The 144,179-nt window shown below is 40.1% G+C and overlaps 2 long non-coding RNA genes across 2 annotated transcripts; one reads left to right on the top strand and one right to left on the bottom strand.

The window, feature by feature from the left end:
- Positions 1-32,548: 32,548 nt before the first annotated feature.
- LOC145277060 (uncharacterized) lies at positions 32,549-105,446 on the bottom strand. The gene is made up of 3 exons (XR_013868101.1): positions 105,390-105,446; positions 66,735-66,825; positions 32,549-41,722 (listed from the first exon to the last, which is right to left on the bottom strand). It is a non-coding gene; the product is annotated as an uncharacterized LOC145277060 (long non-coding RNA).
- A 202-nt stretch (positions 105,447-105,648) lies between these two features.
- Positions 105,649-139,538, top strand: LOC145277059 (uncharacterized). Its single transcript, XR_013868100.1, has 2 exons — positions 105,649-105,778; positions 135,221-139,538. It is a non-coding gene; the product is annotated as an uncharacterized LOC145277059 (long non-coding RNA).
- Positions 139,539-144,179: the final 4,641 nt, after the last annotated feature.

Raw genomic sequence — 144,179 nt, 5'->3', positions numbered from 1 at the left:
AGCTAACGGGAAATTATACCAATTTTGTAGAGTACAATTTGGAGTCACGAACGGAGTGGCCTGCTTCCAAAGAATCATAGATAATCTAGTAAAACAAAACGGCCTCCTTGGTACCTATGTGTACGTAGACAACATAGTAGTAGTAGGAATGACCCAGCAGGAACATGATAAGAACCTCACGAAATTCAGGGAGGTAGCTCGGCTACACAACCTGACCTTCAATGAAAATAAATCTGTTATATCAACATTATCTATTGATTTTTTGGGCTACACTATATCTCAGGGTAAAATAAAACCCGACGCAGAAAGACTACGGCCACTGAAAGAATTGCCAACACCAAGAGATAAAGCGGCACTACGGCGAGTTGTCGGGTTGTTTTCATACTACTCTCAGTGGATTCCCAAATTTTCAGACAAGATCAGACCCTTGATTATAACCGACTCCTTCTCCCTGAAGCAAAATGCCGTGAAGGCATTCAAGGACCTCAAAGAAGAGATCAAGGGTGCCTTACTATACTCCATCGATGAGAATATCCCACTGGTAGTGGAAACAGACGCCTCTGATACAGCTGTTGCGGCTACATTGAACCAAGCCGGTCGTCCTGTGGCTTTCTTCTCACATACACTAACATCCACTGAGCGTAAACACGCCTCAGTCGAGAAAGAGGCTTGCACCATAGTCGAAGCTGTCAAAAAATGGTCCCACTATTTATCTACTCGACATTTTACAATTGTCACCGACCAACAAGCAGTGCATTACATGTTCCACTCAGAGAGACTAGGTAAAATTAAAACCAATAAGATCCAAAGATGGAGGATGTAGCTGGGGTGTTATGACTACGACATAATGTACCGCCCAGGCAAGAATAACATCCCTGCTGACACACTATCAAGAGCACATTGTGGAGCTGTCGTTAGCAGAGAAAAACTATTCGACCTCCATACTCGACTCTGTCATCCAGGTATCACCAGACTAACTCACTTCATAAAAATTAGAAACCTGCCATACTCGATAGAAGAGGTTAAAAATGTATGTGCTGAGTGTCCTGTATGTGCCCGTTGGAAACCTCGTTTCCACACACCAGACGCAGCGAAACTAATTAAGGCCACACAACCAATGGAACGACTCAGCATGGACTTCAAAGGACCCTTACCTTCCAATTCCAAAAATCGATATATGTTGGTAGTGATCAACGAATATTCGCGCTTCCCATTCGCCTTCGCTTGTCCAAATATGACAACAGATGTGGTGATTAAGTGTATAAACCAGTTATTCGCCATTTTTGGAATGCCCTCATATATCCACACCGATCGCGGGTCTTTCCTTTTCGGACCAGCTGTCAAGCTGAGAGGTTCAACGAACCAGCTGCTTCCCTTTTGGGAAGTGCGCGCCCGTGCACATCACGTCCCCTACTACTGTATGTGTGGGGCAAGAGCTAACAGACTGTACGTACACCTTACACGTTTTCTATCTCTATGGCCTGGATTGACTTTTTCTCATTTTCTCTCTATATATATACTACAATAGACTTTCCTTCTCACCAGAAAACAGCGAGAGACGAACGCGGACATGAACACGTGTTGTACCCTTTTCTTTCATGTATTTCTTCACGAAATAAATCCTAGTTCGTTTAAATCAAGTAAACGCGTTGATCGTTCCTTCCTCAAAGCAATTCATTTTTCCTTTCTCAATTCCATTCATTTCTCCTATCTTGTACGGCTGGGGGATATGTATAATATATCCACCAGTCCACTACAAATTAGTGACACCCGAACGTGAGATGAACACGCATTTTCTTCTATACCCTACACCAGTCCACCACAAATTGGCGACACCCGAGCGTGAGATGAACACCCATTTCCTTCTATACCCTAGACCACTAATAACCGGTGACACCCGAACGTGAGACGAACACACATTTCATTCTAAACCACAAGTCCCGCAACAAACTGGCGCCCGATTGACATGAAACGAACATGCATGGTGACCCTACTTTTTTTAAAGGAATCGTTTTGAACAAGACGCGCGTTTTTATTGATAAAGACAAAAACGAACATTTCAATAAAGAAAAACAAGTGAACTACTATCGACAAGAACCTCAACAAACAATGACATACCCCTCGTCAGACTCGGCAGAAAAATAAACACGAAGCTGTCGACTTCATACCGAAAATAAAGAAATATTTGAGCTCGACAAACATTTTTCACGGTTTCCTGACATTACCCTGCAACAAACGCGAAGAGCAAAATCACATAGACCTATGAAATTATCTCCCGCACAGCAGACGCAACAACAAAGAAACAATTACAGGACATCCCTATCAACACATAGCAAGAAGCTGAATTAACAATGAGTTGAGATGAACCACACACACGGATAAACTCACAACTGGAAGTTTCATTGACACCGGCAACTGGAAACTCGTTCAACACAAACAAATGCACAACAAATGGCTGTACACACTCGTTGCACATGTAAGCACATAACAAACAAAACAAATGTCAGCCTAAAAAAAACAGAGTAAGTGCCTTTTCCATGCATAAGTAAATACTTTCTTTTACGAACACACTCCGTTTTTGACGTTTTTTTAAACAACCACACCAACAGCAAAAAAAAAAAAACAGGACGAAAAGTCAATAGTCGAAAACATTACTTAAAAAAATATATATATACACTGCATATTTTTTTCTCGCCTAGGAAGGGAGTATTGTGAGAACCTTTCCTAGTCTCACACAAAAACACGCATTCACATCTCAAGCCATATTTCTTGTCATATACATACGTGCACACAAACATACGCGCACATGTACACACAAGTAGATATATTAACGTTCGCGTACATACACTCACATTCATGTGTATACACACACACGCTAATGTACACACATGTACTCACATACGCGCACACGTACGCACACAAGGGCAACGTCACTTCCCCTTCCAAAGGAAATCCACACATGCGCAAATGACCACCAGAAACAATAATAAAAGCAAGAGAAATAAGCAGCACCTTTCCTTTTCAGACCAGCTCTCGAGCTGAGAGGTTCAACGAACAAGCTGCCTCCCTTTTGGGAGGCGCGCGCCCGTGCACGTCATGTCCCCTACTACTGTATGTGTGGGGGCAAGAGCTAACAGACTGTATGTACACTTTACACGTTTTCTATCTTCATGGCCTGGATTTTACTTTTTCTCATTTTCTCTCCCTCTCTCTCTCTCTCCCTCTCTCTCTCTCTCTCCCTCTCTCTATACTACAATAGACTTTCCTTCTCACCAGAAAACAGCAAGAGACGAACGCGGACAAGAACACGTGCTGTACCCTTTTCTTTCATGTGTTTCTTCACGAAATAAATCCTAGTTCGTTTAAATCAAGTAAATGCGTTGTTCGTTCCTTCCTCAAAGCAATTCATTTTTCCTTTCTCAATTCCATTCATTTCTCCTATTTTTCATATTTGGTACGACCGGTGGATATATAATATATCCACCAGTCCACTACACTAGTTTCTTCTACTGCTTTTTTTTTTTTTTTTTTTTTTTAGTATATAGTTCTTAGAACTCGTGGATATTGTACGACTTACAAGTTTTAATGTGAACGAAGTTATTTCAGTGTTAATTCTTTTGGCGCCAGCAACCTAACAAGGAGGAAATGTCTACTTATAGAAAGATTAAATTGTTTTTATTACTATTATGCCTGATACATAATTTCTGTGTTTAACATCTCAAATCTACGCATTAATATGGGAGGGGAGACTATTTTCAAATATCTTCCTAAATTTGAAATGGAGCAACGGACTTATATTAAGTAGATATTAATAAGGCCCCTGTACCTAATATTTTTTTCTAACCTCTTTATTTCTGACCTCTTTATCTCTAACCTATTTATTTTTAACATTTCCTTTTTTTAAATGGAGAGTAGATAATTCACTATGGATGTGTTATCGGCAGCTCCAGTAACTTTCGCTTCTCCTTATTTCCAATGGGTTATTTTTCTGATAAAGGGTGAAGAAAAGGCTGCTTTCTAGGTAGGCAGTACTTGCATGAACAGTAGCCTAAGAAATCGGAAATTTTCTGTTTTTATGTCTATCCTTGTGGCCATGTCACTAGTAAAGGTGCTGGAGGTTGTATTTATTTGCTTCTCCACTGAACAAATTAGGCACAAAGTCATTTTTTAATGTGGAGAGAGAGAGGGAGGGGGAAGGAAAAGGGGACCAGCTCCCGATGGGTGGGAAATGGGAGCTGGATAGTGACAATTGGTATGAAGGGTTGCCCCTACACTGACCAAGGTCTGATATGTGGGGTTACCCCTACATATGGTCTTTGCTTGTAGTATCTGTCGGAACAGATACTACACTTTGAGATATTAAATCTTTTATTCATGTTAAAAAATACAGTCAAAATTAACGAAGAACAAAAAACTTAGGCACATGGCCAACTCAAAAGGGGGGATTTTGGGGGTCGTTGGTCATCCTTGTCACTCCAGAACTAAACAAAGTCAAAAGTTTCTCCCAGCTAGTATCTTCTTTCACCATAATACCGCATTCACCCTTTCATATTAGGGGACGTCCTAGTAACTCCCAATTTTTAAAACATTTTTTATTGACGTGTAAAAACAAAAAAGATAACAATAAAATGGTAACAATAATTCATTTGTGTCGAGGGAGGGGGAAGAAAAAACAAAAGGTGATTAGTAGGACCCTCCCAACCCCGTCTAGTTGATAGACTGCCCGTTCCACTAGGTTTGTAAAAGGAACCTCGCTTCTGCGGGTCAGTCTCTAGGTGAGGATGCCCTCTAGATTGGGGTGAATGGAGAAAAGAAAATTTTGGGGGGGGGGTAAGGGATGGAGGTTAGTTTGTATTTCTTTTTCTCCAAGATGGGTAAAATTTAGAGGAAGGGGTGAAAACAAAAATTGCAGGTAAGAGGGGATGGGGATCTTGGAGGCTTCCTAATCGGGGAGGGATGGAACACACACTCAGCTAGCTGAGAGACTACTTGTTTAATTTAACTTTACAGAACTGCGCGTTCCACACCTAGGCGGGGAACACGTATTCAAATTTGGCTCCTCTTCGTACACACAGACTTGCCACATGTATCCATCTCCTGTCAAATGCCGCGCGATGCAGCCTTCTTCTATCACATCTGATCTTCACCCGTAGTTGGTGTTTAAAGAAAGCGATCAGATCTTGATCAGAAAAAGACAACACTCCCCGGCAACCTTGCAGACGCGACGTCCAAATCACCATTCTCGCCACGGCCAGGATCGTAACGTAGACCATTTGTCTTTCCCGGTCCCACGGCGGCCTCACGTTGTCCACAACATTGGATACAGTAATTGGGCGAGGATGCTCAGGATCGATGCGAGCCGTCACCCCACTGACATACGACCAGTACTGGCGGAGTTCGCGGCAATCGAAGAAAGCGTGATCCGTAGTTTCCACGGCCGTTGTCCTACAACGGGGACAATCAGGCGACTCCAAAAACCCAGAACTGCATTGTATGTTGTTGAGTGGAAGTGCATTTCGGGCCAATCGCCAGGTCAGAGAGAACTCCGAATTGTTCAGATGACTCGAACCTGGCGCCCAGCCCCACGCGGAGCGGATCTCACTCTGCTGCCACCCCAAACGCGCGCATAGCGGGTCGTCAGCGGCCCCCTTCACTAGATCCCTGTGGAGTTCCCTACGGGTAGCAGTCACAAGGTCACTGGACCTTGGTAGTCGTTTTAGCGCGGCTCGGCACTCTTTCATGTAGGCAGATTCTCCCCGCGGCCTGCGACGGCTCTCGATGGAAGGGTCGAGAACGAGGTCAGGGAAGGCGGCAGTAACCACGGGGTTCCACGGTTGGTCCTCCTGCATATAGTGGCTCAGGAAGGCCAGCCTCTCAGCATCTCGATGACACTTCAAGTCCGGCATTCCCAAGCCTCCCTCACACGGACGTTGAATACAAACCTGTCTGCTCACCCAGTGTCTTCCTCTTTCCCAAAGGAGCGAGGACAAGAGTTCGACAAGAGCTTTTAGGTGTTGTGCAGGCAGGGGAAGTACGGCCAGTCGGTAAAGGATGAGAGGAAAGACGTAAGTGGCGCACGCCTCAGCTCTACCCTTTAAGGAAAGTTTCCTAGGAAGCCACGAATTGACTGCAGCCTCCACCTTTGACCGTACCTCCAACCAATTCTTGTCAAGCTGGAGACCCGGTCCGAACCACACGCCGAGGATCCGGACCAGGGCATCTGTCCAGCTGAAGGGCGCAGGAAGGTTTGCGTTGCCACTCCATGCGCCCAACCGCAGTCCTACCGACTTGTTGCGGTTTATCTTGGCCCCTGTGATTCTTTCGTACTGTGTGAGTGCCTCCGACACGACCTCAATGTCTCTGAAGCCCCACACGAAGATCGTGACATCATCGGCGAACGCGGATACCTTGGCAGCTGAGCCGCCAGGCAGAGCCATTCCGCGCAGGGCCGAATTTGCCTCCCCATGTCTCAGCTTGCGGAGAAGAGGCTCCAAAGCCAGGACATAAAGCAGGGGCGACAGCGGACAACCCTGACGAACCGACCGAGAGATAACAAAGGGTTTCGAGCGCTTTCCGTTGACTTGCACGACAGCCATGGGCTGTCGATACATTATGGAGATCCACTTGCAAAAGTCCGGTTTAAAACCGGCGGCCTCTAAGACAGATGCCAGGAAACGATGGTCGACCCTATCGAAAGCTTTGGACTGATCTAAGTTTATCAGCGCGGCTTCCGTGTCGTCATCTATTCCCCCCTCTAGGATCATGCGGATCAGGTGCAAGTTGTTCTGAATCGATCTCCCCTTCACAGCGTAGTTCTGTTCCGGTTCAACCAACTCGTCGATAACAACCTGCAGCCGATTCGACAGGACCTTGGCCAAAATCTTCAACTCTGTGTTTAGCAGAGTTATGGGCCTGTAGTCGTCTAACTCTTCCCCTCCATGCCCGTCACCTTTCTTCAGCAATGTGATCACTCCCTTGGTCACCTGCCCTGGGATGGATCCCTGAGCAAACCAATGGTTGAACATATCCGTCAGAAGAGGCAGAAACATGGGCGACAGCCTCAAGTACAGTTCGTATAGCAGACCATCAAGTCCTGGCGATCTGTCACAGCTGACCTGCTTCAACGCAGTAAAGACCTCCCGCTCCGTCCCCCGGCCCTCGCAACTAGCCGCTCTAGCCGCCTCGAGGCGGGGAGAGTCGGCCAAATAGTTGCTAAACTCAAGGACCGGAAGATCGGGCTGCTGCGTAAAACGCTCCTCGAAATGTTCTCGAAACCCCTCGCAGATCTCCCGAGTCGATTCCAGGGTGTGTCCATTCGGATGTTTGATTTTTGCAATGTATTTGTCCGAGCCACGCCTAGAAACCTCACGGCGCACGTCTGCATCAGAATTGACTGCTTCGTTGCCTATCTTTCTAAGCCTAGCTCTAACTACTTGGCCTTCGTAACGCTCGCTAGTCTCGCGTAGAAGGTCCTGCTTAGCTAGTTCCTGACTAACCCTATCACCCTCCCCCGTAGCCTGGGCTAGTTTCTGCTCTAGCTTCTTCTTCGTCTTGGCCTTATCTAGTGCGAGGCGCTGGGCATACTTGACGGAGAAGCTTCTGATCTTGGCTTTGAGACCTAACCACCACTTACTCCCGGTAACCGCCCCCACTAGTGCCTTTTTAATCAATTCTCTTAACTGATCTTGGAAGTCTTGTATCTCCAGAAGGGAGGTGTTTAACTTCCAGTACCCCGCTAACTTAGGCCTATTTCCTAGCTTCAGCCGGGCCATAACTAATTTATGGTCCGTCTGGCCTAGCCAAGTGAAGGTGGGACAAGATAAGAAGTCTACTTTGCCTCTCCTAACTAACATCCTGTCAAAATAGGTATTTGGATAGGAGGAAACGCTATTGGTCCACGTCCACATCTCCCGCCCTGGATGCTCGAACCGAAACCTGTCGACCAGACCGCATCTAGCCATCAGATCAGCCAGGCTGGACTCGCACCTCTCTGATCCTCTAGGATCGCCTCCTACCATATCTATCTCGGGGTCTAAGATGGCGTTCCAATCTCCTATTAGCACTACCCGCTTCCGACAATCTACAAACGCGTCAAGCTGACTGAAGAATGAGACTCTCTCACGAGCGGTGCTGGGCGCATGAACCGCGATCACCCGAAACACAGAATCTTTTACGGCAACATCGGCCACAACCAGCCTGCCCACCGCATCTCTATGGACAACGTCGACCGTCGCCGACAGGGTACGTTTAACCAGCACGGAAACTCCCTTCCCCCACGGGCCGCCATATGCTGAGAAAACCTCAAAATCTCTGGCCAGCACCTGACAGTCCACAGAGGAAACGAAATGCGTCTCCTGAATCGCAGCCACATCCACTCCCAGGGACAAGAGGTCGTGCCGGAGGCGAGCCGCCCGGCCCGGTGATCTCAAGCCCCTCGCATTCAAACTAGCCAAATTCAAAGCCATGGTACCTACCTTAGGGTATGTCACACTCAGCTCCGAAGTCAGCTGGGGAGAGGACGCCGACGTTATGTGCCATGCTCAAGGTGGTCAGGTTTTTCATATCCTGACCTTCTCTCGCAATGCCGCCGACGTCCAAAGGATAAATTAATTTTATGGCCCTGTAGAGTGACGGATGGACCAACACGGGGACCCTTCCCTTGCATTGTTTTGACAGTTCATCAAGAGAAGGGTCATTTTTTTTCACCAGTTCAATTCCCGGAAACGCCCCTTCAGCGGCCTGCAGCCTTGTCCACAAGTTGGTCTTGCAGGCCTCTGGAGTTCTGACAAAAGTTATTAGGAGTGGGGCGTCCGGGAAATTTGAGGGGATATTTACATCTTTCCCCTCTATCTGTTTGTAATCGAGCAGAGGTTTTAAGTTTTTCCTCTGCCGATGGGAAATGTCTGTGGCCACAGATAGAGGGTCTACATTACATAGTTCCTCGGGGGCAAGGACCTTTGGTCTGCAAGAGGCAGAGGAGTCTCTCCTCTCCCTCGGTTCATTCTTTTCATTTTCTTTTTGGGGTAGTGGCTCAGTTTGCCTTGGTGTGGGGACGGGTGTTTGTGTGGTGCCTGGTGTTGTGTCTGGTGTTGGTGTGGTGTCTGGTGTTGGTGCGGTGTTTGGTGTTGGTGCGGTGTCTGGTGTTGGTGCGGTGTCTGGTGTTGGTGCGGTGTCTGGTGTTGGTGCAGTGTGTGGTTTGGGGGTTGAAGTGGATTTTGTTGTTAGGGGTGGTGTATGTTCACAGGGAGTGGGGGCCACCTTTTCTTCCTCTTTTCTTCTTTTGTTTTTCTTTTTCATTCTTTCGAATGAACCGGGGAGAGGTGAGGTTGAGTTCCTCTCCCTCTCACTTGCGGATTCATCCTCAGAGGAGCAGTCTTTTCTCCGCTTGATCCCCGTCTCGATTGGTGTGGGGACCGTTGGTTGTGTCTGCTCCTCTATTTGCTGCTGCAGCTGTTTTTGTTGTTGCTGGTCTCGCTCGTGTCGTTGCTGCTGCTGCTTCTGCTGCACTTGCTGATTTTGCTGCTGCAGTAGTTGTTGCTGCAGTTGTTTCCGCGGCATTGGCTGCGGTGGCTGTTGTTGTTGCTGCATTTGCAGAGGCTCCTGCCTCGATTTTTGGGCTGGTGGTGGGACGGTGGCAGAAGGGATTATGTGTTTCCGCTTTTGTCTCACTACCGTGCTCCATTCTTCCCCCTTGGCCTCCTGGGTGGTTTGGGTTTTCCTTGGAGCTGGGGTTGGTGCTGCAGTTGCAGGGGTTGTTGCCGCCTGTTTTGGTGCGGGCGTTGTCTCAAGGGTTGTGACCGCCTTTTGGGTTGTTGGATTAGGGGTTACCCTTTGGGGGCAACTCCTAGCCATGTGGCCCTGCTTTTGGCAGAACCAACAGTGTGGACGACGGCCCTCCACCACTACCGTTATGCTGGCGTCTTTGTATGTCAGCAGCGGTGGTATTGCCCGAAAACCTTCCCTCTTCAGCCTCATTGCTATTGTGTAGCAGCCCAGGTGAGTCCCAGTTTTTGACCGTACTGGGGTCACCTGTTCTACCTCACCATACTGGCTGAAGAGGCATCCTAATACTTCCGCAGGTATTTGGGTTGGCACATTAAATACCTGCACCCGAGTCCTTCTCTTGCCCTGGTATTCAGGTGTTAGTTTGACTCTCCCATGCTTTATTTCTTGGAGGGAGAGTCTCTCCACATCATCCTTGCTGGGTAGGAGGATGTCCCACACAGCGAAGCTCCTCTGGTACAGGTATAGTACTGGGATGTTAAGTTTGTGGAGAAGCCCCGCCATGTCTTCCTTCTTCATTCCTAGGAGCCGGTTTTCCGGTATATCGGAAATGGCAAAGGACAGGACTCTGCCCTCAATCGCCTCCCAGGCACCCGGTATGGGTTTTATATCTGCCCCCTCTATGTATTGTCTGTACTTTGTCAGGTACAGGTCTCTATACTCTTGAGGGGACAGTTGTTTTTCTACGGTCTTCCCCCACGCACACCCTCTTGTTGGTGTTGGTATGGGGTCTTTAGTGGGGTTAGACCGTTTTTGGTCTTTTATGGAGGTCGCCCCTGCCTGTTTCTTGGAGACGCTTCCTGCCTCCCCAGATGTCCTGGTCAGTCCTTTTGTGGGAGTGTCACATTTTTGAGCTGCGGCTCCCTTTTTAGTGTCTTTTTCGGGAGTAGCTTCCCGTTTTGAGGAGTCGGCCTCTTGGGGAGCATGATCGTTTTTGTTTACTTTGAGGCCATCTGCCCCTTCCTCGTTTGTGAGGTCCAGGCGGTATGCCCCCTCATTTTCTTGATCTGCTCCCCTTTTGGGAGAGCAGCCCTCCTGGGGAGCGCTGTCCCCTTTATTGTCCTTTTGGTCTGGCACCTCCTCCTTTTGGTTTTGCTCCCCTTTGGGGGGAGTCGCCCTCGGGGGGAGCTGTTGTTAAATTTTCCCCCTCCTTGGGAGCGTCCAATGGTGTCATACCCGGGCGGTACGCCCCATCAGCAGTTGTTTTTTCTCCTGTTGGGGATTCGTCCTCTTGGGGAGCAGTAGCCCCCTGGCTGGGGGTATCCATATTGGTGGGCCCCTGGCTGAGGGTATCCATATTGGTGGCCCCCGGGCTGGGGGTGTCTGTTTTGGGTCCCTCTTTTAAAAAATTCACTGAAAAAAGTGACGTGGAATCGGCGTCCAAAGTGGGGAGCCGACTTTGGCGCCAAAAAGAGGTGGCGCCAAAAGGCGGCAAGAGGGGAGATAGAACTGAGAGAGGGAGTGGGAAGTTAGTGGAGGGAAGAGAGAAGGTGTTTCCGACCCTCCCTCGCGGGAAGGTCGTAAATTATCAGCTCGGATCCCCCCCCGTGGGGGAGGGGGGAGAGCAGAGAAAGACAGACAAAGTGGGGGTGCGGACAGAAAGCAACCCAAAAAGCTTGTCAGGTGTTCCGGGCACGAGAATGTGTCGCCAGAACAGCACTGCCTCGCACGATGTAGATATCAGAACAGATACTACACTTTGAGATATTAAATCTTTTATTCATGTTAAAACATACAGTAAAATTAACGGTGAACAAAAAACTTAGGCACATGGCCAACTCAAAAGGGGGGATTTTGGGGGTCGTTGGTCATCCTTGTCACTCCAGAACTAAACAAAGTCAAAAGTTTCTCCCAGCTAGTATCTTCTTTCACCATAATACCGCATTCACCCTTTCGTATTGGGGGACGTCCTAGTAACTCCCAATTTTTAAAACATTTTTTATTGACGTGTAAAAACAAAAAAGATAACAATAAAATGGTAACAATAATTCATTTGTGTCGAGGGCGGGGGAAGAAAAAACAAAAGGTGATTAGTAGGACCCTCCCAACCCCGTCTAATTGATAGACTGCCCGTTCCACTAGGTTTGTAAAAGGAACCTCGCTTCTGCGGGTCAGTCTCTAGGTGGGGATGCCCTCTAGATGGGGGTGGATGGAGAAAAGAAAATTTTTGTGGGTAAGGGATGGAGGTTAGTTTGTATTTCTTTTTCTCCAAGATGGGTAAAATTTAGAGGAAGGGGTGAGAACAAAAATTGCAGGTAAGAGGGGATGGGGATCTTGGAGGCTTCCTAATCGGGGAGGGATGGAACACAAACTCAGCTAGCTGAGAGACTACTTGTTTAATTTTACTTTACAGAACTGCGCGTTCCACACCTAGGCGGGGAACACGTATTCAAATTTGGCTCCTCTTCGTACACACAGACTTGCCACATGTATCCATCTCCTGTCAAATGCCGCGCGATGCAGCCTTCTTCTATCACATCTGATCTTCACCCGTAGTTGGTGTTTAAAGAAAGCGATCAGATCTTGATCAGAAAAAGACAACACTCCCCGGCAACCTTGCAGACGCGACGTCCAAATCACCATTCTCGCCACGGCCAGGATCGTAACGTAGACCATTTGTCTTTCCCGGTCCCACGGCGGCCTCACGTTGTCCACAACATTGGATACAGTAATTGGGCGAGGATGCTCAGGATCGATGCGAGCCGTCACCCCACTGACATACGACCAGTACTGGCGGAGTTCGCGGCAATCGAAGAAAGCGTGATCCGTAGTTTCCACGGCCGTTGTCCCACAACGGGGACAATCAGGCGACTCCAAAAACCCAGAACTGCATTGTATGTTGTTGAGTGGAAGTGCATTTCGGGCCAATCGCCAGGTCAGAGAGAACTCCGAATTGTTCAGATGACTCGAACCTGGTGCCCAGCTCCACGCGGAGCGGATCTCACTCTGCTGCCACCCCAAACGCGTGCATAGCGGGTCGTCAGCGGCCCCCTTCACTAGATCCCTGTGGAGTTCCCTACGGGTAGCAGTCACAAGGTCACTGGACCTTGGTAGTCGTTTTAGCGCGGCTCGGCACTCTTTCATGTAGGCAGATTCTCCCCGCGGCCTGCGACGGCTCTCGATGGAAGGGTCGAGAACGAGGTCAGGGAAGGCGGCAGTAACCACGGGGTGCCACGGTTGGTCCTCCTGCATATAGTGGCTCAGGAAGGCCAGCCTCTCAGCATCTCGATGACACTTCAAGTCCGGCATTCCCAAGCCTCCCTCACACGGACGTTGAATACAAACCTGTCTGCTCACCCAGTGTCTTCCTCTGTCCCAAAGGAGCGAGGACAAGAGTTCGACAAGAGCTTTTAGGTGTTGTGCAGGCAGGGGAAGTACGGCCAGTCGGTAAAGGATGAGAGGAAAGACGTAAGTGGCGCACGCCTCAGCTCTACCCTTTAAGGAAAGTTTCCTAGGAAGCCACGAATTGACTGCAGCCTCCACCTTTGACCGTACCTCCAACCAATTCTTGTCAAGCTGGAGACCCGGTCCGAACCACACGCCGAGGATCCGGACCAGGGCATCTGTCCAGCTGAAGGGCGCAGGAAGGTTTGCGTTGCCACTCCATGCGCCCAACCGCAGTCCTACCGACTTGTTGCGGTTTATCTTGGCCCCTGTGATTCTTTCGTACTGTGTGAGTGCCTCCGACACGACCTCAATGTCTCTGAAGCCCCACACGAAGATCGTGACATCATCGGCGAACGCGGATACCTTGGCAGCTGAGCCGCCAGGCAGAGCCATTCCGCGCAGGGCCGAATTTGCCTCCCCATGTCTCAGCTTGCGGAGAAGAGGCTCCAAAGCCAGGACATAAAGCAGGGGCGACAGCGGACAACCCTGACGAACCGACCGAGAGATAACAAAGGGTTTCGAGCGCTTTCCGTTGACTTGCACGACAGCCATGGGCTGTCGATACATTATGGAGATCCACTTGCAAAAGTCCGGTTTAAAACCGGCGGCCTCTAAGACAGATGCCAGGAAACGATGGTCGACCCTATCGAAAGCTTTGGACTGATCTAAGTTTATCAGCGCGGCTTCCGTGTCGTCATCTATTCCCCCCTCTAGGATCATGCGGATCAGGTGCAAGTTGTTCTGAATCGATCTCGCCTTCACAGCGTAGTTCTGTTCCGGTTCAACCAACTCGTCGATAACAACCTGCAGCCGATTCGACAGGACCTTGGCCAAAATCTTCAACTCTGTGTTTAGCAGAGTTATGGGCCTGTAGTCGTCTAACTCTTCCCCTCCATGCCCGTCACCTTTCTTCAGCAATGTGATCACTCCCTTGGTCACCTGCCCTGGGATGGATCCCTGAGCAAACCAATGGTTGAACATATCCGTCAGAAGAGGCAGAAACATGGGCGACAGCCTCAAGTACAGTTCGTATGGCAGACCATCAAGTCCTGGCGATCTGTCACAGTTGACCTGCTTCAGCGCAGTAAAGACCTCCCGCTCCGTCACCCGGCCCTCGCAACTAGCCGCTCTAGCCGCCTCGAGGCGGGGAGAGTCGGCCAAATAGTCGCTAAACTCAAGGACCGGAAGATCGGGCTGCTGCGTAAAACGCTCCTCGAAATGTTCTCGAAACCCCTCGCAGATCTCCCGAGTCGATTCCAGGGTGCGTCCATTCGGATATTTGATTTTTGCAATGTATTTGTCCGAGCCACGCCTAGAAACCTCACGGCGCACGTCTGCATCAGAATTGACTGCTTCGTTGCCTATCTTTCTAAGCCTAGCTCTAACTACTTGGCCTTCGTAACGCTCGCTAGTCTCGCGTAGAAGGTCCTGCTTAGCTAGTTCCTGACTAACCCTATCACCCTCCCCCGTAGCCTGGGCTAGTTTCTGCTCTAGCTTCTTCTTCGTCTTGGCCTTATCTAGTGCGAGGCGCTGGGCATACTTGACGGAGAAGCTTCTGATCTTGGCTTTGAGACCTAACCACCACTTACTCCCGGTAACCGCCCCCACTAGTGCCTTTTTAATCAATTCTCTTAACTGATCTTGGAAGTCTTGTATCTCCAGAAGGGAGGTGTTTAACTTCCAGTACCCCGCTAACTTAGGCCTATTTCCTAGCTTCAGCCGAGCCATAACTAATTTATGGTCCGTCTGGCCTAGCCAAGTGAACGTGGGACAAGATAAGAAGTCTACTTTGCCTCTCCTAACTAACATCCTGTCCAAATAGGTATTTGGATAGGAGGAAACGCTATTGGTCCACGTCCACATCTCCCGCCCCGGATGCTCGAACCGAAACCTGTCGACCAGACCGCATCTAGCCATCAGATCAGCCAGGCTGGACTCGCACCTCTCTGATCATCTAGCTCCGCCTCCTACCTTATCTATGTCGGGGTCTAAGATGGAATTCCAATCCCCCATTAGCACTACCCGCTTCCGACAATCTACAAACGCGTCAAGCTGACTGAAGAATGAGACCCTCTCACGAGCGGTGCTGGGCGCATGAACCGCAATCACCCGAAACACAGAATCTTTTACGGCAACATCGGCCACAACCAGCCTGCCCACCGCATCTCTATGGACAACGTCGACCGTCGCCGACAGGGTACGTTTAACCAGCACGGAAACTCCCTTCCCCGCGGGCTGCCATATGCTGAGAAAACCTCAAAATCTCTGGCCAGCACCTGACAGTCCACAGAGGAAACGAAATGCGTCTCCTGAATCGCAGCCACATCCACTCCCAGGGACAAGAGGTCGTGCCGGAGGCGAGCCGCCCGGCCCGGTGATCTCAAGCCCCTCGCATTCAAACTAGCCAAATTCAAAGCCATGGTACCTACCTTAGGGTGTGTTACACTCAGCTCCGAAGTTAGCCGGGGAAAGGACACCGACGTTATGTGCCATGCTCAAGGTGGTCAGGTTTTTCATATCCTGACCTTCTCTCGCAATGCCGCCGACGTCCAAAGGATAAATTAATTTTATGGCCCTGTAGAGTGACGGATGGACCAACACGGGGACCCTTCCCTTGCATTGTTTTGACAGTTCATCAAGAGAAGGGTCATTTTTTTTCACCAGTTCAATTCCCGGAAACGCCCCTTCAGCGGCCTGCAGCCTTGTCCACAAGTTGGTCTTGCAGGCCTCTGGAGTTCTGACAAAAGTTATTAGGAGTGGGGCGTCCGGGAAATTTGAGGGGATATTTACATCTTTCCCCTCTATCTGTTTGTAATCGAGCAGAGGTTTTAAGTTTTTCCTCTGCCGATGGGAAATGTCTGTGGCCACAGATAGAGGGTCTACATTACATAGTTCCTCGGGGGCAAGGACCTTTGGTCTGCAAGAGGCAGAGGAGTCTCTCCTCTCCCTCGGTTCATTCTTTTCATTTTCTTTTTGGGGTAGTGGCTCAGTTTGCCTTGGTGTGGGGACGGGTGTTTGTGTGGTGCCTGGTGTTGGTGTTGGTGTTGTGTCTGGTGTTGGTGCGGTGTTTGGTGTTGGTGTGGTGTCTGGTGTTGGTGTGGTGTCTGGTGTTGGTGCGGTGTCTGGTGTTGGTGTTGGTGCGGTGTCTGGTGTTGGTGTGGTGTCTGGTGTTGGTGCGGTGTCTGGTGTTGGTGCGGTGTCTGGTGTTGGTGCAGTGTGTGGTTTGGGGGTGGAAGTGGATTTTGTTGTTAGGGGTGGTGTATGTTCACAGGGAGTGGGGGCCACCTTTTCTTCCTCTTTTCTTCTTTTGTTTTTCTTTTTCATTCTTTCGAATGAACCGGGGAGAGGTGAGGTTGAGTTCCTCTCCCTCTCACTTGCGGATTCATCCTCAGAGGAGCAGTCTTTTCTCCGCTTGATCCCCGTCTCAATTGGTGTGGGGACCGTTGGTTGTGTCTGCTCCTCTATTTGCTGCTGCAGCTGTTTTTGTTGTTGCTGGTCTTGCTCGTGTCGTTGCTGCTGCTGCTTCTGCTGCACTTGCTGATTTTGCTGCTGCAGTAGTTGTTGCTGCAGTTGTTTCCGCAGCATTGGCTGCGGTGGCTGTTGTTGTTGCTGCATTTGCAGAGGCTCCTGCCTCGATTTTTGGGCTGGTGGTGGGACGGTGGCAGAAGGGATTATGTGTTTCCGCTTTTGTCTCACCACCGTGCTCCATTCTTCCCCCTTGGCCTCCTGGGTGGTTTGGGTTTTCCTTGGAGCTGGGGTTGGTGCTGCAGTTGCAGAGGTTGTTGCCGCCTGTTTTGGTGCGGGCGTTGTCTCAAGGGTTGTGACCGCCTTTTGGGTTGTTGGATTAGGGGTTACCCTTTGGGGGCAACTCCTAGCCATGTGGCCCTGCTTTTGGCAGAACCAACAGTGTGGACGACGGCCCTCCACCACTACCGTTATGCTGGCGTCTTTGTATGTCAGCAGCGGTGGTATTGCCCGAAAACCTTCCCTCTTCAGCCTCATTGCTATTGTGTAGCAGCCCAGGTGAGTCCCAGTTTTTGACCGTACTGGGGTCACCTGTTCTACCTCACCGTACTGGCTGAAGAGGCATCCTAATACTTCCGCAGGTATTTGGGTTGGCACATTAAATACCTGCACCCGAGTCCTTCTCTTGCCCTGGTATTCAGGTGTTAGTTTGACTCTCCCATGCTTTATTTCTTGGAGGGAGAGTCTCTCCGCATCATCCTTGGTGGGTAGGAGGATGTCCCACACAGCGAAGCTCCTCTGGTACAGGTATAGTACTGGGATGTTCAGTTTGTGTAGAAGCCCCGCCATGTCTTCCTTCTTCATTCCTAGGAGCCGGTTTTCCGGTATATCGGAAATGGCAAAGGACAGGACTCTGCCCTCAATCGCCTCCCAGGCACCCGGTATGGGTTTTATATCTGCCCCCTCTATGTATTGTCTGTACTTTGTCAGGTACAGGTCTCTATACTCTTGAGGGGACAGTTGTTTTTCTACGGTCTTCCCCCACGCACACCCTCTTGTTGGTGTTGGTATGGGGTCTTTAGTGGGGTTAGACCGTTTTTGGTCTTTTATGGAGGTCGCCCCTGCCTGTTTCTTGGCGACGCTTCCTGCCTCCCCAGATGTCCTGGTCAGTCCTTTTGTGGGAGTGTCACATTTTTGAGCTGCGGCTCCCTTTTTAGTGTCTTTTTCGGGAGCAGCTTCCCGTTTTGGGGAGTCGGCCTCTTGGGGAGCATGATCGTTTTTGTTTACTTTGAGGCCATCTGCCCCTTCCTCGTTTGTGAGGTCCAGGCGGTATGCCCCCTCATTTTCTTGATCTGCTCCCCTTTTGGGAGAGCAGCCCTCCTGGGGAGCGCTGTCCCCTTTATTGTCCTTTTGGTCTGGCACCTCCTCCTTTTGGTTTTGCTCCCCTTTGGGGGGAGTCGCTCTCGGGGGGAGCTGTTGTTAAATTTTCCCCCTCCTTGGGAGCGTCCAATGGTGTCATACCCGGGCGGTACGCCCCATCAGCAGTTGTTTTTTCTCCTGTTGGGGATTCGTCCTCTTGGGGAGCAGTAGCCCCCTGGCTGGGGGTATCCATATTGGTGGGCCCCTGGCTGAGGGTATCCATATTGGTGGCCCCCGGGCTGGGGGTGTCTGTTTTGGGTCCCTCTTTTAAAAAATTCACTGAAAAAAGTGACGTGGAATCGGCGTCCAAAGTGGGGAGCCGACTTTGGCGCCAAAAAGAGGTGGCGCCAAAAGGCGGCAAGAGGGGAGATAGAACTGAGAGAGGGAGTGGGAAGTTAGTGGAGGGAAGAGAGAAGGTGTTTCCGACCCTCCCTCGCGGGAAGGTCGTAAATTATCAGCTCGGATCCCCCCCCCGTGGGGGAGGGGGGAGAGCAGAGAAAGACAGACAAAGTGGGGGTGCGGACAGAAAGCAACCCAAAAAGCTTGTCAGGTGTTCCGGGCACGAGAATGTGTCGCCAGAACAGCACTGCCTCGCACGATGTAGATATCAGACAGATACTACACTTTGATCTTGTCACCCCGGCCACAGAGGGCCGGGGCCAGGTCCTGGAGGTAAACCTTTCATCTGGGCTGACGTTATCCGCCTAATAGGCAGGGACCGGAACCTTGGATTAACAACTAAGGAGGCTGTCCTATCACCATGTGTAAAGTACTGGGGCTGCTGTATTGCCATTTGTTGAATAGGTTCTGGACCATGCAGTAGTCTCTGGTGGAGCCTCTCAATGCCATACTAGTGAGTAATTGTTATGGCTTTAGCTTATGTGCTACAAAAAAAAGTTTCTTGTATTTTTCTCTTACTTTCCCTCTCTAACCTGCTCTAACCAAGTCTGTCGACCTGTTCCATAAATACCAAAACCTCAACATGAATTATCTCCAGAAAAAAACACAAACAAACCTAGAATCCCATCCTTCAACGTAGACCCCTACTACTATGTATCCTTCTCTAACATAAGGGGTCTACGTTCCAACCTTCCAGAGGTTGAAACCTAATTGCAGGAGACGAAACTAGACATATTGTTCCTAAGTGAAACGGGCATAGGGCCGACCACTTCCCTAGATGAGTTCATAATCAATGAATATTCTAAGTAAACATCTAAATCTGACTCCCAAGATCGCCATGGGCATGGAATATGTGCGTATATTAAAGATGGCTTTCTGTGTGGTAGGGATATCTCCAGAGAAGATCCTAATTTACTTTATATGTGCTTCCGGATTGCACTTGCTTACACCACTGCATTTATATTTGCCCTCTATCGTCCCCACAACAGCGGAGTTACAATTTTTAAGAGTATATCTGGGAAAATTGACCACATCCTGTGTGCTCATTCTTAGGCTAACATTCACATCTGTGGTGACTTCAATGTCCACAATGTGGAATGGCTGACCTACTCAAACAAGACAGATCATGAGGGAAGGTTCTGTCATGACTTCTCCATCCCTATGACCTCACTCAAATTGTTTACGAACCCACCTGTGTGCCCAATACTACCGGTCAGTATGCAAGCCTTCTAGACCTTTTTCTCACAATTTTCCCTGAGCTATGTTCATGTTCCGTTCTAACTCATCTGGGATCTTCCAACGACTCAATTGTATCAATTAAGATAAAAATGAAATGCAACAAGTCTTCAGACGTACCTCTCCACCGTACAGTATATCGATACTGTATGGCTGACTGGGATAGCTTCGGTACATTTATATCAGATCTACTCCTGCATTCCATTTTTAAAAAGGATGTGTCCTCTATAGTATCAGACCTGACGGAATGGTTAAGTGTTGGTATAGACCGATTCATACCATCCAAAAAATTCCAACGAATATAACAGCCAGCCATGATTCTCCCCAGAATGTGCTGCTGCCATCGCACACAGAAATCACTTTTTTCATAGCTACCAACGTAATAAACACAATAGATGTACGGAGACGAAAGCTGCTTTAAAGACTGCTAGCAACCACTATAAAAGAGTAATAAAAAATGCAAGAGAGCTATATTCTTAGTCCATTAGAACCAAAGTAGCTGAGCAGCGGCTTGGATCCCACCAGTTTTTGCAAATAGCAAACAGGATCCTTAACAGAAGCATGTGTTCTATCCCAACCATCTCGTCAGCATCAGATAAAGCCAAACTATTTGCCAAGAACTTTGCAGCTAATTCTATCCTATGTGACGAAGGCCATCAACTCCCCATATTTCCTCCTATAACAGACAACACGCTATGCAACATACAAATATCTGTGTGTGAGGTCACCAAGCTAATCAAGAACCTTACTTCCAGTAAAGCAACTGGCCCAGACAGCATTCCAATTACAGCGCTGAAAAAGCTTAAGCCAGTACTTGCCCCCATACTTACAAAACTGTTTAAGCGTTACCTTAAGGAGAAGTGCTTCCCAACACCCTGGAAAACCTCATCAGTATGCCCTATATTTAAGAATTCATGTGATAAGTTATCTCCCTCTCAGTACAGACAAATAAGTGTGTGTCATGAGTAAGTTGTTGGAATCCATATTAAGTAGAGAAATAGTCAACCACTTCAGCAGGAATAATCTTCTTAGTGACATGCAATATGGTTTCCATTCTCCAAGATCTACAGCAGATGTGCTAAAGGTTACATCTCATAGGATTAGTGAACCTCCTGACAAAGGCTTCCTTTCTAGGGCAATTGCTCTTGATATATCAAAAGCCTTCAATAAGTTATGGCATAAAGGCCTACTTCACAAGATTTCCAGCTACAGTATAACTGGAAATGCTTTCTCAATTTCTCTCTAATAGGCTCATAAGAGTAGTGGTTGATGGGCAGAAATCAGAGGCCAACATTATTAATGCTGGAGTCCCTCAGGGTCCATCCTGGGCCCAACTCTCTTCCTGATCTACATCAATGATCTCCCAAAAAATATACTTAAATCATTCGTTGACATCTATGCTGATGACATGACCATCTATGGCAACACATCAAAGGCTGTAAATGACAAAGTTCTCTCTGATTCTCTCTTCTCTGATCTTGAGCGCATGGTACAATAGGGGAAGAGGTGGCTAGTTGCTTTTAATGCATCTGAAACCAAGCTTCTATCTTTACATCATCAACGCTCTGATCTCCATCTGACATCAATTGAAATGGATGGATATCGTCTTGAGGAGGCTCCATATTTAGACAAACTTCTGGGATTGACCTTTACTCCTGATCTGAAATGGAACACGTACATCAAATCTGTTGCCAAGGTCACTGGAAAAATGGTGGGATCCTTCTAATGCTCCAGTAGATATACAGAAGGGATTGCAAGCCTCTCTTTGTTTTATCATTATTTCTATGGAAAGTACTCGTCTGAGCTCCAATCTGACGTTAAATTTGAACTCAACTCCAACTCCAAAATCCAACTGTTCTCTTTTCACTGCACTTTCCACACTAACACCCAAAATAAAGACGGCTCTTTTATAGAGAGACCCAACCACATCTCATTTGCATACCCCTCCCCCCTCTCCTCACATCATGTGATCATCAGTCCATAAATACCAGGGGGCGGCCATTTTTATTTTCTCTTTTTTTTTCTTTCCTAACACTGGCCGCACGATGCATGAGGTAAGGTTCTTTACTTTTAACCACACGCCCCCTTGATCTCTAAGATCAATAATTAGTATTATAGTCCGCCATCCACGCTGGGCGTTTTTGTTCACGGTGCGATCGTTGAAGAGGCTCTTCTTCAGACACTTCAACATCAGCATCAACCTACTCTTCCTCTGATGGCAAGGAGACTCTCTGTATATCTAAAATGTGACGAGGCATTCCGTCAATCGCTACCTTGTTTTTGGAGAGTACTTCAGTCACTGTACCTTTTCCCCAGTGAGTCGTGCAACGAGAATTGGGTGGTTTCACCCACACCTCTTCACCAACTGCGATGTCCACGCAGGCCTGTTCTGCTCTCTGTGTTACAGCCAATGGATGTCGCCATTCATAAGAGAAAATAGACCGGTGCGGCAATGAATTTTCGTCTTGACAAACCTTCGGCGTCATATTGTACCAAAAAACTGCTTCTTGGGGCGAGATCTGGCTTCTTGATGCCACAGCTTTTATAGTGCGATGGTGCCTCACTATAATTCCATTTCCACTTGGATGGTATGCAGCTCTAAAATATAGCCCCACATTCCACTTCGCACATAAGTCTCTAAAAACTTCCTAGTGGAAAGGCGTACCATTATCCACCAACACCTCTTCTACTGGCCCCCTTTCCATAAAAACCTCCTCGACAACTCTCTTTACCTCTTCTGCTGTTTCATTCTTGATTTTCCGCCATATCGCTACTCTCTCAGGCCCACAATCAATCATAGTTACATGCGGTTCATGTTGATAATGTGTGATGTCAATGGCCAATCTCCGCCAATTCTCTTCAACATGCAGTTCCCCTTTTTCATGTCTAGCCGGTGCAGGGTCGATTGATTGGCATTCCCTACATTGTTCCACCACCTTTTGGACGTCTTGCATTGTGATGTGCGCGTTTACTTTTCTTGCCAGGTAAAGGGTCCGTTCCTTTCCAAAATGATGCAGGTTATGCAGGTCTTTTAAATTCTCTACTGCACAACATGCTGGAGCCCCATCTCTTTCCTTGTGTAGCCAGGCTTTCTTGACTCTTGTCATCCCATCTGCTTTATTTTTTGTGGCGGAACTAAGGTAATAGTTACCTTTAGTTCGAATTCTCGAACCAAGTCTCCCAGCACTCCAAGTTTATGCTTAATAAGCATCTCCACTGCGCCTTTTGTTTTGATCCGCTTATCACCAGACAGCTCTGATTTAATCCACGACACCACTGTTGCAGAGTCTGTTTTAACGTTCACTATCTGTAGCCCCCATTTCAGAGCCAGATTGATGCCTTTCATCACAGCATCGTGTTCCGCAACATTGATATAGGCGCTATCATCCTTTTTGCATAGCCAAGCAGCATCTTCAACAGCCACTTCTCCTATTTCCAATAATACCCCTAATGCTACACTGCTAGCATTAGTCCATATCACCCCTTCATGGCCCTCTATTACATGCCATTCTCCTCTTACAGGGTCCATTTTTTTCACTTCTGCAATGACTTCTTGTATCATGAGAAGCACTTTTTGATCAACTGCATCTTCCCAACTGTCTGTCCCAGTCTGCCTTTTAATAAAACTGCACGCAGTTCGCAGCCACCCAGCTATTGGGTAGTGGCCAACCAGCTTTCCACATATAGAGAAAAGCTCTCTCTTGGCTAGGTCAACCTTGGCTTCAGGGATCTCATTTCCTCGCCCAAACATCAATTTTCCTGCCTTATTTTTCTGTAGTCGAAATCCCAAAGCCATTCCGTTTTCCAGTGACTCAGGCGGTTTTGTCGTCAGTCCATATGCTTTGATATAGTCTGTCACCCTTTCCGCAGTCACCTCCATTTCGTCCACTAGTACATCGTCGATGTAAGAGCAGGTGCCTCTCTTCACTGCATCGTCTTTGGCCAACACTGTCTTAAGAACTGCCGTCATTATCTTTGTTGCAGAGTTCAGACCAAATCCTAATCTGGTCAGACAATAAACTTGACATTTGTACTCTACCAATTGATACTTCCACAATTTCTCATCCACATGAAGTTGGAGATAAGCTGACTTCAGATCCACAATTTTAGTTGCCTGCTTCATCCTCCTCCATTTCCTTACGACTTCTTCACACACGTCGATTCGTACTTTATGTGACAAGCGATAAACTTGTTCAGCTCACGGAAATCTAACACTGGCCTAACTTTCCTCTTAATAGGTTGGACCACAGCCATGAGTGGCAAAATTCCTTCAACTTTCCCTGACCACGGCATTAATATTCCTTCATCTATCCATCTTTCAACTTCTTTTTCAAACTGCGGCTCCGCAGCTCCTTTCAGTGTGCTTTTGTAGCAGCTGACCCGATTCGTCAATACAGGTGGCTCCGCGGTCCATCGCCATTCTACCATCCATTTTTCACCATCGAAGCAGGCTCGAAAGTCGTTATCCTCAATCAGACACGGTCGGGGTTTCGATGGTTGGTTGGTATCATCCCTGGTTACACTTCCTGTTATTCCCGGTGCACTCTGATTGCCAAACTTAACCTGGCCTTTAGCGATAGTAGCTTCTCCCAGTCGGTCTATCGCGTCCAGGCCCAACACCACATCAATTCCTGCAATCAGTCTATCCAGATCACTCTTAGCTGCAATGGCATATTCCTTACTACAATCTCCGCATTGGCCTCTCCACAGCATTCCACTTCTCTGCCATCCACCGCTCTAATGTTACTGGTTCCATTCCAAGAGTTGGTGACGCTCGTAGTAATGAGTGTTGTTGTACATCCAGTATCAACAAGAGCTATAGCCCTCTTTCCATTGATGGTGGTCACTAACTGTGGCAACAAACTCTCATACACCTGTTCAGTATAAAAGGGGTGACTACTGGCACAATAGCACCCCTTTACTCGTTTCCCGGAAGCGAAGGGCAATTCCTGCTAATGTGCCCTACTTGGCCACACCGAAAACAGATAATGTCTGGTTGTGGCTCTCTACAGTCTCTCATCAGGTGTGGTCCTTGACATCGAAAGCATTTACCGGTAAATCCACAGCCTTGCTTCATCACTGGTCGCTCCTTTCAGCTTGCCACAGCAGCCGCAACCACCCCTAGCTCACCGGACTGTTTCACCAAAACTCTAGCATGCCTTAGAATCTCCTCCACCTCCATGGTTTCAATATCAGTAAGTCATTGCAGTTCCATGGAGATGCGATCAGGGAAACCAGTTACAAGATCCAGCTTTACAGTGTTCTCAAGGCTGCGTCCCCCATATCCAGCCAATCCTGCTAGTCGCCTTATCTCTGCCACGTACACGTCCACAGACTCCCCAGTCCAGGTGACTCTTTTGAGCTTGTTGTAAGCCTCAAACGCGCTCTCGGAAAATGCGGTCTTTAACCAGTTCTCGATGCTCTCAGCAATGGCCTTATCCATCTCTGCCATTTCTAGATAGACTGCTAGAGCACTTCCTTCCAAATACATAGCTATTTATGTGGCTACATCCTCGATCTTCTGCAGCCTTGCCACCAACTTCAGCTTGTTAAGCCACACAACTACGTCACCTTCTCCAGTAAATGGCCTCAGGATATTGCTGCTCAATCTTACTCCGTCACCCATTTTTGTCACTGCGCCGAAATAGCTTGACGTTAAATTTGAACTCAACTCCAACTCCAAAATCCAACTCCAAAATTCAACTGTTCTCTTCTCACTGCACTTTCCACACTGACACCTAAAATAAAGACGGCTCTTTTATAGAGACCTAACCACATCTCATTTGCATACCCCTCCGCCCTCTCCTCACATCATGTGATCATCAGTCCATAAATACCAGGGGGCGGCCATTTTTATTTTCTCTTTTTTTTTTCTTTCCTAACACTGGCCGTACGATGCATGAGGTAAGGTTCTTTACTTTTAACCACACAATCTATGTTCACTTATCGCCAATCTTTCACGAAAAACACCCCTCTAGCTGAAACCACTCTAAGTAATTTTCCCAACTCTTTTATCTGTGCCTAAATCAAAACGTAGATTCCATGAACAAAGCTTCTTTCTTAGAAGTGCACGCCTGTGGAACTCTCTTCCGTTTGCTTGTTTCCCACCTGACTACAACTAGGATGTCTTCAAGTCAAACATAAACAAGTTCCTGATAAGCCACCCCCTTAAGTAAACACTTTATTAGATCTCCATTACTAATGATTACTACGATATTGTCCCATTGATTACTGTACACGCAATTACCCTTATCCTTGAGTGGTTTCCAGGCCTTGATAAGTGGTGACTTCCATTTAAAAAAAGAAAAAAAAACCCTAACAGCCAGTTATGGTTCTCCTCAGAATGTGTTGCTGTCTTTGCTTCCAACGTAATAAATGTAATGAGACTAAAGCCGCTTTCAGGACTACCAGCAACCACAATAAAAAAGTAATAAAGAATGCAAGAGAGTAGCTGATCAGCGGCTTGGATCCCACCAGTTTTGGCAAATAACAAATAGGATCCTGAACAGAAGTGTGCGTTCTATCCCAACCATTATCAATGGACCAGAGGTCATCTCGTCAGCGTCAGACAAGGCCAAACTATTTGCAAAGAACTTTGCAGCTAATTCTACCCTATGCAACGAAGGCCATCAACTCCCCATATTTCCTCCTATAACACAGAACAAGCTAGGTAACATACAAATATCCGTGCATGAGGTCGCCAAGCTAATCAAGAACCTAGATGTCACTGTGCCGAAATAGCTTGACGTTAAATTTGAACTCAACTCCAACTCCAAAATCCAACTCCAAAATCCAGTAAAGCAACTGGCCCTGATGGCATCCCAATTATAGTGTTAAAAAAGCTTAAACCAGAACTTGCTCCCATACTTACGAAACTATTTAAGCACTGCCTTAAGGAGAAGTGCTTTCCGACCCCCTGGAAGACCTCATCAGTTTGCCCTGTATTTAAGAATTCAGGTGATAAGTCCTCTCCCTCTCAGTACAGACCAATAAGTCTCCTGTGTGTTATGAGTAAGTTGCTGGAATCCATATTAAATAGAGAAATAGTCAACCACCTCAGCAGGAATAACCTTCTTAGTGACACACAATATAGTTTCCACTCTGCAAGATCTACCACAGATGTGCTGACGGTTATATCCCACAGGATTAGTGAATCTCTTGACAAAGCCTTCCTTTCTACGGCAATTGCTCTTGACATATCAAAGGCCTTCGACAAGGTATGGCATAAGGGTCTACTTCACAAGATTTCCAGCTGCAATATAACTGGAAATGTTTTCTCAATCATTAAATCATTTCTCTCCGATAGGTTCATAAGAGTAGTGGTAGATGGACAAAAATCGGAGGCCTGCAATATAAAAGCTGGAGTCCCTCAGGAGTCAATCCTGGGCCCAACTCTCTTCCTGATCTACATCAATGACCTCCCTAAACACATACTTAAATCATTCGTTGACATCTATGCTGATGACACGACCATCTACGGCAACACATCAAAGGCTGTAAATGACAAAGTTCTCTCAGATTCTCTCTCCTCTGATCTCGAGTGCGTGGTTCAGTGGGGAAAGATGTGGTGGTTACCTTTAATGCATCCAAAACCAAACTCCTATCCTTACATCATCAACGCTCTGATCCCCAGCTGGCATCAATTGTGATGGATGGCTCTCGTCTGGGTGAGGCCCCGTGTTTTGACAAGCTTCTGGGTTTGACCTTTACTCCTGATCTGAAATGGAACACGTACATCAAGTCTGTTGCCAAGGTCGCTGGAAAGATGGTGGGATCCTTCTACCACTCCAGAAGATATCTCACTACTGATGCAATTCTCTATCTATATAAAAGCCAAGTACGTCCAAGGATGGAATACTGTTGCCATATCTGGGCAGGAGCTGCCAAAAACAACCTATCATGCCTTGACAGAGTACAAAATAGACTTCGTGGTTTAGTGGGGGATGCCCTTTTCTCTACCCTGCAACCTCTCTCCCACAGAAAAGATGTTGCGAGCCTATCCTTGTTTTATCATTATTTTCATGGCAGGTGCTCGTCTGAATTCCAATCCCTGGTCCCCCCTCGCCAATCTTTCACGAAAAACACCCGTCTAGCTGAATCCAGTGAAAAATTTCCCCCACTCTAAATCAAAACGCAGATTCCATGATCAAAGCTTCTTTCTTAGAACTGCATGCCTGTGGAACTCTGTTCCGTCTGCCTGCTTCCCTCCGGACTACAACTTGGATGTCTTCAAGTCCAATGTTAACAAATTCCTAATGAACCACCCCCCTAATTAAACACTTCATCAAATCTCCACACTAACGTAATGTACTTGCAATAACCCTTATCCCTGAGTGGCTTCCGGGCCTTGATAAGTGGTGATCACTGTGTAAAAAAAAAAAAAAAAATGCTCAGTCTGTCAAGTCCAAAGTAGCTGAGCAACGGCTTGGTTCCCACCAGTTTTGGCAAATAGCAAACAGGATCCTGAACAGAAATGTGTGCTCTATCCCAACTATCATAAATGGACCTGAGGTAATGTCATCAGCATCAGACAAAACCAAACTCTTTGCCAAGAACTTTGCAGCTAATTCTACCCTTTGCAACCAAGGCCGCCAACCCCCAATATTTCCTCCTGTATCAGAAAACACAATATGTGATATACAAATGTCTGTGCGTGATGTTGCAAAGCTAATCAAAAACCTTGATTCCAGTAAAGCAACTGGCCCTGACGGTATTCCAATTATAGTACTCAAAAGACTTCAACCTGAACTATTACAAAACTATTTAAACATTGTCTTAAGGAGAATTGCTTCCCATCACCCTGGAAAATCTTATCAGTATGCCCCGTATTTAAGAATTCAGGTGATCACTCATCTCCCTCTCAGTACAGGCCAATAAGTCTCCTGTGCATCATGAGTAAGTTGCTAGAATCTGTGTTAAATAAAGAAGTAGTCAACCATCTCAGCAAAAATAACCTTCTTTCTGACACGCAATATGGTTTCCGTTCTGGTAGATCTACAGCAGATGTGCTTACAGTTATAGCTCATAGAATTAGCGAACCTCTTGGCAAAGGCTTCCTTTCTAGGGTAATTGCTCTTGACATATCAAAGTTCTTTGATAGAGTATGGCATAAAGGTTTACTTCACAAAATCTCCAGCTACGGTATAGCTGGAAATGTTTTCTCAATTATTAAATCATTTCTCTCTGATAGGCTCATAAGAATAGTGGTTGATGGACAGAAATCAAAAGCTCACAGTATTAATGCTGGAATCCCTCAGTGGTCCATCCTGGGCCCAACTATCTTCCTGATCTACATTAATGATCTTTCAAATCACATCCTTACATCATTCATAGACATTTATGCTCATGACACTACTATCTATGGTCGCACATTTAAAACCATAAACGATCAAGTACTTTCCGATTCTCTCTTCTCTGATCTTGAGCAAGTGCTACAATGGGGAAAGAGGTGGCCGGTTACTTTTAATGCATCTAAAACCATGCTTTTATCTTTACATCATCAACGCTCTGATCTCCATCTGGCATCAATTGAAATGAATGGCTCCTGTCTTGAGGAGGTCTCATGTTTTGACAAGCTTCTGGACTTGACCTTTACTCCGGATCTTAAATGGAACACATACATTAAATATGTTGCCAAGGCTGCTGGAAAAATAGTGGGATCCTCTATTAATCCAGTAGATATCTCATTGATGTAATTCTCTATCTATATAAGAGCCAGGTATGTCCAAGGATGGAGTACTGTTACAACATTTGGGCAGGAGCTGCTAGAAAGGACTTATCCTGCCTTGATAGAGTTCAAAATAGACTTCGTAAACCCGGAGGTGTCCTTTTCTCTTCCCTGCAACCTCTTTCTCACAGAAGAGATGTCGCGAGTTTGTCTCTGATTAATCATTATTTTCATGGCAGGTGCTTGACTGAGCTCCAATCTATGGTCCTTCCTCACCAAACTTTCACAAGTAACACCCGTCTAGCAGAAACCACTCTCAATAATTACCCCCACTTTTTATCTGTGCCTAAACCTAAATGAAGATTCCATGAACAAAGCTTCTTTCTTAGAACTGCATGCCTATGGAATTGTCTTCCGTTTTCCTGCTTTCCAGCTGACTACAATATTGTTGTCTTCAAGTCTAACATAAACAAGTTTTTGATGAGCCGTTCCATATAAGTTTACAAATTTACCGAATTTCCATTACTAACGATTACTATATTGTCCAATTTTTACTGTACACTCTTTAACCCGTGATCTCTTGGCCTTGATAAGTGGTGATGCCTATGTAAAAAATAAATAAATAAATAAATAAAGGGAAAAAAACATTTCGCTTCCATTAAAAATTTGCATGAAGTTAGCAGCAAAAAGCAAAGGCAAAAAAAACAAAAAACTTTTCTCTTCATTTGAAAAATGTCCAAATTTGCATAAGAATCAACAGTAGACAAATTACAATTAAAATTGTTTCGCAGTGAATTTGGGTCAACATTTTTCTCTTTTTTTTTCCTTCTTTCAATAAGCAACCAAATTAATTTTTACAGCACTAACAAAAATGCATTTGGTACAGTTCTTTTAAATTTATATAAAGAGATAAAAGATTACTTACAATTGAGTTGAGGGCTTTGCCTTGCGTTCATTTCTTTCTTTTTTTGTTTTTAGAATTTTGTTTTTAGAAAGTAATTGCCAGCTGAATTCTTAGCTTGTAAATTCGAAGTTCTTTTGAAGTCCAATTAGTTTCATTTTTTCCTTTTTTGTAGAGTTAACCCATGTGAAAGTCGAATCCGTATGTCGCCAGTTGTTATGGTGTTAAATGGTAATAAAACGAAAGGAACACAGGACTTTTAGAAACAAATATGTATTCACATATATTACAGACAATGCGGGTTGAGCAATACCATTCCTCAACTGTTGGATGTTTGCACACGACCTGCTTAGCTGCGTACCAATCTCTGACTGCCAGGCACCGGTACTCGTTCTCAGAAGTGACGTCAGCAGAGGAGGTGATGTCATGAGATAGTCCATTAATCCAATGGAGGGGAGTCTCCAACATCATGTAATGTTATTCTTTGTAGTTTCCTGATGAGAAGATCTGGACATGAAGTTAGATCTTGTGCAATTGTTAATGAGTTAATTTACAAATAATATACATATTAAGAGAGGCCAACAGTTTTAACAATGGCTGAAGCCTTAATTACTACACATTGATGAACTCTAAATTGGAAATGGAATTTTTATCAATAGTGATTTGAATAATAATTCCCAAAATTCTTTATGTTAGACACTTCATAATTTTTATATTAAGTTGACAAGAAAGTTCTTGTGGAATTTTTAATTTTAATTTCAAACAATGTATTTTCAAATAAGTTTTCATTATAAGATCTTTATTTTATATATCATTTAACAAGCCCTTTTTCACTCTATCTATTCGATTAAATTACAATCATTTTAAAACAATTATATCTTCTTTTCAGAACATTGAACACAAGATGGAAAAAAACATTTGCACACTTTTCTTATTTCAATTCAAGCAAGGCATAAAAGCTGCTGAAACAGCTCGCAATATCAACAAAGCATTTGGCCCAAGAATTACTACTGAACATGCAGCACAATGGTCATTCAAAAAATCTCGTGGCAGCAATGAGAGTCTTGAAGATGATGAGCATAGTGGTAGGCCATTGGATGTTGACAACGATCAATTAAGAGTCTTAGTCAAAGCCAATCAGCATACAACTGTTTGAGAATTTGCTTCTGAATTAGATGCTCTGTATACAATCATTTCCAACCACTTGAGAGAGATTGGAAAGACAAAAACTTCATAAATGGATGCTTCACAAATTAAATGACAATCAAAAGAAACACTGTTATGAAGTGCTATCTTTATGCAACAAGAATGACCCATTTCTTAACTGGATTATGTCTTGCCATGAAAAGTGAGTTCTTCACAACAACCAGCAAAGTTCAGCTCAGTGGTTAGATGCCAATGAAGCTTCATGACACTTCCCAAAGGCAGTTGCACCAGAAAGAAGTCATGCTGACTGTTTGGTGGTCTGCAACTGGTCTCATCTATTACAGTTTTTTAAATGCAGGTGAAACTATTATGCCAGAGAAGTACTGTCAACAAAAGGATGAAATGCATCAGAAACTTCAACAACACCCCATCAATGGAAAAGGTTCAATTCTCCTCCATGATAATGCCTGATCACATGCTGCTAAATCAACGCTGCAGAAGTTGAATGAATTGAGGTACGAAACTGCTTCATACACCATACTCTTCAGACCTCTCACCTACAGACTACCACTTTTTCAAGCATCTCAACAACTTTTTGCATGAGAAATGCTTCAAAAACTTAAGCAATATATAAAACACCTTCATTGCAAGATTTTTATATTACTGGCATAAATACACTTGTGTTGTGTTGACAAAAGTGTGTTGATTCTGATGGTGCTTATTTCGATCACTAAATGTTTTAACCAAGATATGTTCATCTGAATTTCAAAGTTAAAAATCGCAAGAACTTTCTTGTCAACCTGATAAAACATTTAATCTGAAATATTTGATGTTACGTTTTTTCAAGAACACTAATTAGAGAGAATGTTGAAAAATCCCCTCCACAATTTGATTTCAAATACTATAAATTATCTACCTAATTTTCAGATATTACATATGTTGGCTTTTCTCCATTTATCTAATGCATTTTACATAAAGTGAAGACGGTCAAGAGTAAACAATCGTTTGATATTTATGTTGTTAATAGACAAGGTGAGCAGAAGACGACTAAATCTGTTATAATCCTCTGGATTCAAATTGAAAAAAAAAAACGAGAACATAAAAATAACAAGTTTTCATATAAAACACATCCTTAAAAACCAACAAAAAAATTACAATGTATTTATTTTAAATAAATAGAAACAAAGAATTAAATTAGCAGCAGATACATATTTTAGGAGTTTCATTTTGATGAAATGAATATGTTTTTGTGAATAAAAAAGAAACAATGCATAGGTGAAATATATCTCCAGATGTGTAGGAACTCATTACAAACCATGCATCAGGTAGAAGGATATTTTTGAACTTTTAAATTCGAAAGTGTTATTGTTTTGCAAGTCAACAATATCAATTTGGTGAATCTATCAGCGAATTTATACGAGTTCAAAATGTTTGTGTTGTATAGTGAGAATACATTGAAAAATTGCTTTATGTAGTGAAGATTCAACGTTGAACTGAATGAAAATGTCTGAATCATTTCAGTTGGATAATGAAGATAATATTATGAATGCCAACAACTTTCACTTCTTTCATATGGATTTGTAGTGCAGACACATTCTTGTTTTCCTGGAATTTATAGGATCAAAAGAAAGAAAAACACTCACTGTATTTGTCAATTGCTATCAGTTACTTGAAATATGTTCGGGTGTCTTTTCAATCGCTTCCCAAAATATCTAATCTCCTTCAAGTAAAACATTATTTAAATTATTAAGGAGTTACTAACAGAGTGACCTATGATTGGGTGAAAAAGAACCAATCACAGCCTTCCTTTTAAGATCCTCACAGACACCTATAAAAGCGTTTTTTACAAATCCCTTTCTTCTTTTGTTTGTTGGGCCCTCAAAGACAATATGTTCCTGTTAGCTCTCTCTGTCATTTTAACACTAGACATATGTGAGGATTTCAACAACTCCAGCACAGAACTCGAGGCTTCCTTTTCTTCCTCAATCCAGCCAAAACAACACCAGAAACAGACACTGTTAAAAGGACAAATGTTACAGATAAGTTCCACAAAACACAACTGCTTTTGCAAGGAAACATTCTTCCTTCCCTGTCTTTCCTATAAATGCAAGTTTTTATAACATTTTTCATGTGTTTGTGTTCATTTCTTCTTGTTAACCTCATTATATTTTGTTACCATATATAGTTGGGAATTACAACAGCATTCCTATAATTATTTTAAAACAATCTTTGGAATCACTTTTCAAATTGTAACTTTAAGTTGCTTTTGTTTACCAAAATTGGAGTTTACCAACATTTTTATTTTTCCATGTAAAAAAGTTTAACATTCTAAAATATTTTAATTTCCTCTTATTTCCTATTTAAACCCATATCTTATTAGTTTTAGTTTTACATTGAAAACAATTGAAGTAATAGTTTCTGTATGCATTTACTGACATTCAGGAGTGTACCATGGCTGGCTGTTTAGTTTCTTTTGAAAGGTTTTGGAAGATATGTAGTTGTCTATATCGATGGTTAACCAATCTGTTAAGTCAGATGCTATAAAGGACACATTCTTTTTAAACATAGAGCATAAGGATATTTCTGATAAGGACATTGTGAAAGTGTTAGAATCGGATACCCTAGCGGCTTCATTGACTATATGTGTTAGATTATAAGCAGGGGAGAAATCATGAAGTAAATATAAATTCTGTGCTCTGAGTAAGTGCAACTTGGAACCATATGTAAGTGAATTTAGTCTTTTTGGAAATGTCCCTGACACAGGGAAAGCCATTTTTAAAGTAGGCACATACTCCATGTCCATAGCGATCTGGAGGATCGGGTTTGGAGGTCAAGTTTGAATAATCTTTGATGGATAAACCAGCTAAGGAAGCAGTTAAGCGAATGCCAGTTTTACACAAGAACAACAGATCAAGTTTGGTCTCTCATAATTGGATTTCAACTTCTGGAAGGTTGGAACATAGATTCTTAATGTTAGAGGAGACCATGTAGTGAGGGTCTATGTTAGAGATTGGTGTTCTGGGGGTTTTCTTGCTTTTTTTGTTGGGAGCTTTTCATAACGAAGTTGGAAAGTTTGTGGAGGGGAGCAGCAGAGTTGTTTTTAAAGCAGAGCAGAGGGGAGGAAAGAGAGTAAGAGAATAGGGAAGAGAGTAAGTAAAGAAAGACTCTTGAAGACAAATGAAAAGGAAAAGCTGTAACAATCCCCACTATTATCCACCAAGAGGCCCCAGCAAAACCTGCTGCATAGTCCAGACTCCATTCTCCAAATGGTTTTGCAGTAGCCCCAGTATGCTGAAAAGACAATTTCTTTCAGAGTTCATGCATGGTTTTGCTCCCTATAAGATGGACTGCATCAACCCAGGAAAACGTTTACCTCCAGCATTGCAACAAGAATAGAATAAAATGGAAAGATAATTAAGTTATCTTTAGCTCACATAAAGCTACCGACTGGGAAGACAGCATATTCTGCCTTTGTCAGAAACATCACTCAGGGTAGATGAGGACTGAGGGACAAAACAGTGGAAATGAGTTACTGAGCTGCTGAAAATGGATTTACAATGCCTTTTTACCTCTTCTAAAAATAAGTGGTGACTCATTTGTAAAAAAAAATGTATGTATGGATAATTGTCTCATAGTTACAATTGGCTTAAATTTCAGGGAATAAAAAATTTAAAAATTGGGGGCTAAACGAGAACTCACATTCCTAATGAGTTTACATTGCAATGCATTGTTTCTAAAAAATAATTTGAATTGCATCCTCAGGATACATAAATAATATTTCACTGTGCCTTTTTAGACTTGTATGTGACCTTGATGCATGACATAGCTTTTAGCATCTCTGATGCTGTCTTACAACTCATCTTTTAGTATTTGTTTTTGTGGAAATTTCTTGCAATTAAACTAAGTCTAGTGATGACATGCATGGTCATATTAATTGAAGTCATGAAAAAAATAGGATAGAAATGATAGCCAGTGCACAAAAAGATCATAAAAAGGTAATCTAACTGTAGGTGGGTTAAACTGACTTCCTCGAAAGAGGAAGTGTAATGTGAATATTAAATTCACAAGCGGTTTTCAGTCACATGTACATCCTAGTCAGAGAAAATGACCATGACAATGTCAGGTTTTTGTAGTTCTTACAGGGCTGTGTCAAGGTCCTCTGACATACAATGCCTATTATTTCCAAATGGTCACCCATTTAATATTGACCAGGCTCAACATTGATTAACTTTAGTGAGCTAACAAGAACTAGTGTGTCAACATGATTATGCCCTATGTATGTAAAAAAAGTAAACAATGTGTAGAGGTCATGAGGTGCCTCCAATATTTTTCGTAACTTTTTTTGTACAGGCATTTATAATTTTTGTAGACTTTGGAAAATTCAGTATGTTATTGTTATATATCTTATGAAATGACTAAGCAATTCTTATGATTCCAGGTTCAAATGAACAGTTACAGCAGGAATTGGAATACACCCTACTAAAGTCTAATTGTCACAGCTGGTGAATTTCAAAAATGCAATCTGGATGTGAGGACACATTTGAAGAATATGGAATAAAATTCTGTTTTAAACTTGGAAAATTGCCACAGAAATGTATGGAATGCTTTAGACTGCTTTTGGACCATCTTGCATGAATTGAGCATCAGTTTTTGAGTGGCATAAAATATTCAAGAATGGCATGGAATCTGTGAGGATGAAAAGAGGTATGAGAGAGGAGTAAGGATTCAGAACACCGGAATTGAATGGACAAATAAAGAATTTTATGGATAAAGACCGTTGTGTGTCTATAGAAATAATAAGTGTACAGTTTGATGTCAGTGTGGGAAATGTACACACAATTATTTGCAAGGAACTAAAGATGCGGAAGATTTGAGTTTGTCCCAAGAGTGCAGTCTACAATTCCATCCTTGTCACCAACTATTTAATCAAGATTGGCATCAAAACATTTCCTTACCCTCCCTATAGTCCAGACCTTGCTCCCTGTGATTTTTAGCTATTCCTTAAGCTCAAGGGAAACCTAAGAGGCTGTTGTTATAAGACAATTGACTTTCATGAAAAACACTAGTCTAGCTGAAATAATAATTTGGCCCACTCTTTACCTGTGCTTAAACCTAAACGTAGATTCCATGAATAAAGCTTCTTTCTTAGAACTGCACACATGTGGAACTCTCTTCTGTTTCCCTGCTTTCCAACTGACAACAATATAGTAGTCTTCAAGTCCAATGTGAACAAGTTCTTGATGAGCCGTCCCCTTAAGTAATCCAATTTACCAAATTTCCATTAGTAGTGATTATTATGATATTGTACTATATACTCATTAATCCTTATCCCCGAGTGGCCTCCTGGTCTTTATAAGTGGTGACTCCTTTGTAAAAAAAAAAAAGAAAAGAAACTGTGAATTGATACACTCACATAAGAGGACTTCTATTAGACCTTCCAAAAGTTAATTTATTGATTTATTTATTGCGAACTATTATCCTCATCTTTCTTAGTTGTTTCACAACATTTTGGCTAACTATTCCTCTGGCCTTCATCAGGCAGTAACTGCGACGGGATAGGAACTCCAAACCTCCTAACTGCATTTTCAGCAATCACTGCCAACCATAGTTGTTGTTGTCTCATCACTTTTTTAGCCAAGTAAGCCTTTGACCAGGTTTGGGTAGGATTGAAACCGCTATCTTCAGACAATTCTCACCTGGAACCATAGAGATTCAACATCTCTATCCACTACGCCACAGGCCCCAAAGGGCAATCAAGGTTGGATTTTTTGGTCCTTTAAATCCATGTTTATTTATTATCTGATATTATATAGTCAGGTCCATACAAAATGGTATATATATTATTTAATTGGGATTCATTATTGAGATGAGTATTATTTATTAATTTATTTATTGCGGAGTTCCTATCCCATTGCATTTACCACCTGACAAAGGCCAGAGGAATAGTTGGCCGAAACGTTGTGAAACAACAACTAAGAAAGATGAGGATAATAGCCTGCAATAAATTAGTAAATAATACTCATCTCAATAATGAATTTCAATAAAATAATATATATACCATTCGGTATGGACCAACCATGGAAGATCAGATAATAAACATGGATTTATAAGACCAAAAAATCCAAACTTGATTGCTCTTCGGGGCCTGTGGGACAGTGGATAGAGAATCTCTATGGTTTCAGGTGAGAATTGTCTGAAGATAGCAGTTTTAATCCTATCCAAAGCTGACCAAAGGCTTACTTGGCCAAAAACGTGATAAGACAACAACAACTATGAGTGGCAGTAATTACTGAGAATGCAGTTAGGAGGTTTGGAGTTCCTATCCCATCCTGGTTGCCACCTGACGATGGTCAGAGAAATAGTTGGCCAAAACGTCATGAAATAACAACTAAGAAAAATGAGGATAAGTGTGCAATAAATAAATAAATACCCATCCCAATAATGAATTCCAATCAAATAATATATATACTTCCAGAAGTTATTGGAACAGTACAACAAGTGCATTGCAGCTAGAGGAGATTATTTCGAAGAAGACTAGAGTTTCATGTGTGTACTATGAATAAAAGTGTCCATATGAAAAAACTATTTTCCAAACAAAATAATTGTGATGTTTCTTTAATCCTATGATGAGTAAAGATTGGGCACTACATAAGAATTCTCTTTTTTAGTGGCAATCGAAAACAGCATAAAATTCTCTCACACAATTCATGATTTCTTTTCAAATAAAAAAAATGATGAAAATGCAAAATATAACTTATCACAAGACTATGATTTTCTATTATTTCAATTTATATTAGTTAGTTCTCATAGACCAAGGCTAACATTTGTAATCAAATTTTCTTCCGCATATATTTTACAGAATTAAAAATACATTTTATCCATTCTGGGTTTATTTTCTAAATAAGATTTAGTGACCTTTTTCACTATTATGAGGGATATGCTTTGTCTATTAAATTACAATGTTTTTTGTTTTCTATTGAAAAACAATAAAATCCCCTGAAACAACTCACGATTCATCTTCAGATGAAATGCAAATTAATTCAGTTTTTTGTTTTTTCAGAGATCAAGGTATCATTTAAATACTTTATGCAATATATTAAGTCTGAATGCAAAAGACAAGAAATTCAATTTAAATTGTAAACTAAAAAATATAAAGATGAATATATAAAATTTATATTTTAACAAAAAGCGAATTTTAATTAAAAACAAACCAAAGCTTTGCCAATACCACATTATGAAAAACATGACTTTAGAGTGGAGTAGAGTTGAAATGTGAAACTTTCTTTAGTGAACATTTTACAATTTAGAAAATGGTGTTTATTGCATTTTGCATTCAAATCTTTCATAGTTCACATTTAAGTCTACCTTGCTTCATAAAGTTGAATAAGTAAAGCAGTGAAAAGGAATTTTCAGAAGAATAATCAATAATATGGTTTCCAAACAATTCTTCAATTTGACTTTATAGTTTAACATAAATGTGCAACAAAGGAATTCTCTGCACATAGGCATTTTCTGTTATTCTGCTTTTAATTTTCTTATAATTCTTACAAGATATTCACCTGCTCATACCTTCCAACCAACAGATATTTTTAAGATTTTAACCATCCTTTTAAGGGCAACTGTCTGTATCTCTCTTGTACTTAGATATAAGTATATTTGCCAAGTAGATTTTGAAATTCTTTTTTGGATGAGTCTAGTTACTCCTTTAATTACTAGAATGATTGAGATGTTCCTAAGATTTCAGTTTCTTTTCATGTCATACATAAGACCTGGTAATTTCATTATCTTCTGCCTCTCAGTTATATTTAAGCCAACATTATTAAGAATACTAACTTCAACTAGGGTTGCTATTTTCTCCTTCTGATATACAATTTCATGTGCATTTTCAGAAGAATAATGTATTATGGGCTTTCCAAATAAATCTTTAGTTTGGCTTTATACTTCAAACATAGATATACAGGAAATGAGTTCTTTTCACATATGCACTTTCTGTGTTATTCTCCGGTGTGTCTGTGCATGTTTTATTAAATTAGCTCGATTTGAAAATGTAGAGCCACACATTTAACAAAGATAATCAGGAAATAACTAAGGGGCTACGCAGACATTTTTTTGCAGTGTAAAGTGTTCTTTATCTACGATGTTAGCTTTTTAAATCCCATTTCCCAACCCTTGTGTCAAATGACCCTATTATGATGCTAAGATGAACATGCTGTAGTCAGCCGGGAAGTAGCCCCATGGTATTGTGTTCCACAAACACTATGAATTACATATCACACACCTTTCAGAAAGTATCTATGTTATGAAACACAAACTATTTTCCTCCCAACGAATGCAGAGTTAGAGAGAAGGTCAGTTTTTTAATGTGTTGAAAATTTAAAAAAGAGTATTGCATGTTTTTAAGTTTGCTTCACCCAGAGTTTTTTCTCTCAATATCAAAGTCAACAGAATTAGGTAATTTTTGAAATGGCTGAGGTAGGTTGATGGTTTGTGCAATTCTAGGAGGTCCACTCTTTCAGGCTTTACCTTTTTCCTTTAGGAAGAAGTTAGTTTATTGGATGTTTTGATGATGTTCTAGGAGTTCCACCTTCTCAGGCTTTGAGAAGGGGTTAGTTTATTGTTAATCACCTCAGGTGCCTGCATTGGATTTTTTATTGTATTTATTTGTTTCCCCACCAAAGCAAATTAGGCAAAAGGCCGTTTTTAATGTGGGGTAAAAACCAGCTCCCCTAAAAGTAGGCAAAACGGGGGCACTCTGGTTACCAAAAATAATAATTGTCCCCAATATAGAGGGGTTCCCTCCATCGACTAGTACAAATTACCTTAAGTGCAGCATCTGCAGAACAGATACTACACTTTGATCCCAGCCCTAAGGCCGAGTATGTCAGTTTATTGCCTTTTTCTTATTTTATTTCAGTTAGTTTTCAGAGATCAAGGTGCTCTCTCCTGGAGTTTAAAATTTATAATTGAGGGCTCTTTTAAGGATATATATTGTTATCTTTATAGCTGATATCTGTATTTCATTATAGCTTGGTCTCCCAGGGATTGCTTCTGTATTTCTGAAGATTCTTTTTTATTAGTCCAGTTGCTCCTTTCAGAACCAGTATAATGTTTATTTTTTTCAGAGACCACGTTGTTTGTAGATCATTCTTCAGGTCATGATATTTTGTTATCTTATCCCCATTCAGCTTTATAAAGGTCAGAGTCATTTGGAATAGTGACATTGATAACGAGCGCAGTTCTTTCGGGCTTGTTCCATATTATAATGTCTGGTTTAATGGCTCTGTCTTTTATGTACCTGCTTGCCTGTATATCTTTGTCTGGGGGTTTTCCCTCAGCATCAAAGTCAACAGAGTGTAGGTAATTTTTTAAATGGCTAAGGTATGTTGATGGTTCTGTGCAATTCAAGGAGGTCCACTCTTCCAAGCTTTACCTTTTCCCTTTGGGAAGAGGTTAGTTTATTGGATGTTTTGATTATGTTCTTAGAGGTTTTAGTTTACTGTTAATCGCCTGAAGTTCCTACATTAGATGTTTTGATTTCAGTTTATTCCCCAGTGTGCCTGCGCATGTGTTTTATCAAATTGGATCGATTTGAAAATGTAGATCCACACATTTCACATGGATATGGTTTCTCTCCTGTATGTATTCGCATATGCACCGTCAAATATGATTTATCTGCAAACTTTGCCTCGCACACTTGACACGTGTATGGTTTGATTCCAGTGTGTATTCTCATATGCCTATTCATACTAGATTTAAATGTAAATAGTGATCCACACACTTCACATGCATGCTGCCGTCCAGAGTGGATTTGTTTGTGAGTGTTCAACGTAGATTTCTGTGAAAAAGAAAAGCCGCACTCATCACACATATACGGTTTCTCACCAGTGTGAACACGGATGTGTTTTTTCAAATAACATTTACGTGAAAACGCATTTCCACAAACTTCGCAAGAGAACGGCTTTTCTCCAGTGTGTATTCGTAAATGACCTTTCAGCCGTGATCTTCGTGAGAATTCCGATTCACAAATGCCACACGAAAATGTGTTCTTTTCTACTGGTTTTGCCATGTCAAAATCTTTTGGAATTTATAAGAATATATTTTTTAATTTTTTTAACAATTTAAAATTGATATTCTTCCTAAGAAGAGTTATACTATTTTAGTGTATGTATTTATCATATTGTTGAATACTTAATGAACACATGTTGTTAGATGTTTCAGAAATTTACAATTCAAATATATTTCTTGTCATTTTATAGAAGTTGATTTGAATATTCTTAATTTTTTAGCTGTTGAATTTTCTTTCAGAATGGTTTGGTCATCTGTCAAAGAAAAAAAACATGAATTATACAAGTGAAATAACTTAATATTTATATAAGTATTTAGTTTACAAGAAAATTGTAGCAATATTAAGGTTAGCCCAAGCAATACTTAGCCTCTACTTTGATGGGTTGATGTTTGGTAATACAAAATGCCATAAGTTTATTGAAAATGTATCAGTTGTCAGATTTTTAGTATTTGAAGAGTTGTCTCTCTTTTACCTTTATTTTTCCATCATGTAAGTGTAAACTGTTTTTGACTCCTGGTGGGGGTATGAGACCAATGAATTCGCCAATCGTTTTTATAACCACCTGCTGTGCTAAACCAATCAATGAAATCTTCCAAAGTTACTATAATAATTGTCAAATATTGGATTCAATCAGTGCGTCATTAACTATGTCATGGACTGCATTTGATTCTTGGCCGCCATCTTGGTTACTGCCAATTACACTCAGGATCTGATCTGAACTACACCGCCATCTTTGTTCAACATAATGTCTCAACACTTAACAGGTTATATGCCCAGCCATCGTCTTTTCTTTGACGGATTGGAATCTAAATTCGAATTGTGGCAAGTAAAATTTCTGGGATATATAAGAATTTGAAAACTACACAAAGTGATACAATCTCCAACAGAGAATCCTAACAACCCCAAATTTCTCGAAAAGAACACAATTGTTTTTGCAGAACTGATTCAATGCTTAGACGATAGAAGTCAGTCTCTGATTATAAGAGACACCTTGGATGACGAACGGAAAGCATTGAACATATTAAGAGAACATTATTTATCAAAAGGGAAACCGAAAATTATATCACTATATACAGAACTAAGTCTCTGAAATATAACGAGGATGAAGCTATTACCAACGAAACAATTATAAGGGCAGATACAACCGCCAGTGCCTTAAAACTTTCAGGTGAAATAATAAGCGATAGCTTGTTGATATCAATGACCCTCAAGGGACTTCCAGCCGATTTTAAACCATTTACAACTATTATAATGCAAAAAGACAAACCCATAAATTTCAGTGAATTTAAAGTGGCATTGCGCAGTTACAAAGAGACAAATCAGATGCTCGTGGACAATAACTCCAGCAACATTATGAAGTTCAAAAATGCTTCTCGAAAACAGACACCACTAAATTACGCACCTCACCGCAATGTGTTCCGCAAAAGTAATTTTCCCAAGAAAAAGAATAAAATTATCTGCTATAATTGTGGACGACCCAACCACAAAAGTTTCCAATGTCGATATAAACGGTCTAAAATGGACTCTGTAAAAAACGTTGAGAACTTTGAGGAAGAACATACATTTCTATTCAGATGTAACTTTGACAATACCACAAACAGTAAAAATCTCCTTGTAGATTGTGGTGCTACAGCATACATTATCACTAAGGAATCTGATTTTATCAATTTTGATTCAAACTTTAATCTACAAAGTCATTTTGTTGAACTTGCTGACGGTAGTCAAATAATGATATAGTCTTGAAAAGAGGTGATGCTAAAATATCCCTAAAAAATAATAAAGGTGAAATCTGTAACTGTATTCTAAAAAATGCTCTGTTCATACCTACATTTAAGCAAGACATATTTTCCGTGCAGGCTGCAATTAAACATGGTGCGAATATAAAGTTTGGCCAAAACAAGTCAAAATTGATATACTCCAATGGAACTGTATTTGACATTAAAGAAAACAGCTGACTATATTATTTAAAAACTATGGTTCCCTCAAAAACTGCCTGTCACAACTTAGAAACCTGGCATTAAATTCTAGGACACCGCAATACAGCTGATATTAAAAAAGTACCAAATGTAGTCGAAAGCATGAAAATAATACCTTCAGACGATCTCCCAAATTGTGATGTGTGTGCACAGGGGAAAATGACAAAATATATAAGCACAATGCCAGACAAATAAACTACGAAAATTCTCTCACTTGTTCATTGTTACTTAGCAGGTCTGATTAGCCCAATCAGGAGAAATAATTTAAGGTACGTTTTGAACTTTATTGATGATTTTTCCGGTTTAATTACAGTTTATTTTCTAAAAAACAAATCCGACACTATCCTTGCCACTAAGAAATATTTAGCTTATATTGCTCCGTACGGCTCAGTAAAATGTATTCACTCAGACAATGGGACTGAATTTACTAGTAAAGACTTTGAACTCCTATTAATTAATCACCGTATTAAACACGAGAAATCTGCGTCGTACTCCCCCTTCCAAAATGGCACCGCTGAGAGGGCATGGTGAACCCTTTTTGAGATAATAAGATGCCTACTTATCAAATCGAAATTAGCGCATAGTTTATGAACTAACGCTTTAATGGCAGCAGTATATATCAGAAATAGATCGTTCAATACAAGATTAGGTAAAACACCATATGAAGCGTTTTGCGGTGTAAAACCTAAAATGAATAGAATGCATCTATTTGGTTCTGATTGTTTTGCATTTATAGAAAATACCAGTAAACTAAATACTAAAAGCGAAAAAGGTATTTTCATAGGTTACGATAAAAACAGTCCAGCATATTTAATCTACTTTCCAGCCCAAAATGCCATAAAAAGGGTTAGATGTGTAAAATTCAATGATACATTACATTTAAAAAATGGCGATCCAATGGATGAAAAACGTGAAATATTACCTAGCATCTTAATCGATCACAATGAAAATATTAATAACGATGACAATTACAGTGGAACTTCTGATGAAAATATTAACCAGATACGTTGATACACAACAAGGGAGTGAAAAAGGCCAGACTTATTACAAATTGAAAAGATACAAGATTACGCAGTGGATTACTGTTACTTGCTGAACAACGCACCGGAAAGTTATAATGAGGCAATTAATTCCAAAAATCACCAAGAATGGGAACAAATTATGATATCCGAATTGAAAGCTTTATCAGAAAATAACACATGAAATAGTTGCAAAACCAACAGATAAAAATATAATTTCTTCACGCTGGGGTTTTTTCCCAAAAGTCACAGCTTCTGGCAGTGAAACTTTTAAAGCAAGATTTGTTGCAAAAGATTCTACACAAATTTCTGAAGTGGTATATTTTCCAACATTTTCACCAACGATAAATTTAACGACAATTAGAATTTTATTACAACTTGCTGCTCAATACAATTTAAAAATACATCAAATGGATGTAAAAAACGCTTATTTAAATGCTCCGATTTACTGTGAAATGTATATTTACCCTCCAGAGCGATTTAAAATGAAAAATAAAAATTGCGTGTGGAAACTGAATAAATCGTTATATGGACTAAAACAAAGTGCACACAATTGAAATTTAACACTCCATAATTATTAAAAAAAAAAGAAGCCATTTTTTGTTTTTTTTATACATATAAAATAAACACTTAGAGTTGCCTCCTTTTGATTGTTAAACAATGGCATTTTTTAGAATTGGGCGACTCAGAGTTATCTGCTCCTTGACTGTTTTTTTACATAAAAGGCACATATGCAATGTATCATTCCCTCTTTCATGTAAACATGTAAAAATAAACAAACATGTCTTTCTGCATTTCTGTAAAATGGCTAAAAGATGTTATGTTATTAATTAATTTGTTTTTTTTTTTGGCATCGTCAATATAGTTTCCATTATGAAGTCATTTAAGGAAGAAAAGCTGTGTTTTTCTTTAATAACTTTGTAATTAATTTAACAAAGGTTATTAATTAACCCAATAAAGTTTTGAAGTAGGGCTGGCTCCTCAATAGTTAAATTCTCTAATGCTTTTAGGAAAGGTATAAATAACTCCATCTTGTGTAACTTTCATTTTACTAATGTATCATCATTTATCAAAACTAAAAAACTTGATAAGAATTAATAAAATGGATAGACTGACAGCTGAATAATGATGGACATTATGGGAAAATCTGTACATACTACCCCGTTAAACCAATAATTGACCTGGAAAAAAGTTCATTCTCCTTTTCCAGAACTAGTGAGAAATAAAGAACAAAGTAGGTAAGTATTGATAAACAAATTTGAAATAATTTTTAACTCTTAAACTGGTTTCTTGATGCTATCCATTTTTGTCCATTTGTAGCTGAGGTATAGAGTTTGAAACAGCAAAATGCTAGTGGCTGTACAAGTATAAGTGCACCATTTGGAAAAGTAGAACTTAGGTTTTTCATTTTTGTATTTGTCAAATGTGAAGGAACTCATAAATTCTTTGGAATTACATGCTCACTTTTAAAAAGACAACAATTTTCTTTGCCATTCCGTGGAGAGACTTAACATAGACTGACAAAGAAAGAAAACGTCCAGATTTTCATAATGGTTTAATATTTATTCATTTTTATTAAATAATACATTTTTTTGATAAAGAGTGCAGGACTGCTTAAAATTTTTAATGCCTATAATTTTACATGCTTTTGTTTTTCTTAAGACTTAATAACAAATAATAACAATTCATTCTTCCCATGCAGTTATCTTCTTTGCACACTATTCAGCAGAGAGAAAAATGTTTACCCCAAGATGCATCTCAGATGAGATCTGAGAAATTCCCAATCAGCAAGTTGGTAATATCTCATTTGGAGTAACAGGATAAGGGTTATTGAGTGTACAGTAGTTGATGGGATAATATCTTAGTAATTGTTAGTAGTGGAAATTTGGTAAATTGGATTACTTAAGGAAACGGTTCATCAAGAATTTGTTTACATTAGACTTGAAGACTATCATATTGTAGTCAGCTGGAAAACAGACAAATGGAAGCGAGTTCCACAGGTGTGCAGTTCTAAGAAAGAAGCTTTGTTCATTGACTCTATGTTTAGGTTTAGGCACAGATAAAGAGTGGGGGGAATTATTGATAGTGCTTTCAGCTAGATGAGTGTTTTTAATGAAAGTTTGGTGAGGAGAGACCATAAATTGAAGCTCAGATGAGCACTTCCCATAAAGCAGAGATGGGCTCATAATGTCTCTCCTGTGAAAGATAGGTTGCAGGAAAAAAAAAAGAAGGGCATCCCCCACTGGGCTACAAAGTCTATGTTGAACTCTGTCAAAGCAAGATAAGATCTTCCTAGCAGCTCCTCCCAGATGTGGCAACAGTACTCCATCCTTGGACATACCCGGCTTTTATATAGATAGAAAATTACATCAACAGTTAGATATCTATTGGTGCGGTAGAAGGATCCCAACATTTTTCCAGTAACCTTGGCAATAGATTTGATGTATGTGTTTCATTTCAGATTAGGAGTAAAGGTCAAGCCCAGAAGCTTGTTAAAACACGGAGCCTCCCCAAGATGAGAGCCATTCATTTCAATTGATGCCAGATGGGGATCAGAGCATTGATGATGTAAAGATAGAAGCTTGGTTTTGGATGCATTAAAAGTAACCAGCCACCTCTTTCCCAATTGTACCACATGCTCAAGATCAGAGGAGAGAGAATTAGATAGAACTTGGTCATTTACAGCCTTTACAGTGTTGTCATAGATGGTAGTGTCGTCAGCATAAATGTCTATGAATGATCTTAGAATGTGATTTGGGAGATCATTGATGTAGATCAGGAAGAGAGTTGGGCCCAGGATGGACCCTTGAGGAACTCCAGCATTAATACTGTGGGCTTCTGATTTCTACCCATCAACCACTACTCTTATGAACCTTTCTGAGAGAAATGATTTAATAATTGAGAAGACATTTCTAGCTATACCATAGCTGGAGATCTTATGAAGTAGACCTTTATGGCATACCCTATCAAAGACCTTGGATATGTCAAGAGCAATTGCCTTGGAAAGGAAGCCTCTTTTGAGAGATTTGCTAATCCTATGAGATATAACCATTAGCACATCTATAGATCTAGAATGGAAACCATATTGCATGTCACTAAGAAGGTTATTTTTGCTGAGGTGGTTGACTATTTCTTTATTTAACACAGATTCAAGTAACTTACTCATAAAGCATAAGAGACTTATTGGTCTGTACTGAAAAGAAAGTGACCAATCACCTGAATTCTTAAATACAGGGCATACTGATGAGGTTTTCCAGGATGTTGGGAAGCCATTCTCCTTAAGATAATGCTTAAACAGCTTTGTAAGTATGGGAGCTAGTTCTGGTTGAAGTTTTTCAACTCTATAATTGGAATGTCATCAGGGCCAGTTTCTTTACTGGAATCTGGCTTTTAATGTATATATATATGTAAAAGCACAAAAAAACCTCCTAGCAAGTGCATGAAGCTGAGTCCTGCCTATTGATATTTATAATAGATATATTATCCTCTTACAAATGTACATGGATTTTTTGTTTATATTTCCTAAACTACACACACACCGCATACATATATTTATTTATGGGCAAACATTGTTAAAAATAACAGGGAGCTTCTGTTTAATAATACCGTTTTAATTTTTTCACTTTTTCTTATGATTTTTTTTGTGTGTAAAAACCAAAAAAATTATGTTCCATAAGTGTTCCAAAAGTTTTTGATTCTATGTCGAAACATCATTGGGTGAAAAAAGCAAATGAATAAGATAACTAGGGTAAAAGAAGAATCTCAAATGCAGCTGCGGAGCTGTAGATAAATGTAGACATTTTAGGAGAAAATGCCAACAACGTAAAAATCTGTATGTCAAAATCAAAGTTGTACGATAAAGATATGTGTGTGCTTATGGTTTAGAAGAAACATAGTAAACTACTTTTTATCTACTCGAGTACAATCACTACCAGTATTTATTCAGCTTTGATTTCATTTAAAATTCATCTCCATTATTAAACTTTCATTCATTTAAGACAGCATTTAAAGCTTTCAAGGAATTTCTTCTTTTTCTTTTACTCACACTCACCCCTAATTAGGCATATCGCCACTTGGACATAAGAGGTTACTATTTGGGACCACGCCTAAGAAAGATTAAGATGTGTGTTTACATTTATACTTCTGTATATCAGTACAGTCAGAGAAGCAGATTGCAGAAAGGAAATTTAAAAGTCTAGCTGTTCGAAGGAAGAAATTATTAGCGTAGAAAACTTTCTGGCATTTAGGGACCTCAACAGTGAATGGGTGTGATTTTGTTGCTAAGCGGGTTTGTCGAGTATATGTACATCAAGGGGGCACATGCGCAACAAGATCATTAGAGCACATTTCATTAAAATACTTGTAAAACAGGCACAGAGATGCAACATTGTGATGATGGTACAGGGGTTAGAGCTAAGTCAACAAAGTGGGACCTATAAGATTGAAGATTCTTTTTGGGGCCCAATCCAAGATGAAGACTAGTAGTAGATGCACCATCCTAGATGTGGTAACAATACTCCATGCATGATCGAATGGTGGCCTTGTAGCGTGACATGACCATCCCAGGGGGTGGTTGAGCTCCCCAAAAGAGGGAGCAAAAACTTAAAATTCACTAGAGAAAATGGACAAACGTTACTCTTTATTAAATATTGGTATACCCAAGCGACAGCAAAAATCCCTGCTGAGAAAAAATAAAATAATATATGAATTGTTTTACCAATCAACAATGTCATTTTAAGAGTTGAACGAAAACATATTCTGTGAGCCAGTGCAAATAAGTGATGATTCAGGTTTTGGAGAATGGATGTTTACACCTCGAGGACAGCTCACCTCAACCTCAAATCACGGGCGTGACCCCAGGGACATAAGAAACCGCTCGCAAAACTTGCAGGGGTACTTGTGTAGGAACCTCCCCACTTTCCTGAGGAAATGAATCGGAATATGCTGGAAGTTGACACTGTTGTGGTTGATTGGTTGGGGGGACCACCCCAGTTCACCCCACCTCGGCATAGATAATTGAACGCATAACTGGAAAATGGGAGACAGAGAGAGTTTTCCTGAGACTCAAGATTGATCGAGCTTGAGAGCCGAATTATCACTCCCCCCCTCCACGACACCCCATTTCACTGACACCGCACTGCTACAAGAGAGGGAGAAAGCATAAGGATAAATTGTCTACTTAGAGAAGTTGTGATTTGTATGGACTCATTACTGTTGTACTGTAAAAAACAATTGTACATATATATACATATATATATATATATATCTTTTTGAAATTTAATCAGTAGACTAGACAGAAACCGAGTTTGTTCTTTTTTCCTTGTGCATTGAATTGTCTTCTTGCTGGAGAGTGAATTGTGAGTTATTATTTCTTTTCCTTAGCGTATGATCGACCAGTGAGGCAATGGCATATCAACCCTGACGTGAGAAGAACTGACAAGCACCCATCCGCGAATTGAAGACTGACCAGTATGACCAACGGGATTGTGCTGCATGAAAAGGTCACATCTGGTCATTGTTGATCAGGATACTGACTTGGACGAGATCAGAAGGTTACACTTTGGTTTCATGACTGAGGATTGACTCTTATGTGACAAAGGGTCCCTTGAGAAGGGATCCTTTCACAGAGGTACAAGTACTCTCAGCTATAAGTATTCTTCTAGCACAATAGAGGGAACCCACCTTCTTTGTAGCAGCCTTTGCAATGTCCTCAATGTATTTGTTCCAGTTCATATTGCTCGTGAATGTGAAGCTGAAGAGTTTGAAGGAAGAATTCTCAGGTAGGGTGTTTAACAGTGCTTGCTACATCAATCTGTATCCTTCATTTTTAGTTTAAAAATTTCTGATGTTTTAGCATAATTTTCTACTGAAAGATAACATATCTTTTTTTCATTTTGAATTAAGGGTATTCAGATAAAATCTAGTGGAACTTAGTGAAAATTTCACAGTGCTTGACATTTGTATAACTTACTGCTAAAAATAATATTACTTTTGAAATAATGCCTCTTTCTTTAGCTTTAAAAATAATTGTCATTGTTAGCCGAATTTTCTTTAAATAAATAAAATGAATATGCCTTTTTATCAACATAATCTAATTTTGGAACAATTCATTTTAAAATTAGTAAAGTCGGAATTTTTTTTGTTGGTGATATTAGATTAATCACAAATTACCATCTTTGTTGATTAAACAATGACATTATTTAAAAAAGGTGTTTTTTGTTTTTATTGCATTTTCACCCCAAACAAGACACAGTACTACTTTGGTGTAGGAGGCTACTATCTGGGACATAATTGCAAGGATACTATGTAGGGAGTTGAGCGGCAAGATTTCTGTTTACATTACACTTGAACTTCTGCATGTTAATACAGTCAGGGAAGCAGGAACCCAGAAGTGAATTACAAAGTCTAGCATTTCTGGGGGAAAAAACTATTAGAGTAGAAGACTATCTAGTATCTGAGGATCTCTACTGTGTAGGGTGGGATTTTGCAGCTTGTCAGGTTTGTTGAGGGTATTTACGTTGAGGGTACAAGGGCTTGTAGTTTGTTAGAGCATCTTACCATTAAAATACTTGTAAAACAGGCAGATGAATGCAATATTTCATCGTTAGGATAGAGGTTGAAGCTTAACTGACAGTTCAAGACCTATCAGGTTGGCGATTCTCTTTTGAACCTTGTCCAGGAGTGAGAGACGAATAGCAAATGCACCAGCCCAAATGTGACAACAAAGTTTCCATACATGGGCGAATGGGGATCTTGTAGAAGTACAAGATACTTTCAGGCATAACTTTCTAGCATGGTAGAGAGATCCCATTTTCCTTGTAGTAGCCTTGGCAATGCTCTTAATGTATCTGTTTCAACTCATGTTCCCTGTGAACATTAAGCCAAGGAGATTTTTAATGAATTACTTTCAGGTAGTGCATCATTAGCCATAGGACTCAAGCAGTGTCAATTCAGGAGAGGTGGGGTTGGAGATTGTGCGACGCTTGCCTCATGAATACACCTGCAACTACCCTTACAGGGGATATCTGTTGTCTTTTGAGACTGAACAGAGACTTCCATTCCATTATGTATAAGACGTCTGGTTCACTAAGCCTAAAATGAGATACAAAGATTGTTTGAGGTCCACCTTAAAAAAATGTGAGATAGATGAAAGAACCTGGGAGAGTCTTGCTTTGGATCGTGGAGAGTGGAGAAGGACCTTGCGAGGAGGTGTAGGCAAGTTTGAGGCAGATCGAAACCAGTATGAGCAGCTGAAACGTGATATCCGGAAAGGGAGAATGAAAGGAGCAGTGGATGGGCGGGGACGCCAAATTGGTCTGGTGTGTGGAAAATTATGTCTAAGCAGAGCGAAGCTGATAAGGAACCAGACTACTCACCAGCACAGTGGGCCACAAAGCAGCCTTGTGTTGTTAGACCTAACCTGTGTCAACTGTGAGCGGATATACAAAACAGCAGTTGGTTTGAAGCGGCATTTGATTATACATAGAATTGACCATCAAGAATGTGCTGCTAGTGGCGCACATGTCTGCACAATGTGTGCCAAAGAATGCCAGAGTTTGGCAGGGCTTAAAAGTCACCTTTGTGCGGCCCATCACTGATTTGTTTTCATGTTTCTGTATATCTTTTCTTTTTTTTTGTGCTATATCAAGTAATGGTAATGTTCGAAATCGAATTTGCTGCCATCATATATATATATGTATATAATTTATATAATCAGATAAACAACACCTTTTATTTATTAGTACACAATTTTTGTTTTTATTATTTTTTAAGACATGTTATTATATATTTTTTTTCCTCCTTAGTCTGACAGCTGTTTCGAAGGGTAAAAAGACAAACGGTTGTTTTAATTATAGCATACCGAATCTTCATTATTTACCGTTCTCTTCAGAGACAATTAAAATCAAATTAATTACAGTCACAATTTGTTTTTAAAAACTCACATGTGGATGGAATTTTTTTTTTTTTTTTTTTTTTTTTTTTTTTATCGAGGTTGCCATCTTTAAAAATTTTTCCATGGGATTTTTATATATCTATATTTTCTTTTTATTAGCCTTATTTTCGTATTTTTTTGGTTTTTTAATTTCTTTCCAATTTATGTATCTAATATCCATTATGTTAATTCTGCATTCTTATTTTGTTTCTTCTTTTATTACGTTTGATTTATTATTTACGAAATTATTTAATTAATTTTTTTTAACTTCTTCTTAAGCTAGTAATTTTTTCTTATTTTTAATTACGTTTGATTTATTATTTACGAAATTATTTAATTAATTTTTTAACTTCTTCTTAAGCTAGTAATTTTTCCTTTTTTTTTCGTATCTCTTGGGTGTTTACGTTTCATTTTATTTTTTTGGCCGTCTATACATATTTTTTCCTGTTATTGTTTTTTTCTCGTATTTGTTTTATTATTAGGCTAAAATGGTTATCATTATGTACATATTTATTATTTCTTATTCTTATATTATGTTTTTTGTTAATTATTTTCGTTGTTTCCCATTTATAATTTTTAGTGTCAAGTTTACGGTCTTTTCTGATTTTGCGATTAAAGGGAATTAACTCTATCAATTCTTTGTTTCTTATTTATTCAGTCATTAACTTACATCTTTTAGAATTTGTGCATTTACCTTATAATTTAGTAGTCAAAGGGAAATAACTTATTTATTTTTTGTTATTAATCTTTGTCATTTTTGCTAATTTTAATTTTTTTATTAATCATATTATTATTTATTGATCATGTGTATTTATGTTGTGTTCAGGTTTGTTATTTATAAGTTTATTTGCTATTCTAATATTTTTTATTCATTTATCTTAAAACTCGGTTTTTTTGGTGAAAAGAAAATATTTTTGTTCAGTTTTTTGTCTATCTATTTGTTTACTTATTATCTATATCTTGATATTAGGAACTTATTTTTATGCAGACATATTTGTATGTTGTCTGTACGGTGATTTAACAGTGAGCTTTTATCAGATGTTAGTATTTTGTAGGATTCTAGTAAACATAAGGAACATTTGCCTGATTTTGATGGATGATAACTTTTTGCCCTACCTATCACGGACCATTTCAAAGTGTACTCTATGTTTTTGCTTTTTAACTCACGTATCCATTCCCCAAGTGCAGTGTCATTATTATTTTTCTTTCTATTTGTTTCCCTCCCACTATGGTTGTTATTAGTATTATTAGTGTTTGCTGTGTTATTTATTATATTTTTGCTACTATTATTGTTTTTGTTAAATGATGAAATATGATTGTTTAGCCGGGTTTTAAACTGAGTGCTCGTACTACCAATGTATGCTTTTATACCTCTATTAGTTTTAACTTCACATTTATATACAACATCTGATACGAGGCAATTTCCTTCTAGCGGGCATTCTATAGCTACACGGCAGTTGCATCCACGGTTTTCATTCCTATTATTTTCTAAGTTATTATTATTTGCTTTTTCTATTTTGGCTCTGTTCGTTCCTATTATATTTCTAATTAAATTTGGTGAGGTTGAGTAAGAAATTTTTACAGTGTTTTTGTTTATGATTTTACTTAATTTATTGCTTGGTGGAAAGTTATTATCTATTATTTCATAGAATTCTTTTGGAATATTATTTTTAATATGTATAGAGTATGGGATGTTGAACCATGTTTGTTGCTTCCTCCTATTCTTTCTATTTGTGTTAGTGTTGTTCTCCATTCTTATTGTTTTTTCACGAGTGCTGGTACTTATGTTGTTATCAGTTCTGTTATTTGTTTCTATTTTATTTCTATTTCTATTCATTACTCTATTATATGATATTATATTTACATTTGTCCTAAAGTTAATGTGTTCAACATTATGGTTCTTTATGTACTGTATTTTTTTATTGTAACCTGATTTTTTTATTGCTTCGTTATAATACTCCCTATTTTTGTTAAATTTGTCTTCATTAATTGATATTTTAGATAGTCTTTTAGATATGTTTGGTATTATTGCAGCTTTCATGGATGGTGGGTGATTAGATCTATTATCAATGTAGTACAATGTCTGGTTAGGTTTGTGGTAAGGTTCATATGTTTTATTTATTATATCTAGGGTAAGGTCCAGAAAGTTAACGGTTTTGTAGTTTTCATTGAAGGTTATTGTTAGCCCTAAATCATTAAATATTTTCTTTATCTTAGTTTTGGTGTTCTTAACTATTCTTATACTACCATTTATGTAAAACAGAGCATCATCACGATATAGCCCACCTTTTAGCTCTGGAATCTCTTCACTTAGTTTTTGCAATATGTATAGGCCTACTACATCAGTTGCCTGACTTGAGTCAGCCGATCCCATCGTGATGTCGAAGTTTAGGTCCCTGTTATTCCTAGTCCAAAGTTTATTATCATATTTTATTATTGATCGTCTCGCTAAGTTAACTATATCTGTTTCTATTTTGGTTATGCTAGTGAGAGTTTTTGCAAATGATATTGCATCTTTAAAGAGTTGTGGTGTTATGGAGGGATAATATGCGTCTATATCGAAGCTAATTAACATACTGTTACTTCTAATACTTATATTTTTGAACCAATCTATTACTTCATCTGAGGATATCCATAGGTGGTTTGTTATTTTCTGTTTAATGTTAGGTATAATTCTATCAAGAATTTTTTTACTTATATTTCCTATGTCAGATATACATGGGGATATAAGCCTAATGCTAGGGTTTATATTAAAGGTTTCTTTGTGGTCTTTAAAAGTAAATCTTGGGGTTAATGGGGTAAATACCTCTATTTTATTGCTAATGCCTATTTCTTCACATATTTCTTTAATGGATGTGTTTATGCTATCTAACTCACTTTTTTCTGCAATTCTATATTTTTTCCTCAGTTCTGTTAGGATCAATTCATTATATTTATTATAGTCTATGGAGTAAATGTTCATAGTTTTGTCTGCAGGTACCTTCAGCATGTCATCATCTTTGATCTTTTTAAATGTTTCATTTATTTTTTGTAGTCTGGGATTCATATATTTATATGTATATATATATATATATATATATATATATATATTGCAAGCATGAAGAAAATATTTAAATTCTGTATACCCCAAAGAAATATATATATATAAAACTCAAATCGTCTTGCTTGGGTGTTTAAACCATCCTTCTGATTTAAGAGTCCAATTTAGGAAGTCCGGTTTTGCACAAATGCACAAACACTTGATACAGACGATATAAGTGAAATTTATTAATTAACAACAAATAACGATAAGACAATCATTTAAAAGAAATCAATTTACATGATTTTAAAAAGATATTTTTTTGCCTAAGTTATGCGTAATTAAAACTAGAACTTGATTTTTTTTAAATCTGTTTTTCATGTTCGAAATTATTTATTTCTGATTATTTTATTTGTATTTTTATTGCAAGTTTTAATTGTTTTCAAACAAAAAAAAAGCAAATATGTTTTTCTAATGCAAAAAAACTACTTGATCAATTTACATATTTTTAAAAAATATTTGGGTTAAGTTTTTTATGACTTAACCCAGCATAGTTTAACACCCTCAAAAAGAAATAAAAATCTACTATTTTTTGGCTAATACGTTTCAACGGCCTATAAAGATAATATAAAAGGATTTTTTTTTTTTTAAATAATTAAAATTCAACATTTTAGAGTAGGGGATCACATTCCTATATAAATTTAATGTAAAATAAGACCCCACTTCTCCGCAACATAGCGAGACATGTAATTGTTAGCATTTTTTTCAAGTTTGGTGGCAGAGGGAGGGGAGGGCAGAAGAAGAAATCAGTGAGGGTGGGGCCATAAGTTCCAAATATTTTAAAAATATGTAGAAATGCTTCAAAATGTGTGTGTGTGAGGGGGAACTTTTTTTTTTTTTTAAGATTTGCTTCGAAAAGGTCTGTCCATTTAATATTACTTAATCAGTTAATTGTTATTTGCTAATATTTTTAGAGCTGTTAACACACATTCACACACACACACACACACACACACACAAATAACTAGTATGGATGTGTACAGTGCACACTCCCTCCTTGTATCTTTTTCTTTTCATATTTTTTTCAATTTTTCAATGGATTATACTCCTCTTATAAAAGGATTTTTCATTTAATCTAAGAGCACTGATGTTATGTATTCTGTCTTGTTTTCATTGGTCGCCATGTTTGTTTTTGTGCACATGTGCATTCAATTTTTTTCATGTGCTTGAAATTGCATATTGTTTTCACAGATAACCATGTTTGTTTTTGCATGTGTATGCATTCAATTATTGCACATTTATACATTAATTCTGTATACTCACCATTCCATGGCTAGCTGGAACATATACCAACCCAACGGGTACAGGTAGTCTAGTATATATATATATATATATATATATATATATATATATGGTTGAAGTTCTGTTTTTAGTACCAAAATATTATTATAACTTTTGAAGTTTCACATTCTTACCAGAAATGTCAAGCTTGCTATCTTTTCTCTCTGTGATACTATAGAATGCCCTCCCCACACATCAGAATTTAAGACCACTGAAAGAAATTAGCTAGAAAATGAATGCAAACAACTCCACTTACAAAGACCAGCAGAAACACACACTGACAGAAAGCAATACTTAATTCACTCATACAAATTCTCACATATTTATACATTAACAGAACAAAGGCAAGCAAATGTGCACATAATTCTCCAATACCTATTACTCTAAACTCACATGCACACACACACAAACACATGCACTAAAAAATGTCATGTATGTACAATGTCTCATCAACTCATTCACACAAAATCCACTTTCAATGTTCTTTTTTGCTTTTGTTTAAATTTTTTTCATCTGTTTATATGTTTGTAACTCTTTTTATAAATCCCAAAAGTTTAAAACAAAACCGTTTTATAAATAAAAATTCTTTTAATTAATAACAATATCGGTGAAAGTAAGTGTGTATCATTTTGTTTATAATTTAAGAAGCCGATGTGAGCGGACATTTAGTAAATTGACTTCACCTCTAAATTCCATAATTTACATGCTTTTTTTTCTTTTTACATGTTAATCTCACTAAGTACAAACTTAACTTTCAGATTGAAAAAAATTTTGAAAAAAAAAAAAAAAAAAAATTTTGACTTTTATTATTTTCAATTATGTTCTACTAAATTGAACACATACTTTGTGACTATCACTGAGAAAAATATTGTGACTCTCACGTGACTGGTGATTTTTCTCATTTTTCTAAAGAAAAATGTCTCAGGATAAGTAGGTAACATGAAATGGTCCCATGTTGATGAAGCCATGTACAGAGAAGTGTATCACATGACGGCGGAAAACACTATTCCAAATTTTGATATATTTTTATCGAATGTGAACATTTTTTTCTTTTGTTGAATTCTTTAAATTATTTGTTTCTTTTTAAAATAAATTATTTCTTGCCTTTGGTAACAATTATTTGTTGTGAATTAAAAAAAAACTACTTGTCTGCCCCAAATATAAATGTCATATTAGTAATGTTCTTGAAAACTGCTGGGTCCTTCAGCCTCACTTTCTTTCTCACTTTCAGCCGGAACTTTCTCTAGGAAGGGACTTTCTTCTCCTCTTACCATTTTCTCTGCTTGAGCAAAAGCACTGCCATCTCTATCCATCCAAGTTTGGTCTTTTATTCCTCCGAAATCTTGGGAATTTTCACGTTTAGTCTCGCCCTCTTTCCCATAAAACCAACCATGCCTACTGCTTATTTTTCTTCCTCTTCTTTCTCTCCCAGCCCCTGTGTATTGACAGCAAACAGAACAGACCTTCTTTTTTTTTAGAGGTGAGTGTATTAGAAGAATTACTACTACAATCCCCCTGATCCTATGATCACATATGGAACACTCAGGGGTGGTCTTTTGTGCTCTGTGCTCCTTTGCAGCAGCATAATCATTGTGTCTTCATCAGGAATAGTACCAACACTTACTATGCCTTCATCTAGAATGTCATCGGTTAAGTCATCATCTTCATCCACATTGGGTGTCCGCTCACCTAGCGTCTCATTGATGGTCACAAATCTCTCACTTCCACTCTCTAAAGAGAGCATGTCAGAGCAGGCCATAGGTGGGTCCGATCCTACTATAGAGGTCACAGATCTCTCACATGGCGTGGCATTCCATTGACTGATATATTTTGCGTACTGGTATTCTCAGTCACGCATCCCACTCCATACTTTGCAGTACACCATCAGTGTGGAGCCTTTACCCACACTCAGTAAGCCGTTTTGTATAGTTTGCTGTTGATTGTCTATCACTGTCATTATTTCGTCAATTCCTTTAAGCCATATGCAGTACCGATGAACCATACTGGCAGGTGCTATAGCAGAGGACAAGTAATCCTTCGGCATAATATTGTACCAATATACTACTTCCGTATAGTGCACCGTTTTCTGGCTGTAATCCTTTTTACACTTCTTGACATTACTTGATGATGCTGTCACCAGAAGGAACATATGCACAACGAAATTGAAGTCTGATTCTCCATTCATCCATAAAGGCTTTAAACAAGTTGCTCTGAAAGGCAGTGTCATTATCCGTTAGAATTTCTGACATTTATAGAAAAGAGTCTTTAGTTGATTGATTATACTTTTTGCATCCTGCCGAGCAAGGCATCACCAGATGGCAAACTGAGCAGAGTCGCAGTCAATCAATGTAAAAAAATGGGTCCCATCATAATGAGTGATATCCATCGCTATTCTATTCCAAGTTTGTTTAACATTTAACATCCCCTTTGACCAGTGTATGGGTGACAGATCGATTGACTGACACTCTTCGCATTCCTTGATGATAGTTCTCAAAGTGCCTTTGAAAACGCCAGGGTTAATTTGCTTACAAAGTAGTGTCTACTTCACATCAGGATGATCGTTTTGTTGGTGAATAATTTTGATCTGGCCTAACCCAACCAAGTTCACAGATGAAGTGCAAACAGGTTACACAGACTCAGTGTTCCTCTTAATTGCATCAAGCCACTGCTGAAGTACTCTCATCAATTGATCCGCCTTGTTTTGGCTAGATTTGACCAAGACTACATCCCTCGACATGCATATTCCTTCACCAGTTTCATTATTGTGTAAAGACGCTATCAGATGAGCATCTCACTTGTAGCTTTGTTGGTAAGGGTATTCACGACCCATTTATGAACATGTGGAATTGATGAATAAGTGCAAGGGAGTCATCTTCCAGAAGATTGCCAAGTTCATTCCTTTAATGATGGCGTGGAGTTCTGCTAGGTTTATATGTTGGGAGTTCTTTTCTGGATGAATCTTCTAGTGACGTCAGATGCTCTCTATTTGATAAATGTCACAGCAACACGAAGTTAATTACTCACAGGAAGGCGTCCAACCAACTTGCCACAAAGTGAAAATATATTTCGTCGCATGACGACATGAGGTATATCTGGGATCTTGTTCCCTCTTCTCCAACGCAGAGCATTATTTCTCCCTAACCTGCAAATCAATCACTTGCATACCATCTCGCAGTTTCTCTGTTTCTTTGCTGAGAAGTCCGAAGTTGCTGAGATGCTCCTTCACATATGCTGCAGGCACAATACTCTCATCCACATATACATCATCAATATAAACAGATGTTGCCTGCTGTATATGCTTGTCCTTCATTAGGATAGCATCAACAATGGTTTGCATGATGATGGTGCCACATTGAGTCCAAACCTCATGCAGGTCAGGCAATACCTTTGTCCTCTGATTATTACTGTTTGGTATGGCCACAGTGATTTGTGCACGCTTACTTGAAGGTATGCCTTGCGAAAGTCCAACGCCGATACATTTGATCCTGCCTGTCGCCGTTCTCTCAATTTTTTGGTGCATATGTCTGCACGGGCTGTAAATGGGTCTACATGCTTATTTAATTCCTGATAGTCGAGTACTGGCCTTTGTCCTTTCTGAGGCAGCCAAAGTTTTTGATCCACTGTCTCTTTACCTCCCCGTTATGATTAGGAGTCATGTGGTAATCAGGACTATGTGAAAGGACAGTATGGGTTGGGATGATACCCTCTTGCCTGTCATTCAGAACCACTGAAGGGAGCTTGCTGGGGACCTCTCGAAGTTGAGTGACCTCTACTTTGATCAAAGGAGCATGGAGTCCAGGCTGCCCGTGGATATGTACCTCTTCTGCGACGCCTCCAAGGAGGCTTACGGATTTGCTGCATATGTCATGCAAAGCAGTCAGTCCTCCTTATTATTTGCAAAAGCCAAGGTCGCGCTAATGAGGGACAAAACCTTGCCAGTTCCTGAATTGATTGCAGTTTTTCTTGCCTTTAAATGTCTCCCTACTATCTTGGATAACTGAGGAATTCGTACCAGACAACTTGTGCATGGCCACAGACGCTCAGGTTGTATTATCTTGGCTTCTGTCCAAAACCATGGCATGCAATAATATTTTTGCAAGGAATCGGCTCAAGGATGTACTGAAAATGAACTCTGAGCTGGAGTCTCTCTATTTTTCAAGTACGTAAACACCCAGTCCAACCCAGCTGATTTAATAATGAGAGACATAACCTTGAGGCGATTCCAGACTTCCTTTGACTTTTGGTGCTTTGGCCCCTCTTGGCTAGTCAAACGGATTTCTCAATGGCCAGAACAGGATCTGCCTTATTTGAATGAGACATGCCAACAGATTGTCTGTACCTCGATGAATTGCTCTATCTCACATGAGAAAGCGTGTCCTTCTGGATAAATTTTCTTCATTCTCCAGTTTACTGAACATCACCTCTATAGTTTTCAGGTTTATAGCCATTCCGTTGGGTCAACAGTGGGATTACGAATCCAAGGCGGCTCTCTACCTTATGAGGATTATGCAACAGCAAGAGTTTACGGTAGAGATCGAATATCTGAGGAGGCCTAACGGAGACCATGTGCCAGCCAGAATTCATACCTTGAACCTTTTCCTGGATCCCGATGGGTTGATTCGCTCTAAAGGTAGAATTAATTCATCCCTGTACTTCCTTTATGAAGTTAAAAATCCCATTTTAATAGGGAAACACACGCTGTGACAAAACTTATTATTCTGGACTACCATAAAAAATGTTGTCACCTTGGGACTGGATCGACCCTGGCCGAAGTGAGGCAGCGCAGCTACTGGGTCCCCCAGGGGAGACAATCTGTTAATCTGACATTGTCCAACTGTGCAGGTTGTAAACGTTACAACTCCAGGCCAGTGCAACCGAATATTGCTGCCGACTTGCCATCGCATTGCACTGATTTCAGTACCCTGTACCGATACACTGGAATCAACTACACCGGCCATCTGTGAGTGCATGAAGGAAAAAGGATTCAAAAGGTGTATCTACTGCTGTTCACCTGCCTGAACATCAGGGCCATACATATCGAGGTGGTTCTGGACATGAGCGTGTCATCTTTTTTTCAAGCTCTGGTTCAGTTTACTAACTAGAACAGTGTCCCTGAAGCCCTGTACAGTGACAATGCTAGGATGTTCAAGGGAAGGGGGAGACTTTTCAGCCGGCTTGCGCTCTTTAGAAGATTACCAAGATAGATATGGACCCAGTAATCTAAAGCCGAGAACCATCCCCTCATTCTCCCCTTGGTATGGGGGAACATGGGAACGATGTATTGGAACCATCAAGAACTACCTATTCAAGGTTATTGGAAGAGGCAATTTGGACTATTTTACCCTTCTTACTGTAATATCTGACATACAGAAGTCGGTTAACAACCGACTTCTGACCTACCAATCATCGGCCGACAAGGGCATCACTGCAGTCACCCCTAATATTTTCATCAGGCCCAATCAGTGCCTTGAATTATTATTGCGATTGAATGAAGATAAGACTGCATCCATGCCACCCAACTGGAGCAAGTTGGTGCATTCCTTAGAACTTAGAAACTAGTGCCTGGAAAAATTTAGGGAAATATGGTACAAGGAGTATCTTTTGGGTTTGGGGAGGAAGGCTCCTGTACAGTCCCGTTTTCAATTAGGTGATCGACTTCAGAATGACGATGTGGTCCTAATTAAGAGCCCACTGAAGCCCAGACCATTTTGGGCTTTGAGGACTATTGCTGAGTTGATCTCCGGTAATGACGGTGTAACCAGAGTAGCTTGTGTCAAAAAGGCTAATGGACAACTAGAAGTGCATTTTTTGAGACACCTGTATCCCTTAGAACTCTCCATGACTTCTGAGCATCCTGCTGACATGTCTCACCAAGAAGAACCGGATTTGTCCCCGTAGCGGAGGCAAGAGCTTGGTTGTGCCCTAGCTGTGATTGTCCACAACAAAACCTGGATATGATCACATGTGATGCCTGCGACAGGTGGTACCATTTCCAATGTATTGGAATCGACAGAGCGCCCCCAAAAGACAGAAGTGGTATTACCCGGATTGTGCGCCCCAAAGAAGACGTAGGAGCAGGCCAAGCCTGCTTCCTGCATAAGTACGTGAATTGAACATTGTCACCGTTTTTGGTCACCATTTTTTCTTTTTTTTTTTTCTTTTGTTGTTGTTGTTGGGAATGTGTCAAAAAAAAAATGAAGACTGTTTACTCACGTTTGGTGTTGCTTGCGTCTGGGGAAATTATCCAGCCTGAGTTAAAGACGCTACGAGGAATAAATAGGCTAGGGGTAGTGCTGGGAGGCATGCTCCTACTTATTATAAAAAGGCAGCCTCCAATCAGACAACTTCACTTGTGATTAGTGAATAGTTACACATCTGATCAACTCTTTTCACCTCACTGCTATGTTGTTCCCGCCACCCTATATTGTTCCTGCTAAACTACACTGTTACTCGTCCCCAGTGGAAAGGGGCGCAAAGGTTAATCCTTTGCAACCGCAGATGCGCAATTAATCACTTGGGTAACCTGCTCCCCAACAGAAGGGATTTTTTTTTACATGCTTCCAATAAACGTATGTTATGTTTTATACAATTAAACTTTGAATTCAATATTTTTGGAATTTTTCCGACGCTAAAATAGGAAATGGGTTTGTGTTAGTATACACATAGATTCGAAAAAGTGGTCAAAAACAAATATATACCAAATAAATGTCATCAAAGGCAAGATAAGTTACTCTTTTACCTATCTGGAAAAGTTTTTAGTGGTTTTACTCACTTTAAAACATGTAATCGCTTCGAAAATCATAGTGTTTATCGATATATTTTAAAAAGAAAAATGGCGGCATGCTCACCGTTGAACACGGTAAGTTTGAGAAAATGAGTGCAAACAAGCAAATTATATGAAATACTGTTAGAAACCTATGGAATATATGTCCGCCTATGTCACAGTAACATATATTGAGTGAGTTTCTAACAGTATTTTGTATCATTTTTTGTTTAAACTTGTTTTCCTAAGCTTACCGTGTTTAACAGCGAGCATGCTGCCATTTGCATTTTTCAAATACATCGGTAAACACTATGTTTTTCGAGCTGAATAAACACTTACTTTAAATAAAAACACTAAAAAAATTATCCAGTTAGGTAGAAAAGTAACTTATCTTGCTTTTGATAACATTTATTTGTTATATATTTGTTTTTTGACCATTTTTTTCAAATCTATATGTATAGTAAAACAAACCCAAAATTTCCCCTAACCCCTTTTTCTAAACAGGAACAATCACCGGTTATGTGAGATAGTTGCAATATTTTTCTCTGTGAAAATCACAAAGTATGTGTTCAATTTAGTAGAATGTTATAATTGAAAACTGATTCCCGACAATAAAAATCATAATTTTATTTATTTTTTTTTTAATCTGAAAGTTAAGCTTGTAATCGACATGATTAACATGAAAAAAGGGGGAAAAAATGCAAATTGTGGAATTTAGAGGCAGGGATCAATTTCCTGAATGCCCATCAAAATGTCTTCTTTCAGTCGTTTCTCATTCTGAGGTGGCTCACTGGCCCATATATAATCAATATTATTATTATTATTAATTAATTAATTAATTAGTATCTATATAATTACGTTCATTATTATTTTATGATTTTATTATTACTTTTATTTCAGCATTATTATTTCTACTCACATTTCCCCTTTTTATTAAATATTTAGGTCAATGTAAGTTTTTTTCCAACTCCTCAAAAAACTTAAAAATGACGTCTTTTAAAGGTTTTCAATGGTGCTGAAAACGAACATCACATTTAAATCTGGGACAGATAAGTAGTTTTCATGATGTGAAGAAATTACTTTTTCAAGAAGTGGGGGATCACTTTCCTATATAAATTTAACGTAAAATGAGCAGCCCCTTTCCGGCCACCTAGTAATTTCTTCATATCATAAACAAATTTAACTGTGATATTCGTTTTCAGCATCCCCGAAAACCAGCACTGTTTTTTTTACTAAGAGATTCGTTCATTTTTTCATCTCATAATTTAGGACGCTAATTATGCTGTTAGTAAGTTTACAATAACATACTTTTGTTTTTCGTTATTTTGTCATTATAGAACTTGTACAGTTGTTAACAGGTGCTTTTTTTTCACATGGAGGTCCCCACTTATCAAGGCCTGGAAACCACTCAAGGATAAGGGTAATTGCGTGTACAGTAATCAATGGGATAGTATCGTAGTAATCATTAGTATTGGAGATTTGATAAAGTGTCTTACTTAAGGGGGCGATTCATCAGGAATTTGTTTATGTTGGACTTGAAGACATCCAAATTATAGTCAGGTGGGAAACAGGCAAACAGGAGAGAGTTCCACAGGCGTGCACTTCTAAGAAAGAAGCTTTGGTCATGGAATCTATGCCTTGATTTAGGCACAGATGAAGAGTGGGGAAACTTACTGACAGTAGTTTCAGCTAGACAGGTGTTTTTTGTGAAAGACTGGCAAGGAGGGACCAGAGATTGGAGCTCAGGCGAGCACTGGCCATGGAAATAACGATAAAACAAAGACAGGCTCGCAACATCTCTTCTGTGGGAGAGAGATTGCAGGGAAGAGAAAAGGGCATTCCCCACTAAGCCACGAAGTCTATTTTGTACTCTGTCAAGGCAGGATAGGCTGCTTTTAGCAGCTCTTGCCCAGATGTGGCTGCAGTACTCCATCCTTGGACGTACTTGGCTTTTATACAGATAGAGAATTGCATCAGCAGTGATATATCTTCTGGAGCAGTAGAAGGATCCTTCCATTTTCCCAGCGACCTGGGCAACAGAATTCATGTACGTGTTCCATTTCAGATCAAGAGTAAAGGTCAAACCCAGAAGCTTGTCAAAACATGGAGCCTCCCCAAGACGAGAGCCATCCATTTCAATTGATGCCAGATGGGGATCAGAGTGTTGATGATGTAAAGATAGGAGCTTGGTTTTAGATGTATTAAAAGTAACCAGCCACCTCTTCCCTCATTGTACCACATGCTCAAGATCAGAGGAGAGAGAATCAGAGAGAACTTTGTCATTTACAGCCTTTGATGTGTTGCCATAGATGGTCATGTCATCAGCATAGATGTCAACGAATGATTTAAGTATGTGTTTTGGGAGATTATTAAATTAATTAAACTACAGAAGAAGCACCTGCTAAAAACTATACAAGTTCTATAATTGAATACCTACCTCAAAAAAAAAAAAAAAAAAAACGAACGAAAAACAAAAGTATATTTTTGTAAACCGCTCGTGTAAGCTTACTGACAGCATTATTAGCGTCCTGCCCTAACTTATGAAAAATGAACGAATCTCTTAGTAAAAAAAAAAAAAAAAACAGCACCCGTTTTCGGGAGGGGGTGGGACTGAAAACGAATATCACAGTTAAATTTGTTTTATGATATGAAGAAATTACTAGGTGGTTAGAAAGTGGGTGCTCATTTTACGTTAAATATATATAGGAAGGTGATCATCCCCCACTTTTGGAAAAAGTAATGTCTTCATATCATGAAAACTACTTATCTGCCCCAAATTTAAACGTGATATTTGTTTTCAGCACCACCGAAAACCTTTAAAAGTCGTCATTTTAAAGTTTTTGGATGAGTTGGGAAGAAACTTGACATTGACCAATATTTATTATATATATTGGCAATTTTTTTTTTATTTATTGTATTTTTATTATTATTTTTCTCTTGAAATTTTTGTTATCGTCTCCTTACTTCATTATTATTGTTTCCTTTCATATAGTTATGCGGGTATCTTAAATAATGTAGTTTCAAAACAAAAATCGTTATAGAGATCTTTGTTCGAAGCTCTAGAAGTTGTAAACAAACACAATAAACTATATATATATATATATATATATATATATATATATATATATATATATATATATATATATATATATATATATATATATATGAGAGAGGGAGAGAGAGAGAGAAAGAGAGAGAGAGAGGCATCACTTACCTTCTTTTTTTTTTTTTTTTGTAACATGGGCATTTGAATGATTCTGTCGCGGAGAATGTAGCTGGCAGGAGGAGACTGACAATGTACATCTCTAAAATAAAAACATTGCGCGTTACGTAGGAACCCAAACATAGATCTCCATTGCTTTCTATTCATTTCAACTATTTAAACATTTTTTCAACATTACGGACTCTTCATAAATAATGCATGCCATTATTAATGAACTTTTATTTTAATAAAGAAACAAATTAGGAGATTATCATTACAGAGAACTATTTTGTTCGGTGTAGTGAACCATTCAGGTGATTTGGTCGCCTGGTAAAAACACTAACGGGCAAAAAGAAAAAAAATGAACAGAAACGAAGTTTCTTGCGATTTTTTTTTTTTTTTTTTTATCGATCGTCAATGAAAAATTCATACAGAATCGTTTTTAATTAATGAAAGTAAATCATTTTTAAATTGTGAATTCGTCAAATTAAATAGTAACACTTGTCACTTAGCCTACTCAAAAACAAATAAGAGATCCGACACACAAGTGTAAACACCACAAAAAGAAAAAAACTACTGTCATTACTACTATTATTAATAATATTTAACATAAGTGCATTCACTGAAAATATATTATCATGGATTCTATTAAATTTAGAGGGGGTGGGGTCTTCACTTCAAGCTTTCCACTTCCATCGTTTCTGCGAGCCTATAAAGCTGACGGTGTTGAGGAGTCCAATTGAAGGTTTATTCCGACCGGTTTGTCGGAAATGGGAATTTTTCAATGTCTTTAGTCAAACGTCAATGTTAATTTCTTTTCTTTTTTTAATAGTATCTACGTATTTTTCGTATTTTTAAGATGATTATATTATAAAAACCGCTAAGGTAGAAAATTATTTATTAAAGAAAATAAAATGTGAAGAAAACGCTCGTGTATGGCTATGTAAAACACACGAGAGTCACAAGGGAGGTAATTTCCTCCGGATAATTTTTAGAAAACAGTTGCAAAAACCTTGTATATATGTTATTTTTTGCGTTATTTAATTTTTAGGCAAACAGTTATTTTTATATTAAACAATTGTGAAAAATCTTAAATGAGAAACAGACTCAGAAACACATTTCCCTTGTTTATGGTTTTCTTTCGCTTCAATTTATAAAAACAAGATGGCGGCAATTTTTCATCTGCTACTATGATTAAAGTTTTTTTTTTTTTTAATAATTCAGTAATATTCAGGTAATTCCGACTGCCTAATTTGAATTTAAAATTAGTGTAGGGTCCTTGATTGACATTCACCGACGTCTGGCATTGTCATGTTGTGTTGTGCATGAATGTGTAATAATGAGACTTGGAACACGTGTGTCTGGTTGGTAAGAAAGGTACTGAATAAGAAGGCGTCCCGCTTTATTCACAGATTGCTATGCGCGTGTGTGAGTGCATACAAAACTTAGATCAGGAAACCGGAACGAAAGAGTCTATATAAAAGTTACTGAAATGAAAGAGCAGCCATATCATTACATCTCCCGTTCTCTGAAAACAAAGATGACTTAGGCATGTAAAACAAAACAAAGAAAATGGAAAAGCTGGTTCGGGGTAGACTGTCTGGACAGCTGCAGCAAAGCAGGGGATTATTCTGCCCATGAGATGTTTGCTGGGAGGTTATGAGTGTGTGCTCATCATAAGTTCATTTTTGATGGTGGTCGTACCACCCTTCAACTACGGGTACATTTTTGAGTGTCATTTGGTATGTTTGGGGATGCACACACAAGTGGATCCACAGACGTTGTACATTTTTGTGGAGCTGTGTTGGGGAGGTCTTGCGACATTTGTAGGGTAGGCGTCACTGGAATGCTTCTTATGTATTGTCGATTTCTTTGCAGCACATGTCCATTGACATTCTCCAGGAGATAAGAGTGGTGACCATCTGCCTGGGATACGGCAGTCACTGGGTCCCAGCTTCCAGACACAGGATTCTGTACCCTTACCCGTTGGCCACCGTATAGGGATGGTAGATCTTCCTTGAGTGCATGTCGGTTAAAATACCTCTTTTGGTTCTGCTGACATTGTTGGAATGCACTGTATATCTGATCCTGATCGTGGTTGTTGTTTCTGATTTTGGTGATCAGTGGAGATTGGATTCGTCTACCTATGAGTAATTGTGCAGGGCTTGGTATGACACTTGAAATTGGGGTGCAGCAGTGCGAGCTCAGGAGTTGTTCCCGACTGTTTGGCTTTCTTGAGAATGGTTTTGATAGTCCTTATTTGACATTCTATGAAGCCATTCCCTTGTGGTCTCTGGGGTGATGTGGTCTCATGATGGAAGCCCCATTCTTTGACGAAGTCGCAGTAGAGATGACTTGAAAAGTGTGGTCCGTTATCGCTGACTATCTTTGATGGTATGCCAAACTCTGAGAAGATTTGGCATGTGATGTTTACTATGACACTGCTTGGTGAGTGATCAGGTAGGCGTTTGACTATAGGATATTTTGAGTAATAATCAGCTATGATCAACCATTGACTTCAGTGGAGATCAAATAGGTCTGTGTGTAACTACATCCCATGATTTTGTTGGGATGTCATGTTGCATAATGTTATGATTTAATTTGTTGTTAAGAGTTATCCCCCTTGGGATTGACATTCATAATAAAAGCGCCCTCTGTTTCATTTTCCCGCTCGATCCTTTCAAGAGCGTACGTGTATTTTACAGTTAATAAAACCTTTCTAAAAGGCAATTCTTTACTTACTGATACTATTCACTTCAATTTTATTAACTGTAAAAAAAAAAAAAAAAAAAAAAAAAATAATGGATCGAATCTTACGTCCCGACAGATTCGAGGTGGAACCTACATGCCATAATTCCGAAAAATCCTATAGGCATTGGAAATTAACACTCCAGAATTATATCTGCTCACATAATAACGGATTAATCGAAAACACTTCAGATAATTTCTTTGCCTTGATCAATTGTATTTCAGCCTCTGTTTTCGATTTAATAAGCGATAAAACCGACTACGATAGTGCATTAAGAACATTGGACGCCGCTTATTTAAAACCTGAAAATATTGTTTATAATAGATATCGATTGATGACGACGAAGCAACAAACAACACAAAATATAGATGCCTTCATACTACAATTGGAAATGCTTGCCAAAACATGTAACTTCGAAGCGGTTTCTGCTGAAGAAAACAAAAATCAATACATTCGGGAAGCTTTCATCGGTGGAATTTCTTCTTCGTCCATCCGACAACGACTGTTAGAAAAACCCATCCTGACTTTACAAGACACATATGCCACGGCCAGATCTCTTGAACAAGCAGAAAAGCATTCGATAAGCTACGCAAATAACTTTACTGTAGCAGCTACAAATAATCCTTCGGGCTACAATCGTATAGCTGTGACTAAAGAAAATATGCATCCAAAAGGGGTTTGTTTTTTCTGTGGAAAATCACGTCATCCTCGATATTTATGTCCTGCACGAAACGCCGAATGTAAAAAATGCAAAAAAAATGGTCATTGGGCTAAAGTGTGTAAATCTTCTATTTCTAACACTCATACTGCTGTTCTTTATGACGACTCTGACTACCCCTCACCTTCTCTATCCTGACTAGGAACTAACTCCAAAGATGTCACATTCACTCAATGCCAAATTAACGGGCACTTCGTGAACGCTATGGTGGACTCCGGCAGTGTAAAAACATTCATTAATGAAAATACTGCTAAAAAACTTAAACTCTTCACAATACCTAAAAACAAAACTATAGCTCTGGCTGCTTCCGATCAACATGCTAAAATAACTGGCGAAGCTGTCGTGGATTTATTACTGAAAGATAAAACCCATTCTGGAATAACAATTGAAATCATTGAAAACCTTTTCATTGATTTAATAATCGGAAAAGATATTTTAAAAAATATAAAAAAGTAACACTTAAATTCGACGGTCCTAGAGACAAACTTATAATTGGAGCTATAAACACGAATAATTTTTTTCCTACCATAAACGTTCCACCCCCTCCTCTCTTTTCTAATCTTTCTCCTCATACTACTCCTATTGCGACAAAATCCCGACGTTACACTTTTGCCGCCAACAAATTCATAAAAGAAGAGACTGCTAGAATGTTGAAAGAAGGCATAATTGAACCTTCGATATCTCCGTGGCGAGCGCAAGTTCTTGTAACTTCGAATGAGAATCATAAGAAAAGAATGGTAGTCGACTACAGCGATACCATTAATAGATTCACGGAACTAGACGCTTACCCAATGCCTAATATCAATAAGATGGTAGACGACATCGCTCAATATAACATCTTCTCTACTCTCGACCTAAAATCTGCTTATCACCAAATACCTATAAATCATGCTGATCGTAAATTCACTGCGTTTGAAGTAAGTGGCAAACTTTTTCAATTTACTCGTCTTCCTTTTGGCGTCACCAATGGAGTAAGTGCTTTCCAGAGGAGCATAGACTATATTATAGAAAAAGAAAATCTAACCGATACCTTTGTGTATGTTGATAACGTAACTATATGCGGAAAAAATCAAGAAGAACACGATTACAATCTTCAAAAATTCTACAAAATTGCTAAACAATATAACATCACTTTAAATGAAAATAAAAGCATAATTTCTTCTAGTTCTATTACTCTACTCGGCTACACCATAGAAAATAATCAAATAGCTCCCGATTATCAAAGACTAAAACCATTACTCGAAATGCCACCTCCGCTGAATCTTAAATCTCAAAAAAGAATAGTTGGAATGTTTTCCTATTACTGCAAATTCATTAAAAAATTTTCTGATAAAATTTTATTACTAAATCAAAACAAAGAATTTCCACTACCTCCATCTGTATTAAAATCTTTTAAAACATTGAAAAATGATCTAAAAGACGCCACTTTAATAACGGTAGATCCAAATAAAGAATTTGAAGTAGAAACGGACGCTAGTAACTATTGCATTGCTGCAACACTAAATCAAGAAGGTCGTCCTATTGCATTTTTTTCAAGAACTCTCAATACTAACGAAATTAAGCACCATGCAGTAGAAAAAGAGGCAGCCGCTATTGTAGAAGCTCTCTGTAAGTGGCGACATTTTCTACTCGGCAGGCACTTTAAAGTCATCACAGATCAGAAGAGCATCAGCTTCATATTCGACAATAAAAGAAAATCAAAAATTAAGAATGACAAAATATGTCGTTGGCGTATAGAATTATCCCAATACAATTTCACTATAGTTTATCGACCTGGACCTGAAAATATTGCTGCTGACACATTCTCTCGCATCTCTGCTCTTACTTACAATCTACAAGATCTTCGTGATTTACATAAACAATTATGTCATCCTGGTGTTTCAAGACTAAGCCATTTTATAAGAACGAGGAACCTCCCTTTTACTTTGGATCAAATTAAGAATATTACTGACTCTTGCTCATCCTGTCAATTACTGAAACCCAAATTCGCCAATACCAATGGAGGGACTCTCATTCAAGCCATATTACCTTTTCAACGATTAAATCTTGATTTTAAAGGCCCTCTACCTACTTCTATACATGGCAACAAATATCTACTTACTCTAATTGATGAGTATTCCCGTTTTCCTTTCGCTTTTCCTTGCAGAGATATGACAAGCAAAACCATTATCCACTGTCTAAACAAACTCTTTTCAATTTTTGGTTTGCCTGACATGATACATACTGACCGTGCTTCTGATTTCTTAGCAAGAGAAATAAAGGATTTTTTACACAAAAAAGGAATTGCTACTTCTAAAACAAGTAGGTATCATCCTGAAGGTAATGGACAGATTGAAAAACTCAACGGTACCTTATGGAAGGCCATTCAAACAACATTACATTCTAATCAAATGAAACTACCTTATTGGGAAGACATACTATCGGTCGCACTTCATTCAATTAGATCATTACTTTGTACTGCCACTAATATGACTCCCCATGATAGACTATTTAAATATAGTCGTAAATCTGCTTCCGGAATTTCAATTCCTTCTTGGGTTAAACCAGGCCCAATATATATTAGAAACCACACTAAAACAAGTAAACATGACCCTCCTGTAACGCCTGCCACCCTAATAGATGTCAACCCCCACTACGCTTATGTTCAACTACCTTCTGGTACTGAAACCACTGTCAACGTTCGAGACTTAGCTCCAAACTCATCAAATGAAGAAAACTCTAATAATAATCCTACTACTTCAGAGACTTTATTTGAACCTTCTACTAATGAAAACATTGGTCATGAGGAAGACAAAAATCAATCGTCTGATCTTGAAGAAAATCAGATTTCACTAAAAAATAATACTGAAAATCAGCATTCCTGCCAATCTGTGCGGAGGTCGTCCCGAGTTCGACAATTCCCTAGTAAATATAAGGATTTTGTGACTAAATACTGAAAAAACTGCAGTTTGGGTTCATATGTTATTTGTAAATAAAATGATTCTTATGTGATTGTAAAAAAAAAAAAAAAAAAATTGTCTATAATTAATTACCCCTTACTTGAATACTTTAGGACGGGGAAAATGTTATGATTTAATTTGTTGTTAAGAGTTATCCCCCTTGGGATTGACATTCATAATAAAAGCGCCCTCTGTTTCATTTTCCCGCTCGATCCTTTCAAGAGCGTACGTGTATTTTACAGTTAATAAAACCTTTCTAAAAGGCAATTCTTTACTTACTGATACTATTCACTTCACATAAGTGGCTCTTGCATTTGGGAGGGCTGATGCTGTTGACAGCTACTGCATGACTTTGTGAACTGTTCAATGTCTTTGTTTATGTTTACCCAATAAACAGTGTCCTTGGCAAGGAGTTTTGTTTTCTTCTGTCCTAAATGAGCAGCATGAAGTTGTTTTAATATGTTTTTTTGCAGTGTCTGGGGGGGGGGGTGACAATTTTTTGTCCTTTGAGGATAAGACCATCATCAATTGAGAGCTGATCTCTTAGACCCCAGAACACTCTGATGTCAGTGGGCAGCTGCTTGATTGTCTCTGGCGATCCCATATTGATGGTCTCTCTCAGCTCGTTAAACAGAGGATCCGCTGTTGTACACTGTCTCAGCTGTTCGATGAAAATGAACTGTATCAACCTGGACATCAAGCTCGATAGGGTCTGCATTATAAGGTGGTGGTAGGCGCAATAGTCCGTCTGCCAAGATGTTGTCAGATCCCTTGTCATATGTGAACCTGAAGTTGTATCCTTGGAGTTTTATTAACATTCTTTGCAAAATGCCGGGGCTGAAGTGAGTGGTTTGTCGATGATCATAGTGAGGGGTTTGTGGTCGGTGACGACTTGGAAATGGTGGCCATAGAGGTGGAACATCTGTGTGCCAAATACGATGGTCAGTAGCTCACGTTCAATACATGCATATCTGTGAGGCTCTTGCTAGCATATGTGATAGGCGATAGATTGCCATCCTCATCTAGTTGTAGCAGAGCTGCACTGATTCCATGTAAACTCGCATCACTGTGCATGTATATCGGTTTTTTAGGGTTGAAATAGTGAAGCAGGGACGTGTCAGATTTATATATCCTGCGGTGGGTGGCCGTAATAAAAGGATATTCAAGAAAGGTATTCCACCAGGGAAATAAATGGATAAAGAGGTTCTGAAGTAATAAAGAAATAGAGAAGTTTATTGGGAATATTTACAGAGACAGCATGTTACGTTTTTTAGTGTTCCCGCCCAGGGAAGGCTCTCCCAACCGGTGACCGGTGATAATGTTCTTTCGATAAAAAGTTCCAGCAGTGAATTGCTCATCTCACCATAACACCTCCCCCAAGACAATTTCTCCCAAGAGAATTTGGCTTAATATCGTTTGCTTTTTGGCTTGGGGCTCAGCCGGTTAACTTTTCTTTTCACCCTTGTACTTTTTCTCCTCAATATCGTTTGAGTGGGTGAAGTAGGTGGAGAAGCTGGAACTCTCAAATCTGGAGTAAGTTCTGTTAAGGGTTGGGGAATATTAAAAGAATCATACAAAACCTCTAGGGGCCGATCATTTTCTTCTGCCTGTTTGTAGTCATCAATGTGTCGAGGTCTTAGCTGATTTATATGCCTGTGACAGTCGAATTTATTACTTCTTACAGAATATAGCATGTCTGATTCTTTTCATGATAATCCCCTCTTCGCAAAAATTTTTTCCACTCCTGTAATTCAGGAAGAATATTCTGTCACCAGGTTTGTAAAACCTTGTTGGAAAATTTTCTTTTGTTGTTGTTACTCTGGTTTCACTTGGTAAAATTCTGTCAAATACAGATCTGATTTTCCGTGCAAACATCAGTTCGGCTGGTGATGAACCGGTATCAGTGTTTGGGTTAGGAGTTATCCTGTACACCGACAAAAATTGTTCAAGACTTTTCTCATCAGTGTCCATGCCTTGGTTTTTCTTCAAGGCTCTTTTGAATGTATCGACGAACCTCTCTGCTAGGCCATTTGACCTTCGGTGGTAGATTGCCATTGTTAAATGTTCAATGGCTAGAGCCTTGCAGAATTCTTCAAATTCTTTGCTGGTAAATTGGGTGCCGTTGTCGCTGACAGTAGTTTTAGGCACTCCAAAACGACTGAAGAGAACTCTTAGTGCATCTATTGTACTCATCGAAGTAGGGTGTTTGTATTTAAACACTTCTGGCCATTTTGTGAAACTGTCGACAACCACTAAGAAATAATGTCCATTTAAAGGACCTGCATAATCGATATGTAACCGAGTCCACGGTGTATCAGTCTTTGGCCACGGTTGTATCTGCACAGGTGGTGCCTTTGCTGCTAGCTGACACCCTTGACACTCTCTTACGAGTTTTTCAATGTCCTGGTCCATCCTAGGCCAATACGTATATCCACGCATTAAAGCTTTCATTCTCGACATGCCTGGATGACCACTATGAAATTCTTTTAAAATTCTTCTCTGAAGCGTAGTCGGTATGACAACTCTGTCTGCGTACATCAAGGTTTGAGCACAAATGGAAAATGGTAAAATTTTAGGGTCTTTCTTTGATTTTCCATTTAGTTGCACCAACTTTTTCATTTTCACAATATAATCATCCTTTTCTGCTGCCTTATTTATTTCGTCTAGAGTCACTGGTAACTCTCTGATTGTGTTGCACAGTAATCCGGAGAGTTCTTTTTCCTCTGTCAGTGCAGCTATTACTGTGTCTTCCAAAGGTTCAGCACACTTTTGGATGAGCCTGGACAATCCATCTGCATGTCCGATATTTTTGGATGAAATGTACTCCATTTTAAAGTTATAATTTAGTAGAATTATGCTCCTTCGTTGGAGTCTGTTCGCAGTGTGCGTAGGTATGCCTTTTTTAGAGCCAAAAATAGTCAATAAGGGTTTGTGGTCGGTTTGCAAAGTAAACATCCTCCATGAATAAATCTATGGAATTTTTTAATAACATAAATAATCGCCAAGCTTTCTTTTTCAATTTGAGAATAGTTTCTTTCAGCCGGCAAAAGTGATCTGGATGCATGGGCTATTGGCTTTGTTGATCCATCTTCAAGTTTATGGAGAAGAACTGCTCCTACTCTGTAGTCACTTGCATCTGATGCAACAATCAATTCTTTCTGTGGATCAAAATGTGCTAGAGCTGAATCTGATAGCAGGCATTTCTTAATATCTTCAAACGTGTTTTGGCATTTTTTTGACCAAATCCACTTTTGTCCTTTTTTTAACAAATCATTTAATGGTGCTCTCAACTTATGCATGTTTGTAATATAAATAGCATAATATTGAGCCAAACTAAAAAAGATTGTAACTGGGCAACATTATGGGATGCTGGCATCCTCTCAATTGCTTCTGTTCTCTGAGGATCCGGTCTTCTGCCTTGGCTGTCGATAATTTGACCAAGATATTTTATCTGTTTTGACGTAAAATGGGGGGGGGGTTCACCTCAAATACACAAACGGAATGTTCAAGAAAGATTATCGCTACAGTCCTCTGTCTCTTTTCTCTTGGCTGGCCGGGAATCATCTCCCAGCACCCAGAAATGAACATCGTTTTATAGGTTCCATCTTCACGCACACACGAGATTATGCGAGAACGGACGAAATAAAAATGCTGGCCGCCATGTTTGTTCTTCCTTTTCTTCGCCTGTACTCACTCGCTGAGCACCCACGGTAAGACTTCTCTTTCTTGCTTCTAACCACATGCCTTCCTGATCTCAAGATCACATTTCATAGTCTCTCATCCACTGTGGCGGTCGCCTCTCTCTACTTGGCCTCTGAGGTGTCTCGTCCTCCTCCTGTGGCTGCACACTCCCCTCCACTGCTTTGCCCTCAACTGGTCTGACGTCAAGAATGTGCCTCGGGACTCCTCCCACCACAATGTTGTTACTAGTGTTCCTCCCAGTTACGCGACCCCTACTCCATTGTGTGGTGCAGCGCGCCCCCGGTGGCTTCACCCATACCTCGTCCCCGAGTTTAATTGTCCCTGTGGCCTCTACTTCTCAGCTTGCCAGCTCCACCCTGGGATGCCTCCAGGAATATGCAAACATTGACAGTTGCGGGACCGTCTCTGGTACTTGTCCCAGTTTAGGCGACATGTTATACCAGAAGACGGCTTGCTCAGGTGAGGTGCCTCCTCTTTCCGCAACTGCCTTTATGGTGCGGTGGTTTCTCTCTACGATCCCGTTGTCACTAGGTCTGTAGGCAGCTCTGAAAAATTGTTGGATCTTCCATTTCTTCAGTACTTCTGTCACTGCTACTGACTTGAACGCAGTCCCGTTGTTGGTTAACAACTCTTCCACGGGGCCTCGCTCCAAAAACACCTCATCAAAGATTGCCGCTATTTCATTGCCTGTTCCTCCACGTAGCTTCTTCCATAGAGCAAATCGCCCGGGCCCACAGTCAATCATGGTAAGGTAAAGTCCACCCCTGTAATGGGTGACATCGCATGCCAGTCTCTCCCAGGTCCCACTCACCTCCAATTGGCCAGCTTCATGCGTGCTTGGAGCAGGATCAATCGACTGACATCTGTCGCATGTCCTGACCACTTGCCTCACCTGCTCTTTGGTGATCCTTGGGTCGACTTTTTTCACTAAGTACCAAGTCCTCTCTACCCCCATATGGTGCAAATTGTGCAGTTCTCGCACACCAACATCATCTAGATCCGATACAGCAACAACATCTTTCTTTGGCAACAGCCAACTCTTCTTCACTCTCGTGAGAGCATCTGCTCGGTTCTTTTCAGAAGCAACCATGTCTACGCGAAGCTTCAAACAAAACTCTTGCATCAGCTCAGCCAGCACCCCAAGCCTGCGCTTCACTAACATCTCAGCAGCCCCTCTCGTTTTTATCCTTTTTTCACTTGAAATGAGAGACTTTAGCCAAGCAAACACCGTGGCGGAGTCTGTTTTGATGCAGATGTCACGTAGTCCCCATTTCAAGGCCAGATTGACTCCTTTTATTGTCGCGTCTAATTCCGCCACATTGATGTGGCTGACGTCATTCTTTTTCCTCAACCAGGCTGCATCTTCTGCAACTACTCCTCCAATTTCCAAAACGACCCCTGTTGCAATGCTGCTCGCATCGCACCACACGACTCCATCCAATGTTCGCGGTATGTTCCAGGTTCCCCGGACTGGGTCTTGCCGTTCTGCTTCTTTCAGGAGCTCTTCCATCATGGCGACCGTTCTTTCTCCCACCTTATCATTCCATCCTTGTCCTTCAGCGTGTCTCTTTATGTAGCTGCATGCTGGTCTAAGCCAGCTAGCAATGGGGTAATGTCCGATCAACTTTCCGCATATGGAAAAAAGTTCACGTCTGTTGAGCTCCTGCTTCAGTTGTGGGATTTCGTTTCCCCTGCGAAACTCTAGGCCGCCTGACGCACCTCGTTTCAGTTTTAGGCCCAAAGCAGCCCCTCCGTCTAATTTTTCCGGCTCTTTGGCGACCAACCCGAACTTCTTCAAATGAGCTACCACCTCCTTGGCAGTTACCACAGTTTCATTCACCAGAATGTCGTCTATGTATGAGCTCACTACCCCATCTCCCTTTCCCATTGTCTCCAGAATCTTCCTGAGGATAGTTGACATAATCTTGGGTGCCGAATTTAACCCGAACCCTACTCGTGTAAGGCAGTAGGTTTTGCCTTTGTACTTGACTAACTGATATTTCCAGAGCTTCTTGGCAACATGGAGTTGCAAATAGGCAGATTTTAGATCTACCAATGTAGATGCGCCATTCATCTGCCTCCATTCCCTAATGGTCTCACTGCACACATCTACGGTGTCGCCTTCCGTATGGCACTTAACATGGCTGTTCAGCTCTCGGAAATCCAGGACCGGTCTTACTTTCCCTTTAGTTGTTTGCAGAACGGCCATCAATGGCAAAATGCCCGACTCCACATCATCCGTCCAAGGCATCAGTATCCCTTCCTCAATCCATCGGTCGACTTCCTGCTCAAACTCCTTTCTCGCCCCTCCTCTAAGCGAATTTGTGTAGCACGCCACCCTGTTTGTCAGCGATGGCACTTGATGTTTCCATGCCCACTCCACCATCCACCGCTCTCCGTCGAATTCGGCTCGGAAGTCCTGATCTTTGATCGACAATTTTCTTTCCTCCCCGGCCTTGTTGATCCCTCTGGGAGCGTTCTCCGTCACCGCGCACTCAGCTAGTCCGAACCTCACATTGTCACATGTGATGGTAACACCTCCAAGGCGGCATATAACATCCATTCCAATGATGGCTTGGACACCAGGCACCAGGCGATCAGTGACAATTGCATGGACCCTCGTCCGACGTTCAGCAATATCAATAGTGACGGTCTTCTTCCCTCGACACTTCACTCGCGACCCATCGAATGCCACTACTTCTCCCTTCCCTTTCCATCTTCCGACCAGGGTAGTGTGCACCATGGTAGTGGTGCAGCCAGTGTCAATCAGGGCCATAATTTCCCGTCCTTCCACCGCAATCTTCTGTTTGGGCATCTGCTGCGGGTGCGCCTCTATTCTCGAATTGGGGCGGCCACTGGCGCGTCGGCCTCCCCTCGCCAGTTTCCCGAACTTGTGCATTTTACCGCTAAATGGCCTCTTCGATTGCATTTGTAACACACTGTCCGTTGCAAGAACTTCCTGCAGTCTCTTCTCATGTGTGTTCCCCCGCATTCGAAACATGCGATCCCCGGGTTTGGCAGATTCCTGCCCACATCCTGCTGTACCGTTGCTGTCGTTCCTCCAGGCTCCGTGGGCTGGGTGCTCACTAAAATTTTCGCAGTTCTAAGCAGCTCACTCACATCCAGCGTCTCCATCCCCGGTACCTGCTGCAACCTTTTCGATATTTCTTCCGGGAACCCGGTAACAAAAGTCATCTTGACTACGTGACTCGTGGCATGTCCTCTGATGCCCGACAACTCAACCAATCTCCTTATCTCATTCGCATAGACATCCACAGATTCACCAGTCCACCTCTTCTCTTTCAACTTATTAAAGGCCTCGAAAGGCCCCTCTGCGAAAGCTTCGATGAGTCGACCCTTGATGGCGTCTGCATCACCCTGTTCCCGCTCACTGAGCTCCAAATAGAGGGCCAGTGCGTTCCCTTCCAGAAACAGTGGTATTACTGCGGCCACATCATCCAGCTTCTGAATCCTTGCTACAAGGTCCACTTTTTTAAGCCACGCCACCACATCACCGTCGCCATTAAAAGGCTTAATCATATTGCTTAAACCTGCGTTGGTCATCGCCGAAATAGCTTGACGTAAAATGGGGGGGGGGTTCACCTCAAATACACAAACGGAATGTTCAAGAAAGATTATCGCTACAGTCCTCTGTCTTTTCTCTCTTGGCTGGCCGGGAATCATCTCCCAGCACCCAGAAATGAACATCGTTTTATAGGTTCCATCTTCACGCACACACGAGATTATGCGAGAACGGACGAAATAAAAATGCTGGCCGCCATGTTTGTTCTTCCTTTTCTTCGCCTGTACTCACTCGCTGAGCACCCACGGTAAGACTTCTCTTTCTTGCTTCTAACCACATGTTTTAAAAAGAATTCATATTTTTCGGCACTTAACTTGAAACCAAATTCCTCAATTCTTTGGAAAACTGCTCTGATGTGTTCCTTATGTTCCTGTACATTTTTACTTTTGACAAGGATGTAATCCAAATACGCGATTGCAACATCTAAATCAGCAAGCATCATATCCATTATTTGCTGAAATAGTGCCGGGGCCACTTTTAATCCAAAAGGAAGTCTTTTTAGTCGGAAAAGTCCTAGATGGGTATTGATACACAAATACTTAGAACATTCTTCACTGAATTTTACCTGAAGGTAAGCTTCCGATAAGTCGATTTTGGAGAAAATTCTATCTCCATTCAGCTTTGTAAAAATGTCTTCAGGAGATGGAAGTGGATAACTATGATCCATCAGACAGTTATTAAGACCTGTAGAAAAATCGGCACATACCCGAATCTTCTTATTTTTCTTTTTAACATACACAGTGAGGCTCGCCCACTCAGAATAGTCAACTTTTTCGACTACACCATTCTTCTGTATTCTTTTTAGTTCAATTTCAATATCTTCTTTTGAAGAAAAGGGCACATTTCTTTTTGGTCTAAAAACAGGTTTCACATTCTGTTTTAATTCAAAATTTACTTCAGTTTTGGGGCACACTCTTAATCCCTCTGAAAAAACTTTGGGGAATTCACTTTTTAACACTGTCAGAAAATGGTCATTTTGTTTGGAATTTTTCTTTTCCAATGCTCTTACATTATTGCACAATGAATTTATGGGTAGCTCCCATAAATCAAACAAAACAATCCAATCAATTCCAAAAAGGCAAGAATTTATTCCTGGAACAACTGAAAGGTTTGAGGAAAATGTTTTCGATCCAAGAGAAACACTGCAATTAAATTCTCCCATGAATTTTAATCGCTCTCCGGAAACACCTTTTGCAATTTTTTGTGTTTTTCTCAGTTTTGGACCACCAATTCTCTTCCAGGTCACTTCGTCGATAATTGATATGTCGCTACCTGTGTCTAAAAGTAGCTTCACTGAGTGACCATTTATTTGTGTGAACGAATTTCCGTTTCCCTCTTTGTTTTATTTCTTCTTTGGACAAGACCACATTTACTTTTGGCTTCCATTTCCGTCTTTTATCTTGCTTAGTTCGGCAGTGGGATGCCCGATGTCCCACTAGGCCACATTTGGTACAACGTTGGTCTTTATAAGGGCATTTTTTTCTTAAGTGCAGACCCGCACAATTCCAACATTCAAAACTTTTCCCTTTGTCTTTTGGAAATGTCTTCTGTTTTACTACCTGGACTTGGGATGTGACTTTTCCCTCTATCTTCGTAGTGTCCCTTTTTACATTTATCAAATTTTGACATTCTTCTGTCACTTTTTGCAAGTTCATTTCCGGATCTTTTTCCATGATTTATAATATCCTTGACCTTAAATCCTTGTCCTTCTGTGCTGTCAGTCCCTGGACAAATATGTAGCACTTAAACATGTCCACTGATAAATCCTTAAACAGTTCCCACTGGGCGTTGACTTTGCCCGCATGTGTGACAATGTCATCAGTTTCGTCTTTTGACATATTTAAACACCTATACCGTGTATGAAAAAGACTATCTCTTTCACCGAATATAACACACAAAATTTTCACCGTTTCAGAAAAAGAGATCTCTTCCGGTTTTTTAGGCAATATCAAATTTGTGAATTTTATTGGGATTTCCCAAACGTTTGAGGTAACAAAGTAATGTGACGACGTCAAGAAGAAAGGAAACACAAACACAGAGTTAAATGTTATGAAAAACTGTATTTACAAAAAGGAAAATAAAGGTGTTGCAAACAATTGGATTTGCGGGAAACTTATCTCACAGATGTGATGTGTCCGTTTATCAATTAAATCTTTCCTGTGTCCTTAGTTGGTATGAAAGAGAAAAGGTGCGGCCTTGGTCTATGCTGCTATTACGGCTTGGACTCCACGTGCGTCCTGTATTTCTGGTGGCGGAGAGCTGGCGAAATGGATGTACTCGCAATCAGGTCCCAACCGCAAAAGAGGCCGAAAGTTCGAAGGGGCCGCGCAAATAGGGGTCGGGGAGGAAACTAGAATGGCAGCCCGTGATTGGTTGTTTTTCATCCAATCACAGGGCACCACACTAGTGACTCCGTAATAATTCCAATATTCTCCCCAAAAACAAAATTGCAATATGAAATCATTGCAACATAATTCTCTGTAGTTACAGGTCCTTATGCTTTTAAGCTGGAGGTTCATAGCAGGCTTATTGTAAGGCAAACTATCCCATAATGAAAGGTCGCAGAAACTTGAATTTGCCTCCCTTTGAAGGCAAATACGGCCCATAGTAAAGTTCATAGGAAAATTGATTTTTTTTTTTTAAGGCAAACATAGCCAATAATAAAGTTCATAGAAAAATTTATTTTTTTTCTTGAAGGCAACCATAGCCAATAAAAAGTTCATAGGAAAATTGATTTTTTTCTTTTGAAGTCAAACATAGCAAATAATAAAGTCCACAGGAAAAATAGATTTTTTTTGGAAGGCAAACATAGCCAATAATAAAGTTCACAGGAAAATTGATTTTTTTTTTCTTGAAGGCAAACATAGCCAATAATAAAGTTCACAGGAAAAAGATTTTTTTTAAGGCAAACATAGCCAATAATAAGGTCCACAGGAAAATAGATTTTTTTTTTCTTGAAGGCAAACATAGCCAATAATAAAGTCCACAGGAAAAATAGATTTTTTTAAGGCAAACATAGCCAATAATAAAGTTCACAGGAAAAAGATTTTTTTTTAAGGCAAACATAGCCAATAATAAGGTCCAAGGAAAAATAGATTTTTTTTAAGGCAAACATAGCCAATAATAAAGTTCACAGGAAAATTGATTTTTTTTTCTTGAAGGCAAACATAGCCAATAATAAAGTTCACAGGAAAAAAGATTTTTTTTAAGGCAAACATAGCCAATAATAAGGTCCACAGGAAAAATAGATTTTTTTCTTGAAGGCAAACATAGCCAATAATAAAGTCCACAGGAAAAATAGATTTTTTTTAAGGCAAACATAGCCAATAATAAAGTTCACAGGAAAATTGATTTTTTTTTTGAGGGCAAACATAGTTCACAGGAAAATTGATTTTTTTTTTTTTTGAAGGCAAACATAGCCAATAATAAAGTTCTTAGGAAAATTGATTTTTTGAAGGCAAACATAGCCAATATAGAAGAGGTGAAGATTGTATTCACAAAGAGCTTAAAGGTTTGAAAGAAGTGAGTGTAGTGATTTATTTTGTATGTAAAGAATTCTCATTTTGGTGCACCAATAGGACTATAGAGATTTCATCCCTTCAATAATAAGGTAGGATATCATTAACAGTTATTATTTTTTCTTCTTTTTACAATAAGTACCTATAAGCTAAGGTATGTGAAGATTGTTTTAGATAAACTGAATTTAATAGTATATATAGGGATTATTAAGAGAGTTTTTACTACTTTTTAAAGTTTTAGTCCTTTTAGGACGTTGTTTCATTGGAACAGATGAGCTATTAGTATTTGGTACATCATTAGAAGATTTTGAATTTGCAGCATCAACTACTCCGTTTAGCACTGAAAGTGCAATTCTGTGATTGGAAGGTACAGACTTGATTTTGTCATCATGCCAGGGGAGTTTTACATGATACGCATGATTTTTAAATTCAATGGAATTTTCAAATTCCATAATTTTACTCTTGTCATAATTACAAGTAGCCTCGTCTTCCGATGATATACCTAGAGAATCTACATCAAACGTTTTCTCTAAATTTCTTTCTACTTGACTCTCATCAAATATTTCAGCAAGGGGATCAGGGTAGCTGTTTATCGGGTTCATTACGAAATTTACCCTAATGTCTGAGCACGTAGAGTATTTGGAGACTATGGCATGATAATTGTGGAGATACTTATTCTTAATCTTCTTAGGATTACACTGTTTATCATACAAAAAATGTTGGCAATTGCCAAACGGGGAAATGCCTGCAGGAAACTCCCATGCAGAGCCCTGCATGCAGTCTATCATTTTGATGTTCTTCATGAATTGAATCACATCAATGCCTAAAAGGCCATGTACACGAATGTCATTTTTTTTGTGCAAAAAGGCCAGGGTATAATTTAAATTAATTAAATTTTTCTTTACAGACTTAAAATTATCAAATCTTAAGTTCATATCGAATTCATCATCGATAAGAACTGGTAGAGACAAGGAACTACCCTTAGTTACCTCTATCCCCACTACAAGTTGGTTCAATTTTTTTGTTTGCGACCCTAAAAAGGTTTTTACCTCGTATTCAACTGGAGTGAGGAGAGATTTATAACACCCTAATCTTTCAATAACATTCCTGGAGAAATAGGTTCTTTGACTGCCTGTATCAAAGAGGCAGTTAAATCTATATTTTCGTTTTCCTTTAAAAACAGTAATTGCTACTATCGGCAAAATGTAAGGTTGTTCCTGCATGCTAGTGTTAGCACACACGTGCGTGGAAGCAGTTGGACTGTTTCCACCCTTATCTGTTTCATTACAAAGTGGGGTAACGTGGCCTCGGGATTTACAATGTGCACATCTCCGAGGTAATTTATTTCCTTTGCCATAGCAGTCTTCTTTTCTATGATTGGCACTTGTAAAAAGGAGGCATAAGCCCATTTCTCTACACCTAGAACGTCTCAACTCAAGGGAAAAATATTTTGGACAATGGTTCATAGTGTGTCCATTGACGCTGCAAAATCTGCAATGCTTAGTAACTTTGCTAGATTTAATAGCAAAGTTTTCCAACGTTGGGACACCCTTCCTTACATTATTATCTTTATTATAATTTCCTTCCCTAGATTTGAAATTGTCTTGGTGGGAATTTGGAGTTTTTTTAAAACTGGTTTTTATCAAGGTTTTTATGACCTCATTATAACTATCAAAGATCTGATTAATTTTTGGATAGTTACTATCAACTTTTCTTATTATCTCTTTTTGAAGAGTTGGGGGTAATTTCGAAAAAATTACATGGCTAATCAGTTCGTAGCCAGGAGTGTTTTCTTCAAAAAAATCCAGACCATACGAAGTCTTTAGTTCAGCTAGGTCAGCCTTTATTTCTGACAAAAAACTTTTTATGTTAGCAAACTCTGGGTCATATTTAGGAGTATTACCCAGCAGTTGTTTAAAAATTTCATCGATAATGAGAGGAATATCCAAAAACTCCTTTCTCAATAAATTGATGGCCACTTCAAAGTTTTCATCTTCTAACGAGAGGTGAGACACTAACTGAGACGCGTAACCTGTCAAAAAACTTTTTAAAAGTGATAGTTTGGCTTTTTTTGAATGTACGGCGTCCACACAATTCTCAAATTGAGCTAGGAAATTTTTAAATTCAAATTTACCAGCTCTTATGCCACTAAATTTAGCACACTGCAACCGTGGGGCTGAAACGCACGCGGCTGCGAGTGGCATTTGTGGATTTTGTACTAGGACAGATTCTTTATTGGAAGGAGAAATATTCTCTTCCAGTTCAGTGAGCCTTTTGAATATGTTGTAAACGAACTCCGCCTGTAACTTTTCGTCTTCCATCATACCGCTATCTTCTAAATTGATATCGGCCTTTTCACAGGCTTCACTTATTCTATTATTAATTACGTCGACCTCCGTCAACCATTTGTTAATAAGAATTTCTTGCCTTTTAAAACAAATGTTATTGAGCGACACTTCTGCTAACATTAAATCAACGGCCGAAGTTATTTTCCTTTTAAAGGAATCTCTATTAAAAATCAAGGCTCTAACGCCCTTTATCTGTTTAAAATCATTCATACTGCTGAGAGCAAATATCTACAAGCAAAATAAAGGAAGGAAACGGAAGGAAAGAAAGAAAAAAAGGGGGGACGGACGAAATTAACCTCAACAGTTCCAGTAGTAACACCAAAATAGCATAGGCTTGTATTCCCTTCCTCAAGCGACGTCACGGTTGAATTGAATTTACACAAATCTATTTCGTGTTAAATTATTCCACGTTTTATTTTTAGTCTCTAGCGTAAAAGGCTAGTTTCAATTGTTTGCAAATTATTGGGATTTCCCAAACGTTTGAGGTAACAAAGTAATGTGACGACGTCAAGAAGAAAGGAAACACAAACACAGAGTTAAATGTTATGAAAAAACTGTATTTACAAAAAGGAAAATAAAGGTGTTGCAAACAATTGGGTTTGCGGGAAACTTATCTCACAGATGTGATGTGTCCGTTTATCAATTAAATCTTTCCTGTGTCCTTAGTTGGTATGAAAGAGAAAAGGTGCGGCCTTGGTCTATGCTGCTATTACGGCTTGGACTCCACGTGCGTCCCGTATTTCTGGTGGCGGAGAGCTGGCGAAATGGATGTACTCGCAATCAGGTCCCAACCGCAAAAGAGGCCGAAAGTTCGAAGGGGCCGCGCAAATAGGGGTCGGGGAGGAAACTAGAATGGCAGCCCGTGATTGGTTGTTTTTCATCCAATCACAGGGCACCACACTAGTGACTCCGTAATAATTCCAATAATTTAGTATTTTCTTCTGTGCCCATTTTTTGGAGTAATAGTGTTATTTTTTCCTCATCCGACCACTTCTCGCATCGTTTTGTAAATATCGTTTCAAACCTACGATAATAGGCTGGAAAAGTGTCACCTTTTTCTGGGTCATATTTAAACTCTGGAAGCGAGTTCGCTATACCCTCAGCCGAAAAAAATCTGGATGCACCCTCCGTAGATTTTTCTGACAAAATCGTTTCACAAAATAAGCGATTATCCGTCGTTTGTTGTATTACAAGAGTTTCGAAACGTTCTTGTTGAATTAGTATTTATTTTCGAAAATCCATTTGGGCTTTTTGTTGAGCGATTAAACTCTCAGTTAACGTTTTTGTCAACGTCGCTATTTGTTCCGATGTCATTTTCTTTTTAAATGTATTAATAGCAAGTTAACGTATACCACAGAGAAGAAAAAAAAATATTGTTAAAAAAAAAGATGCTTATTTTCACAGAAAATTGTCAACACATAGGAAAATCACCGTTAAAATAACACTTGACAAAATTTCAAGAGACTCTTTTATTGTCTACTTCAGCAAACACACGTAAACTTCTTTTTTAAATTTTCTTTATTAAATAAACACAGATTCCTCAGTATTGTTCATTTGTTGGTTTTTTAACGTATTAACCAAATACAAAAAACACGTCCGTTAATCATGAAGAAAGTCACAATTTACACACACACACACACACACACACACACACACATACACACACACGCACACACACACACACACACACACACACGTTATATAACGTCAACTCTTTGGGAGTTTAAAAAGAGAAAAACGGAGTTTAACTCGTCAATAATATAAAAATTATTTTTTACTTGCGTAAATTTGTGGCAGACACCAGTCTTTCGCTTTCTAAGAAGCTTTTTCTACAATTAAAAGTGAACTTTTTGAACAACAATTTTCAGAATGTTCTCGGTTACCACGTGTTTTTTTTTTTGTTTTTTTTTATGAATTTACAGTTCGTATCTCATCTTCGTCGCCAGTTGATATATCCTGCGGTGGGTGGCCGTAATAAAAGGATATTCAAGAAAGGTATTCCACCAGGGAAATAAATGGATAAAGAGGTTCTGAAGTAATAAAGAAATAGAGAAGTTTATTGAGAATATTTACAGAGACAGCATGTTACGTTTTTTAGTGTTCCCGCCCAGGGAAGGCTCTCCCAACCGGTGACCGGTGATAACGTTCTTTCGATAAAAAGTTCCGGCGGTAAATTGCTCATCTCGCCATAACACAGATACTTCACTTTTTATCATTTTGAAAGCTTCCTGTTGGTGCAGTTCCCACTGGAAAGCAGAGTCCTTGCATAATAGGTCACGCAACACTGCAGTCTTAGAGCTGAAGTCTGTACGAGCCTTTTTCAAGTCTCACACAAAAACACACATTCACATTTCAAGCTATGTCATATACCTACGCGCACACAAACATACGCGCCCACGTCCACACATGTACACATATTCACGTTCGCATACATACACTCACATTCACGTGTATAGACACACACGCTAACGCACACATATGTACTCACACACGCGCACACGAATGCACACATGGACGACGTCACTTCCGCTTTCTTAGGAATTATACACATGCGCAAATGACCACCGGAAACGAGTATAAAACAAAGAGACAAGCTGTTTCTAACCCTTTTCCGGCCCAGCTTCCTTGCTGGTCGGTCGGTCTTCGGACCGCCCGCGTGCATCACGCCCACTTACTACTATGTATGGGGCATGAGCTAACAGACTGTATGTACACATTTCCACTCTTTCTCTCTCTATCTACTACTGGTCCCTGAGAACACCTTCGCGTAGCTGACTACTAACTGACGTCAACTCTCATATCCTCTTCTTTGTCTTCACGCTGGACTATCATTCTCAATTTCCACTACAACACTCATTTCTCTTCACATGCGCGAACAAACGATAGTGAGATGAACACACATTTCCTATTTTGCTACAACACCAACCCCGCAACGAACATTGGTTACATACGTGCGGACATGAACACATGTCATAACTAAAACGTTCATTTTTTCAACAGTAAATAAACGACGTTTATCTTATCCATCAATTGAGTTTTTGTTTCCTTCAATTCCATTCGTTTCATTATTTTCTTGTGGCGAGCTAGGGTATTATACCCTGGTCCGCTACATCATTATGGTGACCCCGTTATTTTAAAATGAAATGGATGAGGTTGAATGAAACACTCATACACACACAGACTCTCTCTCTACAACAATAAACCAGCTAACAACGAGAGACGCACGGCAAAATATAGACTCGTTCTCACCAGCTAACAAGGAGAGACGCACGCCAAAAAAATACACTTTTCTTCTCACCTTGGGGGTTCAATGTGGCATGGTACATTGGGGTTGACAACAAGCTTGTGAGTGTTCCGAAATTCACCAATATGGTAGAATCTGTCAGGGTAGAGATGCATTAGGTCACCTACACTATTGATGGGTTGGCGTTGGGTTGAGATGGCACAGTTCATTGTCACTACGCTAAGAGCTACTGATGTTGGCATGGCCAATATGGCTACTCCTGGTACATCAACCACATATAATTGGGTATCCAGCCATGGGGAGTTTTTATACTTGCACCTAATAGTTGTGGTGCCATAACAGTTTATTCTGGTATTGTTGTAGGCTGTTAGTAGACATTGTGTTGAGGTGAATGATCCGGGTGTTGGGTTTCCAGCTTTGTCTATACTGCTAGGGTAAATGTTGCGGAATATGCAGATAGGCAATGTATTTGCTTGTGCCCGTGTATCTACCTTCAGGATGAAAGTATGAGCGCCTGGGTCGTCCTTCAATTTGATGCTTACATCGGACAAATTCCTCATTTCGAGGATCTTTCATGTTTGCTGATTTTTCACTGTTAGTTGTGATGGAGCGAAAGATGAGGTTCTCCATTGCTGTGTCTATGTTAGTCATGGCTTGGTCATTGTGTTGTGACGAGCATGCGCAAAAGCGCACAAAAAGTATGAGTTGTGCGTGGCTGCATCGGGGAGCAAACCTGGGACCGTTAGATTACAAAGAAAAACGTTTGTGAGTGATACTCGCATTACCGCGACAATTGGGTTTGCCCGACAGTTATAAAAACTCAAGTCGAAACAAAGATTGCGTCATTTCTTTTTTTTTTTTTTTGGTCGGTCAATGGTTGCAAAGAACTTGCTTGTGAAGAATGCGACGTTTGCGAGAAGACAAGTCGAAAGAACTGATTCATTAAACTTTGAAAATAATTTCTGGCGTGTATATCACTTAACACAAATTATTCAGCTTTCTCCTCCCTCATGCTGCGACAAGCTATCTCGGCTATTATGGTTTTCGATCCAAAACTTATACCTATATTTGATGGCAGTGAATCTGGACAGTCAATAGTAGAGTGGTTGGAGAAAGCTGAACTAATATGTCAGCTAAGTGACGTAAAGCGCATTGAATGTGTAATTCCAATGCGTTTGTCAGGTGGCGCCTATGCAATGTACCAGCAATTAAGTGAGGAAAAGCGGACCGATTTTGGGTGTATAAAGAAAATCCTGTACACAGCGTTTGCTTTGGATCTGTTTGCTGCATGGAAGCTGTAATCAGAGTTTTTTTTTCTGTCTGTTTCGATTTACTCAAAACCGCATACACCTCGTCTTCTCATGTATCGTTCTCTTCTTCCTCTTCTACTTCTTGCTCTTTTTCTTCTTTTTTCTTCTCAGTCGTCAGAAGCGTCGTCTTTGTCTTGACTACGTTTTTCCTTCTCCCTTCTTGCTCACAGTGACCCGTTTTTATGCTAAGCTGAACTCTCGTGTGTGCGAGAGAACACGAGATTTTGCATGATTACTTGGCAATATTAACCGGCCGCCGCCATCTTGCCATTTTTCTTTGGACGTGCCCGCTTTGCAGAGTGCACACCTCGAGCGTTTGTCAGGTAAGCCCGTCTGTTCGCAATTTATTACACAGGAACCACACTGTCTGAAACGGCCACAATGTCTCATCCACTCGCACCTGCAAATAAGCCTTCCGCAAGTCTACTATAGACACATTGGAGCCCTTCTGGCGCCATTCTCTCAGCTTGCTGGCGCACACGTCAGCATCGGCAGTGTACGTCTCAATGTATCTATTGAGTTCACGATAGTCCAGCACCGGACGAACTTTTGATTTGTTATGCTGGACTACAGCCATTAAGGGAATCAGACCCTTGGGTGGTCCCAGCTTGTTGGGGTAGGGGATCAGCCATCCATCCTGGATCCATGCCTCGTTCCTTCTCGTAATCATTACGGGCCTCGTCGGGTATCGAGTACTCTGCAATGCTATTCTGGAGTTCGGTTGGCGCCCTTCCTTCTGTCCACTTCCACGATACAGTCCATGCTTTTTGGTGAGGGTCGTAGTCCACCTTAAAATCAGGCCGATCAATGTGAACTGCAGCACACACTGGGGTTTTCAAATATCGCACAGTCCCATCTCTTCCGATAACCACTCCCCCAGTGCCTTAATAGCATCATATCCCAACAGTACATCGAATCCCAGCAAATCCCCTCGCATCACCAGCACATTAATGTTTGCGGCCACACCAGAGTCTGTGTGGACTTTGACAGTTCCGGCTCCACAGCAAGCTTGCGTATTGCCACCTATTGTGGTTACTTTGATGTTCTGCTTTGTCCAGTTTCGACACAACTTGGCACTCATGATGGTGTGTGAGCACCCGGAGTCGAGAAGAGCTGAACAAAGCACTTGGTCCACGTACACATTTATTGTCGGTTGCGCCTCAATTAAATCTTGTCCGGGGAACAGGGCGGTGCTGACGTCCTGCCCCCTGATGCATTTCCCGCACAATTTTGGGAGAAATGTCCATAGCTACCACATTGGAAACAGCGCGGGCGCCCCCGCCTCTTGTTAGTACAATTTCTTGCGATATGGCCTCGCTGGCCACAGCAGAAACATCTCCCATTGGTCGTGGGTCTCAAACTGGGACTCTTTTCAGCATTAGTCTTGGCTGCCTGCGCCATCATTACAACCAATTCCCTCAGGTCCTCCTCATCTCTGATAATGGCTCGAGTGCGTTCTAACAAATGTTCCATGGGCGTTACAGATATGCTGGTGGAAGCCCTCAACAGTTGCTTAACATGGGTGGGAAGGCCGGCCACAAACGCATACGCCAGTGTTTGCTCTGACACTCCATTGCCAAATAGAACTGCAAGTTTCTTCAGCTCCGCGAAGAAGACATCCACGGTTTCTCCTGGCATGAGCTTCCTAGTGGCAAATGTTTCGTAGGCCGTACAGGGATCCATGGCAAATGCCTTGTATAAAGCATTTTTTATACAGGTAATATCAGCCTTCTCCACAGCACTCAGTTGCTGATATACACTTAGGGCGCCTCCAGCCAATCTTAGGGGAATCACGGTATGCACCCCCTTTACTTCACAGAGGTTGCAGGTCAGCTCAACCCTTTCGACCCAGTCGACAACAGAAGTGGATCCGCCAAATTCGGGTATCAGTTTTAAATCAAACTTTGCCCCAGGCCATAGTTGTCCAGGAAAAGAGACAAAATGAAATAGCCGAAATAGCTTATGAACTTCACCTTCACCGAGGTGCGCGACTTGACACACAAAAATAAATCGCCTCTTAATCACCTGCTAACGCACGCGTCACTGTAACGTCTAATGACAACAACAACAACCTTCTCACTCGACCTGCCTTTATACCACTATCTTAATCCCTTCTCTTGCACATGCGTCTGTAGATTCCTGACAACCTCGAGACTTCCGCTTATAAAAACCCAAGTTTTGTTGTCGCGCATGCCTATACAAGGCACAAACACAAGGGCGTTTGTTGTGTTGGTAAGTACTACATGCGTCACGTCCCCTGCTACTATGTATGGGGCACGAGCTAACAGACAGTACGTACACTTTATACGTTTTCTATCTCCATGGTTTGGATTGACTATTTCTCATTTTCTCTCTATATATATACTACAATAGACTTTCTCTCTCATCAGCTAATAGCGAGAGACGCACACCAAACTGGATTGACTTTCTCTCTTTCTCTCTCTGCAACAATAGACTTTCCTTCTCATCAGTAAACAGCGAGAGACGCACGCCAAACTAAACGCGTGCGGTACTCTTTTCTTTCATGTGTTTATTCACAAAATAAATTCTAGTTCGTTTAATTCAAGCAAACATGTTGTTCGTTCCTTCCTCAAAGCAATTCATTTTTCTTTTCTCAATGCAATTCATTTCTCCTATCTTGTACGACTGAGGGATATGTATAATATATCCACCAGTCCACCACAAATTGGTGACAGCCGAACGTGAAATGAACACCCATTTCATTCTAAACCACAAGTCCCGCAACAAACTGGCGTTAGACTGATGTGAAATGAACACGTATGGTGATCCTACTTTTCTTGAAAGGAATTGTTTTGAGCGAGACGCAAATTTTCATTGATAAAGAAAAAAACGAACATTTCAACAAAGAAAAACAAGTGAACTACTATCGACAAGAACCTCAATGAACTACAAACAACAATGACGTAACCCCTCGTCAGACTCGGCAGAAAAATAAACACGAAGCTGTCGACTTCATACCGAAAATATAGAAAAAATCGAGCTTGACAAACATTTTTCATGGTTTACTGACATTACCCTGCAACAAATGCGAGGAGCAAAATCACATAGGCCTATGCAATTCTCTCCCACACAGCAGACGCAACAACAAAGAAACAATTACAGGACATTCCTATCGACACATAGGAAGAAGCTGAATTAACAATGAGTTGAGATGCACCACGCACACGGATAAACTCACAATTGAAAGTTTCGTTGACACAGGCAACTGAAAACTCGTTCAACACGAACGAATGCACAACAAACGCCTGTACAGACAATGTCTTCTTCTTCTTCTTCTTCTTCTTCTTCTTGCTCGTCCGTCGAAGTCGACGATGACCAAGGTATCAATCAGTTCGGCGTCGGGGTTGGGTGGGTTCTGAGATGGCTGATGAGGCCAATCCGTGCTCGGCAGACTCTTCCACACTCTGGACACATGAAGGCGGTATTGGCAGGCTATGAACCGGCAGCTCTCTCCTTACTTCTCTTGCACTTCTGCTGGTCGTGGGTCATGCGTTGATCCTCTGCCCTGTTGGCTCCCAGGTTGATGGCGCAGCGTCAGGCAGAACGTTCCGCAGCGCAACTCTCCCAAGACTGGGGGCTGATGTCAAAATCTGTGAGGGAAGTTCTCAGGCAGTCTTTATATCGTTTCTTTTGGCCTCCTGCAGTCCACTTTCCCTGACTGAGTTCCCCATAGAAGAATTGTTTGGAGATTCGGCCGCCAGGCATGTGATAGACATGGCCTGCCCACCGGAGATGGGTTTTTTTGGATTATGGTGGTGATGGCATGTAGCCCCACGCGCTTCAAGACTTCTGTGTCAGGAATTCTGTCTTGCTAGCGGATGTTGAGAAGATTACAGAGGCATCTGAGGTGGAAGCCATTCAGCTGTTTTTCATGTCTTTTATATGGCGTCCAAGTTTCACAGCCGTAGAGTACGGTTGCCAGGATGACTGCTTGGTATGCTTTCAGTTTGGTTGCGAGTGTAATGCCTCTCCTCTTCCACACATTGTTTCTAAGTCTTCCAAATGCACTACTCGCTGTGAAGGTCCTATGGTTAACCTCAATGTCAATGTTGGCGGTGCAGGAGAGGGTGCTGCAAAGGTAGGTGAATTGCTCCACAGCATGAATCTTCTGCCCTTTGACAGTGATGCCGGGTTTGTGGTATGCATCTCCTGGGGCGGGTTGGTACATAACTTCTGTCTTCTTTGTACTGATGGTGAGACCAAAGTTGTCACAACTGGTGGAGAATCCGTCCATTTGATGTTGCATCTCTATCTCATTTGGGGCGTTAAGGGCGCAGTCATCGGCAAAGAGAAGGTCTCTGATGATGGTTTCCCTCACTCTCATGACTGCCTGCATTCGCCTGATGTTAAACAATTTCCTGTCACATCTGTACTTGATGTCAATGCCAGAGTGACTGTCTTTGAAAGCGTCCTGGAGCATGGCAGAAAAAACCATGCTGAAGAGCGTCGGGCTTAGACACAGCCCTGCTTGACTCCGTTGGTCACAGGGAAGGGCTCTGAGGGGTCGCCGTCATCCAGGGCACGGACGGTCATGCCCTCGTGGAACTGCTTGACAATGGCGATGAACCTGTCTGGACAACTAAATTTTTCCATGATCCCCCAGAGGCCATTTCGGCAGACAGTGTCGAAGGCCTTGGTCAGGTCGACAAACGTGGCGTAGAGGCCCCGGTGCTGCTCGACACACTTCTCCTGCAGTTGACGTGCAGCAAAGATCATATCAATCGTCCCGCAGCCCGCTCAAAAGCCACACTGGCTCTCAGGAAGACGACCATCTTCAAGGTGCACCAGCAGGTGGTTGAGAAGGATGCGGGCCAGGATCTTCCCGGCGATTGAGAGAAGGGATATCCCACGGTGGTTGTCACATGACTGACGATTTCCCTTGCGTTTGTAAATGTGAACACTAGTAGCATCACGAAAATCTTGGGGTAGTTCTTCACTCTCCCACATGAATTGGAAGAGTTCTGTCAGTCTTACAAGCAGTGTAGGTACACCAGATTTGTATATTTCTGCTGGAATTGAGTCGGGGACAGGGGGCCTTCCCAGAGGAAAGTTGCTTGATAGCGTTGCTTACTTCCTCTGACGAGGGTGGGATGTCGAGCTCCTCGTTGATAGGCTCCTGGTGTAGTCGGTCGATGGCTTCATTGTTGATGGAAAATGGCCGGTTTAGCATGCTGTTACAGTGCTCTGCCCATCTATCAAGGATCTACTTTTTGTCATTCAAGAGAGTTGTTCCATCGGAGCTAAGCAGGGGGGAGGAGCTAGAGGACTGGGGACCATAGACAGCCCTCAGCGTATCGTAAAACTTCCTCATATCATAGCTATCGGCATGCTCCTGGATCTTATCTGCTTTGGCGTTGAGCCAGGCATCCTGCATGGAGCAAAGTTTGGCCTGCACCTTGCTGTGGATATTGATGAAGGCAGCTTTCTTTGCGAAACACTTAGGGTCACTCTGATGTGCATGGAGAAGTTGGCGTTTCTCCTCCAGGAGGGGTTGAATCTCAGTGTCATTTTCATCAAACCAGTCCTGGTGCTTCTTTTTCTTGGGTCCAATGATTTTGAGAGCGATGGAGTAGGTGGAGTCTCTGAGGTGTGCCCACTAATCTTCAATAGTGTCCGAGATGGTAAGGGGGACAGATAGCTTGTCGTTGATTGCTTCCTGTAGCTCATAGATGACATCTGAATTTTTCAGTTTCTCCACGTCAAGGCACTTTGTGACTTTGTGGCCCTGAGGCCGCCTCTTGGGTTAGATGTAGAGGCACATTTTGGATATGATCAGGCAGTGATCAGTCCAACAGTTGGCACCACACACAACCTTGGTCAACCTTATATCTCTCCTGTCCCTTGCTCTGATGATGACGTAGTCGATCAAATGCCAGTGCTGGGAGCGTGGGTGCATTCACGATGTCTTGCTATGGGTAGGTAGGCGGAACATGGTGTTGGTGATCGGAAGGTCATGTGCAGCGCAGAGGCTGAGCAGCCGTAGGCCGTTGCTATTGCACTTGCTCACTCCATGGTGGCCGAGGACCCGGTCCCAAGTGGAATGGTCAGTGACAACGCGGGCATTGAAGTCGCCGAGGACAATGAGCTTTTCTCTCTGCGGAGCAGCGGAGATGAGGCTTTCCAGATCTTCATAGAACTGGTCCTTGGTATCTTTGGGGTTAGTCATGGTTGGTGCGTAGGCGCTGATCAGTGTGGCGGTTATTCCCTTGCTGAGCAGAAGTTGCATCTTCATCAGCCGGTCATTGATGCTGTCCGGGATGCTGACCAGCTTCCTCATATGCTCAGTCTTGATGGCAAAGCCCACGCCAGCCTCTCTGCACTCCTCGCTGCTGCGTCCACTCCAGAAAAAGGTGTAGCCACAACTTGACTCTGTCAGTTGACCCTTGTCTGCGAGGCGAGTCTCACTGAGGGCTGCGATGTCTACCTTATAGCGGGCAAGCTCCCTTGCCACAAGCGCAGTTCTTCTCTTGGGTCAGTCAGCTCTGGTGTTGTCGAACAAAGTATGAACATTCCATGGTGCTAAGGTAAGCACCAACCCTTTCTTTTTCATGTCTTTCCGCTGTGAGGGAAACCCCGCCAGCTGCAGTATGCTGGCCAGAGGTGATGGTAAAGCAGCTATGTTTAGGGTTCCTTTTATCGTCCCGTCTTCATGCCATGGAGGCGAGTAGAGTGATCCTGAAAAGGACTGCTCGGTCGGCCAGCCAGTTGCCTGCACTCTCTCGCTGCTTCAGTCGAGTGGAGTACAACCAGTTTCTGGGCCACCTGTGTGCAGGTTTGCAGCTACAGCTCCCAGTGATTTCCACACCTGCTGCTTTGCCGCTCGCCTATCGCCATAGGGCTTGGCGTTGACGCAATGTTTGACACCCTGACTTGCGCTGGATTTGGATTATAGTGAGGGGGACTTGCGCTGCATCGCCCTCGCTCTCTTGTCCTGGCGCGCCCAATTCCAACGGCAAGACATAGTCGAGACGGCTGGGGACGAACAAGGGTGCAGGAGCTGCTGGAGGGAGGCAAGTATGCCGTCCAACCGCCTACGGGGCTCCACTCCATCGTTTATGTCAGGGTTGCTCCCCTAGCCTTATCCATTTCCATGGCTCTCACAAGGCAGTGAGGCCATTTGACCCATGGCTGGGATAGGGATTGGTAATGTGTCAGGGCATGTCCACACGTCGGTGGGCCGTAGCACAGTCCCTCTGGGACTCTCTACTGTTCCGAGATCCTCTACTGATTTAGGTTGGAGTTGCATGACAACCAGTTACAGTGTGTGACCATGAGGAGGCACAGCAGAGGTCTTGATGATGGAGAGGCTGTGTACTGGCAGGAGAAGACTTGTGCACTCAGCTTCTCATTTTGCGCAAGGCTAGCCAGTGGTGGTTGCTGAGAGCAAGATGGTGAGTAGGCCAAGACGCTACCTTGTAGTTAACACACTTGTGCGTCACATCACCCTGTGTGCATTGCATACATACACACAACATTGTACAGACAATGTACAAACACTACCGCAGACTCACATGCGAAGACAAGGGCAAGTGGAAACCCATTCAAAACGAACAAACGCCCGTCCAGACAATGTACACACACTACCGCGGACTCATTTGTCAACTTGACACATGACGTCAACACGAAACAAAAATTTTCCTTCCAAATGAACAATTCACTTCACTGTCCAAGCAACTGGTTGGACATGTCAGCACACAACAAAAAAAACAAACAAAATAAATGTCAGCCTAAAAAAAAAAGAGTAAGCGCCTTTTCCAAGCGTAAGTAAATACTTGTTTTACGAACACACTTTGTTTTTGACGTTTTGTTAAACAACCACACCAACAGCAAAAAAACAGGACGAAAAGTCAATTACCGAAAACATTACTTAAAAAAAACAAAAACAAAAAAAATACACACTGCATATTTTTTTTCCTAGGAAGGAAAGTATTGTGGGAGCCTTTCCTAGTCTCACACAAAAACATGCGTTCACATTTCAAGCCACTTTTCTTGTCATATACATACACGCACACAAACATACGCACACATGTACACACAAGTAGATATATTCACGTTTATGTACATACACTCACATTCACGTGTATACACACACACGCTAACGTACACACATGTACACACACATACGCGCACATGTACGCACACATGGACAAAGTCACTTCCCCTTTCAAAGGAAATCCACACATGCGCAAAAGACCACCGGAAACAATTATAAAAGCAAGAGCAATAAGCAGCATCTTCCTTTTCGGACCAGCTCTCGAGCTGAGAGGTTCGGCGAATCAGCCCCCTCCTTTTCGGGAGGCGCACGTTAGTGCGCGTCACGTCCCCTGCTACTATGTATGGGGCATGAGCTAAAAGATAGTACGTACACTTTATACGTTTTCTATCTCCATGGTCTGGATTGACTATTTCTCATTTTCTCTCTATATATATATACTACAATAGACTTTCTCTCTCATCAGCTAATAGCGAGAGACGCACACCAAACAGGATTGACTTTCTCTCTTTCTCTCTCTGCGACAATAGACTTCCTTCTCACCAGTAAACAGCGAGAGACGCACGCCAAACTAAATGTGTGCGGTACTCTTTTCTTTCATGTGTTTCTTCATGAAATAAATTCTAGTTCCTTTAATTCAAGTAAACGTATTGTTCGTTCCTTCCTCAAAGCAATTCACTTTTCCTTTCTCAATGCAATTCATTTCTCCTATCTTGTACGGCTGGGGGATATGTATAATATATCCACCAGTCCACCACAAATTGGTGACACCCGAACGTGAAATGAACATCCATTTCATTCTAAACCACAAGTCCTGCAACAAACTGGATTGACTTTCTCTCTTTCTCTCTCTGCGACAATAGCCTTTCCTTCTCAACAATAAACAGCGAGAGACGCATGCCAAACTAAACGTGTGCAGTACCCTTTTCTTTCATGTGTTTCTTCACAAAATAAATTCTAGTTCGTTTAATTCAAGTAAATGCGTTGTTCGTTCCTTCCTCAAAGCAATTCATTTTTCCTTTCTCAATGCAATTCATTTCTCCTATCTTGTACGACTGAGGGATATGTATAATATATCCACCAGTCCACTACGCCCTTATCTTTTCCCCTTTTTGATAGGAGGATATAAAAGTTGGGGAAAAACAGAAAACAGTCGTGAGCATCTCTTGAAAAGTATTTCTTGTTTCTGACGTTCAGATTGTGCGGTGTGATATTGGTGGCGAGAGGGCAGGTGTGTTCGATTGGAAAAGAAGAGGGAAGAAACTTGCTGTTGTCGAGCGAGTGACTCACTCCTTCCCGAACCCCAGAACCAAACCCTGATTGTAACCTTAGAGCACATTTACTGAATAATTTTTTTTGTTATTTTTGGAATTTATACTAATTTCTATATGATATAAAAGTATGTAATAATGTTTTCACCTTAAATGCATTAGTTTAAAACATCACTAATCTGTAGATTATTCTGCACAAGCACTGACAATGTTGTTTGTCTAAGATGAATTTTACCTATGTTACAATTAATAAAATTTATTAATTTTTATTTTTCTGTAAATTTATAACTTTTTCCTTTGTGAAAATGTTAAGATAAGTGTACATACATGTCTTTGATTTTCTCACAAACGATTAAACAGAATCCATACAGAAAAACTAACAGCTGAGAATTTAAAACCAAATAAAATATACCACAAATAACAGTTAGCAAATCCAGGAAAATTCACTTTAAAACGACCTGCATAATTTTAAAGCTTATAAGATTTATTATTGCTGAATTTTTTATCGTGACTTTTACTTAGCTAAACACGATAAAATTATGTAACATGATATAAATGCAGGAGTGCCTCAGGGGTCTATCCTTGGACTTCTATTATTCCTAATATTCTGTAGTGAAGTAGGAAAAAAAAGAAATTAAAAAAAATATATATAAGACACAGCTGTTCCTTCCAAAAGGTCGAGCTCTTCAACGTCCAAAAATAATTCACCGTCACAAAAAGAATTCACCGTCACTTCTTCCAACCGTCGTTTCACTCTCTGCGCTCTTCCCCCTGCTTAAAAAAAGTACCGTTTATATGCTGCCCATTTCTCCACTTATGCAAATTGACTATCAACCAGAGCCATCTAGTTTTCCATTTCTCCAAACAGCCAATGTGCAAAGGGAGACAACTCAAACCACACAGAGCCATCTAGCTTTCCATTTCTCCAAACAGCCAATGTGCAAAGGGGGACAACTCAAACCACATATTCATAAATGACTTCCCTGACAAAATTGTCTGTTAGATGGGCACAATTATTTTAATGATGAATGCTCTAATGAACTGCAAGCACCCCACAACGTGAACACCCTCGACAGACCCGACAGGCTGCAAAATCCCACCCCCACACTGTAGAGATCCCTAGATGCAAAAGAAGATCAAGCCATGCTAGACGATCTGAAAATCACCCCTGCTCAGGTGCATGCTAGCATAAAAAACCTTGACACTTCAAAAGCATGTGGACCCGATCTCATCCCAGCTGTGCTATTAAAAAAGTGCTCAGCTGAAGTAGATCCAGTTCTCTCCAAACTCTACAACAAATGCCTTAATGAATCTTGCTTTCCGGGCTGTTAGAAAACTGCTTCTTTAGTAGCAGTATTCAAGAATTCTGGAGAAAGAACGGACCCATTAAATTATCGCCCCATTAGCCTCCTCCCACTTTTTGCCAACATATTTGAGACCTTAACTATGCTCTAGTCCATCACCTTACAGATGCTAAACTTCTGATTCACCAACAGTATGGATTTAGACAAGGCCGTTCCACAACAGACATCCTAACTGTAATCTCTGAACGTATATACCATTCACTGGACAAAGCAGGGGAGGGCAGAGCGGTAGCTCTAGATATATCTAAGGCTTTTGACAGGGAATCACATGAGAATCTCCTCAGGAAAATTAGGTATAGGTGAGAAATGGACAGTCAAGTGGGCATGGAAGGGAGAACCTCCCATACTGAACAACAGAGTGGAATGCTACGAGCATACATTGCGAGGAGGCACAAGAGTTGAATTTGAGAAGGAGGTGGACCGATGGATCTCAGAGGGGATTTTAAGACCATGGACGGAGAAGGTGGAAGGTGTGCTGCCATTAATGGCGGTTGTTCAGCCCACAAAACAAAAAGTTCGGCGAGTACTGGACTTCAGGGAGCTGAACCTACACGTTGCGTGTCACATGAGAGGCGATGTGATGGATGTGTGCGGAGAGACCATGCTTCGGAATCGTTGGAGGGAGGAGCTGTGTTAGGGCTCCAACTAAGAAAGGACCAGATAGGACGGTTAGTGTTCCGGAGGGGAAATGAGATCCCGGAGGTGTCGGAAAAATTGAGCAGGCGAGAACTCTTCTCAATATGCAGAAGACTTGTGGGCCATTATCCTATTGCAGGATGGCTACGGACTGCATGTAGTTATATCAAAAGGCTAGCTAGTGGAGCGAAGTGGGAGGATGGAGTTTATAAAGAGACTGTGGACATTATGAGAGAGATTATTGAGTAGGTGTTAAGAATTGAACTATGAGTTGTGCCCAAACTATATTTTAGATGTCAGGAGGGTGTGAGATGCGAGTGCAATATAGTACGGATAAAACAGTAAGTTTTGAGTCATGTGTAATTAGGTAAATAAATATATGGGCAGGTTTTTAGTAGATGCGAATAAAGTTGAAGTTGTAGGTATAAAGTGTGTTTCTATTATTGAGGGAAGATAATTTCAGCTTTCAAGTAAGAGTCATGGACATTTAGCATAACAAGGAGCATCGGTTCAGTTTCGTATTAATCGTTGCAAAGCTATCTAGGAGGAGACATAGTTATGTAAAGCAGTGCGCTTTGCTTCCGAGTACATACTTTGGCTGTTAAATACCTAACTGGATAGGAATGAACTCTAATGCATGTCTAAGAGGTAGAAATGTATAGATGTTTAGTGATGACTAAGCAGTTAGCATGTGAGGGTTAGGGGCCGGAAGTTAAAGATTCCACTACAAATGCTGTGCAATGTAGGAGTTAAGTGGCGGCTTGGTGGGAAGGAGCAGATTTTAGCGTTCAAGAGACAGGGGTTATTTACTTACAAATAACAGATCTCCATTAGGATTTAGAGTTTCAGGTAAGGTTTAGTTTGAAGAAGAAAAAATAACTGGTGTAAATGCAAGTGCGCTAGGTGTATCAGAATTTTGGGGGAATTTTTGACACCCCTCACCCGAAACTGTGAATAAAATATAAAAAATTTGTAATTTCGCTGTTTAAAGTGGGTTGTTTATTTTGTTTATGGAATATACTTCCAAAATGAACTATTTAAGTTGTTTAAAAAATAATAGAAATATTATTTTTTAAAAAAGTGTTTACAAAATGTTTTAAAAATGCCAGCGCGCCTTTATGCGGCCATTTTTTTAAGTACTGAAATCAATTAAATTTTATGAGTTAAACAATTTTCAATTTTTAAACTTTAAAAATCTATCAAAATTTTCCTATTGGTTAAATTTTTACGGTATTTTCAGGGTCAATGTGAAATTTTATGCTTTTTCCAATAAACCAAATATAATATTTTAGACAAACGTTTTTTGTTAAATTCACCACCACCCCCATTTTGAAATGTCTATTAAAATTTATATAATTAATTTACTCACCAAAGTTTAATATATCATAAATTAAAGATAAAAGATCAATAAATAAAATATTCTAATTTAAAACAAAAAAAAGAAGTGTTTTTTTGAAAATTTACCTGTAAAGTCCAAAGTGTAAAACCTTTTTTAAAACCATGTTGATTTTTTTTTTTTTGATGAAAGCTCATGTTATGCTTATATCGTCAAATAAATACTGAATGGTGACGACAATGTTTACTATTACATTCAATGTTTTCATTTTTTAGATATTTAAAAAAAAATTCACTCGATAAAGTAGAAAGAAAATATAATAATCAAAAACTTATGTATTTCATTAAGAGAATTAAAAAAAAAATCGGTTCATTGGATTATTTGTATAATGGCAAAAAATTATAAGTGAATGTGTGCGGAGGATCAAAAATACTAATTTTGGTTAACAGCAAGCAATAAAAAAGTGACATTAATTATGTCCTTTTGACGAATCCGTATTTTATCTTTTCGAAATAGCGAGGAGCAGAGATTTTACCGAATGGTGCAAAATGGGTTACGAAAATGCGATTTTCTGCTACCCTTGCTTTAAAAAATCCTTTTATTTAATACATGGAATATAAAATATAAATATGGGCAATTCTTAAAAATAAACAATTAAGCACCCATCAGATGTTTATTCAAGTTTTCAATGACGGCTTCATCTACAAGTGCGCTAGGTGTATCAGAATTTTTGTAGGAATCTTTGACACCCCTAACACGAAACTGCGAATAAAATATAAAAATCTCGTAATTTCTCTGTTAAAAGTGGGTTATTTATTTTCTTTATGGATTATACTTCCAAAATAAACTATTAAAGTTGTTTTAAAAGTAATAGAAATATTTATTTTTTTTTTAAACAGTAACAAATTTTCCGAACTCAATATTTTTCAATTTTTAAACTTTAAAAATCTATTAAAATGTTTCTATTGATTCTATTTTTAGGATATTTTCAGGGTCAATGTGAAATTTTATGTTCTTTCCGAATATAATATTTTAGACAAACGTTTTTTTTTTTTAATTCACGCCCCCCCCCCCATTTTCAAGTTTCTATTAAAAAGTAAATAATTAATTTACTCTCCGAAAAGTAAATAATTAATTTACTCACAAATTTAAGAGAAAAGGTCAATAAATAATATATTCAAATTTAAAACAAAAAAGAACGTAGTGTTTTTTAGAATTTTACCTGTAAAGTTTGCAGTTTAAAACCTTTTTTTTTAAACCACGTTATTTGTTTTTTCTTTTTTTTTTAATGGAACCTTGGTCCTTGCTCCTTTAATTGAAAAAAAAATTAGGGCTTGAATTACATTTGGAAAGATGGGGTGGAATTATTCACTATTTTCACGAAATTTCTGACACACCTACAAATGCGCATACTTTTGCAAAAGGAATTACATTGCTTAATACATCAAAAATTACTTATTTGCAGAAAATTTAAATTTAAATTTTTAGCACACGTGAAAACCTATAGATAACGAGTTTTTTATGGTAGGTTTTGTGCTGGTCTACCAACCCTCCCCCCCCCCACAAAAAATAACAGACCTTCCCCCAAAAGGTGGCAATTTTCACCATATCTTGGAAACTACTCGTTTCCTGGAATTTAAAATGTTTTTTGTTTTTTTGTTTTTCGTTTTCAGCACCTTCGAAAATTTATAAGTGTTAATTTTGAAGGATTTTTTTTTTTTTTGAGAGTGGGAAGATACTGCATCTTTATTAAAAAATTAAAATAAATACAATAACAATTTTACTTGTAATGTTCACCAAAGAAAAAAAAAAAGGTTATATTCATTTATATATAGATCCGGATTTTGCTCCAATGACGGTGACAATTAAGATATGGTCGCTTTTGATTAATGATGATTTTTCTTTCAGATAACGTGAAAAAACCCCAGTACTTACACTATTGCTTTTGCGTTATCGTCCATTTGACCAAATGGACAGCATCGTCCACTTAAACATGTCTAATTATCCAACCAAATGGACAGCAGAAACCGGAAGTAAATAAAAGCAGACAATTTTGTCTGTAATCAAAATATCATCATATAATCTTACATATGCGACAAATATAATAATAATAGTTTTATATGTAATATTCACAAAGAAATCGGCCCTATTTCGAACTTTTTTTTTTAACTCTCTCCTTATTAATTTTCTGTGACCCTGATCTTCCGGTCACCATCTTGAATGTAGACTTCCGTTCGTGAATTTACCTATCTTTTTTTATTTACATACCTTACAATCGTTTCTTTCTATCTTTCTTTTAAGTTATCAGAAAACCAAGACAAGAAGTAAGTATTACTTAAATTTAATTCTTATTACTTTTTTTTATTACAGAAGCGCAACTAATTTGTTTCGCTGAGATATGAAAACCTAAAATGAGCCAACGTTCCAATTTTGCATGGCAACGCGCACACACACACACATGGCAACGCGCACACACACACACACACACACACACACACACAGGTATATTTTTCCCATTAACATGGAAAAATACAAAAATGGGGCGGGGTTAGCCACTCCCCCTCGAAAAAAAGTGTAAACTCAACATTTGTTTGAAATTTTAGACTGCCATGTGCCAAAATTATGTACTTCCTTTAAAAAAAAAACGAGAAAAGAGTAAACAGAATGTTTAGGATATTAAAATGCACAAGTGCCAATAACACTCCCCCAAGATAAACGCACAATTCGGTACTTGTACAGTTTAACCAAGACATTAAAAAATGAAAATATCGAAAAAAAAGTTTAAATTGTACGTATCCGTTATGGAATGAAGTTCTCCAAAAAAAATTTCACTTAATTTCATGAAGTAGTTTTTGTTTAACAGTGAAAAACAATTTGTTATGATACCGAGTAAAAGGTTCGATTTTTAGGAAGAAAAGCTAGTATTAAAGATGGGGAGGGAATGTCGGCGCTTTAACTGGAGTTATCTCCCTGTGGCGTTTCTAAACTCCAAACAAAAATTAAGAAAAAATCCAAGATGTCTGCCTTCAATGTGCTGTCATAAAAACATGTTTTTTTCCCGCTGTAAAAAAAAACTACTCAATCAAATTAAGTGAAAATTTTTCCCAGAGATCTTCAGTTCAAAATGGATACATACAATATAACCTTTTATTTTTCGATATTTTCATTTTTTTAATGTCTTGATTAGAATGTACAAGTACCAAAAATTCAAATTCAGAACAAGATGGCGCCATTTTTTTTTTTTTTTTTTTTTTTTTTTCAAATCTACTCGTATAAACTGCATTTTTGAGATCACATAAAGAGCATTAAAAACAACTTTAAAACACAAAAAATAAGGCAGGTAGGTGTATAAAAGTAATTCTGGCCATGGTAACATTTATTGTTGTATATTTATTTTTCCATGTAATCGTTAGTTGGCTTCCACACTAAATCCTCCATAAGTATCTTTTCTGTATTTGTTTTTTTGTTGTTGTTGTTTTTTTTTTTACGTGTAGGTTTTTAAATCTTTTTCTTTTCTTTTTTTTTTTTTTGAAAGAACAAATTTTTCGACTGTTCCCTCGACCTCCCTCAGTGTATTGAAAGATATATAGGGTTTGTTTTACAATCCACATTTATTCAAAAAGTGGTAAAAAAAATATATAACAAATAAATGTTACCAAAGGCGAAATAAGTTATTTTTCTACCAAGCTAGATAAGTTTTTAGTGTTTTTATTTAATGTAAAACTTTTATTCGGCTCGAAAAACAAGTAATTTCAAGCAGTACACGAGCACAAGAAAAATGACCGCATAACAAATACATCGTGATCAGTATGCCACTATTTGCACGGGCATGGAATATTGTTGCCAGCTGTATCCCCAGTAATTACTGCCTTCCATAGTTGTCTCACAAACTATGGTCAACTAGTCTTCTGACTTGCTTGGGTAGGCTTGAAGCCACTGTCTTCATACAATGCTCACTTGGAACCATAGAGACTCAATACGTTTATTCATTGTGCCACAGGCTTCTGTGCCAGTAGCACAGTGGATAGAAACAACAACAACTATGAGGATGAGGATAATAGTCTGCAAAAGAATGAATACACAAATTATTAAGCCTCAAAAATAATATACATAAAAGACGTTGCATTGTCGGAGGTGTATATATTGTATATTTAATGAATATATATAAAAGTCTATTAAAGAGTCTGTTTATTGTGTTAAAGTGTTGTATGCTGCATGTATATATAGCGAGTGTATATATGTTCGTATATCTGTGATCATCTAGTAATGTTCGTATATGTATATGTATTTATAACAGTCGTTATGGTTCTCTAGTAATGTTCATTACATTTATTTTCAGTTCATTGTGAATGTATATAAGTGTTCATGTATGTGAGAGTCTTTAGTGTTTGCGACTGTCTTATCCATAATGTTTCTTGAGTTGATGTGTGTATCACATGTGCTTAACAGTACATACAATAAACACTGACAATATAAATGGATGCAATATAGTTTTGTACAATTTTACATCTGGCCAATAGGAGACCATACCTTGTCCATCTTTTGGTTTTGATTGATAGATCCACAAAAGCTGCATTGAATATACATCCCAAGGAAGCAACCAGAAGTTTTTAGTTGTATTTTCAGCAACTTTTATTCCCAGAATGTTTCCCTACTTGGACAGTTGCACAATTGTCTTAGGTTTCTAACATTTGGACAGCTAGGCTTCTGACTTCCTTATCTGTTCAATTTAACTGTCTCACTTCAACCCTGACTTCCAACTGACTAAACTCTACGTGTATATAAAAATGATTACATCATCAACTCACATAACCAAAGAATCAAATCAGCTAATCCATCTTTATCATATATTTTGTTTTTCTACCTAACATTCCTGTTTGTTCTAACATTCAAATGTTAATATTCCCAATACATTTTTAACGTAAATATTTCATCTTTCAAATGCTCAATTCATCCCAATATATATTTTCTAATATTTTATTTTACAAACATTAAAAACGGATTACAATAATAATCATTCAGGTTACTCAGCGTTTTCCCTTGAACCAACAATATTACAAAAAAGAGTTTAGTTTGAAAATCCCCTTTTCTTCATATCATGAAGTAGGCCACACATCTGTATATCTACAATTATATAAATGAGAGATACCCATGCTTTCAACATTAGTTTTTAAGGCATAGTTGTACAACTATTATTTGTACTTGCATTTATTTTGTTTTTCACTTGGAGAATTTAATCAAATTGTGCATTTTTAAGGTTTTGTTATTTGAAAGTTACAAGGTATCTAACATTTAATTATAAAGTTTAATTTGAATGCGATTTAAACAGAGGTAAAGCAATGAATGGATGGTTAATAATCAAATGCAGCCATTTTGTTTCGAAACAAAAGTAATGTTTTATAAAATAAAATGATACAACTTAGTAATCTATTTTTATCTGTTCCTTTGTAATTTTTGTAAAAACATTTAAAACTAAACTGGCATAAATCTGAGTAATTTTCTATTACGAATTATTTGCAATTTAAAATTTGTGTAATAAAATAAAAAGCAAATAAAATTTCCCATATGCCAGACATCATCTTCAGTGATAACTATGTTTAAATTTTGATAAAACTTTAGTAATCTAGTTTGATGTATTTCTATGAGTTGAAAAGTTGGAATTAGTTTTGTGTATCAATATATATCATATTAATGCTGTGTAAATTTATCATGCTAAAAACAAAAGACATTTATTTACATGCATATTTGCATGTTTGCAATGTAATATTTGTTAAATATTTTCTTCTTTATTCTCAGGTAATATAGAAAAGAATTAATTTATGTACTTTTTTTTTTTTTTTTTTTTTTTTTATTACATTTTCACCCCAAACAAGGCAAATTGCCACTTTGGTGTAGGGGGCTACTATCAGGGGCAACAACTACTGGGGTACTATGTAGGGATTTGGGCAGCAAGGTGTCGGTTCACGTTACACTTGAACTTCTGCATGTCAGTACTGTTGGGGAAGCAGGGACCTGGAATGGAATTCCAGAGTCTTGCGGTTCTGGGGAAGAAACTATTGGAGTAAAAAGATCTTTTACATCTAGGGACCTCTACAGTGTGGGGGTGGGATCTAGTAGCCTGTCGGGTTTGTCGAGGGTGCTCGCGTCGTGGGGGCACAAGTGATTGCAGTTCGTCAGAGCATTCACCACTAAAATACTTGTAGAAAAGGCAGAGGGATGCAACATTTCGTCGATGGGACAGAGGCTGAAGCTTAGATGCCAGTTCAGGGCCTATCAGGTTTGCGACTCTCTTTTGAACCTTGTCAAGGAGCGAGAGACTAGTAGCCGATGCACCAGCCCAGATGTGGCAGCAATACTCCATACATGGGCGAATGGTGGCCTTATAGAGGTACAGGATACTTTCGGGTGTTAGTAGTTTTCTAGCACGGTAGAGAGAGCCTACCTTTCTTGCAGCGGCCCTGGCAATGCCTTCAATGTAATTGTTCCAACTCATGTTTCCTGTGAACGTTAGGCCAAGGAGTTTGAAAGATGGACTCTCAGATAAAGAGTCGTTGGCCATTGCTATGGGTGGTAGAGAGGGTTTCTTGTAATTATTGAATGAAACTAGTTTAGTTTTGGCAGCATTGAACGCGACCAACCACTTTTGTCCCCATTCCACTACAGATTGGAGGTCTTCCTCTAGTGTTTCTGCCATTTCTTTAGAAATGTGTTCATTCGTCTTTCTGTCGTGTCTGCCATAGAGTGTAGTGTCATCAGCATATATACCCTTCGCAGAGGCAATGTTGTCGGGGAGGTCATTTATGAATATCAGGAACAATAGAGGTCCAAGGATAGAACCCTGGGGCACTCCCGCATTTATATCATATTGTTTAGATGTGCGACCGTCGAGGACTACCTGGATCTTATCTAAGAAGGATTTAATTATGTTAAGTATTCTACCAGTGATACCGTATGATCTGATACTAATAAAAAAGATAAGAAAGGAATGTACTCTTTCGAATTACATTTTCACAAATTCTCATTCAAGAATACACATGCAAACATAGTCTTAAATGAAGAATTATTTCTATGACACAAGAGAGACTTTTACAGAAATACGTCCATTTCCGATCCTCCAAACTTGTTTATTTAAAGTTTGCAAATCAGAATTTAAAGAAAACATTGCTACAAGACACTAATGAAAAATTCTCATCCAAGAATACACATGCAAATTAATGGTTGAATAAAGAATTGTTTTTGTGATACAAGAGAGACATTTAAAGAGATAGGTTCATTTTGGTTCCCTTAAATTCATTTAATGTATGTGAATCAGAATTTAAAGAAACATACAACAAGATACTGTAGAGAAATCATATTTTGAAGTGTGTGGGAACAGATTCTCAAGAAAGTTTCATTTAAATACGCACACACGTATGCACAGTGGAGAGAAACCTTTTTCCTGCAACATCTGTGGATCAGCATTTTCAGAAAACTCTGCACTAAAAAACACACACACGAACACACAGGAGAGAAACCATATCGTTGTTACGTTTGTAGTTCAGCTTTTCAATTAATTCTACTTTACAGGTGCACAGACAAACTCACACCGGAGAGAAACCATATTCTTGTGAAGTCTGCAGTTTAGCATTCCCAAGTATTTTTAATCTAAATTCACACATACGAACACACACTGGAGAAAACTTGAATGCCTACTGGAGAGAACTTGAATGCTTACTAGACACTGTCCTAGAGTGTCTAAGGTCTCTCTGTACAGGGATTTGTCAGAAAAACCTGGCATGAGGATACTTTTTCCATAGAAGTAAACACTGACCAAATATTAAAAATCACATAGTATTCGCTGCCCAAATAAGATCTCCTCACTATAGCTAACCCACATTAGCTTTTACGAGGAATGGTGCATCTTCTCCAAGTGATATTACATCAAGTAATAGCACAAAGCTGGATACTCTACCAGACTAGATAAATTCTTGTCCTGGAATCCACTGAGACCAAGAGACCCAAATAAAAGATATACTACAACATATGAAAATGGTTAATTGGGGAGAGGAAAATTATGTTCTCTACTTCTTTACTAACTCAGTGTTTGAGAAATAAAGAACTTTAAATGGAACATTCGAATATCTATGTATCTCATATAGACTTCAAGTGTTAGCCCCAGGTTGTGGGCCCCTTGATTTCTGAGAACTTCAAGTGAAGTAAAATAAAACAAAAGAGAAAAACCTTATTCTTGTGAATTCTGTTTGTCAGCTTTTTCTAAAAACTCTGATCTAAAAACACATGTAAGAACACACACTGGAGAGAAACCTTTTGCTTGTGAAATATGCGGGTCAAAATTTATAAGATGTAAGAACACACATGAGAACACACACTGGTGAAAAACCTTATTCATGTTCAGACTGTCTCTCAACATTTTCACAAAATTCACATTTAAAATGACACATTATAAATTTAAATCATAACAGAATAAAGTGTTAGCTCCAGGAGGGAGCCCCTTGATCTCTTAATACTTACTGAAGTAAAATAAATTAAAAAAAAATAGAAAGAAGGAAGAAAATAAAAGAGTAAACTATCTACTCTTTATGGACGATTTGAAACTCTATGCAGAATCCGAGAAACAACTTGTCTCTCTGATAGGCATTGTTAAAAATTATACAGAGGACATCTGCATGGAGTTTGGATTTGACAAATGCGCTAAGTGCACCATAAAGAAAGGAAGAAAGACATCATCAGAACATCTTAATCTTGACAATGGCTCTATTGAAGACCTTGAAGAGGATGCTGTCTATAAATACCTGGGAGTGGAGGAGAATGAGACACTTGAACATGGAAAGATGAGAGAAAAAGTACAGGGAGAATACTTCAAGTGACTTAAAAAAATTCTCTCATCAGAACTATCAGCAAAAAACAAAATTACTGCCATCAATCAACTGGTAATACCTGTTGTCTCTTATGGATTTGGCATAATTAATTGGCCACAAAACTGTATCAATAGCCTTGATGTAAAAACTCGGAAAATGCTGGCCCTTCATAAAGTCATTTACAAACATCAGTGCATGGACAGGCTGTACTTACCACGGAGAGAAGGTGGTTTAGGCCTCACTGAAATAAACCATGCATACCGAGCTACAGTGGTAAGCATAGGCCAATACATCAAATGTTCTTCTGACCCCAAAATAAAAATGGTGAATGAACATCACACCAAATGTTTGCCCCAGCAGATGTCAACTACAAAGCTTAGTGAAAATTTCAGTGGTAACCCACTGGACAACACAGTAGAAGAATATGATAACCCAGCAAACTTAATCGCCCAAAAGAAGAGAAAGGAGTATACTAAAAGGGAACTGAAGACAAGACTAGAAGGATGGCAACAACATAAGAGAGCAGGCAGGTTCATGGAAGAACTGAACCAGAGCTACATTGACAAGGAGGCCTCACTACAATGGCTTAAAAGTGACAAATTTCCATTTGATGAAGAACGATTAATTATAGCTGCACAAGACCAAGGCTTGCTCACGAATTGATTTAAGAAACTGGCTGGTCTGCAAAAAAAAACAACCAATGCAGATTCTGTCACTCAGCTGTTGAAAGCCCAAGCCACCTAATGTCTGGAAGCAAGATCCTTCTAGCCGATGGTCATTACACTGCTCGCCATAACAAAGTATGTAGATACTTACATTGGAAAATCTGTGGAGAGATGCAACTAGATAGGTCGTCGAACATCTGGGAACATGAACCACCACCGATAACATCAAATGGAAAAGTGACAGTGTTCTACGACAAAGACATACAGGCAGGCAGATACATAAAAGACAAGGCCATCAAGCCAGATATAGTAATATGGAACAAGCCCGAAAGGATTGTACTCATTATCGATGTCACAGTTCCAAACGACTTTGGTCTTAATAGAGCAGAACGGGAAAAGATAACAAAATATCAGGACCTTAAAAATGATCTAAAAGCAACATGGTCTCTGAAAGAAATAAACATCATACCAGTTGTGACAGGAGGAACTGGCCTAATAAAAAAGAACCTTCAAAAATACTTAGAAGCAATCCCTGGAAAACCAAGCTGTAAGGAAATACAGATAGCAGCCATAAAGGGAACAGTGTCTATTCTTAAAAGAGCCCTCGGATATAAATTTAAATTATAATAGAATCAAGTGTTAGCCCCAGGAAGGAGCCCCTTGATCTCTTAAAACTTACTGAAGTAAAATAAAAAAAAAGAGAAACCTTATTCTTGTTCAGTTTGTGGCTTATCTTTTTCATCTAATTCAAGTTTTAGAAGACACATACATATGAAATAGCAACCTTATTTTAAATAAGTATGCAGGTTATGCTTTTCAGACAAAGTCTGTCTTGTTTTAATGCATTGAAAAAGTCTTCTGTCACATAAGCTATTCGTTTTAAATATAATACAGTAATCTCGTATTTATTCCTCCTGAACAATAGAGAGTAATGATGTTGAGAAGGAAAATACCCCCCCCCGCCTCCAATTTATATATAATACCATAATTTACATCTATTGTTCTTGAAAAACTCCTAGTAAACCAAAATCTATATGAAAAATTTTCTCAGATTTATTTCTGATAATAATACATATCTACACAATTTTTGTTTCTTCTTTGATAGGAGTAGTAAATACCGGCCATGAATGTTCTTTAGGCATTCAATGGCTACACCCAAGATTAAATTCTCCTTTCGTGGGGAGGCAGGTAAATGCCTACTCTCAATAAAGCTATATTTAAATACCAGTATAATACTTGGGTTTGTTCCTAAATAGACACCTACTGTATGATACCATGCACCAGTTTAAAAAAAACTGAAATTTGTACATCTTAATTTATAATTCATGGCTTATGGTAAAGAGATTCATCAGATTTGACTGCATAATCAAAAAGAGCACACAATTTTACATAAGAGTATCACGTTTCATGAGAATAGTTTGAAAAATAAATAAATGGTGGCAAAATTACCACATTTCTTGTAATGTTGAGGTCCGTAATTTAGCCTACTTTTTCTAAAGAAAAATGTCCATGTAAAAGCATAAATTCTCATGACTTTTGAACAACTGATGGTATTTGCATAATTCAAACGGTTTTACACATCTTTTACATAGCTCTTTTCATGTAAGTTGATAAAATAATTATCTAAAAAGAAAAAATCAACTTGTAATTCTAATTGAAATAGTCCCAGAAAATTAATATTTATATTTGAAGGGATTTTTACAATGAATTTATTTAACTTAATTTTAAATTTAAATTTAGCTGAACTTTTCAGTTTCTGAATGTTGCTGTGAAAACATTATTCATTTAACTTTTTTCACTTGAATAAATATTTTTTCCTTTTGGTAATTAACTTTAGGTTTAATCTTTCAAATACAATAAAAAAAACTAATCAGAAACCCATGAAAAATATGATAAACCAGCTTTTAAAACTATGTTCCCCTATCAGTTTTCCGCCATTAATGCATGTACCTAGTGATACATAAGACTTTTTTTTACATAAGAGTCACCACTTATCAAGGCCTGGAGGCAACTCGAGGATAAGGGTTAATAGGTATACATTAGTCCATGGGATTATAGCGTAGTAATCATAAGTAGTGGAAATTTTGTAAATTGGATTACTTAGGGGAATGGTTCATCAAGAACTTGTTTATGGTGGATTTGAAGACAAATTGTCGTCAGCTGGAAAAGAGAGTTCCACAGGCATGCAGTTCTAAAAAAGAAGCTTTGTTCAGGAAATCTATGTTTAGGTTTAGGCACAGATAAAGAGTGTGGGAAATTATTGATATGGGTTTTGGCTAGACGCATGTTTTTCATGAAAGATTGGCAGGGGGGGGCATAGATTGAAGCTCAAACGAGCACTTGCCATGAAAATAACAATAAAGCAGAGCCAGGCTTACAAGTCTCTTCTGTGGTGAAGAGGTTGCAGGGAAGAGAAAAAGCCATCCCCCACTAAGCTATAAAGTCTATTTTTAACTCTGTCAAGGCATAATAAGTTGCTTCTAGCAGCTCCTGCCCAGATGTAGCAACAGTACTTCATCATTGGCTGTACCTGGCTTTTATATAGGTAGAGAATTGCATCAAGAATGAGATATCTACTGGAGCGGTAGAATTTGAAGACAGGCACTTTTCACAGAGAAGTGGTTGAATTTCTGATATTCTTTTTTATTTGATGCAAACATTAATATTTATATATTACTATAGAAATGCTAGTGTTCAGCTTTGTCAATAAACGAACTGGTCTATCATGATGAATGAAAGTTTCCACTGATCTGTTGATAGTCCAGGTTTAATCAAAGACATCTCAATGTATGACAACAAAAAAATTAACAGGATTGTAATCTACACAACCCAACGAAGATGGAACAGATGAAACAGCGAAGTTTCAACAGTGACAATACACAGTCCATCAAAAGCAAAATTTTTAGAGATCTATGAAGGAAACGGAATATGCTTTGGCCATTTTTGGGTGGATGAAATAAAGACGGTCAGCAAATATTATTATATTATAATGATACGAATTGTTGTATCTCAACTTCTGGTGGGAGTTATTGTAAATACATGAGTGTATGGAAGCAAGAAGAGCAGACAAAGAAGCTTGAATTAAAACTTTTATTTATGATGGGTTAGTGAGACTGGTATTGTCCTCTGTTAATTGTCAGGATGTGTCAATGTCAAGAGAGGTACTCGGTGTAATGTAGATAGCAATCCTTGTTCCTAGAGCTGTTGATCATACTGTTGATTGTTGGTGATGATGGCGGTAGCTTTGCTGCTTAACTGTTTAGAAAAAAATGATGATGATGGCAACTGCACTGCTGATTGTTAAAAGATGGTGACGTGGCAGCATTACAGGAAATACATACACACTGGGAGTTTTATTCTAAGATAAAGCAAATATGTTACTAACATCTTGTCTTTATTTAATCAATTACTAACCAAAAATAGTGCACTGTCATATTACAATGAAACCAGTTTTGTATCTCAACCCCGGATATGAATTATTGTAAATAAATGAGCATATGAAAGCAAAGACAGAAAATGAAGTTTATTTCGTATGAGTTAATGAGTTTGGTATTGTCCTCTGTTAATTGTTGAGATGTGGCACTCCACTAAGTCGAAACAGGTAGCTGGTTTTATGTAGATAGCAGTCTTTGTTCATGGTGTTGTTGGTTATATTGTTGATTGCTGGTGATGATGGTGGCATCTTCGCTGTTTGATTGTTCAGAGATTGTTTAAAGATGATGTTTGTGCTTCTGCTTGACTGTTGAGAAGATGGTGATAGTGGAAGCAGCAGCTGTGCTGCTGATTATTGAAAGATAGTGTTGATGCTGCTTGACTGTTGAGAATGTAGTGATGGCAGCTGTGCTGCTGATTGTTGATGATGGTAGCGACAGCGCTACTGCTGATTGTTGTGGTGATATTGCCAATGCGCTCCTCAAGGTCTGGACAAACACTGCTGTTACTGCTGTCGGTACCCAGTTTAATTTATACTTTGTGTTTGTATGTAGTTTAAGACACGAGAGCCTTGGACAGTAGAGAGTTGTTTTGTTTTTGTTTTATCTCACGTTTTTTGGGGTTTTTTTTTACACCATGATCACCACTTATCAAGGCCTGGAAGCCACTCAGGGATAAGGGTTATTGCAAGTACATTACATTAGTGTGGAGATTTGATGAAGTGTTTAATTAAGGGGGCGGTTCATTAGGAATTTGTTAACATTGGACTTGAAGACATCCAAGTTGTAGTCTGGAGGGAAGCAGGCAGACGGAACAGAGTTCCACAGGCGTGCAGTTCTAAGAAAGAAGCTTTGTTCATGGAATCCACGTTTTGATTTAGGCACAGATATAGAGTGGGGGACATTTTTCACAGTGGATTCAGCTAGATGGGTGTTTTTCGTGAAAGATTGGCGAGGGGGGACCGGAGATTGGAGTTCAGATGAGCACCTGCCATGGAAATAACGATAAAACAAAGATAGGCTCGCAACGTCTCTTCTGTGGGAGAGAGGTTGCAAGGTAGAGAAAAGGGCATTCCTCACTAAGCCAGAAAGTCTATTTTGTACTCTGTCAAGGCAGGATAGGCTGTTTTTAGCAGCTCCTGCCCAGATATGGCAACAGTATTTCATCCTTGGACGTACTTGGCTTTTATATAGATAGAGAATTGCATCAGTAGTGAGATATCTTCTGGAGCGGTAGAAGGATCCCACCATCTTTCCAGCGACCTTGGCAACAGACTTGATGTACGTGTTCCATTTCAGATCAGGAGTAAAGGTCAAACCCACAAGCTTGTCAAAACACGAGGCCTCACCCAGACGAGAGCCATCCATCACAATTGATGCCAGATGGGGATCAGAGCGTTGATGATGTAAGGATAGGAGTTTGGTTTTGGATGCATTAAAGGTAACCAGCCATATCTTCCCCCACTGAACCATGCGCTCAAGATCAGAGGAGAGAGAATCAGAGAGAACTTTGTCATTTACAGCCTTTGATGTGTTGCCGTAGATGGTCGTGTCATCAGCATAGATGTCAACGAATGATTTAAGCATGTGTTTAGGGAGGTCATTGATGTAGATCAGGAAGAGAGTTGGGCCCAGGATTAACCCCTGAGGGACTCCAGCATTTATATTGCAGGCCTCCGATTTTTGTCCATCAACCACTACTCTTATGAGCCTATCGGAGAGAAATGATTTAATGATTGAGAAAACATTTCCAATTATACCGTAGCTGGAAATCTTGTGAAGTAGACCCTTATGCCATACCTTGTCGAAGGCCTTTGATATGTCAAGAGCAATTGCCCTAGAAATGAAGCCTTTGTCAAGAGATTCACTAATCCTGTGGGATATAACCGCCAGCACATCTGCGGTAGATCTTGCAGAACAGAAACCATATTGTGTGTCACTAAGAAGGTTATTCCTGCTGAGGTGGTTGACTATTTCTCTATTTAATATGGATTCCAGCAACTTACTCATAACACACAGGAGACTTATTGGTCTGTACTGAGAGGGAGATGATTATCACCTGAATTCTTAAATACAGGGCAAACTGATGAGGTCTTCCATGGAGTCGGAAAGTACTTCTCCTTAAGGCAGCGCTTAAATAGTTTTGTAAGTTTGGGAGCAAGTTCTGGTTGAAGCTTTTTTAACACTAATTGGGATGCACTCAGGGCCAGTTGCTTTACTGGAATCTAGGTTCTTTATTAGCTTGGCGACCTCATGCACGGATATTTGTATGTTACCTAGCTTGTTCTGTGTTATAGGAGGAAATATGGGGAGTTGATGGCCTTCGTCGCATAGGGTAGAATTAGCTGTGTTGTTTCTGTGTCTTGTCTCATGTTAAATAGCTATCCATTTCAGATTAATGCTGATAGATTTGTACCGATTATGTGGACAGAAAAAAGAGACGTTGACATAATCGTATGTATTAAATATGCCCAATTGGTTTATATTAATGAACAGGGTTCATTTCCAGCGTCACTATTGCTGTCACTATCACTGCTCCTGCTAATTCTATATTTTGTTTGTACTACTATTTGCATTTTGCATATGTAAATCTGCGGTGCTATGCAATATAACTGCACACTAAGACAAAGTGAAAAGTTGCGTAATTTTAGGTTACTGTTTTCTACAAGGCAATAAGTCTAATCTTTGTGTAGAGTTGAATCTTTTAAACCAACATATTTCAGGGAAAAACAGTATTACACACTTACATGCCATGTTGAAATTAATATAAATTCCAAAAATTATGAAGGCTTAACATATAGAAAAATAATTACAAGTAAAAATAAAAGTTATCCAGTTTAGCGATTTATAGATGTTTATATGTTTTATGTCGGAGGGTAAATCACTGCAATCGATAATTTTTATTTTTTTATTTAAAATACTTCTAGCATATCATCTATAGGCCCATATTCTATAATTTTGACTATTGAAAGAGTTGTAAATGAGGAAAAACGAATATAAGGGTAAAACATTTTAAAAATATAGGAATGAAAAAATATCAATTTTAAAATTTACTTGACGAGAATAAAGAGTAGAACGAGGCGATCAGAGAGCAAAATATGTGGCTTTCCTGTTTAGAGAATTGATGTTATGCTTTGCAATATTTATTCGGTTATTATATATATATATATATATATATATATATAATTCATTTACTATTTAGGCACAATTCCATAAAAAAATATTGAAAATGGCGATATCAACAATTATCCTCTCTTTATTCTACTCTTAACGTGTAGCAGTCATAAACATTGATATTTATTCTTTCATGTGGAAAGCTGTCTCTGTTAGGTGATTTGGTCACATATTGACCAATCAGCTTTCAGAACGCATTAATTTCATCCATTGCCTAAATAACTACTGCAACCCTTTTTGGGAATTGGAGTAAAGTTCTTGGCAAAATGTTTTGCTTTGTAAGATACTGATGATATTATGATGATGGTAGAGATAGAGGAAATGCTTCTGTTCAAGACCTTGTTTGGTATTCACTAAAACTGGCGGCAACCAAGCTGCTGCTCAGCTACTTTAAACTTAACATACAGAGCATATGAATCTGTTGCCTTCTTTATTACTTTTTTACAATGGTTTCTGGTAGTGCTAAAAGTGGCTTTGGTTTCACAACATCTATAATGTTGGAAGTAATGGAAATAATGATTTCTGTGAGCAATGGCAGTGGCACATTCTGGGGTGAACCACGGTTGGCTGTTGATCTTTTGTTGAAATTGCTTGGAGGATATTGTTATATATATGTAGAACAGTTACTGCGGACTTTTTTTTTTGGGACTTCCAGCAAGCCCAGAGTCGGACTTTAGTTAATGACATTCTTGGAATAAAACTTATGTAAACATTCTCCGATGTCTATCTTCTTTCTTTTACCTGTTGTAAAGACATCATGATCTCTCCTTTCTTTCAAGAACAAATAATCTCATCTTCCAATGATAAGACTATTTCATCTCTACATTACTCATAAAGATAAACCTTGTTTATCACAATACATATACAATACACATCATATAAACTTATCTAGAAAATTGAGGTAAACTTCTTTTCTACACACTATTAGTAATAGGGGTGGCGACAAGGCAGTTTATCACACATTCGTCCAAGAACTGTTCCTTTCATTATTTCGCTATTTATTCATTACTTTCAGTTCAATCACCACAATACCACATTTACTTTATTGGGCTAACCTACAAAAAAGATTTTTGTTGGTAAAAAAATCATATACAGATAGTATATTTTGACACGAACTTGAAGGTTGGATGGAGATTATCTGAGGTCTGCTTTACAGGCTGTGTTTGATTGTATCCCTGTCTGGTTCATCCCCGAGTTGCTGGTAGACTGCATAGGCCCCTCCGGTTAACCTCAGAGGAATGACTGTGGCTGGTTCTTTAATTCTGCACAGTGTACAGATCTCAGCCTTTTCCACCCATTCGATGACAGACGGTCTAGTGGTAGATCCAGTGTGCTATAAATGTGGGGAGGCCAATCATTTTGCTAAGGAGTGCCAGAGTGATAAGAGATGTGTATATCCACGAGCACAGAGAACAGTACAATGCTATCGCTGCAATAAGTATGGGCACATATCTCGCAACTGTTCGGGAAATGAGGTTGGGGGCAAGGTACTATCGCCAGCCTTGCCCCTTGCCAACCAATAAACACAGGATTACTGGTCATTGGCATTAAAATTGAAAATGTGCAGTGTTCAGCACTCATAGACATAGGGTGTTCCCGGTCTATAGTTAGTGCACATTACTGTCAGATGTGGCGAGAGCAACCAGTCGGTATTATGACGATAGTCACGATCTGTACTGAAAAGGGTGATACAGCCAAAGTTGATGTTCTGATGATGCAAGAAAAACCCCTTGGCTATGACATGTTGATTGGAATTGATGCAATACAAGCACTAGGAGGCGTCATAATCACAGCGACTGGAGGTGTAATGCTTGGAGAAGGGAAAGAAGTCTGTGCAGCTATATCTATTGAAGGAAAGGACTTCTGTGCTATGTTTGACGACAACAAAAAGGCGTGGACTGCAAAGTGGAAATGGACTATGAGCCAGGCACCAGATCGGCTGTGCAACACCATTCCAGAGTATGCAGTTTCCACGAAGAATAGGGTTGCATATGAAGAAGAATTTCAAATGTGGATTGATAATGGATGGTTAATACCGTACTCACAGGAACGTCTGGGATCACCCAAAGGATTAATTCTGCTCATGGCTGTTGAACAACCTACTAAAGACAAAATTCGGCCCGTAATGGATTACCAAGAATTGAATCAACATGTTGATGTTTTCACTGGAAACGCAGATGTGTGTGCTGCTAAACTAAGAGAGTGGCGTCAGAAAGGCAGTAATGTAGCACTGCTGGATTTGAAGAGAGCCTACCTGCAGATACATGTCCATGAGTCATTATGGCCATTTCAGACAGTGATAATCAAGGGAAAACGATATTGTTTGACACGTTTAGGTTTTGGCCTAAACATAGCACCTTTAATAATGACAACTATTATCAAAACTGTTTTGATGCAGGATGAGACCACAATAAAAGCTGCTTCCGCTTACATTGATGACATCTACATTAATGAGGATATAATGTCTGCAGATGTGGTTCGAGCAAAACTGGAATCGTTCGGGTTAATAAGTAAGGACCCTGTAATCAGAGTTTTTTTTCTGTCTGTTTCGATTTACTCAAAACCGCACACACCTCGTCTTCTAATGTATCGTTCTCTTCTTCCTCTTCTGCTTCTTGCTCTTTTTCTTCTTTTTTCTTCTCAGTCGTCAGAAGCGTCGTTTTTGTCTTGACTACGTTTTTCCTTCTCCCTTCTTGCTCACAGTGACCCGTTTTTATGCTAAGCTGAACTCTCGTGTGTGCGAGAGAACACGAGATTTTGCGTGATTACTTGGCAATATTAACCGGCCGCCGCCATCTTGCCATTTTTCTTTGGACGTGCCCGCTTTGCAGAGTGCACACCTCGAGCGTTTGTCAGGTAAGCCCGTCTGTTCGCAATTTATTACACACTCCCCCCTGATCTCATTATCACAGAAAGAGCAGGGAGGCGGTGGCCTTTTTCTTCGAGTGCTTCTTCGGAGAGGGGGATTCGGGGCTTCATCATCGTCTGCGCTGTCTTCCGTGACACGAAGGTCGGCGAACCTAAAGCTGAGCCTCGCAGTATCACTGTCCGGGTCTTCATCATCAGCAGGAGGGTCAGTACTTTGAAGGCTACCACTCTCAGTGTCGCTGTGCGTTGAAGCCGTCATGAACCAGAATGATGGGTCGCTGGTCACGGATTCAATTTCACTATCTTCGTCAAGCGGCAGCTGCGTTTGGAATACTGATCTTAAGTCTTTAATATGACGAGGTACTCCATCAACTCGCACCGCCTGCGGGCTGATCACTTCAGTGACATGAGCGGTTCCGTAGCGAGTCGTGCACTGGCCTCGGGGTTTTTTAACCCAGACGACATCTCCTTCTTTTATGTTCTTTTGTGGTGGCTCCGGTTCGGGTAGTGAGCTGCTCTCCAAACCTCTCACCCTGACACGGTATGTATGTAGCGCGTTGGCTGGCGCGGTGGAGGGTGAAACATCGTCCTTAGGGGTGACGTTGTACCAATAGACTGCTTCAGGTACCGTACACCCCTTCCGCGCTGCGATTGTCTTAACCGTTCTGTGATTGCGCTCAATAATCCCGTTTCCACTGGGAACATGGGCACACCGAAAACGCAGATGGACACCCCAGCCATCTGCAAACTGTTTAAATGGCTCACTAACAAAAGCGGGGCCATTGTCGGTGAGTATCTCAGAAGGAGGGCCACGCTCGAGGAACACACCTTCCAACTCATGGATAATGGCAGCCGCGTCCTGCCGGCGAAGGGGCCGCCACAATAAAAACCTAGATGCTCCACAGTCGATAAGCGTCAAAAAATGCCTCCCATTGTAGTGCGTTATGTCCATCGCAATCCTATCCCAATTACGCTTCACACTGAGTATTCCCTTCTTCCACCGGACAGGTGCTGGGTCGATCGATCGGCAGGTGTTGCAGCTTCCCACAACAGATTTCACAGCCCTCCGAGACACAGAGGGGTCAACCAATCTGGCGAAGTAAAGTGTTCGGTTTACACTGGGGTGCCCGCTTTGGCAATGGACATCATTAATATGCTCCGGGCTGAGTCTATGTCCCACTGCAGTGCAATTTACAGGTGCTGACTCGTTCACTTCTTTTGGCAGGTCTAGCCAACGGCGTGGCACTCTGGTCAGACGATCCGCCTGATTCAAACAGGACTGCACCAATGTCACATCTATGACCAAGTCGTATTCCTTAGTGGTTTCAGTTAGGGTAGCAAGCCGCCTCCGGATCAACATTTCGGCCGACGCCTTCGTTGTCAGACGTGCTTTTCCGTTCAAGGCATTGGTCATCCACCGATGCACACACGTGGAATCCGTGATGATGTGGAGGATTCTAGCCTGCCACTAAAGCGCTAGATTGACTCCTTTCAGTGTAGCCTCGAGTTCAGCTCGGTTTATATGCTTGGCGTCATTCTCCGGCCGAAGCCAGCAGGCATCTTCTATTATCCTTCCGTCGACCGCCAGAGCAACGCCAAGGGCAAGTGAGCTGGCGTCTACCCACACTGTAAATTCACCCCCATCGATGCACCAGCTCCCCCGTATAGGGTCATCATTGGTCACTCTGGCCACAACTTCCACCAGCATGCTTCGCAGGGCAGGATCATGCACCTCATCGTCCCATCCAGTTGACATAGAAGTTGCCCGTCGCTTTATGGCCGCTACAGCCACTCGGAGCCACCCACACACAGGGAAGTGACCCACCAATTTTCCGCAAATGGAAAACGTGCTCCGACATGTGATGGTAGATGGGATTTCCGGGATTTCGCCACTCCTTCCCCATTGAAGGCCATCTGCACTTCCGCTCACCTGCAGTCCGAGCACTTTCGCCCCATCCTGTAGCCGCTCCGGCTCCTTGCACAACAATCCAAAGTGCTCTTTGACCGCCTGGGCAGACAGGAGGCTCTCATTGACAAAAATGTCGTCTATTTACGACGATGTCGCATGTTGCACCGCTTCATCTTGACGCCGGATCGCCTGCATGATTGCTGTCATGATGTTAGGGGCTACATTCAGGCCAAATCCTAGCCTGGTCAAGCAATAGCGAGTTCCTTTGATCACCACCGTCTGGAACGGCCACAGCGATTTCTCAACACGTATTTGCAAGTACGCTCTTCGCAAGTCCAGTATGGCTGCTTCCGCACCCTGCCGCCGCCACTCCCGTAGTTTATGAGCACAGACATCAGCCCCGCAGTGTGTGGGTCAACATATTCATTAAGTTCCCGGTAATCAAGAACAGGTCGAACTTTCTGCTTGTTCTCTTGTCTGACAGCCATCAGGGGAATTAGCCCCCGTGGGGGCCCGAGCTCATCCTCTGGGTATGGAACTAACCAGTCATTATCCAGCCACACTTGAAGTTCTGCCTCGTACTGCCCCCTAAGCCACGCAGGAGGGGGATACTCTGTAAGTCGATTCCGCAATGACACTGGTGGCTGGTCGCCTGCCCATTTCCAGGACGCTGTCCAAGTGTTTGTGCCCTTATCGTATTCTGCATGGAAGTCGGGCTCATCGAGAGTGATTGCTGCACACATTTGTTTGTTTGGTCGAGAGAAGCTCACATCACCGGCGCCGTTCACAGTAATTCCGCCTAGCTGTGTGATAGCGTCCATTCCAAGAGGAAGGTTATATCCGAGCAGCTCCCCATCGACCACTAACACCGTCACAGCAACCGGAGAGCCATTGCCAATGCTGATATGAACAACGCTGACCCCACAACACACCAATGAGCCTTGGCCGACAGTAAGTACAGTATTCCTTTCGAAGAAGGGTTTGGGTACAGCCGGTGTCAACCAGAGCTGAACGTTCACCCCCATCAACTTGAACTGTTACTGCAGGCAGCGCTTTGTTCAATGCCGCGTTGGGTAGGGTGCTAGCGCTGCGGCGTCCTCCCCTTGCCCGTTTCCCGGACAATTCCGCGCTATGTGGCCTGGCTTATTGCATTGGTGACACCGTATTACTTGTCGTGCTCCATAATTAGGGGTGCGCCTTGTACCGCTTTTGCAGTCTCTGGAAAAGTGGTTGGGGCCACCACAGGTATAGCATCGTAGACCCTTCGTTGGCGAGTCCAGAGTGTCAACAGCTGCGGAGACTAGTTCTCGATCGTCTTTCAAGATGTTTCGTGCTCTCGCCAATAACTCCTCCAATCCAATCTCAGTGAGTCTTGACGATGCTCGCAGCAGTCGACTTGCCTCATCCGGAAGTCCCGACAAAAAGGCGCATGCCAATATGCGATCACTTGCACCGCCGAAGGTAGTGGCAAGCTTTTTCAAGTCGGCCATGTAGACATCCACTGTCTCCCCCGGCCCAAGTCGGCGTTCGGAAAACTGCCTCCAGGCGACAAAAGGGTCCATATCAAATGCCCCGTATAGCGCTTGTGTAATCTGCTCCATGGTCGGATCCTCCCCTAGCTGCTGGTACACGGCATAAGCCCCTGTAGTGAGTCTCAATGGGATAACTATAGCTGGGTCTTTAATCTTGCACAACCGGCAAACGCGCTCAGCCTTTTCCAGCCATTCGACCACCGAGGGACCAGTGGGGGAGCCATCGAATTCCGGAATTAATCTGACGTCAAATTTTTCCATACCAAAGCCGAGATAGCTTGTAATCAGAGTTTTTTTTCTGTCTGTTTCGATTTACTCAAAACCGCACACACCTCGTCTTCTCATGTATCGTTCTCTTCTTGCTCTTTTTCTTCTTTTTTCTTCTCAGTCGTCAGAAGCGTCGTCTTTGTCTTGACTACGTTTTTCCTTCTCCCTTCTTGCTCACAGTGACCCGTTTTTATGCTAAGCTGAACTTTCGTGTGTGCGAGAGAACACGAGATTTTGCTTGATTACTTGGCAATATTAACCGGCCGCCGCCATCTTGCCATTTTTCTTTGGACGTGCCCGCTTTGCAGAATGCACACCTCGAGCGTTTGTCAGGTAAGCCCGTCTGTTCGCAATTTATTACACAGACCCTAATCGCCTAAAGGATGGAGTGCCCGTGTTAGGCCTAGAGGTCTATGATAAGGTCAATACTTTGCAATGGAAGTGAGTGAACGCGATTCCAGAGTTACCCAGTGTATTGACAAAACGTATTGTTTTCTATTTGTGGTAAATTAGTAGGACATCTACCTGTCTGTGGATGGCTCCGATCGGCAACAGAAGTGTTAAAAAGACGAGTAACTGCAGTAACCAAAGGATGGGACGACATGGTGGATGATGATTCTCTCCAGCAAATGATGGCTGAAATGTTGTCCAGAGTACATAGGAACGACCCTGCCCAGGGTGAGTGGCAGGTATCTGGAAACCAACTGAATGCATGGGTTGACGCAAGTTCACTGGCTACAGATGTTGTATTGGAACAATTGAGTGCTGTTGTGGAAGATGGGTGCTGGCTTTGTCCGAAAAATGATGCCCAGCATATAAATTTGGCAGAACTTGATGCCATGTTAAAAGGGCTTAATCTTGCATTGCAATGGCAGGCTAAGGTTGTGCATCTCCACACTCACTCATTGTGTGTTTACCACTGGTTGACCGACACCTTGACTGGAAAGGCTCGAGTTAAGACTAGAGCTGCAAGTTAGATGTTAGTATGAAGGAGACTGGCAATAATAAAGCGTCTAGTTGATGAATACTGCTTGCAGGTGGACATTACCTTAGTTTCATTGATGCAGAATTTGGCTGATAGCTTGACTAGAGTACCAAAGAGGTGGATTGATAAAATGAGGCAGGGATCTGATCCTCCACAACAGCGCGACCATAACAGATCAATTAACACCTGACCAGATCCGTACAATGCATCAGCAGAGTGGACATCCCAGAATTCGGAGGACAACATATTTTGTCCGAAGAGTGTGTCCTTCAACTACAAGAGCATCAATCAAGGCAGCTATACGCTCGTTTGAAGAGTGTCAGCGAATTGATCCAGCACCGTCCCAATGGCAAAAAGGGAAGCTTGAGGTGAAGGACAACTGGTATTGAGTAGGAATGGATGTAACGCATTATGAGAGCAAGCATTTTTTGACCTTGACAGTTTCACAATATGGTGCCTGTTGACACAACAGGATGCATCTAGCATTATACGACAGTTGAGAGCTGTCTTTTTTTAACGTGGTGCCCCGCTTAAAATTCTGACTGATAAAGGCACTACATTTCCATGTCAAGAATTTCAGAAATTCACGCAGAAATGGGGGATTAGAATGCGTTACTGACGTGCATATTTTCCCAAAAGTAATGGTATAGCGGAGCGGTGTCACCACACCATTAAAAGAATGGCTGCCAGGACAGTGTTCTATTCCAGAAGCTGTGTACTTGTATAATGTGACACCAAAGGACGATGCAACACCATAAACTGCACCAGCTAATGGGATTTACCGCTATGAACCGTATAAAAGGAATTGAAGTCACATCATCAGTGGTTAGTGTTGTCAATACACCATATCAAGTGGGAGACCGTGTATCAAATGCTGGGTGCACTGTAAAATTTTGCAGAGGAAAAATAGATAAAATCATAAGTCCTCAGACTATGTTGACTGATGGTGTACCACGTCATGTAAAAGATATCTACCCCTGTTATACCTCTTCTGATTCTGAGGATAATGAGGAAGATCACATACAGTTCAGGGATGATCCTGATCCCTACTGCCCCTACAGGTGAGCGTAGAAACACTACTTGCATAACCAGATAAGGGAATGATGGAACATACTGAGGAAGATGGAACAGAGGAAGTGATGCCTCCAATTCTTCAAGGGAGTACCCGACAAAGACGGATACTACTCCCTTGCCCTGATTGTGAAACACCGCATAGGGAACCACGAGAGGGGATAATGGAACAGACTGGTGGCAATAACGGTGGTAATGAGGAAGATGGCAATGAGAAAGTGCTTCCCCCGATTCTTCGAAGAAGTAACCGACAAAGATGACTGCTCCCCTGCCCTGTGTGTGATCATGAGATCAGGGAGGAGTGTAGGGAAACATGTGACTTACCTAACTAGCATGTGTGCATAATTCAACGGGTCGGTCATGGAATGAAATGAATGAAGAAGAAAAAAAAATGGCTTCCTTATCTCTTTATATGCCTGCAATGTGACCACCTGATATGCAAATGAGATGCTCCTGGTTGGAGATAAAAGAGGGTTGATTTTTTAGGGGGACGTTCATTTTGAAGTTGGATTTCGAAGAAATAAGTTGAATTAGCAGAAGTTTGTTTGGAGTTGAGAGAAGACGCGTTGCATATACAGAAGTTTGGAAGTTGGAAGTTTGGACAACAATATCAACCTTACCCAGGATATTATTGGTGTAACGGGCAGAAGAAATAACACTCAAGTTATTGAATTATAGTTAATAATAGCATTTCAAGGAATATATTGTTTGTCATCATTAAATACAAATATCAAGATCAATATAATAATTCAAATTTTACCTTTAATGTTCCTCAAAGAGATCGACCCTTTTTCATAATGATTTCTTTTAAATTCGTCAGCTTTTATTTTCTTCGAACCTGATATTACGATCGCCATTTTAAACATTGACTTCGAATTGTCACTGCATAATTCATTCATTTTATGGTTGCTTTTTTTTTCTTGAAGTCATTCAAAAGCAGATTATAAAATATAGGTAAGTATTACTTTAATTTAGTTGCTTTTGGTCTATTTTTATACTAGTGTGGCGTGTCTGAATTATTATTTGTTCTTTGGTTTAGAAATTGATGTTAAAAATGAGCCAACATTCAAATCGTACGTATAAACAAAGATATCCTTTCTTCAGCGCTTATGTCAACGGATCATTAAATCTAAAGGAGATAACCAGCATAGACATAGCAAAAATAAGCATATTTTGTAAGGCATAATTTGGGACGCTGAAATAATCAGTAGAACAATGAAAGAATGTTAAATTAAAAAAAAACTCGGTATGTGTAAATAGCATTCACAGGTGCGGTTGAAGGAGACGTCCCGTCCTTTGGCGTAATGTTGTACCAATATGTGGCTTCCGTAATAGTACATCGCTTCCTGGCAGCAATTCTCTTGATGCTGCGATGGCTTCTTTCAGCAATGCCATTTCCTGACGGCACATGCGCACATCGCAACCATAGTCGGACGCCCCACTCATCTAACAACTGCCGGACTTGCTGGCTACAAAACGCTGCATCATTGTCAGTGAGGAGCTCTTCCGGCACACCTCGCTCAGAAAAAATGGATGATAGGTGGCGAACAACATTTGCTGAATCCTGTCTGGTCATCTGCCGCCACACCGCAAATCTCGTAGGCCCGCAATCAATGAGAGTTAGAAAGGGCTTTCCACTGTAATGGGTAATATCCATGGCCAGCCGCTGCCACACACTGTCAACTTCCAAGCGACCCTTCTGCCATCGCTCTGGTGCAGGATCAATAGACTGGAAAGCCTCACAATTTCTGATGATCTGTCTGACATCCATCTTGGTCACTGCTGGGTATACACGCCTCACAAAATAAAGGGTCCTCTTGATACCCGGATGTCCGCTCTGTGCATGAATTTTTGTATTTGACATGGGTCGATTGCAACTGCACAAGATCGAGCAGTAATCTCCATTCCCATCTTCGCAGCTTCATACCATTTGTGAGGTACTCGGGTCAGTTGGTCAGCACGATTACAATGTGATGGCACCAGAGTGACGCTCAGTGATAGCCCATACTCAGATACCAGGTTTTTTAGCGTGTCTAGCTTTGTCCGTATTAACATTTCGCTTGCTGCCTTGGTACGAATTCGTGTCCGCCCTGAAAGTGTGTCAGACACCCAGTGGTAGACACACAGAGAATCTGTGTACAAGGTCAACTTCTTAGACTGCCACTGCAGGGCCAGATTTATCCCCTTTACAACAGCGTCCAGCTCTGCCAGGTTGATATGCTGAGAATCTGTTACGGGTCGCAGCCAACATGCATCCTCGAACATGTTTCCTCCTTGCTCCAACGATACTCCCAACGCCAAAGAACTGGCATCAACCCACACACCTACATTGTCTCCGTTAACACACCACCGCCCACAGGCAGGGTTCTTCTTGTTCACTCTCTCCAGTGGCTCTTTAATCATCAGAGTTAGTAGGACATCATCGGATATGTCATCCCAACCCGTGGTTGTTAAATTTGCTCTGCGTTTAATTACACCAACAGCTGCGCGGAGCCAGCCACAGACCGGTAAGTGACCAACAAGTTTTCCACACCAAGAAAAAACGGACTACCTTGTAACGATGTTGGGGATGCTTGGAATTTCACTGCCACGCCTCCATTGTTGGGTGCCATCTTCTTCATAAACATCCAATCCCAATACACGTGCTCCTTCCCTCAAACGTTCGGGATTCTTGCATTCCAGACCAAACTGAGCCAACTTTTCTTTGACACACGACGCAGACTGTACATCTTCATTGACGTATACGTCATCAATGTAAGCTGACGTTGAGTCCCTCATGGGCTTTTTTTGGGACAATACTGTGTTGACAATAGTCTTCATGATCTGTGGTGCCACATTTAGGCCAAAGCCGAGGCGTGTAAGGCAGTACCTCTGCCCCTGGAACCAAACTGTCTGGAACGGCCACAACGTTTCATCAACTCGCACCTGTAAATAGGCTTTTCACAAATCCAATATCGAGACATTAGTGCCTTTCTGACGCCATTCCCTCAACTTGCTGGCGCATACGTCAGCATCGGCAGTGTAGGCTTCAATATGCTTGTTAAGCTCCCTATAGTCCAGCACCGGCCGTACTTTCGACTTGTTATGCTGGACTACTGCCATCAAGGGTATTAGACCCTTGAGAGGCCCAAGCTTGTCCTCAGGGTAGGGGATTAACCAGCCACCTTGGATCCACGCCTTTAGTTCCCTTTCGTATTCTGCTCGGGCCTCACTGGGTATAGGGTACTCTGCAACCCCATTCTTGAGTTTAGTCGGTGCCATTCTCTCAGTCCACTTCCAAGATGCAATCCAGGCCCTCTTACGAGAGTCGTAGTCCACTGTAAAATCCGGCCAATCGATGTGGAGTGCTGCACTGCACACACTGGGGCCTCCAAGAATCGCACTTTTCCATCCCGATGAATTGCGACTCCCCCCAGCGCCTTGATGGCATCGTATCCGAGCAACAGGTCAAACCCCAGGAGATTTCCTTGGGTCACGAGCACATTGATCTTAGTGGCTGCACCGGTGTCCGTGTAGATCTTGACAGTTCCAGCTCCACAGCATGTCTGGGTCTCGCCTCCTATTGTGGTGACTTTGATCTTTCTCTTAGTCCAACTTGGACACAGCCTGGCGCTCACTATAGTATGCGAACAGCCTGAGTCGAGAAGTGCTGAGCAGGGTATCCTGTTTACGTAGACGGTCATCACTGGTTGCGCCTTGTTCAAATTTTGCTCGGGGAGCAGGGCGGCGCTGACGTCCTCTCCCCTGATACGTTTCCCACACAGTTTTGGGCTAGATGCCCCAAACCGCCACAATTAAAACAGCACACACGCCCCCTGTTGATGCAATTCCTTGCAAAATGTCTGCATCGGCTGCAGCGAAAACATTTCCCATTGCTTGCAGGGTTCTGATTCGGAATCTCCCGAGCACCAATCTGGCCTGTCTGTGTCGCCATCACAACTGGTTCCCCCAGGTCCTCCTCATCTTTGATGATGGCTCGAGCACATTCCATCAAGTGTTCCATGGTCGTTGTTGAAACGCTGGTTGAGGCTCTTGGTAGCTGCTTCACCTGAGTGGGAAGGCCCGCCACAAACGCGTACGCGAGCGTCCGCTCCGACACCCCTCCACCGAATAGGACTGCAAGTTTCTTTAACTCTGCGAAGAAAACGTCCACGCTTTCCTCCGGTAGAAGTTTTCAAGAAGCAAATTTTTCATAGGCCATACAAGGATCCATGGCGAATGCCTTGTACAGCGCAGCTTTAATTGCGGTGACATCTCCCTTTTCGGCAGCATTGAGTTGCTGATATACACTCAAGGCACCCCCAGCCAATCTCAGGGGAATCACAGTGTGTACCCTTTTTACCTCACAAAGGTTGCACGTCAGCTCGACCCTTTCAACCCAGTCGACAATGGACGTGGATCCGTCAAACTCGGGTATGAGCTTTAAGTCAAATTTTGACTCGGTCATAGTCCTAGAGGCCAAATAGCCGAAATAGCTTGTAGAAAATGTGTAAGGAAAGTCCTTTAAAAAATTACTGTGCCCTCTGTAGATGTATAAGGAAAATCCTTTAAAAGTACTGCGCTCTCTGTAGATGTATAATGTTGCAGCAACGTAAAGCAATTCAATAACCAGTAAACACTGGTTCTGCACAGAATCCAACTAGCAAGGTGCCTAGACGGACGCGAACGGTTACTCAGACCGGACCCAACAATGATAAGATATCCTCACACGGCACGAGAAGCAACAGCAACACGATTCCCGACCAAGTCAATCATCGCTCTCCCAACGTCTTTCAATCACCCGCTTTTATGGCCGTTGTAGGCCGGTTAAATTTGCATATTGCGAGAATGCCTCCGATAATGTTGTCGGATTCAATCAGACCACATCCTTCTTGATAAAAGGGTTTCTTAACGCATCTATGAAGAATTCAGCTAAGTGCACTTGCACAGCTGGACCTTCCCTCATCTCTGCGTCCTTATATGCTAACTTAGCAAATTTATTCATCCTATTTGCTAAATCTGAGAGTACCTCACCTCGATCTTCCTTTATTCTTATTAAAGTCCAAGCAGCTCGGCAGCATTCATGAACTCGCCATACTGAGCTGCTATTTGATCGAGCAAATCCTTACTGGTGCAGTTTGGATGATCATCGAGAAATTCTCCAATCATTTCCGATACTAGTCCATCCGTAAAATCATATGCTAGGTTTACTAGCTCTGGGTTTGTAAGCTGGTAGATTCGCTCTTTCTTTTTCAAAGCTGCTAGCCATGGCCCAAAGTCAGATGATTTTCCAGTAAAGATTGGGATTTTCGATCCGCCTGTGAGGACTTTGTTAAATTGGGTTTGGTTAGTTTTAGCCATTTTGTCTAAATATATATTTTTAAATAGCTGAAGTTTAAACAAAAAGCTCTATCCACAAAATAATTTTTACAAATTATTAAAACCAAAAAATTTGCAGAGTAACAAAAAGAGCAGAGAAAATAGTCACCTAAGTTTTTCACCTACCTTAGTTTTTCTTGAGTGTTCTGGTGTCTTTTTTCTCTCTAAATGCTGGGTTGAAGTGGCTGTTTTTGAGTTGAGTTCTTGTGTTGTATTTTCATAGACTTTGATTAATCTTGTGTTTCTTTTCTTTGGTTTTTGTGTCCGTGGATTTTTATTTGTCTAGTGGTTGATTGTTTTTTTTTTTATTGTTGTATCCATAGATTATTTTCCATAGGTCATGCTTGTTCCTATGCGAGAAACAATCCTGGATTTATGGCAAGAAATATGATACTATCACTTCCCCGGGGAGGTTACTTGGTTGAGGAACATCTTGGGAACGCAACCAGCTCCCCGGGGAATAAATGATATTCAACAATATCTAACGATAAGCACACATTGAAAACATCAAGAACAATGGGTCGATATGTCGTCGGCTATAACTTTCTGGCATGGGTCGCTTCTTATGTGTTCATAGTGTCATTACAGGCAGCTTTCTCTCGTTGGATTAATGGGAGGAAGCACAGGCTGAAATCGGACTCTTGTACAAAAATAGCACACAAATGCATTTTTATAAAAATATATAATTTATTTAACAGTTAACAAGTAGGAAGCATATTTAGTCGACCCATTGCGTGCACACGAACTACTATGTCCTGCAGGTATGGGGTGCAATCTTCAGCTGTTTTAAAACAATAGAATTGTTTAATTCTCTTTTTTGTCATTGAAAGAGAGAGAAGGGGAGTGAAATAGAGAAAGAGAGAGAGAGAAAGACAGATGCGTTTTATGTAATGTTTTATTTTTTCAACTTCAGATATCTGTGTGTAAGTCTGACATTTCTTGAATATTTCTGACACTGGTGAAGTTTCATAACACCTGTCATTCAAACCTAACCGACATGCTTTAACCTTCCCAAATCCACAATGCACCTGCATGAAACGTTTTTAACTTCATCACAAAATCAGATACAAGGTTAGAAGCTAGATATAGGGGTTATTAATGTAGAAGCCCCCAGCTCCCTCAAAAAGGGCTACGTCATTGTGCCACATTGTATAGTGATACTAGAAATATTAAAAATTGATGTGTGAAATATTGTGTCACAGTCATTGGAAATATCCGAAATGGGTGTGTAAGATATCATTTAACAATCATTTGAAATATACAAAATTGGTGTGTGAGATATCGTTTTACAATCATTGCAAATATTTGAAGTTGGTGTGTGAAATATCGTTTTACAATCATTAGAAATATACAACATTGATGTGTGAAATATCGTTTAAAGACATTTGAAATATCTGAAATTGGTTTGTGAGATATCGTTTTATAATCAATTTAAATTTTTGGTCTGATTTTGATGATCTTTCATTATTTCGATAGTTGTATAAACTAGAAATGTATGAACTTTATCATAGATTTGAATGTGATATTAATTATCTAAGGATATATGAATTATTATTTCCATCTACTATGCTTAAATAAATTGATTTTCACATGCATAGTTATTTTTGTAATGTAATGTTTGTATAAAAATATTTCTTTTTATTCACAGATAACAGATGCAGTGAAAATAACTGAACTGATCATATAAGGAGATACAACTATGTCTTACATTTTTTAACTGTAACAATTACTTCAGCAACATCTCTTTGGAGGATGTTGCATTTGCTCAAGCCAGTTGGAATCATTAAGTATGCAGTATGCAAGCAAACACTAAAGAAAAACGTTATTCTTGTGAAATTTGTAGATCATCATTTTCAAAAGTAATTTATCTCAAGCAACATGTACAGAATCACATTAATGAGCGACCTTTTTCTTGTGAGATTTGTGGCTCAGCATTTTCACAAAACTTTGATTTAAAAATGCATGTAAGAACGCACACTGGTGAGAAACCTTATTCTTGTGAAATCTGCAACTTCGCGTTTGCAAGAGATTCTGCCTTAAGAAACCACATGCGAACACACACTGGAGAAAAACCATATTCTTGTAAAGTGTGTGGATCAGCATTTTCACAAAACAGTCACCTGAAAATGCATATACGAACACACACAGGAGAGAGACCATATTCATGTGGAGTTTGTGGCTCAGCATTTTCAAGAGATTCTGCTCTAAAAAAACATATGAGAACACACACGGGTGAGAAACCTTATTCTTGTGAAATCTGCGAAACAGCTTTTTCACAAAACATCCATTTAAAAAGACACTTGCGTATACACACTGGGGAGCGTCCTTATTCCTGTGACGTGTGTGGGTCAGCATTTTCACAAAATTCTGATTTGAAGAGACATGTACGAATACACACTGGAGAGAAACCTTATTCTTGTGGCATCTGTGGCTCAGCTTTTTCACAAAATTCTCAACTAAAACCTCACATGCGAACACATACTATTTTACGTTCTAAAGGTCTGAGAAATGTGGAAAATCCATAAAAGAGAACTTATATAGAATTGCCAACTCCAGTATTAAGCCTCGTGATCTCCAAATACAATTTGAACTAAAATTTAAAATGCAGAAACAATTTTTATAACAGATGTAGTTCAGTACTTTATTTAACTGGCAGAGATAGCTTGTTCTTGTTATTAATTGAATACAAATTTTAAGTAATTCGTAATTATAATTTTAATATTGGTCATACTAATGATTGAATCTCGGCAACTGCTACTTACCTCTGCTTTTACATTTGTTACTCATATTAAAAAATTCCAAAGCATTAGTCATAGGAATATCAAGTATCTTAAAGAAATAACTCAGCTTGTGACTTTAACTTAATAACTTATAAACCTTATTCTTGCAACATCTATGGGTCAGCATTTTCACAAAATTCGCAATTTAAACCATCACATGAGAACAAGCATTTAACTTACAATAAATTTGAGAATAGCGGAAGATCCTTATAAAAAAACTCAGTTATAATTTCTAACTCCAGTAGTGAACGCTTTGATTTCTAAGAACAAAGTGAACTGAAATCATAAAAGAAAACAATTTTTGTGATATCTTTTGGGTTTTTTTTCGATTATTGTTTAATCACAATTATTCATCACCATGGTAAATATGTTTTCTAAATAATAAGGTTAATATTTAGAAAATCACTTCTTAAGAAGTGGGGCTTCTATTACCTATGCTGTACTTTCTTCTAACAATTTAATAAACTACAGATAATGTAAAAATCAATTAAAATGAAGGAGGAATCAGAAGTGACGTGGAAAGAGTAATTGTAAAATAACCATCTGTGCTGAATTCAGATCCACAAGTAAGCACAAGCAAGTCCAGACCCATGAGTAAACACACATACGAAGTCAAATACAGATACCAATAATTATTTTGATAGTGGAAACCCTAGAAATCTTTTCTCTAGAGTCTCTGAAATTGCAAGTGAATATCTAGTGATTGTAGGATTATCCATCCCCTGAAAAAAACGAATATCAGAAAATTGCAAAGTAAAGGGTATGCACCACTGTGAGTGTTTTCTCTTTCTTAGTAAAAGAGTTTTTTTCCGGGCATTCTGACATTAAACAAACTTTCTCTTAGAACTAAACCATGAGAAAATCTAAAAGCTAACAGGATTCCATCTGAAATTTAAAAAGAAACTTTGGCATAGCTACATACTTGGTCATATGAGGATAATGAAAGTGCCCCTTCTAGTGAAGTGACCATAAGTAACAAAACGAAACTTGCTACTCCACCAGACTTGTTCAAGTTTAGTCCTAGAATCCAACAAAACTAAACAAAGGCTGTCAGAAAAAGTAAACATTACTTTGTAAACTAGTTTAGGGAGTTGAGTTAGTGCTTTTTGGGCACTCCATAATAAAATAAATAATTCAACACAAGCTACTGAATAAACGAACAAACAACTTCGTAAAACTTAACAAGGAAAAGGTTTATTGAAGCGAGTCAGGTTAAGATGCTAAAAAGATATAACTTGGATAAAACTTGTCTGCCTTTGCCCGGTAGTTATTCCCAAGTGGGAATCGTCGATACCGGTGTAGGCAGAGAGGGAGAGTGAGGAAACAGGTCCGCTCTCTTTGGCGTCTGACTGGAAAAGGAGTTTTTCTCATCCGGAACGGAAGCCGTTAGAGTTCCTTAAGGGGTAAGGAAGGTCCCTACGCTATGCCTCTGATTGGTCAGTATGTGCCATATCGCACAGTCAGGGGAGACACAGCCGCACAAGAAAAAGAGTTCTATTTGTTTTTGCTACACTAGTTTATTAAAAATGGTAAATTATTCTTATTTTCTTCTGTTTTAACTTGAAGAATGAGAAGAAAGAAAAGCAGTATGTCAGGTTTAAGTACTATCTTAAAACAGACCTTGGATATAAATTTGGATTATTTAGACTACTCTTTGCGTCTTTGATGTTATTCCCATAACTTTTGGGTCTACATAAACTCCAAACATCTTGATGTGCATGGCATTACTCTGACATTTTTATTTCCTGAATATGTATAGGATTTTGAATAGAACCTTTTATTTAATCTACAGAGGTAGTTTACTCTTGTTTCTTCAGCCATGATCGGCTAAAATTCTTAAGTAATTCATAATTGTACTCTTACTGTTGCTGCATCCTCTGTACCCACTGACAACAGCTTATCTCCAACAATACAGTTCACACTCACTGGAAGATCCATTCCCTCAAAATCTTTAATGTAAAAATTACCAGATGCCTTTGTTGATTCAGCCATGTCTTTTAATGAAAGCAAGATGACTTCATCTGTGAAGTTATCGATTGTGCACCACCAGGCTGGAAAAAAATGTTGTGGTGGTCAATTTAAAACCTGGCTCAAAAGGGTAAATCAGGATCATGAACTGATTCTGGGGCCTCACTTTTATGGGGTCTGTTGCTGAAATTTCATATGGCTTGCACTCATAACAGAATCAGCCTTGCATTGCCGTGTCAGCTAGTATTTTAAACGTGATGAACTTGTTAGAAAAACCAGCCCAACCAACCCAGCATGAATGCCACAACTATGGCCGTGACATTCTTAGTATCGCTCATGCTAAGAATTGATTCTTCAACCTTCAGTTTGTGAAAATAGAATTCACAAAGGAATCAAGTATTAAAGACCGAAAAGCATTCCTTGATCTTAAAGAAACAACTCTGCTTAAAGATATCACTTTGCTTGAGCAGTCTATGGGTCTGTATGTTTTGGTTTTAATTAAAATACATGTAAGAGAAACTTTATTTTTGTGCAAAGAATTTTGCAATTATTTTCATTTAAAACGTGAACACATTAGAATAAAACATTAATTTGTGAAGTGTGAGATTCATGATCTCTTGCATGTGTCATTACAATAAGAATGATTTTTTTCATGTTTGCGCATAAAAAATAATGCAGACCTATGTTTTGAACTAGTAGAATTTACAATACTGAAATATTAAGATTATTATACATAAAAAAAAACAAAAGCACTCTCTGTTGTTTTATTTACTTTTGTGGTTTGAGAACAGAAACATAAAAACAATTTTCGAGGCACAAATAAAAGCTTTTAAAATAGATAATCATATAAATCCACATAATAGGCCAAGCTGTACAGTCTAGTATTTTGCAATTTAAATAGTTAAGAAATATGGAAGATCATTCCAAAGAAGACTACAGTGAAACACACCAAGAAATCCAAAAGAAATATCAGGACAACTCTAGGATCATACGAGAATTTAGAGAAGGTGAATTAGTTTTCGCTAAAAATTTCTATACATGACCAAGATGGAAAAAGGGAGTGGTCACAAGACGGACAGACCCTGTGTGATATGAAAGTAAACTAGAGTCGAGGACAGTGGTAAGGCGACATGTGAACCATATAAAAAAACGGACAATGCTGGACTCAGATAGAGCTTCAGAAATAGAAAGAACAAGCCCACAAAAAAGAAAACAAAATTCGGACACAGACTGAGTGATCCCACTGACCTCAAATGCCAGTAGTGCAGGTAGTTCTCATCTGGCCAAGGAAATGACAACTGGAATGGGGAATACACAGCATGAGGCTCCAGTAAGAGAAACCATTAGATGTGGTGAAAGAACTAAAAACAAACCAAAGCATTTAAAAGACTATGTCACATAAACAAGCAAATAATTTTGAACTATGGGGGGGGGAGATGTAATGTATGTAAATAAGGTTCAGACAGAGTAGTTTCCCTTGAACTAAGAAACCAACTAACATCCGTGTTTTCATCACACGTGTGGACGCCATGACAGTTGTACATCATAAATAGCGGCTAATAAAAACAAGTTCTCGTTTACTGTGCTTGTGTGAGTTTATTACAGTAACAATTTTTAGAAAGTGCATTATTGTCATAACAGGAAAGCGAACAATATAAAATCTGAAGTAATGAACCACGTAACAAAATATAAATTTATACAAAATAAAACAACTTTGAAAATTAAACATTTCTTAAAAAGTGTATTGTTGTCTTATGCTTTTAATAATTCGTTGAAATGCATGTCCTTTCTCACACCATCTCTACAACTCTTCCATTAGATGGGAATGGAACAAATTTTCATTAGTCGCTACCATCCTCATCTTCCTTTTCACATGTGACCAGAATCTCTCCTCCACAGTTTATTAAATATTAATTACATATCTTTTTAGTTTAAAACTTTTATAATTTTTATTTTTATTTTAAAACTAATAATTCGTAATATTCGTGATTTGACGGTGTAAAATACTGATGTGACCCTTCCTTCTAGAGTTGTCTAACTTTGCCTGGACTTAACTGCAAGACTGCCAAAAAATTGTTAGTTAAAATGTTTGTAATTTTTCCAGAGTCGTACCTATTTGGTTACCTTTTTTCTTTTTTCTTTTTTTTTGCTTACTAGAGAAAGGTCTTTATACCCATGCTATCGACTTCGTCATGAATTCAGAGACCAATTAATATTATATGATGAATACGTTTTGATAAAATATTTGAGAAAAAAAAATCAGAACCTATCCCATTGTTCTCTTCATTCTACCAACACCCAAATGCCATCAAGAAATCTAAGTATAATGTATTCAGCTGTCATAACATAAAATGTTTTGTTGTCATCCTTTGGACGATCGCATATATAGATATTAATAACATAGACATGAGTCGCAATATATTTTAAGACAACACCATGTTGGCCTGCTTTATTTTCCAAAAAGTGGCCGGGCAGGGGTTCCTACTAATCTTTATTTTACTTAATAAAGAGGGAAGATCTAAGGGAAATAACTCATAATATGACATCAGCCACCTAAGAATTTAGCCAGGGCATAACCTAGTCTAAAACAGAAGTGATGCCCTCACAAGGTAGAGCAAATTAATTTGTATTCTTAGTTACTACCAGATTTTCGCCATGTCTTATAGTAGCCATTATCATTTTCAGCTACATTGTAGATTTTCCGTTAAAACTTTTTGCCTTGCTAAAATATTTTTTTTTAAATGGATAAAAGGTTGGAAGGGATATTAAAAAATTGTCGAAATACAGGTCCCTTCTCCTACTACCAACATACAAATGCCGTCAAGCAACGTATATATAATGTGTCTAGTAATTGAATAAATAAGCCTAGTTTGGAAATATATGGATGGCTTTGCGAGGTATAGCAAATTTATTTTTATTCCTCGTTATTTCCAGATTATCACCATGTTTCTAAAAAAACTTTTTTTAAAGATATGTGGGCGTATTCCTTATCTCTGAACCTCTAATCTAGGTAAATTTAGTTCCCTCTCAAAGCTTTTTTGTCTTAAATCACGTGGCACTATGAGAGGGATCTATTTCCAAACATCCTTTTTAAAATAGAGCAATGGATAGAGATGACTAATTATCATTCCATTCTATTCTTGTTGCCATGTCACTAATAAATGTGCTGGAGTAAACGTTTTCTTGAATTGCCATTATCCACTTGATAGTCAGGAACCTAAAACTTGGATTAAATCCTTAAGGGGCCGTCCTATCAGCTATACCCTGACTGCTGCATTGCCTTTTGAATCATGTAGCTTCTGGTTAGGCCTCTCGATCTCATATTATTAGGAACTGTTATGTGCTTTATCATTTCATTGGTCTACAAAAGTCTTCCGTCTTTACTTTCTCCTTTGTCCCTATTTTCTTCTCCCCCTTAGCCATGTTCAAAATAATTCTGTATACCTACACAAATTCATTAACTTAATTATGAAATATTCTGACAAATAAAACAAGAGAAAACCCAGAACCACAACTTCCAACATAGGTGTCCTTTACTAACATCAATCTTCTATGTTCCAGTCTCCCAGAGATTGAAATACAATTACAGGAGACCAAACCTGACCTGTTTTTCTTGTATGGAACTGGTATTAACTCAACTGCTTCTGTAGCTGATATCAACATCAGAGGCTATTCTAACTTCACATTCAAACCTGATTCTCAAGATTGCCATGGACATGGAACATGTGTGATGTCACTCACTCACACACACACACACGCTTGCTCGCATGCAAATAAACAAACGTTTATTCATTTCAATGTTCCCATGAATTTTGCACAAAAACAAGTTCTTCCAGCAATGACATAATTTCAAATACGCCCACTCACTTTTCTCACAACGACTAAAGTAAAATGAACATATTTCTGGTGGATGTAGTTGAAGACAGTATCACGTGACACAAGCAACCAATGAGAAAATTTAGAAGATTGTCTTTTTAACGCTTTTCCAAAAACCAAAATATCAGCAGTAGAAATCTTGTTTTGGAGCCGATCCAAAAAGTATTTAAACGCATCAAACATTCTTTCTTTCCTCCTTTTTCGCTTCTTTCTTCTTCTCTTCTTGCTCTGTCGTGACACGAGAACATGCCTCTCGTTTTTATCTCATTGTCGCTTTCAAAGCTGTCGAAACCATAATGACACACACCACGCGGGCACTCAAAAATCACACTTATGCACACACGCACCCATTCCATACATTTTCTATAGGAATTAATAACAACGGACTACTTTCCTCATGGACTTTTGAATAAGGCGAACTTCGTCAGTTAAAACACAAAATCTTGAATTATTAGACATTATTGTCACAAAAGACTTTCACCTTCTAATATTATTAATTCAACGAAGGACTTTCATCTAACATTCTGATCATAATGATTTCTCAAGAACTTTTACTGATCGGACCTTGACTTGTTCATCTTGTTTTTTTGGGTTTTTTTTGTTGTTGAAAAATAAATGCGGTGAATTTTAAACAAGAAGGGGGTGTCATTTGGTTTTACTCCTTTTTTATTATTTTGTTTAGGGCAGGAAGATTTAATTTCACTTGAACTTCTTTTCCCCTAAACGTGTCTATATTAAGGATGTAACAGTGACATTTCCAAAAATCTCAAACATCCCTATATGCTTTTTACAGTAGCACGTATAGCACAGCATTTATATTTGCTATCTACCGTCCTCACAGTGATAGAGTATGTATCTTTGAGGACATAGTTAAGTAAATTGATCATATCCTATCTGCTCATCACTCAGCCAATATTCACGTTTGTGGAGATTTCAATGTTCATAATGTTAAATCGCTAGTCCATTCAAACAAAACAGATGACGAAGGGAGGTTTTGTTATGAGTTCTTCCTTGCTTATGACGCAACATTCCTCAATTCTGTCTCAACTAGAGTCTTCTGATCACTTTGTTGTTCCAATAAAGATAAAACAAAGTATAAAAAAAAAACCCCAAATATCTCTCTCCTTCGAACAGTGTATTGATACTTGTTGGCTAACTGAGACAGTTTCTGAAACTTCATATCAGAACAACCTTTATGCTCTATATTTTAAAAGAGGATACATCAACTATAGCATCTGACTTAACTGATCATCAATATAGACAACTACATACTCTCCAAGAAATTTCAACAGAAACCAAACAGCCAAGCATGGTACACTGAATGTGCTGTCGCTATGGCACATAGAAACCACTACTTCAATTGCTTTAAACATGGTAGATGTTTTGAAACTAAAATCGTAATTAGAACTACTAGCAATCATTGCAAAAGGATTGTAGAAAACACGAGAGAGAGAGCCATATGCTCAGTTCATCAATTCAAAATAGAACAGAGGCTTGGTTTCCATGTGCATTATGGAATAACAAATGTCCTGATAAGATGCTTTTCCTCTATACTGACAATTATTAAAGGACCTGAGCAGATTCTGTCAGTATCTTACAAAGCCAACCTCTTTGTCGACAACTTTGCATCAAACTCAACCCTATGTGATCAGGGCCACCTACCTCCCTTATTTCTTCCCAAGACGGAAAATAATCTGGGTGACATCAATACCTCTTCATGATATTGCCTCATTCATCAAGAACTTTTATGGCAGCAAAGCAATTGGTCCTGATAATATTCCAGTTATAATAATCAAAAAGCTGCAACCAGAACTATCATCTATTCTCACAAAGCTGTTCAATCAATGCCTAAATGAGAAACATCTCAAAAACTCATTAGCCTGTCCAGTATTTTAAAATACTAGAGATCGCTCTTCTGCATCTCAGTAAAGACCAATTAGTCTTCTGTGAGTCATAAGTAAATTGCTTGAATCCGTGTTAAAT

The sequence above is a fragment of the Euprymna scolopes genome, chromosome 5 (assembly GCF_053919585.1).
Source record: "Euprymna scolopes isolate OS-2025 chromosome 5, ASM5391958v1, whole genome shotgun sequence".
In the NCBI taxonomy this organism is placed as follows: domain Eukaryota; kingdom Metazoa; phylum Mollusca; class Cephalopoda; order Sepiida; family Sepiolidae; genus Euprymna; species Euprymna scolopes.
The sequence above is the reverse complement of the archived record's forward strand: the minus strand, read 5'-3'. Positions and strand labels throughout refer to the sequence as shown.